Source organism: Toxorhynchites rutilus, chromosome 1, assembly GCF_029784135.1.
Source record: "Toxorhynchites rutilus septentrionalis strain SRP chromosome 1, ASM2978413v1, whole genome shotgun sequence".
NCBI lineage: Eukaryota > Metazoa > Arthropoda > Insecta > Diptera > Culicidae > Toxorhynchites > Toxorhynchites rutilus.
The window spans coordinates 26,932,329-27,056,284 of NC_073744.1; the positions used below are offsets into that span (position 1 = coordinate 26,932,329).

Consider the following 123,956-nt stretch of genomic DNA (forward strand, 5'->3'; position numbering starts at 1 on the left):
AACTATGTTAGTAATATGTAACCGATTACTCGCGGTTGGCTCGAGGTTAGTATTACAAGTGTTCTCATAATTGGTATGTTGCAGTCTTCGATGCTCTGTACGTGTGCCCGACACGGGATACTTCCTATTAGGATGCAGCTGACCATTAATCAGCAACGCCCTCCTAGTCTGTACCCCATATCTAGCGTGGTGCGTCTTTCTCGACTCGAGGAATCCAGGATAGAATGGTCACTAGCCGGCGCAATCATCAGCTCGTGTAGAGTTGTCATGAGCGGTAAAACCTTTGGCTCTTGTTGAATCATCAGTGGACTGCACAACCGTTGGCCCGTGTATCTGTAAATAGTGTGTGTATGTATTGCCGCGACTAAGTAAAAGTTTATAGATCGGATAGGAGGGATATGAAACAGGGACACAACGAAGGAAACATCATTAAACGTTGACATCGGCGTTTCTGAGGAACAGGTATAGATGAAGCAGAAGATCAGGATCACGGCTACCTAAGATATCCCGGACGGGGATATCCGATTGTCTGCCTTGTGCTCTCAGTGCTCTAGAGAGCTGAGAGCGAGCAGCATGGAACCGGATACATGACCAGACAACATGCTCGATGTCGTGGTAGCCATCGCCACAATCACAAAGATTGTTTGCTGCGAGCCCAATGCGATAGAGATGCGCGTTTAGGTTGTAGTGATTGGACATAAGCCGAGATATCACGCGAATGAAATCACGACCTACATTCAATCCCTTGAACCATGCACTCGTCGAGACCTTAGGGATAATCGTGTGTAACCAACGACCGAACTCATCTTCACTCCACATGCGCTGCCAACTAACGAGTGTGTCCTGACGAGGAATGTGAAAAAAATCGTTATAAGTAATTTGCCTTTCAAAAAGTGTGCCTTCTGAAGCGCCCACCTTAGCTAGCGAGTCCGCTTTCTCATTCCCCGGAATCGAGCAATGAGAGGGAACCCATGCTAAGGTAATCTTGAATAATTTTTCGACCAAAACACTCAATAGTTGTCTTATTCTTGTTAGGAAATAAGATGAGCGTTTATCAACTTTCATTGAGCGGATTACCTCTATTGAGCTGAGACTGTCTGAAAAAATAAAATAATGGTCGATGGGCAATGTTTCAATTATCCCCAGTGCGTAGTATATCGCACCCAGTTCAGCGACATACACGGAACAAGGATCTTTGAGTTTGAAAGAGGCACTGGAATTTTCATTGAAGATGCCGAAGCCAGTGGACCCGTTTATGTATGAACCGTCAGTAAAGAACATTTTATCAGATCCAACTTTCCCATATTTTTCCGAAAATATCGACGGAATAACATTGGAGCGTAGGTGATCTGGTATTCCATGGATTTTTTGTCGCATGGACAGATAAAAAATGACAGAGGAATTGCAAAAGTATGGGAAGCAAACTTGGTTGGAGATGCCTGGTGAATGGTGCACGTCGTGGGTAAGGTACTCATGGTATAAAGACATAAAACTTGACTGAGGAGTCAGTTGTAGTAGATTTTCGAAGTTATCAATCACCAATGGATTCATGATCTTGCAACGGATGAGAAATCTGTAGGATAATTCTGTGAACCGAAGAGTAAGCGGGGGTACTCCTGCCAAAACTTCGAGACACATCGTATGTGTCGAATGCAAACACCCCATGGCTATACGCAAGCAACGATATTGTATCCTCTCCAGCTTGAGAATATGAATCCTGGCAGCAGATCGGAAGCAAAAACTGCCATATTCTAACACTGACAATATCGTTGTTTTGTACAACTGAATGAGGTCTCCTGGATGGGCACCCCACCATGTTCCGGTTATTGTTTGGAGAAAATTGATTCTTTGCTGGCATTTCTGTTTCAAATACGTAATGTGTCTCCCCCAGGTACATTTAGAATCAAAATATACACCCAGGTATTTGAAAAACATAGAGTGTTGGATCGTTTTGCCGGATAGGTGAAGCTGGAATTGGGCGGGTTCGTGCTTCCTAGAAAAAACGACCATTTCAGTTTTCTCCGTAGAGAATTCGATACCCAGCTTGAGGGCCCACGTGAACAGATTGTTCATGGTATCTTACAACGACTTTTGCAGAGCGACGGGATTAGTACCCGTGATGGAAATAACTCCATCGTTTGCAAGTTGTCTCAGCGTGCAGTCTCTAGTTAGACAATCATCCATATCATTGACGTAAAAACTGTACAAGAGGGGGCTTAGGCAGGAGCCTTGCGGTAGGCCCATAAAACTGTAACGAGAAGATTTTGAGTTGCCATGAGAGAAATTCATGTGCTTTTCTGACAGTAAATTGTACAGGAAATTATTCAGAATTGGTGAAAGTCCACGATTATGAAGCTTCTCTGAGAGAATTTCCATGGAAACTGAATCAAATGCCCCTTTGATATCGAGAAAAACGGAAGCCATTTGTTCTTTGCGAGTAAATGCGATTTGGATTTCAGAAGATAGCAGCGCGAGACAATCATTCGTCCCTTTACCTCGGCGGAAGCCAAACTGCGTATTTGACAGCAAATTGTTCGTTTCAACCCACTTGTCCAAACGAAGTAGAATCATTTTCTCTAACAATTTACGAATACAGGATAACATTGCAATCGGCCTATACGAATTGTGATCGCAAGCCGGCTTGTTGGGTTTTCGTATGGCTATCACTCTCACTTGTCTCCAGTCATGCGGGACTATATTCAGCTCCAGAAACTTGTTGAACAAGTTCAGCAAACGCTGTTTTGCCAAGTCGGGAAGATTCTTCAACAAGTTGAATTTAATCTTGTCCGACCCCGGAGCTGAATTGTTACATGAGAGGAGGGCAATTGAGAATTCTACCATCGAAAAATTCTCATAATCGCATTGGAGCGGAATATCGCGTACGACGCTTTGTGCAGGAACAGAATCGGGACAAACCTTCCTTGCAAATTTGAAAATCCAACGGTCAGAGTATTCCTCACTTTCATTGATATGGTTCCAGCCACGCATTCTCCTAGCCGTATTCCAAAGAGTACTCATAGCGGTCTCCCTTGACAAACCATTGAAGAATTTCCGCCAATATCCACGCTTTTTTGCTTTAATCAGACCTTTTAGTTTGGCTTCTAGAGCTTGGTACTTTCGAAACCATTCCACTAATCCAGTTTTCCTGAATTTTTTGAAAGCGGATGATTTTTCAAGGTAGACCTTTGAACACTCCCTGTCCCACCAAAGTGATGGAGGACGACGTCGGAAAGTGGTAGCCGGTACACGTTTCTTTTGAGCTTGAAGTGCGCTTTCGTAAATCAAACTTGATATAAAGTTATACTCTTCAAGGGGAGGAAGTTCATGCATCGAAATGATTGCTTCAGATATTAATTCTGCAAATTTTCTCCAGTCAACATTTTCGTGAGGTCATACGCAATATCGACTAACTCACTAGATTTTGATTCATTGGCGATCGATAAAATTATTGGTAGGTGATCACTACCGTGGGGATCTTGGATTACCTTCCATGTGCAATCCAGGGATAATGAAGAAGAGCAGAGAGATATGTCTAGCATGCTTGCCCGTGCAGGAGGGTTGGCTATCCTAGTTGCTTCCCCAGTATTTAAAACTGTCATGTTGAAATTGTCGCACAGATCATAAATCAACGTGGCACGGTTGTCATCGTAGAGTGACCCCCATGCTGTTCCATGGGAGTTGAAGTCACCTAAGATTAACCGCGGCTCCGGCAATGCCTCGATAATATCAAAGAACTGATGGCGGCCTACCGTAGTCCTGGGAGGAATATATATCGAAGCAATGCAGAGTTCTTTGCCATTGATTTGTATCTGGCAAGCGACAACTTCAATGCCTGTAATCGATGGGATAGTGACTCTATAGAAGGAGTGACGTTTTTTGATCCCCAATAGTACGCCACCAAACGAGTCGTTACGATCTAGGCGAATAATGTTGAAATCGTGAAAATTCAGCTCGTCGGCTGAACAAAGCCATGTTTCACAGAGAGAAAATACATCACAGTTAGAACTGTGAACTAAAACTTTAAATTGGCTTAGTTTAGGGATGATGCTTCTGCAATTCCACTGTATGACAGTGGTCAAATCCTTGACCTCTTGCGCTGAATTAGGCACCGAGGGAAATGAACGCTGCTAAAAAGCCACATTTTTCTTTCAAAAATGTTCTCACAACCGGAAGCAAACATAATACTATGCTTTTAAGAGGATCATTTATATTTAAAGCATTTAAAATGTTATCCACAAGGTCTGAAAGCGCAAGCAGGCCAGGTAGTGGCTGTTGCTTCGACCGCGAAAATGGAACAGACGTGTTCGTTGTTGTTCCGGAAAGTGCTGAGGACCCCTGGTTGGTAGCATGACCACGTAAACCGGGAGGTACTTGCTTCGGCCTATTCTCAGCACATTCAGTTCGAGGCTTCATTCCAACTTGGGAAGTTTCGGTATTCTTTCTGGGGAGTGATGGAAAAGAAGTAATTTTTCTTTTCCTGATGGCACCCTGCGATGTACCGGAACATCCGGCATTGGGAGCATCAGCAACAGGCTCGTCGTTCTGCAGAATGGAGTAGGGATTGTCCTGTGTCGTTGGCACGGAACTCTTAAGCATTTCTGCAAAAGTCCGCTTGGAACGTTCCTTTAAGGAACGCTTGAGTTTTTCCCCTCGTTGTTTGTACACCGGGCATTGAATAAGATCATGAGGAGTCCCGCCGCAATGAAGACACTTGTGCTCTTTCGCGCAAGGATTCTCATCATGGCTCTCTCCACAATCTGCGCAACGTTTTTTATTGCAACAATAGGCGGCCGTGTGACCGAGTTGCATACATTTGTTGCATTTCATTACCCGGGGTACAAACAATCGAACAGGTAAACGAAGTACCCCTATTGCAACGTAATTTGGAAGGGAGGAACCCTCAAAAGTCACACGAAAAGAGTTTGTCCGATTGAGAATTCTTTTGTCATTTTTATGTGACACAGATTTCTGTCGATCGCATGCAAGAATCTTCACAGTTTTTAGTGTGGAGTTCTTGAAGCGACCGACACCATCGATTATCTCTTTTCGGATCAAACCCTTTTCGGTTATTACGCCGTCTATTTCGACGTTGCAACAGGATACGTATACACGATACTCAATCGCAAAGAGGTCGCAGCGCGTTATTTTGTTCGCTTGGGTCCTGCTTGAGACGACAACTCGTAGTTTGTCTGGTTGAGTTAGTTCCTTCGAGATGCGAATGACATTGAGAGGTTTGGATTTTCGTCTAAAGTACACAATGAATGGGCCTTTGGAGCCTTCAGGGTATTCTTTATGACGAAAATCCTGTTTCTCGTCGATTTCCTCATCTTCGGAACTATCAACTTCGTAAACAGAATTTTCTACCTCAATTTCTGCTTCATCCTCCTGCTCTTCAGGAGGAGGTTCGGTATCAGAAATATTCAATTGCGTCAACGGGGGGTCCTTTCCGCCCTCAGCCATATTAGAAAAATCGGCCAACTGTTCGATATGAACAGAATATAATAATTATTTAAATGAATAAGTAAAAAAAAATATTATAAGGTTATGCTGCGGATAATATTTATATTAATTCATTTTATTTATATAAAATTCTAAAATGAAAAAAAGTTCCAATAAAATTACAACGGTAATGTAACCAAGAAAAAAAAAGACACCCCTAATGCCAACGTTTGCCGATTTGGTAAACACACAGATGAACAATGGTGTAAATCGAGCACAGATGGTAGAAGGAATGATAGGAGGACAAAAGAAAAAAAAACTTATACTTGCCGCTGCTGTGTGGCGTGTGTGATGAATCTGTCTGAATTGTATCCTCTGCGTCTCGGTCGCGCACCACTTTGAGCTTCGCTCTACTCGCAAGCGCAACCGATGAAAAAAAACACAGTCTGATTCGATGTGGAAAAAAACACCTTTGTTGGATCGTTTCGAAAACCTGTCCGATCTACTTGCGAGTTATCGAACTTTTAGCAATAATTACGCTAAAATCAGCACAGGACACTAAGTCAAAAAACGAATGCGGAATCAAAACACGGATACGAAATCAACACAGTTGAAATAACATACACTCATATTAATGCAAAGGGACTATGCAAAAACAGATTTGAAAATATATTTTTATTTGTTTTCTTATGCCAGAGATATTATTTTTCATCAATTATAATAAGAGGAAAACATTTATAAAGATGAACGAAATTATTTCCTGTACATATTTGTAACAAGGAATGAAAATTTTTAAAATAAAAGAAACATATATTCATGAAACACATTAAATACATAGAGCCTTTGCAAAAAACACAAGCTTTGACATATATTTCAATGAACACTGCACCATTTGTAATTCATTGAGTATTTTACTCCAAAATGAACCTCTCACGTCAGGGCAATCGCTTTCGGCGATACGGTGACCTGGGTCATGTGACTTTGAGGAGTTCATTGTTGTCACATTCCATTCGCGCTGGAGAATCAGGCCCAATGGCACTGCACTTGAACCCATCCGACTCCGCAACCGCCATCCGAATACGCAAATGTTATAATTGTTGTGATTATCACTCCCCATATTATAACCACAGTGAATATTGGAATACATAGCAAAATATAGGAAAAACCGCACAACATTAACATAACATAACGGATAATTACATTCAAAGCTTAGATGTTCGGACAAATTGAAAAAGATTTAGGTTAGAGGATTCGGAAGTGTTGCGAATTTAAACAATCTGTGCTTCTTTAAAACATCGGACCTTCTTCGGGAACTTGGTGTGGGGTATTTCAATAAGGACGATACAAAAGTAGACCGATAGGGACAGCAAACAACGCCATATTTTTTCCCGCTCTTTTGACATTTCTCTTCAGTAATGTTTGCCATTTCATAATGGAAATATATACGATCCAACAACGAGTCGAGATTATTAAAACTTACCACCGAAATTTGGAGTCAATGGCCTCAACTTCAAGAGCGCTACGTCCAATTTATAGTCGTCATAATCTTCCTGTCAGAACAACAATTGAGCGTCTAGTGGAAAAAAATGAATCCACAGGCATAGTACAAAATGTTCCCGTGTCAGTGAGACAAAGAAGTGCCCGTAGTGTCAAGAATATTGCTGCCGCTAGCGCATCAATTGAGGAAGACCCAAATCAGTCTCTCACACGTCGTTCTCAAGCGTTGGGCATCTCTGTGACGTCGTTGTGGCGAATTTTGCGAAAAAATTTTGTCGTACATCCTTACAAGATCAAATTGACGCAAGAACTGAACTGCCGTAATCTCGCAAAGTGATGCAAGCGCCATGATTGACATTTTACTTTTTATGTTATAAATCGATAAAGGATATCAAATCCTTTCAAAGACTGCATGACGGAAAGCTGAAAAAATGACCCCGCAAAAGCTTAACAAATTAAGGACCGCACGTTTTGAGGCAAACTTGAACGCTTAATTTGTTTGGATTCCACGAATGAAATCGTTTCCTTCGATGTGAATGAGACGAAGGCGAGCCATCGGTAGGCCTTGTTAGATTCTTTGCAAACCAAGAATTTAACCTTCAAGTGTAGAAAACACGGGTTATTTCGTGATCCACCCGTACCAGACGGAACGCGAAACCAGAAAAAACTCGTGAGCGGTCCGCAATGTGTTAAAAACGGAGTGGCGTAAACGCCATTTCCACTGTGATGTGGCGCAAGTGCCGTCTCCCTTATGATGTGACGTATTTTGATTATGATACGATGTGATTTTTTATCTGTTCTGATGGTTTTGATAGAATAAACGAGCAGGGACAGCAAATTTCACATAACAACGTCTTCCGTAATGGACGTTTAACATAATGAGGGTCACATACCTTCTTTCTTTAAAAAAACACTTTTCCGAAAAGCTCATTATGTCAAACATTATAATCGAAAACAGTTGATCCCCATGCAGTGCTACATTTATAATAGCAATTTTGTTTTGGAACTACAATTCATGTACTTAGAAGCACTGTTTAAAAGTCTCGTCAAATATTTGAATTCATAAAATCAAACTCATCTTAAAAGGAAAAAAAAATATCCTAGCAACAACTTGAAAATGAGCCGGATTTTTATCGAAAAATCATCTTTAGCGAACGAGGCTCGTTTCTGGCTGAATGGCTTCGTCAATAAGCAAAATATGCATTATTGGTCAGGCAGCAATCCACACTAGAGATGAAACGGATATCCGGTATCCAGCCAATATTTGCTTTCCGTCCGGATAGCGGATAGTGGCTCACTATCCGCCCGGATACCGGATATTTGGAAAAACAAATTATATCTTATTAACATAAGATAAATTGTAACACATTAGCATGTAAACATCATTCACACGTGATTAGAAATAAGGTGTGCTTACTGACATGTCAAAATGTTATTGTAATTGAACTATTATCAATTCATATCATCAAATTTTTATTCAGCTCCATCGCTTTGGTTTCGTTTAACGTTTCGTTGAAGACGGTAATGAGCTGTTATTCTCAGAAGATTCATCTCAAGATATTTTTGTAAGATGATTTTGATTTCAATGATTTTTTGTCTGTATGTTTACGTTTCGAGAACATCTAAGTGGTCTGACCTGAACCTCGGGTCTGAAAAGGTTGCAATCAGATAATTTTGATCTTCTTCTAAGTAGTTAAAATGACCTCAGCGTTTAAATATGTTCTCATACGAAGTAAGTTCGATGTTCTTTGGGCAGTTTCGTCCTTATCCAAATACTTGTTTGATGCAAGATCATGTGGAATTACCCCGAATATATAAAACCCCAACGCACTTCTCCACCAAGCCTAACAGCAGTTGAGTCTTCAAATCAGTGAATTTGTCGCCGATCATAATAATTTCGCTTTGTAGTGAAGTTGGTGTACCCCCTCTCAGACTACCATCCCTGAAGACAGTTCTAAGTTTGTTCTCAATCTCAATGAAAATTATTGATTGCTGATTACATGTTACTCTTACTCTTACTCGGCCAGTACTCGAATTATCTCAATACACTCACAAAAATCTCTTTATAATAATACTATTATCAGAATAAACCTGTTCTAAATTCTTTGTAGAAAACATGATACACTATTAAATATATTTTTATTTCAATTAGCAATAATCGCTCCTCGGTATAACCTCATTGGTTACGATATCGCCACTGTGCAAAGCTGAATTGGAACTTATTTTAAAACAAAAACTGTATATTCGTTCAAAATTTTGATTTAAAAATATGATTATTTTTTTCTTGCATTTAACACTTTATTTGCACCATGTCACATGCCGTTTCTCTCAATTTTGTGTTTGCTAAAAAAGAGCCGAATATCTGTTGCACTTTACGGTTGCGCAGCACCGGTGGGCGACCTGGCTTATTCTGTCCGACGCCTTCACCCCTTTTCCAGAACGAATAGGATGCAGACACGAAGTGCCACACGATGTCCAACTTCTACGCTCCTTCACCCAGAACGGAATAGAGATGAGTAGTACGGAATAGAGACGGGCAAACCGTTCATGAACTGTTCAAAATCACTCGCTCACTAAAAAGAGTTAACAAACGGTCGTTCTTTTTCACTGGGCAACAGTTCATACCGTGTACAAAGTCCAGAATCGGTTCAGAACGAATGTGTACGGTAAACAAGAAACTGTGTATACAGTTCAGAACGAACTATGTACGATGATTGATGTACAAATGGAAAGCGAACGACCGAATGGTAGGTGAATAGTGCTGCAAGATGAATAGTCCAAAAATTAACGAATGAAAACAAACGAGGATTAAGAAACTAAAATTAGATGTCGGTATTGTCGTTTTCAAAATAAAACGCTAGTACAGTAATCACTGGGCCAGATGATCAACCAAGTTTCCGGATTTTACTCGCTAACTGGGCTGCAAAACTGCGAAAGCAAAACTACAAATTTAAGATAACGTCTATTATCGATACTTAACAGCTTTGCAGCCCAGTTAACGCACGCTCTGTTAAAGATAAGTATAGTTGAAGAACGTCGAGTTACCGAACGACTGCTATAGATTGCTAGTAACATTTCAGGATACGTCAATTTATAATTTTAATCGCAGGATTATTTATCAAAATAAATTTTTATTTTATATTTTCAATTTGAGAGTAAAGTAATGAATATGTCAGTAAGTTGATATGCTACTCCACTTTGCCAAGAAAATACCGTTGAAAGCAAAACTATTTAAACAGGCAAAACTGTCAAACGATAAGTACGTCACCGCATACATCTCAGCTGTTTTGTTCTCGACATGAGGCCGAGTAGTTCGCTCAAATGAACGGTTAGTCACTGAACCGTTCATTGAAGAGAACCGTTTTGCCCATCTCTAGTACGAAACAAGACATCGAGCATAGTTGCTGAATTGTTTTCACCAAGACGGGTCTATGGTACTAGGTAAGGCCGTTTCATCACTAAGTTGGTTAGGGGAGCGGTATATGAAAACAGTACGGAAGAAAGCAGAAAGGGAATTATTTGCTTGCAGCGTGAAAGAAACAGACTGATCACGAGCGAGCTTCGGCACTAGCGTATAGGGTTTTTTTGTTTACAAACAAAACACAGTAGACTTCCAAGATGGCTGAAGAGTGGTTTTAGCAAGTTGGCCCACCTTAGGATATACTTCCAGGCGCCTTGGTTTTCACCATGGCTGTTGCAAATCAACTGATTACGCTGCCATTTTTCTCTGTAAACAAAAGTGTTGCTACGATTGGCGATTCATCGGTGGATTCATCACCAGGTGGCAGGTTAATCGCATGAAGAACCACTAAAATTAGTTATTTTTTTTAGTATACATTATGTTTTGAGTGTATTAAGTTGTTTATGTCTTTGCTAACTTCAAATGTTTCGAAATGCCTGGATTCCATACATGTGGAATGTGTACGTAGCTAACAGTCAAGAGAAGATGCACTAGTTTTTATTATTTCTAGAAATACCATCTAAAAAGATCCAAGAACATAAACGAACATGCCTGCAACAATTAGAGCAAATAAAAATATATTTTTTATATAGAATGTTCCATTATATGAAGGCATTTACCGATGAGCTTGAGCTTGAGTAGACTGTACAATTCGCAGTTGGGCTAAGGTGACATTGGCTCGGAGTACGTGCGAAAATTCTATTGTACGATAAGTGACGACGAGAAACAAACAATTTTGTTCGATAGAAGCTGGCGAACTCGAACGAAGCAAGGAGGAAACAATGTAACCACACCAATACAACTCAATGTGGTTGTTTACTTCCACTATTGCATAATATTCGTACGACCACCTTTCCGCATCCAGTGTCACCGCCGCCTTACTCACCGTGATGGGCCTGAACCACGGCTTACAGAGACAAGACTAGTTCTTTAGCGAGTAAACTTTTTTTTTATGACGTCATCCGAATTGTCAGTGTAAACAGTCGCCAGTTGTACTTTGTTTTCCGACTTACGCGTAAATGTTCCTGAAATGAAAAATCGAAAATGGTTCAATGCGCTGTGAGCGGGTGTATAAATTATGAAAATGACATTATCGGGCCAAAAAAGAGATTCTTTCGCTTTCCGAAAAACCGAGAATTATGTTCTTTGTGGATAAATGTTTTATCAAATTATTCATGGTGTTAAATATAATCAACTATATTATCAACGCACAAACTTACAAAGCACGAAAAATAAAAAATAAGAACACATTGTTTACTTCAACGACTCAGATGACGTCACTAAAACATTACTGATCCGGAGTAGCTAGCCTTGTCTCTGTAAGCCGTGGGCCTGAACCAGCGAAATTGCACAAAGAACACACTGAATGGGATTAGCAAATCATTCTTATTGTGCGAGTTTCGGTGATTCGAGCTGGTGAGTGCTGTGATTCTGAAAACGCGAACTCCTTACTATTCGGCGAAACGAGATTTCGAAAATAATATCCAATATGACCTGAGAAGCTCACTGAGTACTCCCATAAAAAGTCCCGAACTATATATTTTTATTCATCACTCGTATTACATTTCGAATCTTTCTCAATTGACTTGATTAAGGTTATTTTTGGCAACCTGAGGTCTTTTCTGACATGCCACTAGGGGAAAAGCGGTAAAGACGGACACCTCACCGCTGATTTGATACACTGGAAGAGAAGTGATAGTAAAACGATCACGTAACGAAAAATACCCCAAAAAGTTACTCGATAACAATGAGAACCTTATTTTCTGCAGACGAAAATTTATATCGAGCTGCTTTTAGTAGATTACTTTTTTTTTGTTTTTACTTATAATTTTTACAGAAAGCAAAAGCAATTTTACACAAAGAAAGTCCCAAGTTTGTACATTATTAAAATTCAAAATAAAAATGTAATTTATAATTCATACATAGGTGTCCGTCTTTACCGACTTTCCCCCATATAGATCCGTCATTTGCAGGCAGAGTTATTTGAAGGCCCTTGCCGATGAAGGAATAAACTCAATGTTTATAAAACGTATTTTTGATGAAAAAAGATGTGTGAGTATGGATAATCTCTGTTGGGGCACAAAATTTTTCCGGTGACATTTCTGTTTCGATAAAGACCGATTTTACTCGTGTGCTGTCTTTGCTATTTTCAATTTTTACTGCGTGTGCCAGAAAGGTTGTATGTGCCGAGGGTCAGCAAGGTGTCTTTTAAAAACATTAAGATAGGAAAAATAACGCTTATAATATTAATTTCATGTGCATATGCATGAAACAATTGGATATATTACTATGCACCTATTAGAAACAAGAATATTTTTGGAGCAAGGTATAGGACATTTGGATAATTAACTGATCAACAAACCTACGTTCTGACTGGGCCTTTAGCATGAGCAATCTGTTTTCCCCAAACAAAGTCTTCAAAAACGTGCACCTGACATAGCGGCGGATGCACGTTTTTTTATCTCATTTGTTTATATTAGGCTCATTAGCATTTAGCTGTAACAGAGCCGTATTTTAATCGTTTACATGTCACATGTTTATCATATCTATAAAAGAACATTACACAGTTGCCACTTTTCGGCGTAAGAGTATTCCTTCTATACCATTGCATATGGTACATTTACACAGTAGCCATTTGGGCGTAAGAGTATTCCTTCTGTTCTTCCATTATCCAGTTAGACCACCGGACAGCGGAGACAGTTGATATGATCATTGTTGAGTTGTTAATATAACAGCAGCCCGATGTTTCTTGCAGAGCAGAGCAGTTGTATGGATGAATCGATCTTATTTCGACCATCGCTGATGATTGTTGTGTGGACGTAGTTATTCTGTAACAGCACAAAGATGGTCAATGAGGGCCCTGAGTTTTGAACTCACGATCGATCGTTTACTAAGCGAACGCGCAACCAATGTGGCTACGAAGACCCCCAAATACAAGATACAAGTTTGTTTTTAATCTTTCTAAATCTGTGCAATTCAATTAGGTATCGTTCGCAACTATCCCCCTCCCCCTCTTGAAGTGTCTAAATAGTATATGGATATCATCTCAGTGTTTTGAAATTATTGCCACAAGTTTTCATTAGTTTTTCTCAAGGTTAAGAGTTTAAGGAAAAGTTCTGTAACGATTTCAAATCAAAAAAACGCGGGAGGTCATTAAAATATGTGAAAAACCTTAGATTGTCGGTTTTACCCTGATTTCCCCTAATCAGTGGATGAGTCATAAATAGTGTAACTAAATTAATGTCACGTCACGCCACACGCGCTATAAAGAGACAAACAGCTGTGTGTGAAGATTAGTTCTCCTCTTCGTGGGCGTTGTTCGTGCTAAGTGTGTTTTTGTTTGTTTACGATGAAGGTCGATGAACAAAAGTTTCTCCGTGTTTTCATTAACACGTTGAGACCCGAATGTTTTTTCTGTCCTTTCCATCCAGTCCGAATCAAGAGAATTTTCTCCATATTAGTTAGGGATTGCATTACCGAGCCAAAATTTCAATAACCGGTTATTCGGTTATTCGGTTAACCGGTAAAAAAACATAATTTGAAACAAACCATTTTCTTGTACAAACGGTTTTTCTTTATAATGATTGGTTTACAAAAAAACATTTTGCAAGTTTTTGCTGGTTAAAGTAATATATCTAAGGACACAGAGAATGTTAATTTTGTTGTAGATCGGATCTCATTAACGAAATTTCCAGAAGAGGAAAACGCCCGTTCAGAGTCCAATTATGTTGGGTAGAAAAGTATCGAATACCATTGTCATGTATTTGCCTCTGATGCCCTCTGTACGAAAACTCTTATCCGATGGTTTTTATAAATCCGTTTATAGACGTTGAGCTTGGGCTGGACGTTGATAACTTCGACTGTTGCAATTGTCGTTCGAGTTTGATGCTCCTGCAGGTTTCCCATCGTCCAGTGAATTTTTTTCCTCCTGTTGTCCTCCTACTGAATCAATATCATCATCGTCAAGGTTGATCAAGTCAGGAACAATTTCAAATGCCTGCATGATCAATGCAGTCCGCGGCGTTTGATAGAACAAACCAAAATCTCCATAATTGTGTCACGACCACGAGCCGAATGATTATTCATATACGGGAACAAATCTGCATGTACGAAACGTCCTTCTGCAATCCTTCCAATCAGGGCTTCAAGCGGCAGATTCGAAATTTTTGATGGTTACTCCGATAGCTGTTCTAGCATAAATTTCAATCTGACGTCAGCTTCAAAAAGGGTGCATTTCTTCCGCAATGCCAGTTCAACAGCGACCAGAGCTGGTTCGAGGACATCAACCAATTCCTTTATCGCTGTCAGATCTTCATCGCTGAAACTTATCTTGTGTTTCGTTTTCGGATCTAGCAGCGATTTTTGAACTGAAGTTCTGAGGTCGTAGAATCGGCGCTAAACTACCAGTTATGTTTTTTCGATCTGATTTGGTTTTCGAGCAATATTTCAAAGCGGCATAAAAGCAGATATTATTTATGGTGTAAAAATAAAAATTACCAAAATTACCGGTTATTGATTGTAAAATTACTGGTAATTCGGTATTACCGGTAAAACCGGTTAACAATCCCTAATATCAGTGTCAGTCCCAGCTTTCAAATATATTCATTGGATGAAAAGAAAATGGTCAGAAATGATACTAGAAAGTAGTAACATTTTGTAACACATCCAAAAACAAACCGTATATTTATTTTATTTTCTCACTTTGTAACTATCAGTCCCAGTGACCAACGTCTTCTATCAAAAAGCTCAATGTCGGCCCCTAGGAACCGACGTGGGCCTCAACGTGTTAAGTCCCGCTACTCACTCCCGCAAGACTCACCCGTTAGTAAATATGTCCGCCTCCCTGAAGTTCCAATGAATTCCCAGAGAATGCTGCCAGGGCCATAGGCAGCTTGGCTTGGACTATCCCGGTCCGGCCCTCACAGAAGAAGGTCGCAGTAACGCAAAGCGGTGGATGGCGCTCTCCATATGCCAAACCATTTGTTCTGTTCACTGCTCACTTGTTCATAGCTCATCAACATCTTAGATCAACACAGAGCTGTGTCATGTCTGTGTTAAAATTTGTTCTACGTAGCACAGTGGTACGAAACTGAGAAAAGTAGGAAAAAACTCTTTTTTAAATGTAGTTTAAATGTAGCTATTACTAGAAACTGATTTTATAGTAACTTATCAGCATAAAAATACATCGTGAAGCTATAATTACGCATATTTTTATATCAAATTCGTTATTCAAAAACTTCAAACATTGAAAAAAAAAAAATGTCACAGGAGGGTTGTGTCCGAGACATGAACGCAAAGTTATTGTGTTATACCCCTTTTTTTATACTACACTTCAAGCTTATCTACTACTTATTGATGAAGGAGTAAACTGAAAGCTATAGCGTGATAGGTGCCAATCAGGAATAATCTGTTTGATAAAATTTATAATCCTGAACGGCGACGCAGACCAAATTTGAAGTCTGCGTCTAGTTAGACCTCCGCAGTTACAGAGCAAATGTTCCGAGGTTTCGCTTTCGGCATTACAAAAGCGACATATATTATCTTGTGCTAAACCTGTGTTCTTAAGTTGGTATTCACTCGGGCAGTGTCCTGTTACAAGACCAGTGAATGTGCTTAAGTCTTTCTTATTAATGCTTAGCAGCTGTAATAAATTTTTTCGCCTGCTTAAGTTTTGCAGTCATCCAATTGGCTGTCACTTCCCGGTCTTCCCATTTTTTCAGCTCGCTAGGATTTCGTTAGGCTATATGTTGATTTTGGGTATTTATGAAGAATTCGGGAGGCGATCTGGCGTAGTGGTAACATCCATACCTCTCACGCAGAGATCACGAGTTCAATTCTCACTCCCAACATTCTTCCAAAAATGGAAGTAAAAGTGACGACCCAGCCGAAATGTGTTGAAAGTCACTATAATAAAGAAAAAAAAATATTTATGAAAAATTACATCGTATAATAATGATTTGGTGGCCCTGAAAAGGGCCGTTTTGTTTGGTTGTTGGGTATTGTTTGTTCACTTCACCAGTGTTTACCGAGTGATGATGACAGAAGGATGCTAAACAGGCGTTGGATGGTGCGTATCAGATGAAAGATATCGGAGTGGAATGACAGCGCATGTGTCGTCAATTTCGACCAATCAGAAATGGGTATTTCTGTTAGGATAGCAGTTGAGATTTTTTAATTGTTCGATAGTTATTTTTATGACATATATAATTTTCTTCAATATAAAAAAAAATGTTATCGAGTTCCAAAATCGATTGGCACAAAAATTTCATCAATCCATTATGAAATGACTGAGCAATAAGCGTTTGAAATTGAACAATTTTCACGATGTGCTCGATTATTGATTTTAAATTTGTACCCCAATGTGTTCCCGAAAGACGTAGTCCTACGTCAAAAGTTGCATTACTAACAACGTTTTTCCAAGTGTAATGATACGCATTCAAATGCGATAAAATTATTCGAATGGATGTACTTTACCACTCTCATACCTTGATACAACATCTTAGATTAAATACAATGAGATATGAAGAGGTTAAGGTGAAGGTGGAAGGAAGCCACAAATGGCTGCCACAATGGCGCTCACTTCTTTCATTTTCCTCCCTCACCCCTCGCCCGATATTCAATAATTTTGCGAAACAATGTGTAGAAATTAATCATTTTCGCACACTTCCCATAAAGTAATATCAACCAAACTCTAATCGATTACTCACAAAATATTTAATTTTCATCTGCCGTCGCAATGTATAATGAAAAACGTCGGAAAACTCGAGCTAGTGCTTGTCTTTGCTGAAGACAACATGTTTCTAAAAAGCATTCCTGAGGAGTTATTATTTTTTCTCGTTAAGTCATTTCTAACCACTGCGCGCCCTAGCGGTGATATTAGAGATGGGCGAGCGCTCACGAGCCGCTCATTTGAGCCGGTTCGTCAGGAAGAGCGTACGATCCACGGTTCTTTCAAAATGAGCCGCGGCTCTCAAGTGAACGGCTCTTGAATGAACCACGGTTCAGAAAAGACCCACGGTTCTTTTATGAGCCGTGGCTCTTTTTTGAACCGCGGTTCATTCAAGAGCCGTTCATTTGAGAACCACGGTTCAAAGAAGAACTGTGTTTCTTTTAAGAGCCGGCTTATTGGAACCGTGAATCGTACGCTCGTTCTGACGCACCGTGGCCTGCGGCAGTGCGGAAGAAATATGTTTCCCATGCTTATTTTTAAGCGGTTTTTTTACCTGTTTGTATGGTTGTAAATTTTGGCGGATTACGTATTTTTGTCGAAACCCCATAAACACGGGTATCAATTGAAAGGGCTTGACTAGTAGCATACAGTTTTCATGTAAAAAGGAAATCCAAGATAGCGGCGGTTACAAAATGGCAGACAAACAAATTTCGTCCAATCCCATCGATATGGGTATCAAATGAAAGGACTTGACTAGTAGGACACTGTTATTTATGTAAAATGGAAATCCAAAATGAGGGCGGTTACAAAATGGCACACAAATAAATTTCGTCCAAACCCCATCAATATGGATATCAAATGAAAGGGCTTGACTAGTAGGACACTGTTATTTATGTAAAATGGAAATCCAAAATGAGGGCGGTTACAAAATGGCACACAAACAAATTTCGTCCAAACCCCATCAATATGGGTATCAAATGAAAGGGGTTGACTAGTAGAACACAGTTATTTATGTAAAGTGCAAGTTACATTTTAAACGTTTTAAAAATTTTTGGGATGTAAAGCGGGGAGAAAACTGTGTCGTTATCGAAAACTGATATACTCTCCCGACTGATAATTCGACATGACCAACATTATATGGATCAATAGCAATCAGTTCTAGTGATTTTAAAAAAGCTCTGTAATGAATTGATTTCGGAGCTGGTAATGTTTTTTATAAATCTTAAGTCAGGCGAATTAGTAGCCTAACCAATACTGCTAGATCCTCGCTTCAAGCAGCAAGGTTTTGGGGATAACAGAAAGTACAACTGTGCACATTAGGCGTTGATAAGGACGCTAAAAATGACATCCATAGAATACACGCCTACGAAACTACTACAAATCGTTGGTGGTGAAGCGCGGTCATCTGTATGGGAGGAGTTTGATACATTGGTTGGCAATCTTCGATCCCCACATGATCCAAAAGCTGTTGCAATATCTATTGTAGATAAATATTTAGTGAAACCACATTTGCTGAGAATAAGCGACCCTTAGCTTTGGTGGAATGAAAGAAAATTTATCTCTCCGCGGCTCTACTTTTTTTTGAAAATATTATGTATTCCGGTGACTTTAGTACCATGTGAGCGAGTTTTTCCGAAAGCAGGACAGGTTTGCAGTGAAAGATGTAATAGACTTTCATCAGATAACATTCAAAAGATAATGTTTATAAATAAAAAAAATAAAAAAGATTATTGTGATGGAAATATATCAGAGAAAACCTTCAGTAAAGTAATATTTTTACTACACTATACTATTACTGATTACTGTTTTAAACTTTATTTTTTATGTCTTCCATTCTTTACATATCCGAATAAACAATTTCTTGAAAAGAACCGTTGAGCCGCTCAAATGAGCCGGCTCTTTTCATTGAACGCACGGCTCTGAGCCGCTCACTGAGATGAACCGTTTTGCCCATCTCTAGGTGATATTGTGTACTAAACCATTGTCTCCTCATGATAAACAGGAATCCTAAGATCAACTTTGCTGAAGACACCATGCTTCTAGAAAGCATCTCATAGAAGCTATTAATTTCCCCCGATTTAAGGGCTTTTGGACCAGGTTCACCAGCGGAGAATTCTAGGGATAGAATGATGAAGTTGCTGTAGGGACACGTTAGTCATTCATCCCCAACCATTACCAACCAGGATGGTAAAAAATGAAAACTATTTACAATCCGTTCAATTATTACAAAATCGTACCTGTCCATATTGCAAGATTGGAGATCGTTTCGTTGCGAAACTGTAACTGTATTCTAGTCGAATGAAAATATTATTTCAAACTACTACAGCTAATTCTGATGCAAACCAACGCTAGGGTTTCGTGAGGCAGACGTAAACGGTTACAACAATTTCGAAAAAGTTCCCAATGAGTTTATTGGATCTCCAGAGCGCACTCCAGTCACACAGAACATGGTCTACCATGCTCGACGACATTTCTGAAAGGGAACCCTTAGCGATAGAAATTGTGGAAAATAGAAAGTTCACTTATTAGAAACGGCGTGGATCTAGTTTTTTTTTTCAAGCAATCCAATGGCTGGTAACAAGGTGCAAAACGAGCTGCAGAACATTTACACTGCACCGAGCAATGAACGAATCCTCGGCTGCTGCCACAAAGTGCAATTTAAAATTAATTGAAAGATACTCCTGCTTTCCATGCAGCGACTCCTCCACGCTCCACGCTCCACTCACCCAACGACTGCGGTTTGTTACAATCGTTTCAGTGCCAGTTAGCGATTTGTATTTCTGTTCCCGGTTCATGTAAGGAAAATAATACCCTCGTTTTTACCATAATAGTAGGTCGGAACAGAGCTCGTTGGATTCGTTCCGATTTGTGCCATGATAGAAATAATTATGTTCCAAAATGTTTTCCTGTTTACGCTTCTTACAGTTTACTATTATTTCTATAGCTTTTCTCAATCTAGATTTCAATATCACGGTCCAAACAAACAAATTTCTTTTCAGATGACTGTCAACTTGAATTCAAAACCAATTAGTCGCAACGAAAACCGGGTCAAACGTGTGCATTGCTGCCATCTCGTTGGTGCCCACTTGAACATGTGGTCCATGAGGGTAGCTGTCTTCTCGGTTATGATGCTGTGCAAATAATTTCAATGCGATGCCTGTGCTGTCCTCTGTTTGTGTGTATAAATGGCAGTTCCAGACTGCTATTTGAGTCATTTATTTGACCTGGTGGGCATGTAAGCCTGAATCTGACGGGGTCTATGATCAGCAACGAGCAACGTTCCCGTGCCCATTCGAATAGGGGAGCTTCCTTAAAAGCTTTGTCCACAAAGGGGATAAACGACACGATTAGCATACTTATTGACACCTGCCGCGACACTGTTGTGGTTCCTGAACGAGCGAGAACGGTATCACCGGATGATCCTCGGGGGTCTTTGTAGCTTTTTCACGAAAATTACATTCATAATATTTCCCGAATCAAACACACCAAGAGTCTATCATCGATGTGAATGTGTGTTGGCCATGGCCGAGGATAGATGGGGAAGGTCACCGCTTGAATATGGATATAGTGCAACTGCTGCGCCAATGCACTGGAGCAGTGGCAGCAGCAACAGCAGTGACGGACAATGTTATCATCATGCGAAACTAGTGTCCCTTTACATGAAAACGGCATAAATCTGTTCCCGTGTTCATGGTATCGTTTTTGCGTTTTCTCACCCCTATGCTACACCCCTCTATGACTCCTTCCTGGGCGTGACATACGCCTTTGATGCTTGTTTGCAGTTGTCTAAACGCAAAACTTTCAACATTTGCTGCAGGCATGTTGCGGCAAATACGTTGGAATTATTCAACCATTTGTGCACCTCCCCAGGCTCTCGCTTCCTTCGCATCTAAATTAAAATATTTTCAGGGGGTGGGTAGAAAGTGGATACTGAAAATTCAGCCTCGCTGCACAGTAACGCCCCCTAGCTGACCTCCGGTGTTGCTGGGTAAAGCTGAATTGATGGAATACCTCACGTGAAATCGTTGCTGCTGGAAATGACGGCAAATAGTACCGTGTCGGACGGCATTTATGGGCCCCGTACTCGTACTTGTGACTCCATGTGTCGATGACAATAATGTATTGTTATTTAGTTTCGAATCCGTTCGTATTGAGTCAATATGTCAACTGACGTGAGTTATGTTGTGAAGCGATGCGATTTTGTCAATGACGGAAGGACTTTGTAACTGTCCTGAGAAGCACTTGGTACGTTTTGAATTACATGGTGAGAGATTTGATATGTTAGCAATGTTGTGTCCATTGGAATTTTTGGAATGTGAAGTCAAAGTAAACTCCGTCACGGACATGAGTCCGAGAAATTTCTTCCGACTTGCACTGGTACACACGTATTCTCCAACTTACCACTCAAAAAACCATTCAAGGCATGTTATTTGCCATAGAAATGCATTGCCAAGTACAGAGTGTCCCAAAAAAAAAGGATCAAAAAGATTGTTCTTATTGTTCATGATTCAAAAACCTTTCCATTTATTCAAACATGTATTTTAGACAGTTCAGAAACAATCACTCGATATGTTCACCATCATTCTCAATTGCCCTCTTCAGACTATTCACAGGATAGTCTTGAAGTACACACCTCGGCAGTTTTCAAAGAATCGACACTTGGGTGTGAGGATCCACAGGCCTTTGCTCCAACATACGTAGGGATACCATCTGGTTGGAGTTGAAAATCAGTACACCTGTCACAGTTAAGATTATGACCGAACCATTCGACCTGATTCTGCGTGGCGTGTGAGGTGAGATGACAATTGTCACTGATGTCACGCGATTCCACCAGGCGTATGTCCTGAGAAATCTTCCTTGAATGAACTCTCACTTTATTCCCGCTCTCAAATATACGTGACGATTGTCACATGAACTGGGATTTCTAGGTGACAATCGTCGACATGTCTTGAGGTGTCGACAGCGCATAAAAACAAATGAATAATGGAAGAGGAATAATAAGTGTCTTTTTGGGTCGTATAGAATCGATAGTAATGGTATTGTATGTATCAATAAATTCAATTTATCGTCAATTTTCACAGTGCGAAAGACAAATTGCAAGTAGTTTGATTTTTTTTTGTGAAAGCGGTAGTGAATCTGTTATCCCTCAATTGGACAAATAAGCACATCGGAATTATTTCCATTTCATGAAATCTATTTATTTTCTCTAAAATATATCTATCACATGGATCGTGTATTTCATCTATCTAGCCGCGAGTCTTCGTCACCGAATTGCATATCTATTTCAGAAGCCGTGGTATATGCCCGAGCCGGAGTCAGAGCAACAATTTAACACTGAGAGCGCAGAGAGCAGCAGCAACTACGACCAAAACAAACAAAAATGCTAAACTTTACAGGATGCAATCAACCGTTTCACTAAATCTAAATCAAATACCTGCAAATTCGGCAGAATGTCCTGATACACAACGAAGTTTTTAGGCTAACAGGCCAAGTTAAATCAGATCTATAGATACGGTACTGACTGCAGCAAAACAAATATCTGACCTCTCTGAGCGAAACAAATGAAATTCTGTGATGCCAGATGTTTTGATGTAGGATTACGTCTTTCGGGAACATATTGGGGTACACATTGAGAACCGAAAATCGAGCACATCGTGAAAATTGTCCAATTTCAAACTTTTATTGCTCAGTCATTTCATGATGGATTGATGAAATTTTTGCGTCAATCGATTTCGGCACTCCATAACAATTTTTCATATTGAAGAGAATAATGTATGTCATGAAACTAACTATCGAACAATTGTAAAATTTCAACCCCTATCCTAACGGAAATACCCTCTTTTGATTGGTCGAAATTGACAACACATGCGGCGGTTCCCCAACAGAGACATCAAAACCAAGCTGCCTGGGGGAAATCGACATTGCAAATACATGAAAGTAGGGGGAACTTTTGTTCCCACCGAAAAGTGTTCCCCAAACGATACATCAAATACATGGTGCCCGGGTGAACTCGGCATTGCAAATATAGATTGGAAGATGAACTTTCTCCATCAATTTTCACGCTCCGGGCCGGTCACTGCTTCTCATCAAAAATTTATCACAAGTGTAGGTGTAAAATTGTATATGGTAGCAGTTGTGTTAAAATGACTTGATATATGAACCGATTTATTTCAATTTTCATAAATGGAACCAAGGTGTGTTTCCGCTCGAGAACGGATTGTTCGGTTTAAGCTGTCTATTTTGTTGTGTTCTTTTTCACCCAAGGAAATTTATACGCCGAGAAAAATTGGGAAAGTGAAGAAATATTAGAGGAAGTGATTTCCCGTATGCTCTACATATAGTATAGGTGTTGTTAGTCCAAATAAATTTCGCATTGGGTTGAATAAACACTCAGAAAGTAAAAATTATAAAAGAAAATTACCTTTTCCATTTCAAATATGTTTTTTATACATTAAAGTAACAAGTTTTTACTGATGAGAAAAAATGATAAGTGTTTTTTGGTAATTATCTTATATTACATTGGTGTGTTTTTTTTATTTCATCCATACATAACACAGGAGGCATCTCGTCTAGGATCACAGAGTGCGGTTTTCATCATATCTCGTTCCACTCCAGCATCTTTTATCTGATACGCACCAAACAACGACTGTTGACCATCCTTCTATCATCATCATTCGGAAACACTGGTGGAGTGAACAAACAATACCGAACAACCAAACAAAACTGAAAAAGACGCGCTATGACAGTAGCTTTCCAACGTATGTCTTTTTTTTGCCGGACGAATTATTTGTACATATTACGCAAGAAAAATAGTTAACAAATGTCAAACCGGCAGTATAAGCCGTGAGTTGAACCTTGATTAATTTTTGAAAATAATTTACCTTTATGTGTTGTTGCTATCCGCAAAGTTTACAATATCGCGTGGTAAAATGCATCAATAGTAGATATGTTTGTGTATTGCATCTGACATTCATTTTACATAAGGTTGGTAATGTGTACAGAAAATATGTACATTCTACTAATGTTTGCATTACCAAAGATTTGGTAGCTTCTTCTACCAAGGATTTTTCTTTCACATAAACATTTATTTTATACTAACAAGGGAAAATTGGAGAACGAGTCCATTTCAGGCAATACATTTGGTACCATACAATTGTATCTTACTTGGAACGGACGTCGAAATTCTCGGTTTTGACCGGGGCGTTTTTTTAGCCGTAAATATTTAATCCCGCGTGTTGTTACTAACAGTGCTAATCGACATGTAAAACGGACATGTGTTTATTTAGCGACGCCTTGTGACAGAATGTTGCGGGGCACTCTTGGCAGGTATATATCATTGAAGTAGCTGAAGTAGAACAAAGAAAAGGATTTTTAAAAATGTGGTAACTGCGGCTTAAGAATTCAACATACGATGGTGTGTCGTTTCGTGCTCCGATAGCAAACGTTTTGTGATGAATGTCTTCTCACACTGTGCACACTTGTACGGTTTAACGCCTGCAATATTAAAAATTATTCATTATATTGAAAACCATTCAGTTTTTGTTTCATTAATTCATATGCGAAAACCTACCGGTGTGTCCCATTTCGTGCCGCTGTCGGTTACTGTGATCAGCAAAGGTCTTGTCGCAGTACCTGCACTTATACGGTCTAACGCCGGTGTGACTCCTCATGTGTAGTTCTAGCCTTGGTTTGACCCGAAACGCCTTCGGGCAGAGGTCACACTGAAATGGTAGCTGTCCGGAGTGCAGTAATTCATGATTCTTTAGCGTTGCCTTACGCTGGAATCCAGCGCCACACACAGAGCAAACGAATGGCTTGTCCGTCGAGTGGACAACCGAATGAGCCTTCAAAAGTGCGCCACTGGCAAAAGCTTTATCACATATTTGACACGGATACGGCTTTTCATCCCTATGCATCCGCTCGTGTGTGGCTAAAGCAGTAGGTCCTGGTAATCTCAATCCGCATATCGAACACTGCTGGATAGATTTTTTATACTTCCGCTTCTGATGCTGCCGGAGAGCATTTTTGTTGAAGAATCGCTTGAAACAGACCGGACACTCAAACGGTTTGTTGATATTTTCCGGCAAGGCCGCTTCGAATTTGTTCATTCGGTGAGCCTCATGGGCATGAGCGATTAGCAGCTCGTCCGTTGGGAAAGAGATTCCACAAGCCTGAGCACAGCATATTTTCCCTTTTCGGTAATTGGGTTGTAATCGAATGGGTGCAATAACGGAAGATTGGATGACCTCCGTTTGGGGGTGATTGTGAGCATGTTCTCGACGACGCTTACGATTTATAAACCGTGCTCGACAGCGTTTGCATTCGTATATTTTTCCAGTCAGTGATTGCTCCCTGTGTGAATTAAGTGCCCGAGCCGTTGTATACCTACGATAGCAAATATCACAAACATGAGGCTTCATAAGGTTGGATCGAGTTTTTTGATTGTGCATTTCACAGTGTTCCATCAATGCTTCTTCAGAAGGGAAGAAGTGGTAGCAGGCACAACAAAGAAAGTCTTCCTGTTTTCTCAGCAGTATCTTAAAGGTTTGTTGCTCTTGCTTGTCTAACGTATCGTCGCCATCCAGTTCTTGGATATCATCATCCACATTTAACATATCAGAACCTTCTTGTTCTTCGTAAAAAATTTCCCTCCTATCTTCAGACTGTTCATCTCCGTGATCGAAGCCAATGAACTCGACTTCAGAGCTGTTATTCACCTCTACTTCTAATTTAGTTTCATGTTGCTCATTCGACTCTGCTTCGCGCTGTTCGGTTGTATTCTCAGGAGGTTCCCCTTTACAACTCACATCTTCCTCATATTCAAGATACTCTTCCTCCACTCCTAAGTTTGAATCCAATTCCAGCCTTTCTTCCTGCTCAAGCACCTCATCCAGTTCCGACCGGGTCCAATTTGCTTCCGATTTGATACCTTCGTAAATCTCCCGCAAAGTTCGATCCGTCTCTCTCACTTTCTTGATGTACGCAGAAAGCCGTCTCAACTCATGCACACAGCGGCCACAGATTTGCCCCGGGAGGCCATCATCTTCCCTCATCTCAACTCCAATTAGCTCTTCGATTACGCTTGAAATAGATGCATCTCCATCCAAACTCGCTCCAAGTGACACCAGCACTTCCGAACTACCACTGGTCATGCAGGCCCGACAAATGGCCGAAGAATATGAGTTATGCTGGTCTGTCGGGTCCATTCTCATTCTTACGCGATAATTTTCAATTATTGCACAGTATTAGCTACGGAAGTCTCATGCGTGAAAATATACCTTCAACAGATATTTGTTTACTAACAACGGGTGCAGTGAAGGAGATGCGTATGAATGGTAGTTGATTTGAATATAATGTTGTCCTTTTCCAAGGCGCATAGTGACGAAAAAAGGTGTGAATGGATTCCGTGCGAATATTCCAGCCGTATGGCACCCGCCATGTTTTTGGTACCAACATCACAAACGTCAAAAGTATTTGTTTTCTTCAAAACAGCGATCCGCGTTGGCGCCATTGAGCTTCGTTTACTAGTTTAGGGGAGCGTCAAAGAATAGCTGATTTTTAGTCGGAATGAACGTTTTCAAAATTAAAATTATGAATGAAAATTAGCTTCTCCATATAAAATTAGTACTCTATTTAAATTAAAAACATTTTTGTTTGCAGTTGCGGAAAAAGTCTCATACGAAAATTGTTTATGAAGACAACTTTATATTATAATGAAAAAATTCAGTAACAATGTTTGAATTGTATAGCCATATAGTTGAATCAAAATCAGAAATATGTGTTTCAAGTAATTAAATAACATGATGAGAAATTTTCATTCAAATTTTGAAATTCAAAAACCGGCTTCGTGTCTTCTAATCTGATAGAGATTACACTAACTCCAAACGCTCCATGATCGAGTTTGGGACCCAAATTATGGCCCAAATTTTAAGTCGCCACGAGACGTCGACACTATTTTCCTGTCATCGCGAATTACCAATTTACCACCATCTGACATATCGTGAAGTCGATGAAGGACTTTTACAGCAGAGGGATAGTGAGATAGGCGGTGACGGTAGGTAGAGTGAGATAACGATAATCGTGCCATACACCTGTAATATTCATATACAGTAAAGGCTGATTTATACGATGCCAGTCAGCGCTCTACCCTTAGAAAAATCCTCGGTCGAAAACTACTAAATACATTTGTTAATGCAAAATTAGTAGAATTTACAAATTTTTTGTACATATTGTCAACAAACCCGCATCCCTACCAGAGATTAGTATATTTTACTCGATAACATTAGTAAGCTTGGATATTGTCATATCTGAAAACTGGTGAGAAAAGCGCGTATTAACGATTTTCATTGTTCCCATAAGGCAATACGGAGGTATAATAAGGATATAATTCTGATACGTGCATTTTCTACGTGCATTTTCGGCGAGAAAATGTAGCCGATATTGGGCTTCCGAATCATGGTTCTGCTTGACATATGTGTTTATTAGTACGGTCGAAAATGACTATAGATTGGTAGTATTTACCAAAAAATTCGTTATATTTACTAATTATTTCTCTCAGTGTAGTTGAAGTATCCAGTGAACAGAGAACAAACACTCTATTCAAGTTACTTGTACCAGTATCGAACAAGTAATTGGCCTCTAACTTGAACAGAGTGTCTGTTCTCTATTCACTGGATACTTCAACTAGAGCGCTGACTGGCATCGTCTAAATCAGCCTTAATTTACATTGATTGCGACATTTTGCTAATTGGACAGATATGTAATGCGACACGTTTAATTGGGCATTTTTACCTCGAATTGGACATTGGACAGTGTCGATTTTTGATCAAAAAAATTTTCGAGATGATCGAGATCTCGACGTTTCATGCAATTTTAAGACATTTGGCATCAATTTTTTTTTCGAAAACCCTGATTTCCCTCACTCCCCCTTGGGTGATTTTTCGATTTTCAAAAAACTCAAACCTTGACCGCTTTACGCCACTCTCCCTTAAGTCCGATTGAGCTGATATTTTTCATAGGATGTTTTCTCGAGGTGATGAACATTTTGTATAGGGTAACTTTTTGAAATTTTAAGGTCGATTTTTCCCGTACATTCATTGGAAAAATATAAATACTCTAGGGCTCAAAAACATCGGGTTCTGCAATTATAGTTACGAAAGAAACACCCCTCCGTTGTTATCATTAGTAACATTTTTCATGTTCATGTAACATTCATCTTGTACATTTCTTCAAACAAACTAGTATTCAGAAATAACTTTTTAGCGTTTTTTAGTTTATTTAGGCAAGGTCCACGACGTTCAAAGCAGCAGGAATGTTCAAAACTAGAATCCCGTTTGATAGTTTTGTTCGTTGCACCCATCATCCCATTTGCGTGAATAACCTGGCAGGGTATATTAACTTTATAACGTTTAGTAATAAAATAATTACAAAATGTAATGTTTATATTCATCAATTAAACTATACTAGTCTACACCTCACGAAAGTATCATACTCTTTTCTTTCAAAACAATTTCACAACGCTGGCAAACAGGACTGCCCACTGACGATAACGCAAATCGTCTACATCGAGGACACAACTGTCTTTCCTTGTTACTGGTAATATCCACCGTCAACTGCTCGTCGGTGGAATTTCGTAGAGCGATGGTTCCAACTTGCAAAATTTCGCATAGCTCCGAATCACAACAGGAGTCGTGCACTTTCCGATGCACATTACGCAGAAGTTGTAGGTTTTTCGATGGCACGGTTGCGATTACATCCAAATACCATGTATTAATCTCATGTTGCTGCTGCTGAAATACTTGTCTTTTGAGGTTTAGAGCCTGCTCTATGATTTCTGTAGTGACGAGGCTGCCTTCTATTGGCCCTAATCCACTAACCTGTTGACTTGTTTTATAAAATGGTTCCGAATCTGTTTGAGAATCATGATATGAAAGTAACGTAAAAAATATGAGATACAAAAAAAATTATCATTCACCTATGTAAGACCAACATTCCTCGACTAGAAACGGAGCTATTGGCCACAACACCTTACAGAGAACATCAAATGTTCTTCGGAGAATGATCTGAAGGTGCTGATACTCCCCATCTGTACCACAATAAAGACGATCTTTGATCAAGTGCAGGTAAAATCCTGACAGCGTGGACACACAAAAAGTTAAAATACTCGCCGATGCTCTATTATACTGGTAGGAGTTGAATAAGCTGAAAGTCTTATAAAAAAAAACAATGCTCATAAATTCCATGCATCATATTTCACTATCCTTACCGAATCATGAAACTGAGACAATTGTTGCAAAAAGTACCGATCCACGTGATACAATTCCGACTCATTAAGCTGACTACTATTTGTGTTAGGAATTACACCGAGCAAATATTTCATAATCCCCCTGATTTTCTGAACACTTTCTGCGGACGAAGCTAACAACTTTTGACTGACCGGTATGGAAGTGTTTTGAGTAGCGTGAGCGGCCACCCACCATCGGAGCGTATCGCATCCATACTGACTCACGATATCTTTTGGGGAGATAACGTTTCCCAATGATTTGGACATTTTCAGCCCATTTTCATCCACCGCGAAGCCGTGTACAAAAACGGACCGGTATGGACTTTTACCTCTGGCAGCAATGCTGGTGAGCAGGGATGACTGAAACCACCCAGTAAACTGATCCAATCCTTCCAGATAAAGATCTGCTACTCGATCCTTTCCAAGTACCCCCACCCATGAAACGCCCGAATCGAACCAAATGTCAAGAATATCGTCTCCCCTCACCAATTCTTGTGGACAGAGATTCAACTCAGTCAGCACATGTTGCGGCACTATATCTTCTATTCTGGAAGTCCACCAGAAATCAATGCTTCCCGTCTTTTCCATCATTGTTGAAAGGTTCTCAATTATTCCTGAATGGACGATTGGTTTCATATTGTCTTTGCGGTAAACAACCGGTATCGGAACTCCCCATGCTCGTTGTCTTGAAATGCACCAGTAAGGGCGCTTCTCTAGCTGTGATCGCAGAACCTTTTTGCTAGTGTCCGCCGAGGTGCGCGGGTATATTTGCACATCCTCAGCTGCCCGCAAAGCGGAATCTTTTAGTCGATCCGTATTAATGAACCACTGATCGCTAGCGCGTAATATCACTGGTTTCTTCGTGCGCCAATCAATGGGGTAGGAATGCTCAATTGTTCCACAAGCCAGTGTCTGCTGCCGCAAATACTCCATGATCAAACCGTTGCCCTCTGTCAGAACGAACTTTCCGCGTAAAAACATCGGACTTTTGTCATTGTAGCATCCAGCTTCGTCGACTAGTGATTTTATGGGCATTTTCTTCTCAAGAAAAACCAGAAAATCGTCCGGACCATGAGCGGGAGCCGTGTGAACTAAGCCCGTACCCTTTTCAGCCTTCACATGGTTTGCAGCTAGGAATGGCAAGGGTTCTTTGCTCAAAGGATGTTCATATTTCACGGACTCTAATTCAGGCCCAAAAATATCCGTTACTTTTTCGAGTTTCAGCTGAAGCTGCTCGGAGACATGTGGAACCAAATCTGAACCAATCAACAAAAGCCCAGGACGGTCTCCGGCCCGTACTAAACTATAGTTCAAACCGGGATTGAAACAAATCGCTTGATTCGCTGGTAAAGTCCAGGGCGTTGTCGTCCAAATGGCTGCCGAAACGTTCTCACCTGAACTCAATCTTTGGTATATCTGGGAACAACCAGGAGCTTCAGTAATGCTCATCTTCAAGTACAGCGAAGGACTTTTGTAAGCTTCATCGTACTCGAGTTCTGCCTCTGCCAGCGCAGATCGTGACGATGGAGACCAGAAGACCGGCTTCAGATCTCGATAGATTAAGCCTTTATCGAAAAGTTCTTGAAATAGCCTCAGTTGAGATTTTATATAGCTCGTGTCCAATGTGCTGTACCAAAAACTTTTATCAATCCAATCGGCCGTTACGCCCCATTGTTCGAATTCCGCTCTTTGTTTGTCGATAGTTTCTAACGCAAAACTTCGTGCCAGTTCCCTTATCTTTACCGCATCCAGCTCTGTCGTTTTTCCTTTCTGTTTTTTGTTATAGGCATCTAGAGCTTTAAGTTCGATTGGCAAACCGTGACAATCCCATCCAGGAATGTAATGAACTCTCGTGTCAGCCGCAATTTTATGCCTGAGGATAAAATCTTTCAAAATCTTATTAACCGCATGACCCATATGTAACTCCCCGTTAGCATATGGTGGCCCATCATGTAGAATGAATTCATTCTCAGGAGGCAAGTTGTCCCGCTGCCAACTGTACAAACCGCTGAAGCAAGTCTGAAATAAGCTTACGTTATGTAAATTATGCGAGATGAAACTCAACTTCGCTATACCTGCCGTATACTCTCCTGTACCGCAGAACGCCTTTCTGCTTTCAATCGTGGCGGAAATTTCGTTCTTGGTAAATTGATTGTGTTGGTGAATTTAATTACATTGTCCGGGGCATTTTTGATGGAATAATGTCGCTTAGTAAAGATAAATAGTCTCACGGACAGCTTGGGAAAGTTAACTAGCATTTCGTACACTTCGAATCAAATCTGGAGAACGACCGGTTTTGTTTTTGTTTACATTCATTATCATGCGGCCAAGTAATGACAGGAGTCATAGGGTTCCCATCGGTTGGTTTTATTATTAAGCTGAATGTGCATGCAATTGAATGTGATTAATTAGGGTCCATCCACATACCACTTGGACAGAAAAAGCACTATTTTAGACCTTTTTAAACACCCCCTCTTTCTTCGTGGAGAAGCGTGGACATTTCTCATACCCCTCCCACTGTTGACCACGTGGACATCCCTTTATTTTTTTAGAAAAAAATATTCAATTTTCTTTGTTCTTTTTCATATTTTTATTGGTAAAAATGTTAGCTAAGCTATTACTATTAAATGGTTTGTTCTCATTAGAGCTTGGGAAGCTTTTTATTTTTTTGTTTGTTCGCTGAAGTCCATATGTAAATATTACTCATGGATCTAATCTCGAATATTTTTATAAAAAGCCGATGCAAGTTACTGAGTTCTTTGAGTTTTCAATTCGCTTTGCGGGCGAACTGAAGCTTAAACTCATAGACGTTATTCAGCGCCCGATTTCTGACGCCGTCCACTCAGCAGATCCGCAGATTCATCATACCTATCAAGATTAGTTTAATAATGTAGAATGTTTTCTCTCCTAAGCGTAATTTACATTACACAAAACTAGGTTGAGTAGTGCATGGCGGCTACAATGAACCTAGTCAAAACAAAACAACAGCAGTATCATGAACAAATGGAATAAATATGATTGATTCCTTTTATGGATTTTTATATTTTTGAAATTACGTGAACAATCATCGCATGAATAAGGGATACAGCCAGGTTTTTTAGGCGGTTTTTTTACGCAGATTTTCCAATTAACGAGTTTTTTTTCACGCGGATTTTCCAATTAAATACCAGTGCAATATCACATCTCTCCCTAGGCTCACATTTCTCTCTTATACTCCCTCAGAGCATATTACGATAATTAGTGCTTGTAACGGAGCTTAGCGCTTATGAAGGAAATTAGTGCCGCACCTTATCACGATTCTTACGTGGATTTTAGGTGTTGGATAACGGGGAACTCACCGGGCGGTACAACGGGACGTGGTTTTCACGGGCAGCGATTCGTCTTTCCCTGTCTTCTTAGCTCTGGACGGTCCAACAGTGGTACTGCACGTGCAACGGTAGTAGAGTGTACAAATCGCAAGGGAATCTTCTAGCAACAGCAGATAACCTCATTCGTGAGGAAAACATAGCTATAGCTACCAGTAACCAACGAAATTGCAGGAAAAAAATACGGATTTTCGGAAGCGAGCAACACTCAACTTTTTACTCCGTTTTACGTAAGGATAGTCCCATTTGAGATCTATCATTAGGTGACATGGTTTTTTACGCGGATTTTCAATTAACGCGGTTTTTTTACACGGATTTTCGAACTAACGCGAACCAACGCGGTGTTTTACGCGGATTTATTTTTTTTCGGAATACGAAACGAAAAGTATGGTTTTGGGTGCCAATAAAAATAGTTATCTCGATTTTTCATGCGGAAAAAATGCTACGAAATGTTGATTTGCGCGATAATATACCCTATGCAAAATTTTAGCTCATTCGGACTTCATCATTCATCAAAAAAAATTTGTTTTGTCAGAAGTCCCAGAGTGCCGATTTTTGACAAAAAAAAATTAGAGATGACACTAATTCTCGACGTTTTATGCAATTTTAAGACATTTAGCATCAATTTTTTTTCAAAAACCCCGAATTCCTTTCCGATCCCCCCTTGAGTGATTTTTCGATTTTCAAAAACGATCACAGGGGTTTTGAGGATATACTAGGCTCAAAATACTTTGCTTACAATGGAACTTGCTGCAATATTTGCAAAACTACAGATGCTTTTCTAAAAACACTATAGCAAAACTGTTTTTGCCACTTTTTTAAAGTGCAAAATGCAAAAAATTAAATAATTAGTTAAGGAATTAACTTTGCACACATTTTATTTGAGTTTTCAAAACTGCCTTTCGATTAGCAGTGCATTTGATGAATTGTTAATTATCGAAGACGATGGAGCACTTCTTCATTAGAACGAAAAAAAAACTTTGTATTGAAAGAATCAGCAGGGAAGTTCTTGGAATCCAATGAAAGCTGATTGATAGGGTTACACGGATTTGTTATTGACTTATTCAGCTAAATGCCCCGAAAAACCTTGAAATAACAGAAAGAAATCGATATTCTTGTTTTGTTCCTATATTTTTCTTCGCTACATTTATACACACTAAGATAACAATGTATCCGTAGTATATTCCGACACTCGAACTTTGAAATGTTGAAGTTGAAACTTTCAAATGATGTATGTCGATTTTCCACGAAGTTACAGCATTTTAAAAATAACTCAAAATTTTCAACTTCATAGTCTGTTCCTCTAATTTATTTATCGAGTGTATTATAAAACTAGAACATTCTTCGATTGTGTCTTCATCCTAGTGGAATGCACGATTATCTCCTACCAATGGAAACAAATCGATCGCTCTCAGTTCATATGATGACTTTCCGAATACACATTTTAGAGAAGAAGTTCAGCCATATGAAAAAATATGGATGTTTGACTCACTCAGGCTTACTCAGCTCAACCTTTTTTTTCATAAACTCAGAATACTAAGAGTGGGCGGAAAGTTCAATAATTCTTGAAAATACAGCGCATCGTGTCCACGTGGAGTAGGGTGGGAGCGAAAATGGTCATGTCAAATTTCAAGAACCGTCCGTGTACATTTTGTTTATTGGCCCAAAAAAATAACCTGTGCAAAGTTTCAGCTCAATCGGACATGATTTAGGGGTGCCTCAAAGTTTTGATTTTTTTGGCCACTCAGGCTAAGTCCCAAAAAGTCGATTTTCGGCCAAAAATTTGTTTTCTAGGTGAAGGTGGAAGCTAGCCGCAAATGGGTGCCACAGTATGAGAAAATTATCGTTTTCGCACACTTCCCATCAAGTAATATCAACCAAACTCTAATCGATTACTCACAAGATATTAAATTTTCATCTGCCGTGGCACTGTATAGTGAAAAACGTCGGAAAACTTGAGCTGGTGATCTGAAAGTTTAGTTTTCATTTTTCAATTTTCCGCAATGGTTTTGTTTGTATTGGTAAAAAAATCGTTATTTTTTCAACACTAATGCCAGACAACATCATTGAAATAGATGTAAAAACCACTCAACAAAACGTTATTCATGAGTCAGCGTTTCTTGTCATGAAAATCAATAAATTGTGTTGATATCAATACAATTATTATTTTTACGTTTGATGGGTCTATAATGTAAGTTTGAGCAACTTTAACATTTGTTAAGAAAATTGTATTACAGTGCTTGAAACACTGCCACGGCTGCCTATGCTTTCAAAAATAGTAAACGGAAAAGTATTACATTCAATCAAAATGCCTCGGTCAACGAAGAGAATGGTTAAGGCTCTCCAACGTGAACATGTGAAAACAATACGATCAACGAAGGAAAATATTAAGGAATTATCAACATCGAGAACGGAAGAACTTTTTAATACCAAAGGAGCCCCAAATTCACGTGTGTTACAAATTTGCTAATGTTACGCTCGCGTATAATCAGAATTTTACTTCATATGCAAATACACCTTCTATATATATTTATATTTGCAATTGTTCATACATTTAACTTCAGTATTGAATTGTTATTTTTTTTCAAATGTATTGTAAGACTCGTGTCAGTGAAGCGCCACACAGTCTGATAATTGAATTGATTTACGTACGAAAATCAAAATAAACGAAACAAATTGCTCTTCTCCCACAAACACTATTACCCCATTTTTACACGTGGTTTTACCTATACTACTACAATGGCTTCCTTCACCTTAAGTGAAAAAAAGTTTTCTTAGGTTTTTTTCCACAAAGTTAATGACAATGACTCCCCCTTGTGTGTTCCATTATGGTTGAATAAGTATGTGACACTATTTGGTGCCCAACCAGCGGCATATCGCGAAAACCACGAAATGCCACTGATAGAACTTTATTTCATTCATACAACCGACACTTTATCTCGTGCTTGGCTATCTGCTCTCTAGTAATGTATAAAAATGATGTCACAAATATTATAGGTTTGAGTAACTACTGACAATATATAATATGCTGCTGGGGTTCCACTAAGCTGGGAAGTATTACTATATTGTGCTTTACTTTTGTTGTGCCGCTGCAGCACTGGTGGTAGTTGAAACAGTAGTGGCCACGACATCAGCAGCAGTAATAGTTGTAGTAGTAGCAGGAGCAACACTTGCAGGTGCGACGGTCGCAGTAACGGTAGGAGCAGCTGCAGCTGCAGTTGCAGCAGCCGCGGATGCAGTAGCCGCGACCGTAGTAGTAGTAGCAGCTTTAGACGACGTTCCGTACGAATAAGGTTGGAAGGTGTCTCCATCGTCTCCCTCCTCCTCTTCGCCATCGGTTTCGAACGTGTTGTCCGGAATATCGTACAGCCGGATCATCGGCTTGTTGGGATCCTTCATAATCAAATACTTACCATCCTTCTGCTTCATACAGATATCGATGATACAACGTAAAATTCCCCAGGCATTGTCCATGCTCAAGTTGATCTGGTTGGCAAACTCTTGCGGCTTGAATTGTTGCGTTCCTAGGATAACGTGACGAGAAGAGTCACGCACGTGAGCACGAGACACATATCCGAACTTAATCTGATCCGAACCAGCCAGCAAAGCTTGAATAGTCCATTTTGCCAATTTGCATGAGTTGTTGCGCAACTCATTGGCCAAAACGGCACCGCGCTGAGTGTCAAGCTTCTGTCGCCATTCAACACCGTTGGCAACCTTGGAATCCCATTCATTCAGAGCCTTTATAGTAAGGAATTGAGTATCACCCTGTGGTGTCTGCAAAACAGCGTCATGCTCACAACGGGCAACCAACACAATGCCATTGTTCAAATCCCACTTTCTATAACGATAAGCAACACTGGCCACTTCTCCGTCTTCATCATCGCCAATAAATGGATTCGGATCTCCAAATTTGAATTTGGATTCCTTCTCGCCACTCTTCAGAACCTGTTGGCTGAAATTATGATTGATAAATGTAGCTTCGATTGCCAAATTTCTCGGGGAATTCAGCGAGTTTCCATCCTCCTGCGGAGGCTCAATTGCTGTTTCATTGACAGTTAGCAAATCGAATTCAGTGTTATCCCGTTTATCCATGAACAATTTTTCTCCAATCTTTTCAATGACAATATCCCACGAGTAATTTGATCTAGAGCAGCACATAATCGTAGCTAGAATTGCATCAGTCGCGTAAACATTTCCGTGATTCTTGGACAGCTGGCGAATAATCGGATCGTCCGTTGTCGTGACGGTGTGGAAGATTCTATCCACACGTTGCAATGGACGCTCGTTCTTGACATTAACACGATCATAAACCTTGTCGTAGTATTCCAGTGTTCCACAGGTTGCGATATCCTCTCCCTCTTTAACACTCGGCAGCGAGAGTTTGGACAGCCGCGGGAAGTCCATCTCCTCGATAGTGACCCAATCCGGACGTACCGCAACCGAAGCATCGCGAATCTTCGGCGGTGGTCCACGAGCCCCCCATTTGCGGGTAGTGCCACGTCGCTGATCCCGTCCCTTGTTGGCATTCTTAGACAGTGTTGTCATGGCACCGCTTTGAACACCACCGCGACCTCCGCGACCACGACCGCTGTAATATAAAAAAAAACATATTAATTGAAATTTTATATTCAATTCTATTTTTGCCACTTACCGATTATTTCTCATGTTACCATACTGTCGAACACGCCCACGCAAATGAGGAGGCTTTTGGATTCTGGCACTATCGACCAGATGGAATGTTGTCTCATCCTCTTCATGGTAATAGGCATACTGACTACCACCACCAAACTGGGACGCATACTTATCTGCAAGTGCAAATATTATTTAATGCATCTTGCATCTCTCGAAATGCCACATTTTCAGGTTATGTTTAGAAAAAAAAAACAATACTCACTGGGATATTTTTTATCGGTTTGGGCCGTTCCCGTCCAATCGGATATCTTTCCCAGGCGATCGCTTTTGCTGAAGGGCTGGTACGGAATATCCTTGAATGCATCCGGAAGCTCACATGGACCTAAAATGAATAATTCGCTCAATGAGACACATCGACTGGAAAGTACAAGCTAAACAGCAGCAGTCCAGAAGAATAAGAAGCCAAAAACGGGGCACGGCGAGACTACTCACCCCAACCTTCCTCGTTGAATTGAAGCTGCGGAGCATCGAAGACCGTGAACTCCGGTGTGCAAGTAATGGTCTCACTCATCGTTTCTACAGTGGACCGTAAAATATTTCTCTAGAAACGAACTAAATCCGATTTTTCTGCTTTTTTACACAAACCGTGATGCAGGAAAATTTTAGCCGAACGTGGCTGGATTGGCGAAAGGATCGATTTGACAGAATGTTGTCAAATGTGCGTGGTAAAATTGTTTTCTTGTCGCTCGGTTGGTAGCAGCGTACTGTGAAGCATAATACACTGTAAATTCAATTAAACAAACCGGACGAGGTACGAATTGATGATGATGATAATGCTCCCGCCTACTTTCCGTACAGAGATTGAAGCGAGAGGAGTTATTTAAATGATTTATTTTCTAAACAAATTTCTAAACTGATTTCAAAGTTAAGCAAAAAAACGAACCGTTTTTATTTACAGATAAAAGTTGAAAACATTTCAATGTCAAAGGACAAGCAAACACTCATTCTTGTCCGCCACAGAACCGATACGGTCCCGACGAGGCCCTTACAGTCAAATGACCCAGCAAGACACAAGTTCTACCGCCAGTTTTGTTTTGGATTATCTTTTGACTCATCCAGAGAAATTGAGAAATTTTCCTTTTTAAAAAAATTTCTAGACCGGCCCTTACAAAACTTTTAAATTAATATGGTGAAGCCAGAGTGAACGCGACACACGATGCGATGCGATTCAATGCGAAATAAATGCTATTTTCAAAGCGACATAGTGGCCAGAGTGAACGTGATTGAATAATCTTTATGGTCGTTTTTTGAATCTATTTCTCCTTCACGTAGTTTGTCGACTTTATTTCACAATCCCTCGTTCTGTGCTTTCTAGGTTTTTGGCAATTAGATTATCGTGCAATGCATATGCGTTTCGAGTCGGGGGATCAACGGTCACTGAAATTGTTAAGAAGACTTGTTTTGCACTATGGAACAAACTACACCCCCTTCAACAACAACCAACCGAACACCTATTCAAGTTGATAGAAACAGAACAATTAAGTATTCCAACAGAATGCAATCTCCCTGGAACAACAGTATCCATGCCATATATGTTTTGGATAACGAAGTCTACCCGCTACCCAGCAAACATTAAATCGCATAACAAGCGTATATATAACATCATATGCCCTAAAATTTGGTTGGCATATAATGCGCCTAACTGGCATATGCATGCAAAAGTGGAGGCCATATACATACATGGCAAATGCTTACCGAATTTGTTTGGATGCATATGCAACTTTGACCGGCTATAATAGCGATTATGTTGGAATTGAATTGCGATCTAATATGAATATATTCATGAATTGTCAAAGCACCAAATACGACTTTTGCCATACTCATATACGATTTATTACAGACACAGAAAAAAAATAAATGGCGCAAAATATTTTCGTTAAATGTTTATTATAACCTCACGAATCGCCATTTTTATATATGAGTATTTATGTTCGTAGAAATAATAATTGATTGATTGACTTATGTTGGGAGTGGCTAATGAATGTTTAAAATGACACAGATTGATGTTTGATGAAAACTGCTCCGATGTGGGTTCGAACTCCGGTCGTCTGGATTATCATCCACCAGCTATCTCGCGCGGCTATCTGAAATTTAATTCAACAGCGGTTAAAACTTTTGCGTGCATCAGCATTTCATTCACATTTCAATATGATGTAATATGCTCTTTATTAGGATCTATTATGATTTACTGTTTCATGATTTTCTTCAGCATGCAACACGATTTACTACAGTACTGAATCGATTTAAATTATACGCTTATAAGACACACAAACTGCATCAGCGTAATATACGCATATGATGCGGACTAAATATACTTTATGACAATGTACATCATAAAACTGATGTTTATTATACCGAATTGCGACTTAATTTGATAATGATATATAAAATCGTGTTTCTACATTTTATGCGATTTCAAATATACACGATACATACTTTGATTGATATTATATGCGATTATGATTTATTCGGATTTCTTGTAAGACTTAGTACGTGCAAAATTATACGATTTAATATTTGCTGGGTATTGGCACATATTTTGTGACCATATGCTCGAGCTTCAGAAGAATATTTCAAAGTATATTCAAATGTGATTATGGAGAGTGAAGGTTTCAAAGATCATCGCATAATTCGTTTCACCACGATGTAACGAAAACCGGGGAGCAGATTGGTGATGCGTTTCGTGATTTTGTTTGCACCACAAGAGAATCATAAAATAAAATCAATCAATTCGACTTTTTGCCCTTTTATCCAGGGAAACTTTCGTTTATTGTAGAAATAAGAATGCATTACAGTGCACCCGTGGCCGAGTGATTAGCGTCTCACATTATCATACCGGGTGTTCGGGTTCGATTCCCGTTCTGGCCGGGGGATTTTTCGTCAGAGAAATTTCCTTCGACTTGCACTGTGGTCACGTGTATTCAAGAGCTTGCCCCTCGGAATACATTCAAGGCGTGTTATTTGGCTTAAGAAATCTCAACTAAGTATTAATAAATGACGCTAGTTAATGCATATGTTGAGACGGCAAAAGTTCCACAGGGAACGTTAACGTCATTCAAGAAGAAGAAGAATGCATTGTATGAACTAATAGTAAGTTGAGTAGTATCAATGTATGTTGTATGTTGTTGAACTAATGATAAGTATGAATTGTTTCTCATCTGATTAACATGACCAATTAGATTACAAATCACCTTATGAAATAACACGAAATAAATCCATCTTGAAAAAAAAATCTTGGCATCATTCATCACTACCCATCAACACAAAATCATGAGTTTATAAATATTTTTTAGCATAGTTAAACCCTTCGTACTGATTACCGTTGCTATTGACAAACGCAGGATTTGTTGCTGATGAGAAGAATCTCACTACGAAACTCATAAGCCGTCGACACTTTCAGTATTATCTCTAACTTATTCATAAGAACTTCAAATAATTTAATTGCTACTCTAATTCCTGAAGTCGTTCTGCTTGACCGCTCCCCCGTAGTTCAATTTTAATTTCAATTTGTAGAGGTCGGAACTTGGGCTCTTGATGACAGGCGGATGTTTTGATGTAACATTTCAAGTTGGCTCGGTTGAATTTCGTAACAACGTTCCGTATAATTCTGTGTTCTCGTTGTCGGTTACCAATTGTCACTGCACTTTTTGAGCTTCATTTGTTGCTTCGAAAACATCAGAATATGGCCTGTGGAAATACTGTCATTAACAACATCCCCAGATCTCTTAATTTGTTTCACTTACCCGTGATTCATAACTTATCCGAAACTTTATTCCAACACTTATTGTTCAGAACTTGAAACTTCCTGTACTTTCGAGTTCGCTGACTCCGAAGTGCACTTTTCTGGAATATAACTCCAATCACCGCTTACACAGCCACAGAAACATCTTCTTCCACAATTATGTAAACAAAATATTAAATTGACATTCTTGTCCTGACTCAGAATTTTTCTACCGGCGGTATCAAATAGCTGCCCTTCGACCGTTCCTCCAGTTCCAAAGTTGATGTTTATTTCCCAACAAATTAAAACGGTGAGTCCGACTACTGGTATGATTCAGATGATAACATCGAACCTTTTTTTTCACAGGAGAATCAACGGAACTGCATGTTTATGCCATTCATAGCCAACCATAATCAGCAGAATAAGCCAACCATAGCGGAATGAGCGAACAGCAAAGCAACATCAGCAACCGGACGGCGTTATTTAATTTTAACTTAGATAGGGAGCAAAACTTTTTATCGAGACCTCTGTAATTGGGACAGAAATAAATATATTTAAATATCATTTGGCTCTTCAAGCTTACCAGAAGTGTTCTAAAAAGCCACCCCGAAGTCCCCGAACTGTAGCTTATGTTAAACCAACGTTGAACCGACGGCTTATGCTGGGTTATACTGGCTGCTTTCACATTTGTTTACCATTGTTATCGCGTAATATGTACGAATAATTCGTATTGCAAAAATTTACTCATGATTGGTAATATTTACCGAAAAATTCATCATATGTACCAATGTTTCCTAAGAGTGCAAGATCAATTGACCCAATTGACGAATTTCATTTACTCACTGAGAGAATCTTCACACCCAACTTCACTTAAAATTTCCCGTGTTCTTTCCTACAGGGATATCGTTTCTGGTTTCTATACCGTCCTCTCGGAGCTGTCAATTCGAAAAACGTGTGTTTGTTGATTACAATTCGTTACGCGGTTTGTAGTGCACATTGCTGTATCGAGTACAATAATATAAGTTACAAATAAACATATAATCATTAACTGTGAAATGATCCAAACAAAGAAGCGCTCAATAACCAGCGAAGGTGAAAAATCAGCCACCAAAAAGCTAAAATCGAATAACAACGATGGCGAGAAATTGTTGAAGAAGTCAGTTCCTAAGGACAGTGATTCGAAGGGTAAATTTCAAAAGAAGTTAGCTCCCGGTGGTAAAAAGTTCGATGGTGCTAAGAGTGGAGGTAACTTTAAAGGTAGGAATGATCAAAAATCATTCGGGGAGAAAAAAGCGTTCGTTCAGAATACACCGGAATCGAAACGAGAATACTGGAATAGTTTAAAAACCAAGCAGAAGGAGCTGCGGGAACAGCGGCGGAAATTGAAGACCAAGGATTTGTATGAGCTGAGTGTGGGTGCGAAGAAGATTTACGAGACATTGAAGAAGTAAGATATTTAACATTTCCAGAAAACAACATCAATTGATGATTTTATCGTTTCAGGAAATCAACGGAAAATAAAGAACAGCTCGTTGGCGATCTACACGAGAAGCTTAACAAGGACGATACTTACAACAGGATAGCGACAAGCCATGATACCGCCCGCGTGATCCAATGTATGATCAAGAATGCCTCCGATGATATTCGGTTAAAAATAGCTGAGAAGCTAATTCCGCATATACACGAGCTGGCCGTTTCCAAATATGGCCATCATTGCGTTTCCAGTTTGCTGAAGAATGGCACGAAACCGCTGTGGGCCAAACTTGTGGATGCAATTACCAAACATGTCGTCAAAATTGCCAATCAGTCATTTGGCGGCTCGATTGTGGATTCGGTTTACAACGAATACGCCACAAACGAACAAAAGTGTTACATGCGGCAGGCATTCTACTCGGAAATATATCAACAGACTAAAGACAAAAAGGTCACTTGTATGAAGGATACATGGGAAACTAACGAGTACATGAAGAAGACAGTTATATCCACTGTGAAGGGACATTTGTTGCAGGCTGCAAACAAGCAGCTCACCGATAACGCCTTATTCCATGCTCTTTTATTGGATTTTCTTCAGGAAGCCGGAGAACTCGAACGCACGGAAGTTATCGAACTCTATCTGCCTCATTTGGCTTCGATTTCCAGCACCAAGGATGGAACATCGGCTGCGATTTTTTGTTTTCTAAACTCTGTTGTTAAAGATCGTCGCGCAGCGCTCAAATCTCTCAAACCCTTTGTGGAAAAGTTGAGTGTTCACGAACATGGTCACCGTTTGATTTTGTGCATTTTGAACTGCTACGATGATACGGTTATTCTGGGGAAGCAGTTGGTTTCCGTAATTATGGAAAAAGTAGAAGCGATTGTGTCCAGCGGGGAATGGGGACGGAAAGTGGTGGGTTGGATTTTTTCTCCGGCAGATAAGGATCTGTTGCATCCGACTCAGATTGAGATATTGGATGGATATTTGAAGTACAGCAAAAAAGATAAAGAAATTCGTCGGAAGGAAATTTTCTCTGCCGCTGTGGAACCGTTTTGCAAGGCAGTTGAAAAAAATGCCACTTTTTGGTTACGAGGAGGACATACGGCGCTGCTCACGGCCGCGATTGTTAAAACCCGTAAGATGGTGCTTGCTATTATTATTGTGGTATATATCTTTACTTCTCATTTTGTAGTGAGCGGAGATCATTTGAAAAGGGTCCACGAGGAACTGGCAAAGGTAGTTTGTGATGCCGAGTGGCAGGTACATGAGAACGAAATTAATTCAGAGGGAACCCCTATGCAGATCGATAATAAGAAAAAAGAGGAAAAGAACAAAGGTGGCAAGATAAAGAAAATCAGAAAGAGTCCATTTGCCGAAGATAAAGTAATTTTCCTAGTGATTCCTATATTTATTCGCAAATAATTCAAGCAAATGTTTGCAGGAAAAAACACGCGAAAGGCTTCTCGCAGCCAATCCACTGGTGAATGGGATAGAACACGCCGGAGTACATATTGCCATCAAGAAAATCATCAAATTAGACCAAGAAAAACGTCAGGAGGATGACGAGTCCTCTCAGTTTGGCGAGGCTGTGATAGAAAATCTGGAGGATGTAAGCTTACACAAAGAATAATACTTAATGTGTATTTTAATTGATTTCAGCGATTGTTTCAGGTCAAATTGTGGATTTCGCAAAATCGACCATGCTTCTTGCTGCTGCTGATATTTGAAAACTCTTCTGAACACGTTCAGAAACAAATCCAACAAAAACTCAAATCCCTCAAAAAAGATTTGAAAAAGCAAAATTTTATGGGGGCAAAACTTTTGATAGAGAAGCTTAAGTTGTAGTTTTGTATTTCTTTAGCTGTATATTTAACACATGTTAATCTGAACTGCTAATATTAATAGACATTAAACGATACCTTTCCATTTTATTTCGTAACCATTGAAATCCCAAACCGCCACAACTTGCTTACTTAAGTCTCAAAATCAAATGCACCCCTGAGTCGGTATCGACTATGTCGGACATGTCGCCCACCTTGAGCGCAAACGACGCATCCTCGAAAGGCTTCTGCATCATGCCCCGCTTGAACATTCCCAAATCTCCCCCTCGTTTGGCGGAACTGCAGTCCGAGTATTTCTGAGCCAACTCTGGCAGCGTCGCTTCGCCCGATTGTATCTGTTTTTTGTACCCTTCGAGGATTTGGATGGCTTCACTTTTGGAACGAGTGATGTTATCGTCCCGCCAAGAGCTTGGCCGCCGGGAGTCCTTGTGTTTCACCAGCAGGTGAGCGCACTGAACTTCGGTTGTTTCCTAAAATTGATGTGGTATTTACATCATCGCTTTTTTTTCGTTTCAATGAGGCGATACTCACCTCAGGACTCGCCGGCTTAGTCGGGAGATCCCACTGCGATTCTTTGGTGTAGATGTTCAAATAATAGGTCATGCCTGAAAAATACCATAAAACATAGCATTAAACTAAACCGGGTAGCGGCATTTTATGCGCAATTTGTGGTCAACTTCCTATGGTACATACCTGTAGACCGGCTGGTGCGCTTTTCCCAACCCTCGGGGACAGTTTCCTGGCCGTCGGACATCGTGCTGCTTATTTCGCGCGACAAAAACTTTGATTCTGTGCGTCCAGCAATCCTAAACAGTGGCAAACACTATCACTACACCAGCTGTTCTCGCAAAATGCTTCTGCAGAGATTAGCAAGCGCGCAGCTTCCGAAATGAGCGAACAACGGGTGTTTTTGCGTAACGCACAAATGTCAACTGGACAGCAACGGTTCGGTAACGCATCGTGAGTCAACACTGAATTAAAAAATCATCTAAAAATTTTGTTTCGCTGAGGCAACTTCAGATCGGACTTCACCCCGTTTATGAGATTTTCATCATTTTTGAGATGTAAGGGGCTGTCCACATAAAACAAAACAACACGAGTATATAATATCGATATGGTTATTATCAAGGCGTTTATATTAATATATAACAGGTGAAGCAACATCATCACTTCTATAAGAAGGGGATTACGGTTTGTGGAGCGGGGGTTGTTTGTTTTGTTATTGCTAGGATACACCATTTTTGCATTTTCACATGCGAGAGTAGTGGAAATAAGAATGAAATTCTACAAAATCATCCCTTCTTTTTCACACAAATTCGCGAAAGCCGAACTTAGTAGGCGTCGTTTGAATAAGCGTCGTAGCAGTTTGTAGAGAGCCGCCGGCAGCGTTATGATGCTGTTTGTAAACAATACCGACAGCAATTCCAATATGGCTGAAAGTGCATTTCATATGATTGTTTCACCTGGTATATATAGAGGCGCCTTGGTTATTAGCATACCTTTGAGGATATAAACATGTTGTGTTGTGTTATGTAGCTTGGACGAATTCAACTCCAAAATTGCCAATCAAACTTATATACGTAAGTTAGTGCCTAATATCTGATACCGTTCACTTAGCTGATCGACAAATACATCGTCTCATTAGAACCAGTTCACTATTGCAAAATCTTTCTTCGTTCAACTTCATAAATCTTGGGAAATATTGAGTTGCTTGGAATCTTTTTCTTCTTCTTCTTCTATGGCACTAACGTTCCTAGAGGAACTTCGCCGTCTCAACGTACTATTACTTGGGTATTTTTTTTAAATTTCTATGTCAAATAACGTGCTCCCGTGGCCGAGTGGTTAGCGTCCCACATTATCATGCCGGGGGTTCGGGTTCGATTTCCGTTCTGGCCGGGAGATTTTTCGTCAAAGAAATTTCTTCCGACTTGCACTGTGGTCACGCGTATTCTAGAACTTGCCACTCCAGAATACATTCAAGGCGTGTTATTCGGCATAGAAATCTCAACTAAGTAGTACTAATAATGACGCAAGTAATACTTACGATGAGAAGGCAAAAGTTCCACTGGGAACATTAATGCCATCCAAGAAGAAGAAGGTGTCAAATAACGCGCCTTGAATGTATTCTGAGTATCAAATTCTAGAATACGCGTGCAAGTGCAATAAAAATATAAAAAAAGCCTGTCACGATTATTGAAGCAAGTTTTCATTGGGCCTGATCACGAACATCACATCACGGTGAAAACGGAATGAAATGCATACAAATTGCATACAATTCTTTTCGTTTTCACCGTGAAGTGACGTTCGTGATCAGGCCCATTGTATTTTTAAAGCGAGTCGTTGATGGAGATGCAATTCATTTAAGGGGGGACCCCGGTCTGGAAGGTCGAAAAAATCGAATTTTAGTTTTTTGCATTTTTGAGAAGCTTATGAAATGTTGTCCTAAAGGGATTTTTCGATAATTGATTCCGTTGGAAGGTTACGGCCAAAAGTATGAAGTCATCTCAGGGATATAGTATTGCTGTACGAATTTTGAAACGCATTTTTCTCGAAACCATTTTTTTTTTACTGATGATATCGATATCTCAGGATCTACTCGACCGATTTGGCTGAATTTTTTTTTTCAGCATGTAGAAATGAATTATCCAAAGCGTTACATAGCAGTTTTTTTTATATCTCATTTTCTCGATTTTTAATGAGTTTCTAAACAGCTCATTTATAACAAAAATGCCATTTTGGCAATTGTTCAAATTTTCCAAAACCCCTATGTAACTCTTCAGGTATTGTCCTAAAGTTTCAAAATATTTATCGAAGTTCGTTCTGTGAGTGCGTCGTTCTGCGTTGTTTTGAGTGCGTTTTTTTAGATGGAAAATACATCTTCAAATATACCTTAAACAATAACCAAAATACCCGAACGCTTCACTTTACTTCTAAGGTCGAGGACATAGTGAACGCGATGCGATGCGGGTGCGGGCGCGGACCCGTTTGCGGGAAAGATCTTCCGTTCACGCAAAATGCAACCCAAATGCGAACCGCCCGGGCCTGACATAGTGAACGCGATGCGTTGCGGATTTTCAATGCGGCGAAACAGTTTGTGAAATGGTTTGCCGCGAGTGAATGCAAGACGATTTTCATCAATATCTTCACAATTGAACTCATCGAACGAAAATAAAAATTGGGTTGTTAAATTATTATTTTCGCTTTGTTCAATAAATCATATAACTTTATTGTAATTTACATAATGCATATTGTGGAATATATCGCATACATACAATTTATTACTAAGTTAAATATCTCACAATTCAATTGTTTATAAAATGAAGACATGTAATCATATTTGGCACCCTTGTGTTGGGTTGATTACATGTAGAATGGAGTGGCATGAAATATCAAAAAAAAAAGCACGATCTAAAGCGATCAGTATGTCACAGCACGTGGTGAGCTCCAATTAATCGCTAATCGGCCTAACACCCGAAAAAAATCACGAACATACATTATTTTTCGACCTTCAGGGGTCTCCCTTAATGTTTTTCGATCAAAAAGTGTAGAGCTCGTACATTGTAGCGTTTTACGTAATCAAGCTTCACCAGGTACTCATTAACATAGATACCTGAAAATGTAAACGAAGTTCAATGCCGTCAACGCGAACACTTCAAGCGAACCTCAAACGACTTTTTTTTTCCGAGAATCAATTTGGAAACACGACGGAATTGTCTTAATGGGCTTCGCGGTAGCATCTTGTCGTGATTAGAGATGGGCAAAACAGTTCACTTTGATGAACGGTTCAGTCAATAACCGTTCATCTAAGTGAATCAGTTCTTTTGAACCGTTCTTTCTCTCTTTCGTTCGGTGGTATTAAGAACAACATAGAATGTTAGCTGAAACTCAACATGAATAGACAGCTATTCATTGATATCGTTGGATTGGATAGTGTACACATGGGTTTTTTTTTGAAATTTAGTGGAGAAACATAAGGTGCTTCTTTTTTAAAAATCGCAAACTGTATGTGAAAATATATTTATCGGCCGACAAAAGTATATGTAATAATTTGATGCGAACAAAATATGTTCAATTTTTCATATTTTCTGTTTGGACAACACACAGGTTCCATGTAAGATCATATTTCATTCAGAGAAAAAAATCAGCAGCGATTTTCACTAACAATCAGTCATACAAACAATCACGATAACACGTACACGCAATAGACCAAACAATGGATTGAAAACAACGAAAAAACTTTTTCTCAACTTGCCCTCACCATGAAATTTTATGTTTACCTAATTCATGAATCACCCCAGCTTCCCTCAGATTGTTTTCTGAAAATTAGGAAGTATATTAATATAACGCATGTGCTCCCGTGACCAAGTGGTTAGCGTCTCACATTATCATGCCGAGTGTTCGGATTCGATTCCCGTTCTGGCCGGGGGATTTTTCGTCAAAGAAATTTCCTTCGACTTGCACTGTGGTCACGCGTATTCAAGAGCTTGCCCCTCGGAATACATTCAAGGCGTGGAACGTTAACGCCATTCAAGAAAATGAATATAACGCGGAATTGAAAGAATACATGAAATTGAAAATATAAAGCTTTGCCTTTAAAGCTACGAAAATCTAATTTAATGTTTAACCCAAAATTGAGTATACATTAACAAAATAAACCCTGCGTTACATGCATTTTGCTTATAAATCACAATATGGTTTTATTTTTCTTACAAGCGTTCTCGTTATTTCAATCCATTCCGTCCAGCACAAATCAGTTCAGCTGCACTCGTCCGTTCGCAAACAGTTCGTTCTCAAACAGTTCTTTCCCATACAGTTCACTCGCAAACAATTCGTTCTGAACTAGTTCGTTCACAAACAGTTCACTCTCAATCAGTTCGCTCTCAAACAGTTCACTCGCAAACCGTTCTTTCGGAATCAGTTCGTGGGGGAGAACTACCGTTCTTTGAAAAAGAACGACCGTTCATTCACTCATTTTTTCGGCGAACTAGTTCTTCCGTACCGTTCGTGAACGGTTTGCCCATCTGTAGTCGTGATCACAAACGTGATCATTCGACTTAAGATTCTCCAGGCTCCGAAAGCATTGAAAAAAAGTGGAATGAAATTAATGAATAATGGAGTTTAATCAGTTCTTTCTGAGATTGATAACATTCTGTAATGGGTAAAGTAAATGAACAGATCTAGACTACTAGGCATCAGTGCTGATTGTCTGATTTATTTCTTGTACACATGATTTGTTTATATGAGTTTCTTTTTTTTACAATAATAACACGTATAAATGAAATAAAACTCATATGAAATTGTAGCACAACTGGATTACTTTACTTGTTATTTTCCAAAAATAAAATATAGAAGGATGCCTACGTGTATAACAGAGAGACGGATATATTCAATGTCCACGCTTGATTACGGTTGAGGGGGGATGTCTGAAATCGCGCTTTTCCTGTCTATGTGGTGTTTGGACAGTCCCTTATGCTGTATTAAAATTATTTTTCTAAATCATTTTTTTGTCATTCCTCCGAAGTTTTTTTTTCAGATTATTCGTGTATCTAAATTGAAATAGAAATACCAGTGATTGCGGTGTGTAAGTGCATTTGTAAATCAAATAACGTTACCTCGAAGATGATATTTTGGGTTATCCGACGTTGTACATTCAGTATTTGGGAGGCGTTATGCCGCCAATCAGAAGATTGCACATCCGTTCGCCCAAGTTTCACGAAGATTGACGATTCTCCGTGTTAATGGAACCCCTGAGAAACGCATCTAAACGTGTGGAGAGCTTCGAAAACATGTGCCACGAATTCGTACAGGACGCACATGCTACTGCTGACGATTGCAAACGGTTGTTGATTTTTGCAACGCGCTTGATCTCTTGCTCTTCACTCTTGGCAGGGCTCCTACATAACGGGGGTAACGTTCATTTGACAGTGACTTTTTGCATTCACTGTTGCTCTGTGTGTATTGAGCTTACAAGCGGGCTTGTGTTGGTGCGTAGGTTTCTGGGTTGCGCGAAGACGACGTCGTGTCTTGTTTTTTTTGTGTCTAGTCTTTTCTCTCCCCGCACGAACCAAGCAGCACTGGCAGCAAAAGAGTGGAGTTGGACATTATGTGTAGTAGGCAGCAAGCAGACAGAGTTCACAGTCATCATCAAATGTCTGGCCGTGGTCGCGATCAAGAGTGAAAATTTCCAATTTTATCTTGCACCGCTTGCTGCGTGGTGCCTATTTCAGGGCGAGTCAAGTGAAAACTACGTGATTAATAAGTCGTTCGTGCCAGCAATTGCGTTCCTTTTCGGGCTGATATTTTCCTGTTTGATCGTTAGCTGGGAGGAAGGTGTACCCAAAAGTGGGAGGATTGCGTGTTGAGGAGGAAAAGTTTTGCTATTTAGGCCAGAAAGAGAAGAACGAAGGGTCGCTGAAAACGGTGCAGAAGAAAAAACTGTAAGTGCATGTTGAGTGTCGCCGAGAGAGAAGTAATAATAGGGAAACGAAATTGCAATTCGTTCCAGTGATAAGTTTGCGAAAAGCCAAGGGGCAACAGTGATTGAAAAGTTTTGGAAAACCGTAGGGTGTCTGGATAGTGCGGCAGAGAGGGAGAGCTATATATAATAAGTCCATAGAAGATTGTGTTTTGCGTCCTGCCAAGTATTCAAAAAGCGAAAAAGAAGTTGAGGGTGCTTTGCATTTTGTTTCTCCATTTTCATCTGTGTGTCTGTTTTTTTGCATATCCGCGTAAGCTTTTCCATGGGCGGTCATCCTCCACATCAGCTGCTGCATTGGAAAAATCATTGAGTGAAGAAACGATCGAGAAAAAAAAACAAACGCAACCCCGTAACAGAAATCATAGCCAGAAATAACAACAACAACAAACAAGCGAAGAGGAGAATCAGAAAAAAAGAGTTAAGTTTCTCTTCATTACAAAACCCACCTCTGCTGACTTTGGTGTGTGAATGTCGAAATATGACGTATGCAGCTTTTTGACACAGGTGAGTTTGAAAAAAGCTGAACGTAACGAACACGCGAAAATCAAGAGGAAACATTGGCAGGAAGTGATGCCAGCTGTGCCGCGAGGGCGTTTTTCAAGTTGAAAATATTTTATCTCCAAAAATGCAAAACTTAAGTTCAATCGTCTGGAAGGCTCCAAATAGTTTTTAATCTGTGTAATTCGTATAATTGTATAATTATCTGAAAAAATCCTTCAAATATTCCCGCATTCGGCAGTTATCCATGTTTAAAATTCACTGCAAATCATCTTCCGGATGTACTTGGACCCTGGACATTTGATGAGGAATCCATTCACAGTTGTATTGCATGGGATTTTCATAGATAGACTTCATATACTAAAAGTGGTAAATATAACCCAAATTTATATTGGGCTGCAGTTTAGGGAAATATGAAGAATAAAACACTCATATCAGTAGAACTATTCACCTATAGGTCAGCTTTTATATGGCATAGCTCAGGAATCATTTTCGTTCGAAAGGAACAATGAACCTCCATAACCATTTCGAACAAACTGAAGGAGCTGTTTCTCATGATTTAGTGATGGGATAATGACCCCTGGAAGAGTCTATGCAGAAAATGGAACTGGAAGAAAGTTACTTCCAGTAGGTTAACGATCCATAATATACGGCGAAAACAATACGAATTCTTCCGATCGACCGCCATTAAACCCCACTCCAGAGTCTCGATTTGAAAATCTTTGTACTATCCTCGACAACCAGATTGTACATTCACTGAATGAAGTTGTGTGTGCGTAGTAGAATGAAGTGCACGTAAAAATATTCCGTCTCGGTACAAACAGTGAAACAAGCTACTTTTCCCAACTGTAAAATCGCCGAATGCTGACCAATTCACCGATTTAGTGTACCAATTCGTGTCGTGTCGTTTCATGCAAATATATACGGTAGTTACCGTGTAAAAGATCATTTTCTTTATTTGTGCAACCGCAGAACGACAATTGTGTGGGGTACAAAGAGAGATTCGAACAGTTATCTAAGTTGTGTGCGCCATCGATACCAACATGACTGAAAAAGATAGTCAAATGCGTCTACGGAGTGACCTAGCACGATCTGGTGGTAGGAGTACTGAAGCCGATATGACTGTAGCAGACCTTGCCAATCTTATGCAATCACAACTAGCCAGTTATCAACGTACAGTGAAGGAAGACTTCAAAAAGCTCGGAGATTCCCTGTCGTCGCTTACAACACAGATGAGCAAATTGCGAAAAGAAATTACTTCGGATATTGAGAAGCTGCGAGATGAGAACAACCGCACATTTGACAAGTTAACTTCGTCAATCGATGCCGCAAAGAAGGAAACATCGCTGGCATTGGATAGATCTGCTCGAATAAACGATCTTGTGGTGAGCGGAGTCCTGTATGTGGACGGAGAAAACCTGTTATCATATTTTCACACATGGTGCAAAACGTTCGGCTATACTGAGACAAATTATCCGCTCGTCGATATCCGTAGACTCTCCAAGGGAATGCTAACGGCTGGAAGCGTGTATACGATCCTGATACAATTTGCCATCACTGTCCAGCGTAACGACTTCTACTCTCGGTATCTTCGCTCACGTTCACTGTCGCTCTCTGATATCGGTTTTTCGGTTGCCAAACGAATATATATCAACGAAAATTTGGGACCCAACGTCAGAAAACTACGATCCAAGGCACTACAACTGAAGAAGGATGGGAGGCTGCGAGGAGTATTTACACGGAATGGTATCCTATTTGTGAAGAGAACTGGCGATGAGAAAGAGATCGTCATATCTACGGACGATGATTTTCATCTATCGTGAAACCCTTCCTAATGAATTATTGTTTATCCTTCTTTCCTTCCCTCTCTTCCATGATTCCCCTCCTGAAAGTCGGTTCGCGTTGCTGCTGTTGCTGCCAAATGATATTCTGCTGCTGTGTGAGATCTGTTGACTGTTCCTGTATACGGCGATCCATATATTTCTTGTTTCTGTTTGTGCCAAAAAAATATGATGTTGATGCTTTTTCTAGGATGTTTGTTATAATGAAGAATGTAGATTTTTACGAAATGCTCTTTTATTATCCTCCTTTGATAGCTAAGTCCTTCTATTTATCCAATGGCTAATAATTCCAATTCTAACACCTCGACAAACTGGTGCATTCCAGGTACTGTGATGAAATCTGCGTTAATTAAAAATAAGCTCTCTGTATGCTGTGTGAATTGTCAAAGTATTTGTGCTCGTGCGCTTTGCAAGATTGAGGAGTTGCGTCTGATTGTTAAAATAAGTAATGTTGATATACTGTGTGTTAGTGAAATGTGGTTGAATGAGAATATTGACAATTCTATTATATCCATTGATGGATATAATATTGTTCGACATGACAGAGTAGGTCGTTTGGGAGGTGGTGTATTAATTTACATAAAAAATGGTATAACCTGCAATTTGATCATGAAGTCCAATAATCAATTCAGAGTGACTAATACTGAATTTATCACAATTGAAGTACTTCTGGAAAACGAAAAAATACTATTGACTGCGCTTTACAACCCACCAGAAATAGAATGCAATGAATCACTTGAACATTTGTTATTGACATATGGAAGTTTATACAACTTTATTTATTTCCTTGGTGATTTTAACACTAATCTCTTAGTAAACTCACCGAAGTCGGATAGGTTACGTAACGTGCTATCTACTCATTCGGTACAATGCTTGGGAAGCGAGCCAACGTTTTTTCATAGGAACGGTGCATCACTGTTGGACTTGATTTTGACCAACGATGCTTCTAAAGTTTTGAGATTCAACCAGATAGAAGTTCCTGTGCTGTCCAACCACGATCTTGTATTTGCATCTCTTGATTTTAATCATAATTTATGTCCAAGGAACATTCAGTTCCGTGAATATAATGCCATACAGTTTGACTCATTGATAGATGTTTTTCACTCAGCAGAATGGAGTTATTTTTACAACACATATAACTCCAACCAAAAATTGGAGTTTTTCAATAATTTGTTAACGGATTTACACGATATGTTCGTCCCTATTCGTACAATCTACTCTAAGAAGAAGGTCAATCCTTGGTTCAATTCTACCATAAGTAGAGAAATTGTCAATCGTGATTTGTTATATAAGAGATGGAAACATCTTAAAAACCCCAATGCTCTTCTTGATTTTAAAAGAGCACGAAACAACGTAAATGAGCTCATACGATCTGCCAAACGAAACTATTTTTCAGCCAGGCTAAACACGAGTTTGCAAACAAAAGAATTATGGAAAAATGTCAAGAAGCTAGGAATTAAAACACCGGAGACAAAAACTGTCATTAAGTTCACTGCTGATGAAATCAATCACTCTTTTTGCAGAAATTTTACTGATAATCACACAATAATTCATAATTCTAATGAATCAACGTATGTGGAGCGTGAATCTTTTTACTTTGATAGTATCAACCAAGAAGACGTTATTTATGCCATGAATGCAATCAAATCAAATGCTCTTGGGCTAGATATGTTGCCATTAAAATTTTTGAAGGTTATTTGTCCGATATTAATTGAACCAATAACGCACCTATTCAACCACATAGTTACTACGAGCGTTTTTCCAGATGCTTGGAAAAAAACCAAAGTTATACCCATAAAGAAAAAAACCCATTTGAGCTCATTGGACAACTTGAGACCTATCAGTATCCTTTGTGCATTATCAAAGGTGTTCGAAAAAATAATCAAAATTAATATAAGTAATTATATAAAAAGATATGACCTGTTAAGTCCATTTCAGTCCGGCTATCGAGCGAAACACAGTACAAAAACAGCAATGCTCAAAGTATTTGATGATATTGGAGTCGTGATTGACAACGGAAGGCCAGTAGTCCTAGTTCTTTTAGATTTTTCCAAAGCGTTTGACACCGTTTCTCATGAAATACTGTGCCAAAAATTAAAAACGAAATTTACATTTTCAGATCATGCAGTTAACCTAATTAAATCGTATCTGTGTTCAAGATCGCAGGTGGTTTTCAATAATGGAGTTTTTTCGTCATTTCTTTCCATAACATCAGGAGTTCCTCAGGGCTCAATATTAGGACCCATTTTATTCTCCTTATACATAAATGACCTCCCTTGTGTAATTCAAAATTGCGAAATCCACCTCTTCGCCGATGATGCGCAAATATATTACAATTGTTTAGGAAAATGTGCAATTAAAATATCTCAGGAAATTAATGAAGACATAGTGAGAATTTATGAATGGGCGTGCAAAAATAAACTTGCACTGAATGCTAATAAAACAAATGCAATTTTTATTGGTGGTTCTTTAAACGATTCACTGAAACCGGTTTTGTTGTTGAACAATGAGATTGTTCAATTCGTCGACAGCGCAATCAGTTTAGGTATACGTATCGAATCAAACTTCGAATGGGACAATCATGTAATGTCACAATGTGGAAAAATATATGCCTGTTTGCGAACTCTTTCCAGAACTTCTTCATTCTTATCCACTGCTACAAAACTGATGCTATTTAAAAGTTTAATTCTCCCGTATTTCATAGCATGCGATTTTTTACTTGACTCTATTTATGTGGCTACCTTCAATAAATTAAAGGTCGCCTTAAACTCATGTATACGCTACGTTTTTAATTTAAGTCGGTATTCTAGCGTTTCACATCTGCAGCATATACTTATTGGATGTCGATTAATACATTTCAGCAAACTTCGTTGTTGCTTTCTTTTGCATAACATCGCGAGTACAAAACAACCGAATTATTTGCACAGTAAACTTCAAATTATGAGGAGCAATCGTTACAAAAAATACATATTACCGCGGTATCGTACAACCAAGTACGGGAACTCATTTTTTGTTCGAGGTGTCGTACATTGGAATTCATTACCTGTATATCTTTCCAATCAAAAATCATTCTTAGCTTTCAAACGAGGATGTAAAGAGTATTTCAGTTAAGTTAGTATATTTGTGTATTGTAAAGAGCATTTTTTGATAAGAAATTTTTAATATTTTGTATAACTTAAAACTCGTAAATCCAAATTGATAAATGGCACTTTCTACTAGGAACAACTCAATGTAACATAAAAAAGACTTGGTCTTACGTTGCAAAATAAGAATAAATATGAAAATGAAAATGAAAAATGAAACCAGGTGTACAAATGACGTGTGACAAACAAACAAGTGGTTTTGCAAAGGTTTGGGGCGATTCTGACCCAAAGCCCCTCCGAAATCTATTCGAAAGCATACCAAAACATCTGTTAGTGAGGTCAAATGATGTCATATTGACTACTAAATATTTGTTTTTCTATACTGGGGTGTAAATTTAAAGTTTCGAAAACGAAAGCGTTACGTCAGAGAACGAGATTTTGAGCGTTGATAGCTCTTAAACAACAGAACGAAATGGCATGATAAACACTTCATTCCAAAGATAAAATGTCTACGCGTTATATACTTATTACTTTTTGATCCAAAAACTTGTTTAAATAGCCTTAAAATTGCTTTCAAAACAGGCGATTGAAATCACCAATCGGTATATAAGCGAGCGCCGCTCGAAATTCCACTCAGTTATAACAGAACAGCGATGAACGGTGTCACCAAGAGCCTGTTTATGCATCTTAGGCCAGAAGGGAATCCATCGGGAGGAGAGTGATGCCACTGAAAAGGCGACCAAGAAAGTAACAACATCAAAAATTGGTTCCGCTTGAAAATTACATTCAAGCGGAAGAGTTTATTTCAATGTTTTGTATTCATATAATAATGCGACCAAATACATTTTGTTTTGTGAAGTTATAATCAAGTTGAACTAACAGGAATGCTTCCGAAGATTATTCTTCCCCATCAGTAAAATATTTTCGTATCCAATATTGGATGCATAAAAACTTGTGTCTCCAACGTAACGCTCTCGTTTTCGAATTCCCCCAAATAATCATTTATTCATTCATTCAGAACGGATTTAGATTCAACTTCAAACAAATGATATCTAAATCAACGATAGTCCTACGTTAACCTTGCGGTTAGACCACAGATATAACCCACATTCTGTTTTTGTTCATTTTGACATAGAACTATGTCTTTGATTTCTATATAGGGGGGTAACTCTACGAAAACTGTAACGTTTCATTGAGAGTTTTCAAACGGCATATCACTCAAAATTGTTATTGCGACATATGTTGTGTTGTATACCATTGCACAATGGTCCAGGAGATGCATTTAAGTGGAAATTAGCATTCAGAGCTCGATAGTTCTTCTCTAGACAAAAACTGTCTGAGACAAAGTTGTTACTCATGATAGAGAGCTCGTTTTTATGTTGTCAAAAATAGGGTGACCAAAATTGTCGATGAAATAAAAAACAGGAAGTGGGTTATATCTATAGTATAACTGCAATGGTGACGTAGGACTATCGTTGATTCAGTGATCATTTGTTTGAAGTTGAATCTGAATCCATTCTGAATGAATGACCAAATGAATATTTGAGGCACTTCGAAAACGAGAGCTCTTTCGCTTGCATGTTATTTTCAATGCCGAGAGGAACTGTCAGATTATTTTGCAGCAGCGATATCTTTCCGGATTCTTCTCGAAGTCCACCACCAGTGGTTAATGCTAACTCGATAACCACCTGTTAATTGCACAGGATTGAAAAACCACAAAATCAATTGTATTTGGTCGCAGTATTATATGGATAGAAAACGTTAAAATAAACTCTTTCGCTTGAATGTAATTTTCAATTCCCAAGGGATCTGGCAGATTATTTTTCCGCAACGATAATATCTTTCCGGAATCTTCTCGATGCTGGATGGCAACCAAACAAAAATAGTTCCGCGCGTGTATGTGTGTGTGGTGGCTGCTCCGATGTCTCAATCGGAACCGTTTTTCGGTGCTGATACTCTCTTGGTCACCTTCTTTTCTTCTCCTGCTTTTCTGCCCTCCCTCACAGTTCCAAACAAACTGCATGTCTTTCAGGTCAGGTCAGGCTAGGTAATGAATCCCTCGATCCCTTGATTCCTCGCCGAAAAAGAATAATTTTCAGAAGCTTTCCTGTTAATTGCGATCAATTGAAAAATCACAAAACCAAATGTATTTGGTTGCATTGTTATATGGATAGAAAACATTAGAATAAACTCTTTCTCATCAATGTAATTTTAAATTCCCAGGGGAACTGACAGAGTATTTTTCAGCAACGATTATTCTTTCCTGATTTTCCTCGATACCCCACCAGTGGTTAATGCTAACTCAATAACCACCTGTTAATAGCACTTAATTGAAAAATATTTGGTCGCAGTGTTACATGGATAGAAAACATTAAAATGAACTCTTTCGCATGAATGTATTTTTCAGTTCTCAGGGGAACTGGCAGATTATTTTTCAACAACGATTGCATCTTTCCTGAAATTTCTCGATGCTGAATGGCATACAAACGAAAATAGTTCCGCGCGTGTATGTGTGTGTGTTGGCTGCTCCGATGTTTCAAGCGGAACCGTTTGTGGCATCACTCTCCTCCTGATGGATTCCCTTTCGGCCTAAGGTGCACAAACAGGCTCTTGGTGACACCGTTCATCCGCGCTTTCATGATAAACGAAGAGCTTCACCACAACAGCGACAACATGCTCCAACCACTGTTCAATTATAACTGAGAGAATTTCCGAGTGGCGCTCGCTTATATACCGATTGGTGATTTCAATAGCCTGTTTTGAAACCAATTTTAAGACTATTGGAACAAGTTTTTGGATCAAAAAGTAACAAGTATAGAACGCGTAGACATTTTATCTTTCGAATGAAGTGTTTATCATACCATTTCGTTCAGTTGTTTAGGAGCTATTAACGCTCAAAATCTCGGTCTCCGGCGTAACGCTTTCGTTTTCGAAACTTTGATTTTACACCCCGGTATAGAAATGAAAGACGTAGTCCTACGTCAAAATCTAACTCTTTATAGATAGAGGTAAACATAGTTCGACAATGTTGTAGTTCCAATTATTTGAGACATCTTTGTAGAACAAATCTATCTCTATCTCTCTATCTCTTGAAATAACCGATATAGCGCCTTTTTTCTAAGTGACGTTAGGGTCACCATGAAAAAAACTGTTTTTTTTCCTCTAACTTTTATCTTTAAAATTTTTCATGCAAACTGTCTTCGAAAGACTTTTAGAGCTTACTAATACAAACATTTTTCGATGCAGAACTTGTCAATATCCCAACTTTACTCAAAGTTATTAATCTTTCTCCCCAAAAAACACGCTCTTTTCATTCGTTTGTCATTCTTTCCGGGGCAAACATAAAAAATGTTTGCTATCATAATCTGATATGCGTAAGTATACCAATAAATCAGCAGCCAGTTAAATTCTTTATTTGCATTTTTTACATTATCAAACAACATGCTCGATATCATGATATACTGGACCAACATTACATAAATTGTTAGTAGCAAGACTTACACGATAAAAATGTGAATTGAACACGAATTGATTGGACAACATACAATACAGCAACTGATGGATGCCTAGTACAATCGAAAAATCATACCCATTTTAATCGTCAAATTGTTTAGCTTTTTTACTATATTATCTGTTCGAATTTCAAGCAAAGAAAAAATGCTGAATAAATTTCCTGTCCAATGCACAATGGTCCAGGAGATGCATTTAAGTAGAAATTAGCATTTAGAGCTCGACAGTTATTTTTATCTATAATATATTTCTGCAGTCATAGATTTATTTGACTTAGGCTTATATTTATGTAGATCTTAACTATTTAGACTCGTGTTTAAAAAGGATAAACGATGACTCCTTGTCTTCTTCTGCATAACTGAATAAACAGAAGGGAAGGGTAGTAATGGCTTCAACGGTATTTTTGTAAACATTTTTGAACAGAATGTGATTCTGAATTCTACCATGTTATCTCATCGGTTAGATGGATAAAGGATACAAATTCATACAGAAAACTCTACTAAAAATGTAACGTTTATTAAGAGTTTTACGATATATGTTATAATATATACCACTACACGCCAATTTTATCCAGCATTTTTTTCGCCTAATACATCAATAGTGGAAATAATAAAACAAGTGAGAAATTTAACAAATAAAAGAGGTATGTTTTGCGAGCGGATACGAAGGTAAATCATGTATTATGCATTCTTTCTTCCAACTTCGTTCCCATTAAAGTTGTATGTAACACAAAATTGCGTGCAATAATTCGTTCTTTTAACAAATCAGCAAGATGTTAAAGTAATCAGATGCAAGATTTCATGCATCATTCAAACTTCATGCAATATTTCATCAAAGCAACGAGAAAAGTGTCACCCATACAGTGATCGTTCATTAATTAGGTGGAGGCAGCGATTATCATGCGAGGACTTATTGAGATCGGCATTACATCGCATCACAAAAATGAAACGAAATGAAATATTAATAATCTTCATGACTCATATTCATAATTCTCAATGACTCAATTCCATCCACACCCAAAGTTAATTTTTAGCACATTTTCTGGCATCCCGATTTATTACATTAAATGAGCTGAAAGATAACATAAAATGTTCTACTCCCCAATACATGTATATCATTTGTATAATATATATGCTAGAGCCACTATGAGGGAGCGAAACAGGAGACACATTTAAATGAAAGCTTTTCGTATAGTTTTCCAAATACACGGTCCAGACAGAGAAAGATATATTCTCGTTCATGTTCTTTTTTATCGGCTTAGAAAACACCTTCCACCTTCATTTTATGATGAGGTGTAATATTATCACGCTCCTTTATAATAGCGCTGGCAGCTATATGGATAGCGTGGTCGTGTAGAGTAACTTCGCATTCCAGCCGGCCTTGGTTCGATCCCCATTGCCGTCGCATGGACTTTTTTTTTGAACAATCCAAAATGAAAAGAGAAAAGAAAACAGAAAGAGATGTCTGCTTGCATACATACAAACCATTTTTAAGCTTCATAATAGCTCATTATTTGCGCATTTGCTTCCCAAGACCAGGACATGGCATCTTTTCTGCCAAAGATGGCATGTTTTCTGCCAACACTAGTTTGGGTGTATGCTAGATTGAGCAGTAGAACCAATACGAATTGATTATGATAGTCTGCAAACGAACATTATTTCACCGAAAAAGCTACTGTTCTCGATGCCTAATAATAAGAATAAGACAATGGAAAGAAATCACAATACCGTAGCTATTTATTAAAAATAAAGCAACTTCATGATTTCATGTGTATTTTACCTCAAAATATCACGAAATCGTTTTTTTAGTTTCTTCCCCATAAATTTCATATTCAATGTAATCAATGACAATTTTTTTTGTTTACCCATTCACATATACTTCATCTACCATTCCACCCTGTTATGTGTCCCACTGATATTCATTAATAATTTTCAGTTAGACAGTTGAACTTCCTGCCAGAAGCTTATTGTCTTTCTTTGTTCGTTACAAACCGTTTGAAGGTTATGAGTACGGCCCTTTTCAGGGCTACTATTTAGAGTTTCAAAAGAGTTAAACTAACAGATTTCTGAACAATGAAAAGAATTACATTTAAAATAACCAAGTGTTCTGAACGATCACAGTCCTACGTCGAACTTCCGTCCATGCCCCTAGGCGCAGACCCTTCTATTTTTTTGTTCTAGCTTATTGAATTTTCAAAGCATTTACATATGAGGAGCTCAAGAGGAAAGGCATGTAAGTGACTTGATCTATTATCTCTTCATCAACTTTTTTTTTCGTTAATAACTCTGGTGTGAAAACATTTCAATTTGAGTTTACTATAGAAACAGATAGATAAGGTTCTGACCTATCGTCCAAATCGTCAAATACAGCTAGGAATGTATTTGCAGCTAAGTTATGCTCAAAAGAGAGAGTCAGTGAAGAGAAAATCGGACATGTGACTTATACTCCTTTCATTCTGAACCCCTCATATATTTTCCAGTTGTCTACGTCTGGAATTTTTCCGGAAAATTACTGGAAAATCGGAGAATATTAGGGAATTTTATTTGGGATTTTGAGTCGACACTCTGATATAGCTTTCCATTTCGTTTTTGCTTCCTTATTGCTCGGACGGAACTTTTTCTTTTTCCACGATAAAACGTGAAATATGCATAAAATGATGATATCAAATGTCTTTGAAAAAGAATTGTATTTTTTTGTTCAACCTACGTTAACCGTCACAACCCGGCAGCACTGACGAACCGGTGGTTGTGGTTGGTTTGGAAGTTGGCAAACAAAGAGCTGCGAATCAAACACCGATTAGCAGTGCCCAGTCAGCGCAAATGAAAAGCATTATCGCAGCTGTAGCAATCTAGCTAGTAGTGGTGTAGTTTTGCTCCGCTATCGATAGTAGTTGAAATTGACGCTATATTACACACTATTGTAAGAAGAAAACAGCAATGGCAGTGATTAGTATTAATTCTATTTTGAATTATACCGATGGAAAAAGTTCCACTATGCGCCTCCGACTCGATCCCATTCCATGTGTGCTGTATTTACATTTGTATATATTATGCATAAATAATCCATCGGAGCCAATGGCATTCGTGTGGGGGAGGAATTACTGAATGAATGATTCAGAAAGGTCGTTCTCTTCAAGCCGGCACCGTAGAATTTTGTGCTGTTTGTCGGATGGACAGACACTATTTAAAATGATGTCATTTTACGTACCGAGGGATTTCTCGCCCGTACCCTAGGAGAGTCCTCGTGTGGCGAGATAACGGATTGATATAGTTAGCAAAGGTTTTGGGATTTTGATACTTTCCCCCTCAACAATCGAAACATTGATCAGTTATGAGATTCATTTCGGTTTCACCGCAAATCCTCAACCAGTTAGTGATTCATCACGCATGGCTTTGTTGCTGTTTGAAAGCAATGGGTTTCGTACCTCAATCCGCAGCGCGGCGGAGGACCGTTCACTGCAAATTCTGATGCCATGACGAGTGACAAAGCTGTTTGCCATTTACCACAAAATGTAGAGAAGTGGACAAATGAGTTATTCACTTTTTCAATTAAAAAATAGCATCGACCGACACAATACGAATCTTATCGTAAGAATAATAAGTGGAACAAAAATTTCTCAAATAAAACAGAAAAGGAAAGTAAGCAACCTAATGAAATCGCCATAAAAATATAACCCACCCAAGGTGTTATAAAAACAGTTTATGATTAATAGTAATGATTCGGTTGCCGTAATTGTCTAGCGGTTGAACACTTTTTTTTATGTGGTGGCAGTTCGAGATTGTACGGACGATATTCGAGACTGTTTATAGCCATATCACATAGAATTTGTGTTTCCTAATATGTAGCATGAGCAGGGTGGATGTGAAAATTGAGTCTTCGTAACATCCCGCTACCGGCGCAATTTGTTCAACTGTACCGACAATCCTCTCCGTTCGTGATTTGTCTAATTCTCGCCGACTAGTGCGCGACGGAACGGGGGGGAAACAGTAAAATATAATGAACCTAAAATCGATTATCTCTTGACACATCGCAAGCGACTAACCCGAACCATCGTTCTACCGCTGCATCCGATTCAATTTATCTAGAGCATAAAACCACGCCATAGGCTCCAAGCGGAACAAAAATTGGCATAAACAAATATTGACCTAGATAGATTGCCATCATCCATCTGTGGTGTCGACCCTCGTTGGATGCGGAACACGAACCCAGCATCCATTTTCATCCCCAACGGCCCTCAGTCGGTCAACGATTGCCTGATGAATTCACATCACAATCAATTTTCATCTTCCTCATGCCCCTAGAAGAAATACGTCGTTATATATTATTTCGGTCTGAAAGTCATATCCTAATGGGGAGACTCACATATATGCCCATTTCTGCTTTCTTGGGAGTACTGGATGTTCACATCCATATCTTTGCTTCCTTCGTAGCCATGAAGTAGTAGATTCCTTCGCCTTAATGTTCTTTTTTGTTGTAGTCTTTGAGTACTTTTCGGGATCTCAGCTTCTCTGCTCGAGGGTGTTGTTTCAGGCGGAGAAAATATGCTCTAATGAATGTGATAGGGGCATTTTTTTCTCTCTAATTACAACCTCTTTTGTGAGTGGTGTCACGATATAATTATGTTTGTTTCATGAATCGAGAAAGGTTGAGACATTGATTCGTTTTGATGTATTTTGCACAATTGTATCCATAATGGGTGGCAGATAACTTTACCTTTCTTAACGTTATTTCGCCGAAGAACTCTGCTGTTCATCTCAGAAACTATGACAGACCAGACCGGCAATTTGGTAGGTTTAACGTCCATCCGCGAACCAACAAAAACAGCCTAACATTCATCGACTTCGCTGCCTTCCAGTACACCATGGTCCAGGAGATGCATATAAGTGAGAATTAGCATTTAGAGTTTGACAGTTATTCTCTAGACAAAAACTGTCTTAGACAAAGTTATTACTCATGACGGAGCGCTCGTTTTTATGTTGTCAAAAATAGGGTGACCAAAATTGTCGATGAAATAAAAAATATAACTTTCTTATCTTTATAGATAGAGGTAAACATAGCTCTAATTATTTGAGACATCTTTGAAGAACAAAGTTTTTCTCTATCTTTTGAAATAACCGATATAGCGCCTTTTTTCTAAAACGTTAGGGTCGCCATGAAAAAAAAACTGTTTTTGCTCTAACTTTTATATTTCAAATTTTACATGCAAACTGTCTTAGAAAGACTTTTAGAGCTTACTAATACAAACATTTTTCGATGCAGAACTTGTCAATATCCCAACTTTACTCAAAGTTATTGATATTTCTTCCCAAAAAACACTCTTTTCATTTGTTTGTCATTCTTTCTGGGGCAAACATAAAAAATGTTTGTTGACGGAATTTTAAAGAACAGAGTTTACTCTATATAATATGTGACTTTCAAAACTATGTTATTATTTGTGTTTGAGTAAATTAAAATTGAAATCATGAGTTTTTGGATGAAAACCCATCAATAACTTTGAGCAGGATTAAGATATTGACATGTTCTGCATCGCAAAATGTTGGTATTGATAAGTTCTAAAAGTCGTACGAAGACCATTTTGGTGTAGAATTTTAAATGCAAAAGTTAGAGTAAAAAAACCCATCTTTTCATAGTTACCCTTATGCAACTCAGATAGAAGGCGCTGAAACATCTTTGTGGAGATATTTATTGTTTAGACAAAAACTGTCTTAGACAAAGTTGTTACATATGATAGAGCGCTCATTTTTATGTTATTAGAAATAGGGTGACCAAAATTGTCGATGAAATGAAAAATCTAACTTTCTTATTTTAATAGACAGAGATAAACATTGTTCAACAATGTTGTAGCCCCAGTTATTTTAAATAACTTTGTTAAACAAAGCTTTTTTCTATCTTTTAAAATAATCGATTTAACGCTTTTTTCTATGTTACATTAGGGTGACCAGGAAAAAACGTGTTTTTTCTGCTTTAACTTTTATATTTCAAATTCTACATCAAAACTGTCTTTGTACGAATTTTTAGAGATTATCGATACCAACATTTTGCGATGCAGAACTTGACTTGTCTTAATTATACTCAAAGTTATTGATGGTTTTTTACCCAAAAACTCATGATTTCAATTTCAATTTATTCAAACACAAAAAATAACATAGTTTTGAAACGCATCACGCAGAGTGAAATATGCTCTATCAAATGCCACCAATAAACTTTGTTTATGTTTGTCTTAGAAAGAATGACAAACAAATGAAAAGAGCATGTTTTTTGGGAAGAAATATCGTTAACTTTGAGTAAAGTTGAGATATTGACATGTTCTACATCGAAAAATGTTTGTATTAGTAAGCTCTAAAAGTCTGTCGAAGATGCCAGCAGATCTCGACGTTTCATGCAATTTGAAAACCCCAATTAAAATCGAGCAAAACCACTGTCTGGATGACATCAGCATTGAACAAGACTGCTGTCTGATAGCTGGAGCGAGACTATTTGAATGATGATGCTGTTTTGAATTATAGAGGCTTTAAAACTTATCAGTTCATTCGCCTCTAGCCTTGAAAAAGACCATTTCGTAGAACCAAACTAAACACAATCTTAGGCGGAGCTAAGATTGCAATATTTTCCACATTGTCCGAAGAGCGACTGCTGCATTTGCATTTCGAGCAACCGAATAACGCTCGTCAGATTAGCAGTGACGTTTAAATATTGTACTTCGCTGATACAAATTGGACCACGGAAACGCGATAGGAAAATATGTATTCTTCCAATTTTCCTTAATTTAAATCATTTATGTGTAAGGGAACCCACAAATATGCGTAAAGCGTACCGAGAAATTTAAAAGATTTTGCGATTCGATTGGAAACATCGAAATCCGTTCAGAGGGTAGATTAGAACTAACCTTTCAAATTATTTTTTACTATAAAATTTCAGTACTTCTATCGAAACTCGACATTATAATACCAGATTATTTTCACAATGAATGAAGACAGCCCTAAATCGGACAATTCCTTTCTCGAGTTTTGCTCTTATCAACACATTCGGCGATCCATTTTTATTTATATAGATAGATGACGATATTGGAGTGCGTTTTATCACATTTAAATCTATTTCCACCTTCGAACGAAGAACAATTTCGTTACCGCAAACATCAAATGGACTAACAACGCTTGTCAATATGTAATTGTGGAACAAATGCGAATTCAATTTTTCGAATTTTCCCATTTTCCTTCAAAGTTTTCCCAAAATTTTCAATTGTCAAGTTGGAATATTTTTGGTTGAAATATGTGCATTATTTTTATGGGACCCCAATTTTGACTCAATTTGCTTGATTAGTTCTCGAGTTATGTTGTTTATGTCGAGTTTGTGTTTTATCCCCATGCCCTTAGAGAGGGGGTAGGTGTGTCGAACCACCATAGAAACGTTTTGTTCCCCCTAAAACCTCCACATGTCAAATATGGCTCAATTTGCTTGATTAGTTCTTGAGTTATGCAACAAATTGTGTTTCTTTTGTATGGGAGCCCCCCTTTAGAGAGGGGGGAGGAGTGTCGAACCACCATAGAAACGTTTATCGATCCCTAAAACCTTCATATGCTAAGTTAGATTACATTTGTTTGATTAGTTCTCGAGTTGTTCTGCACCCTCCCCCCTCTTTAGTGAGGGGAAAGGAGTGTCAAACCACCATAAAAACATTTATTGCTCGCTAAAACCTCCATAGGCCAAATTTGGTTCCATTTGTTTGATTAGTTCTCGAGTAATGCAGAAATTTGTGTTTCATTACTATGGCAGCATCCCCCCTTAGAAAGATGGGAGGAGTGTTGAACCACTTTAAAAATGTTTTCTGTCCCCTGAAACCCCCACATGCCAAATTTGGTTCCGTTTGCTTGATTAGTTCTTGAATTATGCAGAAATGTGTGCTTCATATGTATGGCAGTCCCCTCCCCCTTTCAGAGAGGGACATAAAATCGTTTCGTGTCCCCGAAAACCTCCACATGCCAAATTTGATTTTGTTTGCCTAATTAATTCTCGACTTATGCAGACATTTGTGTTTCATTTGTATGGCAGACACCCTCCCCCCCTAGAAAGGGAGGGGGTGGTTCTACCATAGAGACATTTATCGTACCCTACCCTGTATGCCTACTTTTAATTCATTTACTTGATTAATTTACGAGTAATGCAGAAACTCATAAGAACCTTCTCCGACCCGAAAAAAAAAATATATATATATATATATATATTAGCCACTATGAGCGAGCGGAACAGGAGACACATTTAAATGAAAGCATATGAAAGCTTTTCGTATAGTTTGTCAAACACACGGCCTAGACAGAGAAAGATATATTCTCGTTCTTGTTCATCTTTATCCTCTTAGAAAACACTTTTTTTATCGGCGATAAAAAGGTGAAAAGGATAGATACTTGAACGATTGTTTTCTCAATGCATTAAATGGTTGATAACTAATAGTGTGCATCCATTAATTCGATTTGTTTACATTTGTTACTTAGGACGTTTTCAAAAGTTACGCGAGAAATGTTTTCAGTCAACGCTAGTTTGGGTGTAGATGATTTCTTACGTTTTCGTGATTGTTACACACACAAAATGTTAACGGGCCAGACGGGTCAATTAAAAAAGCCCGGTGGGCCGCTGTTTGAGTGTAGGTGGTTTAGATAGATATTACGATAGGTATATAATAAATCCGATCCCAAAACACGACTTAATCTGTAGTGACAAATGAAATGGGGATTCCGCATTTTATACGGTTTTGATATACACAATGTATACTTGAACGACTTTATATATGATTGTGATTTAATAACACTTTATATGCGACTTATTTTCTATTTTTAGTGACTTTCAGCCTTTTTATCACTAAATATATACGACTTACAATTTACAAGCTATACGGTTTAATGTTTGCTGGGTAGTCGTGAGACTGCCTAATTGTCATGAGCAAATTTTATGTTTTGTTATGACATCGAATTATATAAGTAACTGTTCGGAATATTGGCGAGAGTTGGCAAAAATGAAGTATTGTATATTTCAATGGAACATAATCAAATGCCCTTTTTGATATCAAGGAAGACCGAAGCCATTTGTTTTTTTCGGGGCAAATGCCATTTGAATCTCAGACAAAAGCAACGCTAGACGCCAGATCCAGAACAGAACATTATTTTTAATGGATGGATAGAATGTTCTTCAAACTGCCACGGCAAAAGACTCGTTCCGAGTGTGACGGTTCGCCGCCAAGCTAGGGGTTCTTATTATTGCATTGTATTAACCATTCTTACAAAATCACGACGCATCCCCTTCGCAGCCTGCGATAATCGCGCCCACCGTAGCGAAGTAACTGCTCGATATTCGCGTTACTGAGTTTTCCACCACCCACTAAAATCATAGGCTCTCCTCTAGGATGAAGGAAGCTGCCTCGGATGTATGTGCTCTACGACGAGCTCAGAGAACGTCGGATATCAGATCGGTATTCAAATGTGAGTCACGCTGCTACACCTCCACTTAGATGGGAGCGAAAGCGCACTTGAATATTAAAGTAGCAGACATAGAAGAGGTACATAGATGCATAGTTTATGCTAAAAAATATCCACCGCACTGCTTTGGTTAATGGTTTATGGTATTTGAACGGATCCATTCGAAGAGGTAAATTTCAACCTGAACCAACATAGGCTATTTTACGCAGAGCACGTAAACTGGACAGATTCTAGCCCGAGAGGAAGTGCGGCGTTTAGATATGAGTATTTCCAAATGAAATCGACAAATGACAAAACATGAGTATTTTTGATTCGAATGAAGGTGTGTATTCCGTTTGGGTTAGAGGAAATATGAGTTTTCCACAGCAATTGGGAATTTTTTGACTCAAGCGTAACTTTTGAAAAGGGCGTATCGATTTGAGTAAGAGAAATCTTTGATAATTTATATCTCAAAAACTATGAGTCGTACCGAAATAGTAGGCCGTATGAATAAAAACAAAATTCACCTTTACTTTACTTCATTCGAGCAGTCGAGCAGTGAGATTAAGTTTTTACTACGTTTGGTATGAATAAAAGAAACAACTTACTTTTCGAAAATGGATGTTTAGCTGATTTTGTATGAATAAAACAGCATTCATCAAGTATTTACTTCGTTATTATCAAGTATGCTCATGAGCATACTTTGGATCTGAAAACACTATCATTCGTTTTGATGTTATATCCGATTTATGTTTAATGCTGCTATCTTGCGCTTGAAGTTAAACAAGTTAACGATCCGCATTGAGTGCAATGAGCTTCGTTTAGTAGTTTAGGGGAGCGTAAAAAAATGGATTGATTTTCAGGCGGAATGAATACGTTTTTAAAATTTAAATTATGAATGAAAAATAACCTTTACGTACCAATTTGGCATTCTGTTTAAATGAAAAACACTTTTGTTTGCAAGTGGTGAAAAAATCTTGTACGAATATTGTTTTTGAAGACAACTTTATATTATAATGAAAAGTTTCAGTAATGATGTTGGAAATATATAGACAAAAGGTTAAATAAAAGTCGGAAAAAAGTGTTTAAGTGATTAAATAACATGATGTAAACATTTTCATTCAAATTTTAACATTTGAAAACTGGCTTCGTGTCTTCTAATATGATCGGTATTACACTAACGAGATAGGGACCCAAACTATGGTCCCTAATTGAAAGTCACCACCAGACGTCGACACTATTCCTTTTTCATCGCGAATTCACGCTTTGTCCAAAAAAAAACGTTTTGAAACTGAACCTAAACAATCAGTTGACAGATGTTTGACAAAGTAAAAACTATGTTCGAATTCGAAAGTCAAATTAGTAAAGTAAACTTTTATTCATACGGATTCAAGTTAATACTAGGAAAGTTTACTTTACTTGGAAACGGACAGAATAAGTAAGTACTTTTTTTTATTCATACGACCTAGTGTCTTAGAAAGAGTTATAGAATATTGATGGTTGAATATGAAAAAAATGTACACTGAGAAAAAAAATTAGTACTCTTTTTTTTATTTACAAAATAAAAATTCAATTTGCAATATCCAAAATACATATTTTTAAATTTTTTTTTCAATTTTTTCATACAAAATAGAAGTCATGCAGAAAATCATTAAAAAATGGGCCCAAGATGGTAAAACTATTTTTGACGAACTTTGTGGAACATCGAATTTTTGGAATTTTTGAAACTTCGAATTTTTGTATGTTAACAATCATTTTTAGCCACAAATTATGAATCCTGATGTGATTTAAAACAAAAAAGGTCATTATCAATCTCCTTTTGAATGTAATTAAAAAATTATAAGCGAATTCATAAAATCTCATGAACATGATGGTATAACACGACAAACATATTTAAAGGGCCTATTTACTATTAAAAAAACAATAAAATACAAATATTTTTTTAAATATCTCGAGAATGGCTACATTTAGAAGGAGATTGATAATAACCTTTTTTGTTTTAAATAACATCAGGATTCACAATTTGTGATTAAAAATGACTGCTAACATACAAAAACTCGAAGTTTTGAAAATTCCAAAAATTCGATGTTCCACAAAGTATGACTTCTATTTTGTATGAAAAAAAAAAAATGTATTTTGGATATTGCAAAATGAATATTTATTTTGTAAATAAAAAAAAAGAGTACTAATTTTTTTTCTCAGTGTACATTTTTTTCATATTCAACCATCAATACTCTATAACTCTTTCTAAGACACTATTTCGGTACGACTCATAGTTTTTGAGATATAAATTATCAAAGATTTCTCTTACTCAAATCGATACGCCCTTTTCAAAAGTTACGCTTGAGACAAAAAATTCCCAATTGCTGTGAAAAACTCATATTTCCTCCAGTTTTTGACTTTTTCCCCACCGCATATTTTGTACATATGTACATGCGTGTATTTGTGAATTTGAGGAAGGGGTGGGCGGTTACATCAGGCTACAGGCACAAACCGTGAGCACAGATATTCGGATGAACGCCGCGTGGTTTGATACAGCGCTCTATAAGTGGAAGATATATTGGGAAGCGTGCCGCAACTCAAACGTGATTTGATAAAAAAAAATTAACAAAGAAAAAACCAGACGCATAGACACGTAACTTTATTGCCGCCGGGGTTACTGACATTTCTATCGAAGCCGCGATCCGCACCGTTGTTTGGTTCGGAAAAATTGGAATGGCTGGATTTGGGACATTTTTTGGCAGGTGATGAACCTAACTTGGGTGAGGCTCACCACTTCACACCTGATTAGTTCCATTTGTCAATATCCCGACAGGTGAGAGGTGCAAACTGAACACGCAGGATATTGAGACCTGGCACGCGATTGCCAAACATGCTACCGGCTGTGATGAAAGTGACGACAGTGCAGGCGATTCACATCGCCGGTTAGGCCAGCGGAATGTCCTCGCTAGGTAGGTGGTATGTTGCTTCGGGGCGGAAACATGATTACCTCAGCCACCCAACACTGATGAAATGTAAGACTAGGCGTGGTTTGCTACAATAGGATAGGTTTCGCTCGAGGCTGCCCACGGTTGTTATGGTTCATTGGGTTGTTGCTTTATTTCGTTTTGTCAGACCGTATACTGTGAGCGGGTGTCGGAGGTTGTTTGTTTCCTGTAGTGGTTCGAAACATCAGTTGTCCACCGTTTGCTCGCGTTTTGATTTCGGTGGTTTCTCAGTTTGAAATCGTGACCGCGGCAGGAGAAAATTATTCGAGCTATCGACGTATTTTCGTGCATTGTTGTAATACATTGTTTCTAATTAGGTCTTCTTAAGCTCTCAATCAGTCCAAATAACCTATTCTACGTAGAGGATACTGTTTGCTTAAGCTCTTCAAATCTCTCATGCTGCTTGTAAGTCCATAACTTGAAGCCCCTATTCATTAAACCTTCTCATGGCCGTACGGATTTTACGCGGCACAGAAACCGCATTAAACGATTCTTCGTTGTACTTCCGACTGTTCAATCGTGTTGATGGTTAGCTATCTGAACCAGGCCTTTTTGAAAATATTTTCCTCAAACCATCAAACTTCCGCCTCCAAAGTAACGAGTTGATACATTAAATGACTCGTTCCGTAAGTCCTTCCAGCATGAAGAAATTCTATTCAAGTTGGATTTATTTTGATCAGATAAGTTCACCTCAAACAGTGAAACCGATGGGATTAGCTTCCACATTAGTTATTGGAGTTGCAGCTTTGAAGATGGGATTTTCAGAGTTTGAGGTGAACTTCCTCAGAAAAACTCAGAAAAATAGAGTGGTTCTATAGTTATGGCACACAGTGTATGATCAGTACTCTGAGTACTCTTAAGGTGAAGGTGGAAGGAAGACACTGTAGTAGTATAGGTAAAACCACGTGTAAAAATGGGGTAATAGTGTTTGTGGGAGAAGAGCAAAGCACACGTAAATAGATCAATTCAATTATCAGACCGCGCCACACGGCACTCACTGACACGAGCCTTAGAATACATTTGAAAAAAAAATAACAATTCAATACTGAAGTAAAATGTATGAACGATGTGTTCCGATGAACAATCTATCTATTTATCTATCTATCTATATATATAAAAATGGAGTGATGTCTGTCTGTCTTTTTGTCTTTCTGATTCTTATGGACTCGGAAACTACTGAACCGATCGACATGAAAATTGGTATGTAGAGGTTTTTGGGGCCGGGGAAGGTTTTCGTGACAGTTTGAAACCCCTCCCCCCTACCTAAGGAAGGGCTGCCATACAAATGAAACACAAATTTCTGAATTCCTCGAGAATTAATCAAGCAAATGAAACGAAATGTGCCGTGTGGAGGTTTTAGGGTGCAAAAAATGATTGTATGGTGGTTAGATACCCCTACCCCCTCTCTTAGGGGGGGGGGGGCGGCTGTCATACAAATGAAACACAAATTTCTACATTGCTCGAGAATTAATCAAGCAAATGAAACCACATTAGGCATATGGAGGTTTAAGGGTTCAATAAATAATTTTATGGTGGTTAGAAACTCCACCTCCTCTCTCTAAGAGGGGCCTGCCATACAAATGAAACACAAATTTCTGCATTACTCGAGTATTAATCAAGCAAATAAAACCTTTAGGAAACTTTAGGGTGCAATAAATGTTTCTTTGGTGGTTAGATGCCTCTCCCCCCTCTCTCTTAGGGGGGGCTGCCATACAAATGAAACACAAATTTCTGCATTACTCGAGAATTAATCAAGCAAATTACACCAAATTAGGCATATGGAAACTTTAGGGTGCAATAAATGTTTCTATGGTGGTTAGATACCCCTCCCGCCTCTTTTAGGGGGGGGGGAGGTGCTGCCATACAAATGAAGTACAAATATCTGCATTACTCAAGAATTAATAAAGCAAATGAAACCAAATTAGACATATGGTGGTTTGCACTTGAAGGGTGCAATAAATAATTTTATGGTGGTTAGACACTCCACCTACCCTCTCTTGGGGGGGGGGGGGCGGTGTGCTGCCATACAAATGAAACACAAATTTCTGCATTACTCGAGAATTAATCAAGCAAATGAAACCAAATTTGGCATGGAACGTAACGGAGAAATATGTTATTTGCAAGTGGTTGAAAAATCGAACGAGAATTGTGTATTTTCAGACACAATTCTCGTTCAAGATTTTGATATTATAATGTCGAGTTTTCGTAGAGGTAATAGGAATTTTATAGTAAAAGGTAATTTTAAAGGGTAGATTAGAAGATCAATCAATGAATAATTCTGCGATTGGACCCATGAACAGCGCTTAGTAAGAAAACGTGGATGTGATAGCGAAAAATAAATTTTGGGCGGGACGAAGTTTGCCGGGTCAGCTAGTTGGAAATATAAATATATATAGGAGGTGTATTTGCATATGAAGTAAAATTCTGATAACATGCGTAACATGAACAAATTCATCACACATGCGAATTGGGGCTCTTTTGGTATTAGCAAGTTCTTCCGCACAGTAACTCGATGTTGATAATTCTTTAATATTTTCCTTCGTTGATCGTATTTTTTCACATATTCACGTTGGAGAGCTTCAACCCCTCTCTTCGTTGGCCGAGGCATTTTGATTGAATGCAATACTTTTCCGTTTACTATTTTTGGCAGCAGAGGCAGCCGTGGTAGTGCTCCGAGTTCTGCAATACAATTTTCTTAAATAATGTTAAAGTTGCTAAAACTTACATTATAGACCCATTAAACGTAAAAACAATAATTGTATTGATATGAACACAATTTTATTATAGTGATTTTCATGACATGAAACACTATGACTCAGGAATAACATTTTATTGAATGTTTTTTCTAGCTGTTTCGATTATGTTGTCTGGCATCAGTGTCGAAAAAATAACGATACTTTCACCAATACAAACAAAACCATTGCGGAAAATTGAATAATGAAAATTTAGCTTCCAGAGAACTAGCTCGAGTTTTCCGAAGTTTTCCAAAATTCAATAAAGGGTGTGTCACATCAAATTGCATCACGGAAAAAACGCTGTAGAAATTTAATTTTTAGGAATTATATCTTCAGCTTTCGCTTATAATCAGATAAGAGTGTATAGATCACGTTGGCCATGCTTCACTGTCAATTTTTCGTAAATTTGGAAAAATGTCGTCGAACGAAAAAGAGCGTCGTGAATTAATCATGTGCACTCATTTCGAGAATCCGGAGTTGTCACATCGGGACATCGGTAAGATGCTGGGAATCGTCCAATCCACAGTCAGCAGAGTACTAAAACGATACTTCGAGAACCTAACCATCGACCGGAAGGTGAAGAACGGCAAAAATGGATGCTTCATCAGTGAAAAAGATCACAAGCGCGTAGTTAAGCAGTTTAGACGTGATCCGAGAAGTTCGGTCCGGGATGTCGCCAATAAGCTGAATTTGTCAAGATCCAAGCAGCGGGAGGGCCTGCGTACATACAAGGTTCAGAAGGCTCCTAACCGCGACGAAAGGCAAAACATGGTGGGGAAGACGCGAGCCCGGAAGCTGTACACCGAAATGCTGACGAAGCCGCATTGCCTGGTAATAGACGATGAAACCTACGTCAAAACGGACTTTCGTCAGCTGCCGGGCCTGTTGTTCTTCTCCGCAGAGGACAAATTCAGCGTTCCGGAGGAGATTCGCAAGCAGAAACTATCCAAGTTTGCCAAAAAGTACATGGTGTGGCAAGCGATCTGCTCTTGCGGAAAGCCCTTCGTGATGACCGGCACGGTAAACGGGCAGGTTTACCTTAAGGAGTGCCTATAGAAGCGCTTAGTACCACTATTGAAGCAGCACGAGGGCCCGACCATCTTCTGGCCGGATCTCGCTTCATGCCACTATTCAAAGGACGTGTTGGAGTGGTACGAAGCCAACGGGGTCACCTTCGTGCCAAAGGAAATGAATCCGCCCAACGCGCCGGAGCTTCGCCCAATAGAGAAATATTGGGCGATTATGGAGCAGGCCCTCCGGAAGAACCCAAAAGTTGTCAAATCGGAGGCGGACTTCAAGAGAAAATGGATTTCTGTTCAAAAAAACTACAACCTGACGTTGTACAGAACCTTATGGACGGGGTAAAGAGGAAGGTGCGAGCATACGGGCTTGGGCTCGAAGTATGAATAAGAAGAAAATGCCAAAAGTTGTTTAATAGTTTTTATTTTACTGTCTAAAATTTTCAAAAGGATCGGTCTACTGGGCGAATTTCTACAGCGTTTTTTCCGTGATGCAATTTGATGTGACACACCCTTTATCTTGGGAGTAATCGATTAGATTGATATTACTTGATGGGAAGTGTGTGAAAACGATCATTTTCTTCACGCTGTTTTGCAATATTATTTATTTTCGGGCGAGGGGTAAGAAAGGGAGATGAAAGAAATGAGCGCCATTGTGGCTTTCTTCCACCTTCACCTTAACAATATTCTAAAATAAGAAAAAAAATACTTGTCCAAAAAAGTTACTCCTATACTCGCGTCGGTGTCTCAGACCGAAAGTGCTAAAAAAGTGATACACGTTCCCTTCGTACTAACACATACGATACGCAAAACGATGACGAATGACGAAGCTACAGAGAAACGCAAAGACTTAGTGTTGATGCTTTCTGAGAAATGAACGAATTAATGATTTCTCGGTCTCACAGACCGCGACCTATGCGCGAGTATAAGAGGGTAAAAAACACAAATTCATGGTATATATTTAAATCTATCCATAATTCAATAACGGTACGAAGTCATTCTTTAGTTGGCTGTAAAAACACTGGCGAGATGCCCACGCGTTATAAAAATCTGATGCGTATGTACGTGTATAGGTCTAGAGCTAACCAAGGATTATTCAAATTGCAGTTTGGAATTCCGATGAGCTGCTGTCTGTCAGCCTTGGAAAAATAGATGTGTCACGAAAAAGAAAAACGATGAATAAAATTAGCACTTTCATCAAGAATCGCTTCGCTGATGGTCCCTAGTACTAGCATAAATATCGTAAGTAAAAAGTTATTTTCCTGCCACTGAAGGCATCAAGCAAACTAGTACTCCAAGAAGTCATTACATAACAAGGGCATGTATACTTTCTCTGTTCGGTTTTCAAGACGCAATTGAATTCCGAATCGTTCAAACGCTACTTTCTTCCACCCATGACGACGGTGGTTGAGCTAAGGCGTACCGAAAGGTACGACAGACTTGGTGTCATCACACCCAACCGTGATCCAATCCGTGGTTAACCAACTGGTGGTGCTCGCGTTAGGGGATAATTGAAAAATGTCTGCTCCCTCCTGCTACCCTAGCTCTCTGGCATGGCCATCGCTAATGAAGGCCGGTCGCATACCGCACAGAGAAGTCCAATATTATATTTGTCGAAAATAGAGAGTAGAAATGGTTGGAGGGCGATGAAACGGGGGAAAAATTGCCACGATAATTGGTGTTAATTGATTCAGCACGCCGGTGGTGGAGTTGGTTTGCGCTTTGGCAACCACTGTGGCTATTGCCATCCCCATGTTTGTGTCGATTGGTTCCTAGCGCTTAGTTCGCGCGTCTTCAAGCTTGCGTGTTCAGTCGACTAGAAAAAATGCTAGTTAACGACGCTTTAGTGGTCGACAGCAAGGGCATACGTTCTCAACCGGAAGATTACTTTCACTCGAGAATACGTGGTGCGCGAACGGAAGGTGTTCGCAGTTTGTGGCGGTGTTTATTGGATTGAAATATCATGCACTCGGGGGCTAATTGATCCACCTGCCGTGTGGAGGTGTGGCTTGATTGAGTTCCTTCTCGGGTGGGTGGTCTAACCTGTTGCTAGGATGGGTCCCTTAGCGCTATGTCATCACCGTCATCCATAATATTTCGTTCCGGCTCATAAAAATTCCGATAGTGATAGTGAGCTAAACTTGCTGTCATGTGACGCTGTTGACACTGCCTTTGTACTGTCTTCATATTTAATAGCCGTACCTTGGCCTTTTTGCGAATTCAATCAAGGCTGAACCACGTTTTTTAATATCCATATGCACACACCAAATATTCTCCACGAAAACACCGAACAAATGGATGGCCTGAATTGCGCCTGGCGAGCAATCGAAACCCAGTTGTCCTAGAAAACGGTGGAAAAAAACAACGATCCAAATCGGCAGCATAATGTGGGTCATACAAAACACACATATCATAAATTCGTATCTCCAATCAGTGCGCGTCCATAAACTATTGCGTATGACCAGAAGACGCCTCACTCAAATGAAAAAAAAACACGATCGAACAACAACGGTACTCTCAACCGATAAGCCCGGGGCCAGTACCCTACCATACACGTGTTTATTGTCAACAAACAAGTAATCGAACAAGTGCATAGCCTAAATTTACGTTGCGCCACCGTGTGATACGAATCGAATCGACCGGGAAGCATATATACAAATAAACTGTAGAATGCCGCGGTGAAGAACGGTGGTTCTCGAGAGTTCCACTTCCATTCCGAGGTTGGTTACGTTGTTTGAATAAATAATGACAGCGAACGATAGCGCTTTGTCAGCCGATAGATGGAGAATTGGGAACTCTATACTACCTTGAACTTTCAGTGAATATATGTAACCGGGGACCATTAGATAAATTTCACCCAATTCGAAGGTAGCCCCATCGGTTTACATTTATCGTGAACTGGATTCAGCGTAGCAACCAACCAACCACACACACGCATTACACGTGTATAGTTGTACGCTTGGGGTTGTCTATGGTCTTATTTATTTTTCAATGGAGGCAATTTGTTGAACGCCACGCGATAATATGTGGAATACCTTTCGGGTGCGTTTTATTTTCTTCCCTCTCCGTGGGCCACCGATGCACGGGGAAGACACACGACTGACAGACACATTACTACGGGTGGAAATGGTCCGTTTGCCCTTCCGAGCTGCCTCCGTAATGTGTCTGGTTTGTTTATAGTAGGGGCGTAAAACAGCAGGAGCAATTGATGTAATCGTGACATAAATGTTTAATGAGGTCCTTGACCTATTCTTTTTCAAATCCAGGTTGGCTCCCATCGACCCAGTAGAATAATTGAGGCTATATTAGAAGTAGTTGTCTAATTACAATGGTTTTTATTTTTCAGTTGGGACCGAATTCATTTGAGATGATAAATACTAAATCATACTAAAAGTACAGGAAATAAAGTGCGATTTCTTATAAATCGTAGACATTAACATTTTTTTCAAAAAGTTTTATTTATTATCTACCTGTACCAGGTGTGATATTTGAACTAAAATAAAATTCAAACATGGCTCGTAGAATTTATTTTGAACTATCCTATTATTTCTTTTTATTCCTTTCCACCACAAAACGATTAAAACGATAAAAAACTATAACAATTTAGTAATTTATTATATTAATGGCTGGTTTGTCGAAGAGCTGTTGAGTACACAATATTTGTCACTCTTCTGTCCAGGGCTCGACATAGTCATATTCAACTGAGGATAGTTCTGCGGACTATGAAGAAATTCCCCTTCGTATTCAATTGGAAATGACTCTCGGCTTCTTCACGCAGTTTCTTCGTCAATATGACCTAATAGTCAATTTGGCGTTTAGTTGCTATCTCACTCTACGACTCGACTATCTCATTTCATTCTTCCCCGTCAAATGGACTTCATTGCATTTTGAAGTAACTCCCCTCAAAATGAATTTCTCTCTCTCTCTCACGTATGCATGTATCGATGTTTGACTTCATCGTGGTATGTCAAACTACAGGTGAGCTAGATTTTTTTTTGTATCGTACACGAAAATTACTCACACGTATAAAATAGCGTGCAGTGTTGCGTTCAGAACCATTGACAAATTTGTGGATTTTGTTGATATAAACCCGTTTTTCTGTATGTTTTTTTTCTAACAAAATTGAACTCGGAGACAAAGTGAACTAATTAAAGTGAACTAAGTATATTAATTTAATATACTAACGTGAGGACCTGTATAGCATACCTGATAACTGGCTGAGTTCGTTGGTTTGAGTTCACGGTGGGTAGACAATATACCATCCATTAATGGTGTAACTACTTTTTTTTGCATTAGAAAACAAGTTTTCGTTTCACTTTCTATGGACGTCAAAAAAAGATTGTGTACGCGGGTAAAAAGATTTGTGTCAGGTAGAGTAGAAGTGTGGGTTGAAGTCAGTTGAATGAAGAGGCAGATTTGTATTTATTGGTCACGTCAATTAGAATAATCATTGACTGGAATAGTTCATCAGTCATCCTCGCTCTTACACGCTCGTCAATTCATTTCTAGTCAATTCAATGCATGTGACCGATGAATGCCGAAGTAGTGCTAGTCGAAGCGAAGCGTCGATATTTATTTTTCATCCTCGAAGATTTCGGGCCCTGCTTCTGTCTAGTGCGTACAGAGCAGCTATACTCAACCTGCGCCCGCGGTCCACATGTGACCCGGCGAGCTCTTCTGGTTGGTGTTTCTTTATTTTAAACAATTTTGTATGTGTAACAATAACGAAAACCTGAAGCCTATTTTTCTACGTAAGACTACGTATTTCAGAAATGGTGCCAAATTAAAAAACAGGACACGTTTTCATGAAATATAAATAGCAAATGCAGCGTTCGTTTTACGGACAATGTGATTTCTCTATTATTGCAATTTGAGCTCCGCTGGGTTTCCATTTATTGAGTATAAAAGCAAGCTATTCGCAATTTCATAGCATTCACGATTCATCAGTCATCCAGCTAGCGACAAAACGGCAGCGATGTTTTCCAAATGGTTTTTCTCAAAGCCGAGAGTTTAGTTTAGTTTCCAAATTGGCCTTTTTCAAGGCTAGAGGCGAATGAACTGAGAAATTTTAAAGTCTCTACAATTCAAACCATAATCATCATTATTCAAGTCACAGTCTTGCTCAGGCTCCAGTCTTTCTCAATGCTGATTCACACACCGCAGTGTTGCTCGATACAAAGGAAGAACGGAAGGAACATATTGCAAACAGTGACTCAATTCTGTTCGGTGGAGGCACCGTGTCGGTTGAACGAAGTGGTATTACAATCACTTTCGAAAGATAAAAGATGTATAAGCAGGGTTGCAAGGTGTTTTTCAGTAAAGTCTGGATTTGCTTGATAATTAATGAAATAGAATTTTTAATTTTTTTTTTGAATTGCGATTTTTCAATGATTTTTAATATTTGATACATATGGAACGGTATATTAATTACACCATTTAAAATAAAAACCTTCATTTAGAAACATCTGGTTCCGTTCGAAAATCTCGTGAAATGCTAAATGTGGAGCTTGCAACTCCGAAGGCTTACATTGCAAGAGCGCGTTCGTTCTATTCATCAGTTTGAGAATATATGAGAGATAAGTAAAATAGTTAAATGCATTATAGATTGATACTACTTTGGCTTATTCTACATTATCGACTTTTATCACGAAACTAGAGGAGATTCATAGAGCATTCACTCTCTGAGCCACTGCTTCTAATAACAGCCATCTTTTTGCGCCTTGATATGACATTCCAGAGGTATCATTTCCAAAAGCTCATGATTTTCGTCAAATTTGCTGCTTCGCAAGAGACACAGCTTAGGTTGCTATAAATGAATGTCATTGAGTAATTGTTAAAAACTCCTCAACTTTCTCGAAAGTTGAAGTCAGCCAGAAAAGTTAATATCATATTAATGCGATACATCTGAAGAAATCTGGACGAGTCATAAAAAGTCTGGGCTAGACAAAGGACAATCTGGATGTCTGGATACTCCGTAAAAGTCTGGAAGATTCCAGATAAATCTGGAAGACTGGCAACGTTGTGTATAAGTAATGTTTGTTACTTAAGCCGGGTTCAGACGGTGCGAGTAAGCATACGAGTCGGTCTAGTCAGTAACTGCAGTGCAGCTACTCGCACTCGCATCCCTCAAAACGTCAAAAACAAAATTTAGTGTTCGAATCAGGGATGCCAAATGTAAAGAAATGTTTCTATTTTTAAGATATTTGAAATATGCGAAGATATTTATAGACATGAAAATTATTGGAAAAATAAATAAAACCCTCATAGTTTCTAAACTAAATCGTTGTTATTTTGTTTTGCACGCTGACGGGAACGCTTTCTTTTTGAGATAGTTTTCATGAGAATCTCTGATATAGAATCATTATCAGGCAGAATTTTCATTCAAAATACACTCACAACTCGCAAAAAAAAGTATTGAAACAGAACACATATTATATTTAAAAACAGATTTGCTGAAACAGATTACATATTCGATTTAAAAAGTACAACATATCCATTCATTATTTTAATTTTTGACGCGTATTTATTCCACCTGCAAATCTACTATATTTTTCATTTCACAAATTGGTACATGAAGCTGCTGGCAAGGCGAAATAAATAAAATTTAAAAAAAATGTTTTAGACTGTCATTAATAGCATCACATACTTCCGGAATTATCTTAGCTATGGATGCTTTCGAGATTCTAAAAAATATCGAGTACAATCTGAACGATATTCCAGAAGAAAGGTGCATCAATGTCGTTTTTGTGAAATTACTCTTGCAGGCAGAGATGCTAACCTTCCTGATTTTTCAGGATTTCCCAGATTTTTTGGCACATTCCCTGATATCCTGACAAACACTCAATTTTCCCTGATTTTTCTGAAATGATCCTGAATTTTCCTGATTTTGCACTTTTTACTTTTTTTTATTAAATCCGTTTATTTTTACAGGCTCTTTAACGCAAGTTTGAAGGAGCCCAATTTCTAAATATATTTTGAAAACTATATATAGACGATTTTATTAGCTCAATGCTTAGTAAAGTGGAAAACTGATTGCTCGCGGTGAACTCCAATTTAGAAGGTACTTTTTACTTCATTATTGAAAATTATCCGTAATAAATATACGATGTTTTCCTGGTTGGCAATGAGAATTGTCATAATAGCCTACATAAAAAAGCTCTCCAGTCCACATTTGTATAATGTTTAATCATTTTATGTTTATTATCTAGATATTCCAAAGCGATTCGCTATATTCAAGATACCATATCGACATATATCAAAGCTTGAAGCTAGCGTGAAAGAGAGATACTCTATCAGATTAGCACGCCCAAAGGCAGTTTTGAATCGTTATATTTTGAATAAAAATAATTACTTGTTGTTTTTTGAATACTTAAAACTCGTAGTACTAATTCTTACTTTACAACTTTGTCTATACATTTCCTGATATTCCACGAAAACTCATCATCGGCATACTCTTTCGAAATCGATCTCGAAGCTGAACTTATTCATTATTCTCGAAGCTCCATTATGAGCTTCTACTAATCAAACAGTCGATGAAATCCCACAACTACTGCTTGCAACAAACTAGAGGAACTTCCAGAATAAGTCAATGTGATAGCCGTCGTATTCCATCAGAGCAACGCCAAACTTCATCTGTTTTACAACACGACAATTTAAATTGGAGTCTGGCTGGAATATGCTATCTCACCAGCTATACTAACCCGATATTGCATAGTGTGTCGAAGAAGCATAGAAAATATCTTTCATTTATATATGCAACAGTTTTTGACGAGAATGTAAACATATTTTGGGAGGATAACATTTTTAGGCTGCCGGTGGCTTCACTCGATTATCCCTAAGGTTAGCCTCAAACCATGGTTCAAAAGTCTGGACTTGAGTCGGGACTTTATTCGCACCTTCTCCCGACTCATGTCCAATCACTGTTCGTTAGACGCGTTACTCTTTCGTTTCAATCTGGCCGGCAGCAATATCTGCGTTTGTGGCCGAGGCTACCACGACATCGAACACGTTGTTTGGTCGTGTGAGGTGTATCTTGTTGCCAGATCGAATTTAGAGAACTCCCTTCGGGCTAGAGGAAGGCAGCCCAATGTGCCGGTGAGAGATGTGTTGGCTCGGTTAGACCTTGATTACATGTCCCAAATATATGTTTTCCTTAAATCTATCGATGTTCATGTGTGATTATCCTTACATCCTTATACCCTCCATTTCTTCCTTTGTGAGTAATTGGTCCGCTTGCTATAAACAGGAGAATGAAATGTAAATTCACAACAGATGTACGAATAGATTTAAGCATTAAGTGTGTGTGATTATCAACATTGTAATAATTTCCTTATACCCCATCCTTTTCCTGAGAAAAATATGTCACCCTTCTAATCTCGAGTCCACCGCGAGTAATCGGTTTCCCACATTACTAACCATAGATTTAAGAAAATTGTTCATATATATAGTTTTAAAAATATATTTAAGATTTCGGCTTCTTTAAACTTATGTAACTGAGCCTGTAAAAATAAACGAATTTATAAAAAAAAAACATTTTTAGGCTGTGTAAAAGAGGGCGAAAAATCGTGGAACAAAACTATGCTCATAAACTTGAATAAATGTAGTCTGCCTATAAAAATGGTGCGATTGTGTTTCCGAAAATCGGTTCGAGCTTTCCGGACAACACAATATGCTATTGTGTTTTCGAAGATTAAGTTTAGTATGAGCTATCCTGATTTCTCCTGATTTTTTTTTCATTCTCCCTGATTTTTCAAAATAATAGTTGGCAACCCTGCTTGCAGGTATACACTGAGAGAAATAATTAGTAAATATAACGAATTTTTTGGTAAATACTACCAATCTATAGTCATTTTCGACCGTACTAATAAACACATATGTCAAGCAGAACCATGATTCGGAAGCCCAATATCGGCTACATTTTCTCGACGAAAATGCACGTATCAGAATTATATCCTTATTATACCTCCGTATTGCCTTATGGGAACAATGAAAATGGTTAATACGCGCTTTTCTCACCAGTTTTCAGATATGACAATATCCAATCTTACTAATGTTATCGAGTAAAATATACTAATCTCTGGTAGGGATGCGGGTTTGTTTGACAATATGTACAAAAAATTTGTACATTCTACTAATTTTGCATTACCAAATGTATTTGGTAGTTTTCGACCGAGGATTTTTCTAAGTGTTGCATCCCTCATGAGTGTATCTTGGCGTTGTATTTTTGGACCAATGAAATCCAACAGTGTTTCCACTTATTCAGGTGTTTTTCTCAACACTGCTCTGAACTCTAGAGGATCATCATCGTGGAGTTCCTTTTCCTTGCATCAAATTCCTGGCCCAAATCCTTTTGCCTTTCTACTTTTTCGGATAGTACCTTCAGTTCGAAGAACTTCAGCACAAAGTATTTTTATACACGGTCAACGTGTACTTCGCGATAAAATTGTTTAATGATAAATGCAACTGAAAATCTGAGACGAATACTGCCAATAGAGAAGTCGATTTCGGATCAATCATCTGTCAAATTGGGGCCTGATTGCTGTTTCTAACTATTTGATGGACATTTGAAAAATCATCTGGCATCCCTGGTAAGCCAATGCTGTAGTATCTAGTTTCTCGTCAACAGCTCACACTGTGTGAACGGACAAGGCGAGTCATCCAATTGTCAAGCGAGTTCACCGGCCCAGTAGCTGCTCACTGTCAAGTCAGCTACTAGCAACGTAGAAATGGGCCTGTAGTGTCCCGAAAACTATTTGCAATAGCTCAAAAACTTTTCTCGTATTGATTATATATGATTTTCATGAAGAAAAATCGATTTGAATTTACTAGTTGCGTGAAAACACCCTAAATCGGACAACCCCAGATCATTTACCCTAATTCTATAATTGCAATGAATTTCATTGAGGCATCCAAAACATAAACATAGTTTATTTTGTATGTATTTCAGAATGTGACGATGTCAAAATTTCTGTCTATTTCGCGTCCTTTGAAAGATTGTGGTAATTATTTGAATTCTCATTCTTTCGCATCATATTGAGCGTAAAGCACAGCAATATTCGCGCATGGTTAAGGTATGAACGGTATATCCCAAAGCCCACTCTTTTATGTCGTCTACGGAATTGAAGTAACTGATAATATTACACGGAAGATTTCCTGTTAGGGCCAACGTGAAAGAAAATGAAAATAATGTATTCTATATAATAATGATATGCTGTTGGTGTGCTCAAATTTCATGTCGGAAATATTGACATGGCTGAAATCATCACAAATTTCGAGCATCTAACACTCGACCTACATTCACGAAGAACTGTAAATATACTGTCAGTTATACACGATTAAAAATAAGTTTTACCACCGTATCTTATTATTATCCCGCGCAAAACAAACTCAGATTTACGATCATCTGAAATGGCAGATGCTCTTGTTTGCACAACGTTTTATGCAAAACAAACAACGTGTATTTTACTCCTGTCATACTTCCAACGCGTGTCCTCGACTCAAATTTTTAGGACACTCATTTAGGAACGCTTCATTCATACTGAAAACTCCATTATAGGAATGTACAATTTAAAGTCCTTTGTTATCTAATGACACCTTTTTCCTTTCTTTCCAGATAACATAAACATCACGACTCACGACTGAGGATATCAGACGGCTGCTCACTGGTGCACAAAACACGACAACGACAAGAACAAACGCAGCAATAGAAAGCACCGCATAAGAACCTCATCACACACCATAATCATTGTTATAATCACTATCACCGCATCGTGCTTTTTGCCTGCCACGCCTCGCGAGAAGAAGGGAGATACCACCAGCATCTTCATCATCCCCAAACCACCCACTCGCAGTTCGTCATTTATACTTTCGCAGGCACACATACACGTTCGCTCAAACATCCCATCGCGCAACGTTTAAATCCCGATTAGGATAAAAGCCGCTACTGGGGGAAAAACAACAACAAACGAACAAACCACAGATTCCAAGTGGCAAAAGAGAAGATCTTTGTTTGTTTTCCCTCCCGACCGCTAGAAACTAAAAGTATTTGTAAACTATACACTCCATGCCGCCCGTCCACTCGTTTCTGCCATTCATCTCACGCCCCGCGCAAGATCTCGTTTGAACGGCGCGCAGCATCCGTACACAAACGCGACCGGGAAACAAAAGAGAAGGAAGAGGTTGAGCATCGCAACAGCAGCACCAGCAGCAACAGCAGCAATCCGTGCATTCTCAAACGGTTGCCTAGTATTGCTTATCGTTCTCTCGACAGTATTGCCGGATAGCGAGCCAGCCGCGTCTGTTTTCTGTATTATCTCTGGTATTATTTTTTTTTTCTGTATACGTTCATCTACTGGTCCTCTATTTATCATCCCCGCAAACACGTACCGTACTGTGTACTGCTTGTTAGTAGTTCTTAATTGTCAGGCTAGCCAAAAAAGTATTATTTTTCGCGTGACGCGCTGTAAATGCCACAGAGGGAGAAATGTTCTATTTATTATTGATGTAAGTTAATGTATTGCCCATGCTAAGCAAGCAGTATTCATTGATGTGGCCCTGCTGCAGTCTGGCCGCACCAGCTAGTGTTTAGGTCTATTTTGTGGCTAAACGTTGCTACAGAAGCAGTCTGTGTTCGTACATTCCTCCGCGCCTATCCGCTTGTCATCCCACAAACATTGTATGTCATCCCTAAAAACATTTGGGACATTGAGTTAAGGTGGGATAAATCAAAAAACATACGAGACAGGGAACCCATTCATTCCTCATTTAATGCTACTCTGAACGTCTCTCGCGTGACATCCTCGCCTGCTCGCGTGGCCTCCCCCTCCTCGCTTAAAACACTGTAGGTGTCTAGTAGTATGACATTGACGGTGTCGGAATCGGACAGCAATAGCAATCTGCGCACTAACCATCCCCACCCGGATATGACCGAATCTCTACCAAGTTCTGAACTCTCTCTGCTAGCAAAACTGGAGGCCGCAAACAAACTGATCGAGAGTGACTCGAAGAGTCTCAACTCTCTACAGAGTTCAGCGCACAGCCGCAAGAGTTCCGATACGAGTCAAATTTCACTCAACTCCGGGGGTTCCTCCGTGGGTGAGGAGGATATCTGGTCGACATGGGCTAGCATTGTGGCCGACTGGGAGGCCGGTCAGAAGCGGAAAGCTCCCACGGTGAAGGAGTTGGTACGCAAGGGAATTCCCCATCACTTCCGGGCCATCGTTTGGCAGTTGCTTTGTGGTGCTACAGAGGCCGATAAGAAGCAGTACGCAGAATACATCAAAGCGACCAGTGCCTGTGAGAAGGTGATCCGGAGGGACATCGCCCGAACTTATCCGGAGCATGATTTCTTCAAAGAGAAGGATGGGCTCGGACAGGAGGCGTTGTTTAATGTGATGAAGGCATACTCGCTCCACGATCGGGAGGTGGGCTACTGTCAGGGCTCGGGCTTCATCGTTGGGCTCCTGCTGATGCAGGTGGTATTTCATTGTAATAACAGCATTATGAATGTCATATATAATATTTTGCTCTTCCAGATGCCAGAGGAGGATGCTTTCTCCGTTTTGGTGCAGATCATGCAACAGTATCGTATGCGAGACATGTTTAAACCATCAATGGCAGAACTGGGCCTCTGTATGTACCAGCTGGAGAGTATTGTTCAGGAACAGATCCCCGAATTGCATCTGCACTTTCAGTCTCAGGTGGATCATCGGATCATCGAACGAATGTTTAGATTTATAATTTCAAAATTCTATTGATTTCGCAGGGTTTTCAAACCTCGATGTACGCTTCCAGCTGGTTTTTAACACTGTATACCACCGCTCTGAATCTCACGCTGAGTTGCCGGATAATGGATGTGTTCCTCTCGGAAGGGATGGAGTTTATCTTTAAAGTGGCCATTGCTTTGTTGCTGATTGGGAAAGATACCCTCCTTTCGCTCGATATGGAAGCAATGTTGAAGGTAAGAAGCAAAGATTCGGATTGTGAACTAAGCGCCAACATCATTTTGATATCCATCTTCCAGTATTTCCAAAAAGAACTGCCCCAGAAGGTGGAGAACGACAGCGACGGTCTGTTCAATCTAGCATTCCAGGTGAAGATCAACACCAAAAAGATGAAGAAAATGGAGAAAGAGTACGCTGACCTGCGGAAAAAGGAACAGGAAGAAATGGTTGAATTGAGGGTAACGATTGTCACCGGGTGAATTGTTGGGTGCAACAATTATCTAATCACGCGTCGTTTCGCAATCATTTGTTCTCTCTTCACAACAGCGGTTACGCAGCGAAAATCGGCTTCTCAAGAAGCGCAATGAGTTGCTCGAGGCGGAGAGTGCAGAGCTGGCCGACCGGCTGGTTCGTGGACAGGTCTCGCGGGCCGAAGAGGAGGAAACTAGCTACGCTATCCAGTCCGAACTGTTGGCACTGAGACGGGCCCACCTCGAGGTGTCCCACCAGCTGGAAAACGCCAACGAGGAAGTGAGAGCCCTCAGTCTGCGATTGCAGGAAAATGTGAGTACTAATTTGGTTGATTGAAATATTGAAGATTGTTTCGAAAACACACGGATCCGTATATGCAACTAACCCTTGAAATGCCTCTCTTCCGTCGCCGAACAGATCGCGGATAATTCGCTTGAATCTGTAAGTTGAAATTTACGTAACTGATCTTGCTTGTGCCAACACAACTAAATGGAATGAAACCTTTGATTTATTTTCATCCGAGGGCTTCAGTAGCGTTAGATTCATGATTTTGTATTTTGTAACATACGGCAATTGCATGAGTGTACATAGTGAACTTTTTTTTTTGTAGAATTTAGAGCTCTTTATTTGATTTGAAATCGACCATATTGTTTGCGTCCAAGAGAACTGTTAATTATGAGCGCAGATATTTTCAGTCTTCATTGTCAATACTCACTTGGAGCTGATGCTCTCTATCCTATGATTCATTGTCTCCCCTCAGCGGATATGCATGAATGAGAATAGGCTTGGGCTGTCGCGATAGCCTCTAGATCAGTGGTGTTCAACTTTTTTTTCAGAGGGGCCACAAACACACGTCAGGCATGGTGTCGCGGGTCGCATAACAAAAATAAATATACTACGAAATTATATGTAACCAGCGAGGAACAAACATAAAAATTCAAGAATGAACACATGCTTCGAACGCATTGAGTATTTTTTGACAAAAGCAACTTGTTTTTAAAGACATTCAGAACTGTTTGTAGAGTTTTTGGAGCATGATTAGATTTGAGACCTGTATTGACCTTTATTGTTATTTGTACGATTGTGTTTTCATTCTAATTGCTAGAGAAGGATTTTTTAAAATATACTATAGCATGATCATCGCGTGCTTCAGCAGACACGACAAGATTTGACATTGTAACAGGAAAAAGACAATTGATTTTCGAAAGTGATAACATAATTATGAAGGGGTTTAACGTAAGAATAGGAATATAGCTGCTGTTATACATAGAAATATGTCTAATCTGATTGCAATTTACAAAGAGACACGTTTTCACTTTCAATTGAATGTAGGACCTGAAGCGTCTGTAAGAATCAGGCTCGTGTTTGCTTAGTTGTCAGCATAAACAGATCATAAACGTAAATTTTTGAAGCGCCAATTTGAGGTTGTGAGGTAGATAGGAATTTGACGAATGCGATTTTTAACAACATTTCATTCGCATCCAATTAAGAGCCTGGACATACTTGCCATACTCAAGATGAAAACTGAGCTGATAAACACCTTTTTTGTCGGACAGTTGTGCGGCATTATCCTTTTTACCCTTCTCAGAAACCTGTTCGAGCATTCTCCATGTCTCGTCTTATGAGCGTTTTGTACAGGTAACATTTCGCACGTTTGCTAAGTCTTTTGGACCTAAAGTACTAGTGGAGACCATAGACTATCACGCGGCTATTATCATTGTCCGTTGTTACCATTGAGCCAAAATAAACATTGAGCTAACTGTCGTGCTCGGATCCAGAAGTCAACATGTATTTGGTTTCAAAAGCATTAATTCTCAGTCCAACTTTCTCTCTTAAGTACGAAGTCCAGCATAATGTTCTACTAACGTCTCGAATGTTCTAGCGGCGTTTCCACATCATCAGCAGAACAAATGATTTGACTGGATCTGTTGAAAATTGTGCCATACAAGTTAACCATTTGAGTGCAAAGGAGCGCGATAGCGCTTCCCTTGTTATATGCCAAAACTGCGCGGAGCATCCTTTAGCATAGGATTTCTCGAGTAACTTTTGAAAAGGTCCTAAGTAACATTTACGTCAATTCGAGAAAAACGAAGCTGGAAATCAGAACATTGTTCCACGAATTGTTTCAAAAGGAATCGATTTTTATCATTATTTTCACCACTAGCAGTTAATAATAACTCTGAAAAACCAATCGTAACCGTTTTCCGTGATTTTAGTTTGAAGTTAAAGTGAAGTTTGAAGAAGCGAAAAATGTTACATTGCACGTTCTGACTGACCGCGTTTGTTCTGTGGACAAATTTCATTGCACGATAAGCATTTGAAGATAGCTATTGAAGAACAATCCAAATCCCTGCACTTCGTGCTAAAGGCAGATCGTTATTATTATCACTCGTAGCATTGCACTAATAACGATAATAATACCCGAAAGAAACAAAAACTCAAAACGTTGTTTTGACTGCTTTGTTGAAGAGGAAGATATTTGAACGATTGTTTTTGCAATACATTAAATAATTGAAAGCTAATAGTGTGCATTCATCAACTCGATTTGTGTACATTTGTTACATAGGGCCTTTTCAAAAGTTACGCGAGATTTCCGTCTTTCGGGAACATATTGGGGGTACAAACTGATTTTTTTTTCTATCCTATCCATGTTGCTCATTCATTTGCCGATGGATTTAAGGAATATCACTCACAAAATCATAACACTCTCAAGCGCAATATTGCAGGTAAGAGAGATCATCGTCTTGCCAATACCCTTGAAGGACTCAAATGAAACAGGTAATCTAACCGATATTCCCACGAATAACAATGTATTCTATCCATCGTATCCTTAATCAGTCTGATCAGTTTCGTCGGGAAGCCGCGTTCGTCCATAATTCTTAGGCGTCGTGCACAAATTACGTAACGTGATAAGGGGGGGGGAGGGATAGGTAGGTGGATGTTGCGTTACTTTCTGTGTATTAGAGATAATAAATTGCATTAGGTAGGGAGGGGGGGGGGGGAGGCGGTTCAAAATCCGGATTTTTAGCGTTACGTAATTTGTACACGACGCCTTAGCTCTTTTCGTGTTATTGAATCATATGTGGCTTCAAACTCGATGAATAGATGATACGTAAGAGCCCTTTTTTTGGATTTTTTAGGATTGATTTGGTCAGTAGTAGGCCGACCTTCGATGATGCTGGTCTGATAACTTTCCACGACACTGTCCGTTAGTGGCGATAGGCGACGGAATATTATTTGGGAAAGCACTTTGAAGTCGGCATTCAAGACGGAGATTGCACAAAAGTTTTCACAGACTAGTTTGCCGCATTTTTTGAAAATACGACCAATAACTCCAAATAATTCCACTCCTCCGGTAGCTGTTTGGCAAACAAACTCTTTCTGACAGCCAGTTAAGCAACTTTGCCTGACTTATCTTGATAAGTTCCGCTTCGATACCATCTGTCCAGTTGATTTGTTGTTCTTCAGCTGTAAGGCATGTAAAGTGGATTACATCGAAGATTAAACATGCACATTTATTTCCATGAGTGTTCAACCTAATGTGACTATTCATCTAACATTTACTGAAAAATTATAAACTATTTATTAGTTTACTAAAAAAAATTTCAGATTACTTGTGCCATTCTCTGAGAGTCTTCCGCGAGTGTTGGAGCGTGCACAGACGGCGGAACAATAGACTAATGCTAATGGATAATAGACTAATACTAATGGAGACTGAAGATTGTAACCATTGCCAAAACGGGAGAATTTCTCTTTATTAAACCAAGAAATACTGTTCATGGTGGTTTATTTCTGATCAGGAAAAAAAAAAATTATAGATCAGAATGTAAAATAATTCATATATAATACATCCTACTTTTTATGTGCTTTTCTCAATCCTAAGCTAGTGGTCGGTCGTATCACCCGCTTTCTCTCCTCTCGATGCTTCTTCAACTCCATCTGCCGTTTCCTATCGTAGTTATTCTTCTTGCGCTCGGTACTGAATGTCATCTGGCAATTGCCGAGCCCTCCAATCGTTTTCACCTGTACCGGTTTGCTAGCGGCCAACCGCTTACCCAACCCCGCTTTGCTAATTTTCCTGTTATTCTGACTAATATTGAAATCTTCCTTCTCCTGCACCTGTACCGATGATCCATCGTACTCCACATCCCCTTCATCCTCGTCGTCCTCCTCCAGAAGCGCACGTTTTGTCTCCCGTTGTATCTGATTATACTCCCTCTTGACCTCCTTTGTCCAAACTTGTTCATCATCGGAACTGTCTTCCTTCTCGCTGAACAAATCATCATCTGTGCTACCTTCCTCTTCTCCTTCCTTCTGTTTGACCGCCGCTGCCTCAGCTGCCTCCTGCTGAGCTTTCAACTTCTTTGCCTTCGTTTTATCCAGCCTTGTGAGTACGGGATTGAGCAGTCGGTACTCTTGGGCCGTTTTGTCCACCGCAAAGTCGGGATTTTCAAACATTCCCTTGAATCGATCATCCTTCAGCAGGCTTCTGGCAGCTGCCTTGAGCTTACTGCTTCCCGCATCCTGCTCGGTCAACAGTTTTTCCACTAGCTCGGCGTTAACCTTCGGTAGTTTCGATTTCAGCTGCAACCGTGCCGGCCGTGTTTCCTGAATTTGCTTCGCAATCTTCTCCTTTCGATATCGCTCGAAAGCGAACGGATCCGCGATTGTCTTCGCCTTGTTATACAATCGGATGTCAATGAAGAATCCATGCATATATGCCCGCAGCATATTGGTTCCCTCCAGATGGCTCAAACCCAACTCGGCCAGCTCGTGCTTTGTAATGAACTTATAATCGTCGTAAATATTCTGCACATACTCTGATTCGATTTCCTCCGTGAGATTGTCAAGAAAAGAGCACCAGCGGGGAGCTGGTCCAAGGTTGGGAATGTAATATGTCAGCATCTTTGCATCTTCTTGTGCTAGGAAAAATAAACCACTTCTCGGAGACGTCGTGAAATCGTTGAAATTACTGTTCGATTCAATGTATGCAAGCTGTTTTCCTGTACTTTCATCCCAAATTTTCAACATCGCGGCATCTAGCGAATAAACGGCATTATGCTCCTTGTTGAAATCAAGTTTTTTCACCGGCAGTTCGTTCAAGTGGTCTTTGATTAGCAGTGGCTCTTTCGCTCTAATATCGTACAGCAACACATGACCGGATGTGGTCCCAACGCCCATCTGTAAACCATTTTTAAATTTCAATGACGAAACGGAAGGGAATTTATCATTGTTTTTTATGCTAGCCGCAACATCCAGGACACCACAGCGACTCTTAGTTCGTGGATCCCACGCTTCCACCGTTCCTTCTTGGCTGCCCACACAAAGCAAGTAGTGCTCCGGATTCACCTCACACGTATTGATGCTACTCGCAGAGGTTTCATATGATTGAAGAAATTGCCCCCTCTCAGTATTCAAACGATATATCTCTGATGACGTTCCCACCAGGAACAAATCGCACGATGGCTTGTGGTAATCCAAATCTCTGCCGAACCGTGGAATCCGAAGTCGGTAGTGTCGCCCGTGTGCTGCGTGAAATTCAACGTAACGATCCGCCTGGAGGAACGCTATTTTGCCGTAGTCGTCGCTCAATATTTTAAACTTCACCACCTCCGAATCGAAACATCGCTCGAACTTCAGCGACAGATTGTTCACCTCGTAGCACTTCACCCGGGGCTTGTAGGTTCCGGTGGCTAGTATGTATTGCCCGTCGGGTGAGATGTCCACACTGGTCGCCACCGTTGGCATCTCGAAATCCTGTATCAACTCGATGCGTCGATTGATGTCCACATTTTTGCGCTGCGCCTCGCGCCGTTTCTTGTCCGATACCCAGTCGGGTAGCGCTTTTCCGGCGCTGAGATTGTAAATTTTCACTTCACCAACGTCCGTCACAAGCATCTTCGGTACTGTTTCCGTGTGTTTTACATAAAGAAAATAAACTATTCAGCTGCAGACTGACTTGATTGGTCCGCATTGACGAGCAAAAATGAGAAACGTCACCCAAAAGCAGCATGCATTCGCGTTGAAAATAATTGTGAGTGAGGTTAGCCTCGCGCGTTCGTGTTGTGCTCGTGCAGTAGAGAGGCTATGGTTGCCAGATTACTTTGGGTGATTTTGCGAAGCAGATTTGTTTAGTCTTTGTGTTTAATGTCTTTGACTCGTTTTTTTGATTTTATGAGATGCTTCATTTTACTGAAATCATTATTATCTTCAATTAATTAGAAGTGGGCTGGAAAATTGGCTGGTGGAACTTTAACCTTTAGTTTTTAGAAAAAAAATATTTGTTTTGTCCTGCATCACATTTTTTTACATTAGTCTTATGCAGAGATCGAAATGCTCGCCGATTTAAGACGAAAAATATCCATTTTCACCTAGAGGGAAAATAGCTGAGAATATAGGAGGCGAGAGAATGTTATACGCTCACTTCGATTCTCGCGAGAAACGCGAAGCCGATTTTTATTTTTCGGTGAGTTATGATTGCCGAAAAATGGTTTCGTTTTCAGTGACTCCTTGATGCCGATAATAGTTTTTCACTTCTTCAGTACAGCTGAAAACATGCGGCAATATTGGGTTTCATCGTGAAGTGAACATGAGATGGAGTAATATTTGTACAATTCAGACGCTGTCCAAATGCAGATCGTTTGGACGCTGCTCTAACAGACTAATGTTGGTAAAGTTAGCTTTGATTTTCCGTTCCATATTTTCAGTACCAAATGAGAGACGAAAAAGCATTCTCGTTGAACTTCCGAGATAGAGATTTTCCACATCTCTTTCTCTCTGAAGAAGAATTTTCGGTGAAAAGGAAGAGACGAAAATATCAACAATACACGGTTCATCGAAAACTAGATTGATTGACTGAATATTTATCGCGCAGCCGAGCGAGAATTTCGATCTCTGGCTCATATGTATCGATATTCAAGTTTTGAAATATATTTTATTGTTGGTGAATCAATCAGAGAAAGAAATATTTTGAAATCAGTTTTAAGTGATTCACAATTTTTGAACGTTCTTACGAGCTCTAAACAAAAAAAAAACAATTAAAATTTTTAATATTCTTTATTTTATCTTTTGTTTATATATTTTTTTTAAAATACGAAAATAATTAAACAAAAGAAGAATATTCAAAAATAAAAAAGTTACAAACGTTTGAAGTGGGGAGGGGTTAAAACAAGTGCCCAGGTCTACATAATTTTACCACTTCTGGTTGTACACACCGCCACGCACAGTCGACTAAGGCCTACCTGCATTAATTATGCATCTTGTGACGAAATGTCAAAATGGCAATAGAGCGAATAAAAACAGTATAGAGAAGGAAAAATATAAACAAAAAGCAAACAGGTGGATTGAGTTGGAATGTTTTTTTTTGAAGTGTATTGAATTTACGAAAAAAGGAGGAATTTACAGAGAAATTGTTAGAATTTCTAAAATGAATTTATTGGTAATATTTAACACTCCATTCTCGCGCATTGGTCTGTCAGACCGAGAAATCAATAATCCGTTCATTTCTCAGAAAATATCAACACTACGACTTTGCGATTCTCTCTAGCTTCGTTATTCGTCGTTCGTCATCGTTTAGCGTATCGCATGTGTTGGTACAAAGGGGACGTGTGTCACTTTTTTAACACTTTCGGTCTGACACACCGACGCGAGTATAGGTGTAACTTTTTTGGACAAGTGTCTTTTTTCATATTCTAGAATATTGTTGAATGAAATGTATAAATTAATGTTAGTGGCGTGGAATATTTCTTAAATATAATGTATAAGACCATTACCGGACTATTCTTATTTGATTTCAGTCCCTTTTGTAACTGGATTGAACGGATCCATATATTAACTATTCGTCGTTAGATTCATACGTTTGAAAGCAAAATATAAATGTTTGATTTTCGTATAGTTATTCGCTAAATATAATGGTCATGCATATACACACTTGTGAAATAATTTCACTTGTGGAAGAATTGTAAACAGTGAACTATGAACTAATCGGTGGCTTATGTTAATTTACAGTTACAGTTTCGGGGATATTTTTTTATAATGGACAATATCGACAAGAAAACAAGAAAAAGAAAAGAAAGTTCTAGAAATCCTTTTTTCATCCTATATCATCTTTTTATGCCCCATCTAAAAAAAAGCCTTGATTCTTAGTTTACCAAGAAAACAGAGACAAAGAATATTAGAAATATGCAAATTTCATATTCCAGTACCATTATCATCTAGAAATCATCTACAAGGTCGTTATACATTCTTCTCTTCGATAAAAGTCCCGAAAAACATGCAACAACTGCATGAAATGTAAAAAATATGTTTGTTTCGAGTATGCAGTATGCTATGTTCTGATTATTACTCCAATGAAACCACAATCGATTAATACGTTTTTATGTTATTTTATAACTCTTTATACTCCCATTAATTATATTCAGTTGCTTACTTTTGATTAATAACAGTGAAAAATTTGAATTTCGTTATTTGTGTTGGAGTATCGAAAATTACTCTGTTTTGATGAGGCTGAATATAAAATTTTTTTTTCTCAAATATATATTTTATTAAGGCACATGTGGCGTTAGCCTGACGGGGCCGGGAGTTCAATATTTTGACAATTTTTGTCTTACATCTATGTTAGTAATATGTAACCGATTACTCGCGGTTGGCTCGAGGTTAGTATTACAAAGATTCTCATAATTGGGATGTTGCAGTCTTCAGTACTCTCTGTTTGTGTGGCAGACACGGGATACTTCCTATTGGGGTGCAACTGACCATTAATCAGCGACGCCCCCCTAGTCTGTACCTCATATCAATCGTGGTGCATCTCTCTTGACTCGAGGAATCCAGGGTAGAATGGTCACAGGGCGGTACAATCTTCAGCTATAGATTCAACAAAAAATATGTTTCCTTCGTCTTTATTATGTTTTAATAGTCTTCTAATTAAAACATAATAAAGACGAAGGAAACATATTTTTTTGAGTTTTTTTCATTCAATCATACCTTCTTCTTCAAATAAATGTCAATAAAGCCTGAAAAATACACATTGTCAACATTACAGAGAAGTTCAATTTTCGGTCTGTGACACCGTGCGCGAGTATACGTGTTATGATTTTGCACGCGAGTACAGGAGAAAGTAAAGTCAGTAAAGAGTCAAAAGTCTATAAAAATGTGTTGGCGGCAGTTTGAAATTTAAAACAAGTTTTCTGCACGAATTTTATGACAGTTTATTTTTTTTATGAAAAGAAAAATTAAAAAAAGTTGCCTTTTTATTGATTCACTAGCTTACCCGGCAAACTTCGTCCCGCCTAAAATTTATTTTTCATTATCACATCCACGTATTCTTACTAAGCGTTGTTCAATTTCCAATCCAATCGCAGAATTATTCATTGATCGATCTTCTAATCTACCCTTTAAAATTATCTTTCACTATAAAATTCCTAGTACTTCTACCAAAACTCGACATTATAATATCAGATTATTTTCAGACACAATTCTCATTCAAGATTTTTCAACCACTTGCAAATAACTTGTTTCTCCGTTACGTCATATGCCAAATTTGGTTTTATTTGCTTGATTAAGTCTCAAGCAAATGAAGAAATTTGTGTTTCATTTGTTTACTCATTTCAATTTGTGTTTCATTTGACAGTCATTTGTTCATTTATTGAAGTTCCCCTCGATTTCATTTGACGTTCTACATGCCGATCCAGTTAGCAAGCGAATGTTGATAACTGGGCTTCCTTTCTCGTCCAGTTACCGAACGAATACTATATAGTTGATTAAATGTTTGTCTACCTGTAAAAATTATGCTTATGATATTTTTCCTAATAATTTTACCTAAAACTCATCGAGCCCGATAGAAGCGTATTACAAACAATTATCACATTTAAATGAAAGTAGGAACGAAACAACTTCGTCTGAATGCTGAAGCGGAATGGAAATCCACACTTGAAGAAACAATGTTGATCATTTTTAACCCTTTCACGTACAACATCGAGTCTCACTTGATGTACTTGATGTGTATTCGTTTTGAAATTTACTTATTTACAATGATGCTATATCCCATGAAGTGATTAGATCCTACTCACAACCAGTGTTGCAACACGTACAGAATTATCTGGAAAAGTACAGATTTTTTCGGTTTTTTTCTGTACGGTACAGAGTACAGATTTTCGTCAAAAAGTACAGAATGGTACAGATTTTTTCCGCGTGTGAGATTTCTTATATATTTAAGGAAGCAGCATCAACGCCGCAGCATCGCTTGGTGCGGCGGATAATAAAAAAATGTATAATCCGCCTTGACGGCATTGAACTTCGTATTACGGAATGGGGGGAGTAGGCATGACAATATGGGTTTGCAGAAGAAATGAACACACATTTAAAATAAAAATTATGAATGAAAATTATTTTTCCCTAATCAAATTAGTACTTTATGTAAATGAAAATCACTTTTTCTTGAAAGCAGTGAAAAAATATCATACAAAAATCGTGTCTAAAGATAATTCTATATTATAATAGTAAGTTTTGGTGAGAGTATTGGAGTTTTGGAGAGAGTATTTTGGTATTTATAGAAAATAGTTCAAATTAGGGTCAGAACAACGTACTTCTAGTAGGTAAATAACGCCAAGAAAAAAATTTCAAAGCAATTTAAAACTGCCTTAGGGACGATTAATCTGATAGATAATAGTTGGCCTCATACAAACTAATTTCGTATCCAGATGTCGACACGCGAATGCAATAATTGATCACTTTCATAATTACGAAATTCGTTTCCAGGGTTTTACGATGGGAATATATAATATCTGGAGAATGAATTCCGTACCCTAAAGTTGAAATTACTCTGTAGGGAAATCACAGCTTCAGGAAACGAGCATGTGCAGGATTGGTGGACCGAAATTTTATGTCTAAAAAGAATTGACGGTTCGCACACATTTTGGGCGCTTCGATGCGTTGTCACTCCTCGGCATTTTTTTCTGAATATAATCAGACCGGAAATAAGCATCGAAATCGGCTCAGAAACGATACGATGGACACTATTTTGAGACCAAAAGATTTGATTAAACATAGTGGCTTTGTATAAGCATCATCAAACACTGGAATAACTTGCAAATGTAAATGTAGTTTTAGTAGTAAATAAATGAGTTTTTTTTATCATTCTAATAAAGATTTTTTCTACAACGAATATTTTCAATGGTAGAGATTTTTGAAGAAAAAGTACAGATGAGAAAGATTTTTAACCCCTCTGGTACAGATTAAAATGTGGCAACACTGCTCACAACATTGTTTCTCCAATGAACCCGGTCCATAGATGCAGTTTTCCAACTCCCGGCCGCTTCGACTCTTGCCAAGTCCTGCTCCATCTGGTCCAACCACCTCGCTCACTGGGCTCCTCTTCTTCTTGTTCCCACCGGATTCGATGCGAACACCACCTTTGCAGGGCTGCTGTCCAGCAATCTTGCAACATTTATCGTACTTGTTCAGCCTTGGCGACATTCTGGATGCTGGGTTCGCCGGAGAGTTGCGCCAGTTCGTGGTTCATTCTTCTTTTCCATACTCCGTTTTCCTGTACATCATCGTATATTGTTCTGAGCACTCGGCGTTCGAAAACACTAAGTGCTTATGAGTCCTCTTCGAGCATCGTCCATGCTTCGTGCCCGTAGAGAACAACCGGTCGAATCAGGGATTTGTACATGGTACACTTCGTACAGGGTCAGAGTTTGTTGGATTCATAAGGTTCTGCAGATCCCATGATTGACTATGCGTCTTCGAATTCCACGGCTGTGGTTGTCAGTTGTTATTAACGAGCCAGGATAGACAAATTCCTCTACCGCCTCATGCTCGTGGTCGTTGGTCACTACTACCAAGAAGAATTCTGTTGCGATCAGTCCTTCCAGTTAGCATGTATTTAGTCTTAGACGGATTGATCCCAAGCCCAATCAGCCCTGCTTCGTGTTTCAGTTGGGTATACAAGTCCGCGTCCACGTGGACAAGTGTGGACATTTTCATAATTTAAATAATCTCCGAATGTTTTGCTGAATACTGTAGACAAAAGTTGTTTCAATGTTCTTTTCGTATTTTTAAACCATTGCATATTGCTGTGTATGTCGATTTTTTCCACCCATGATCAATTAACACATTTCGTCTAAAATGCACATCTTTCATCGCCTTCCGCAGAACAACTCCCGCCAGAATTCCTTCGATGAACTCATCATGAAGGAGGAAGCGCTAAAGCAGCGTGACGAGATGGTTTCCTGTCTGCTGGAGGAGCTCGTCAAGGTGCGCCAGAGTCTAGCCGAAAGCGAAGATGTGATACGAAATTTGAAGACTAAAATCCAAGAACTGGAAGAGGTTAGTAGACGTTCGCACTGGAACGCAATTCTGGAATCATATTAACAATAACATTAACAAAACTCAGGACAAGAAACGCCTCCGTGAGACGACCATCGACAACTCGGTAGCACATCTGCAGGATGAACTGATAGCGAGTAAGTTACGGGAAGCGGAGGCGAGTCTCTCACTGAAGGATCTCAAGCAGCGCGTACAGGAGCTAAGCACCCAGTGGCAACGACAGCTATCCGAGCAGCGGAACGAAGCCGCCCAAAGTAGCGAATCAGGAGCGAAGAAACTTTTGTTTTGGGAGTCCTCTCGAACGGCAGAAATGCAAAAACTGGAAGAGGATTTGATGACCACTCGGATTCGGGAGATGGAAACACTAACCGAGTTGAAAGAGCTACGGCTGAAGGTCATGGAGCTGGAGACGCAGGTGCAGGTATCTACCAATCAGCTCCGTCGTCAGGACGAGGAATCTAAGAAGGTTAAGGAAGAGCTAGAGGAAGCATTGGCTCGGGAGAGAGAGTTGGCTAACAAGGCTCGCGAACAACAGCACCGATATTCCGATCTCGAATCGCGCATGAAGGACGAACTAATGAACGTGAAAATTAAGTTCACCGAGCAGAGCCAGACGGTAGCTGAACTAAAGCAAGAGATTTCCCGACTGGAGACAAAGGTATCATATAAATTTGCATATTTTTATTCTCCAGCATAAACCTATTTTTTTAGAACTCCGAAATGCTAGCCGAGGGTGAGCTGCGGTCGAATTTAGACGAATCGGACCGTGTCCGAGACCTACAGGACAAAGTTGCAGAGCTGAAAGCGGAGGTAGGTGCGCCGGATGCCCTTCTGGTCAAGATTCGACAAAATATGGTTGTAAATACACATGCAGCAAAAGCGTTGTGATCATTTCCAGTAACACTGCACATAACTCACACATTTCAAGCTGAATATTAACATAGAAACACATCAAAGTTACAACTTTTTTTTTGTGCCTCACTCATGCTCACTAATCAACAGTGTTAACAGCTCAAATTTCTGTTGCAACGCTTTCCATATTCATTCACAGTAATTTTTAGTTTCATTCAATAGTCAGTTCATTCATAAGATCTTATTTTGGGTGAAGTCCATACAAGCAACATGAAACATCGAGGGGACGTGGAACGATTGATATATTCTCATCTACAATCTTTTATAGTTCCCTACACCGATAACCAGTCCGGAAACTGAACCGTGGAAGTGGATCTCCTAAGCACGCGTTCATTGTGCTAAGAACTGAGAACCTTGTGTGTCACATGGCGACAGGCATAGAAGGCCTGCCTGACAAATTATTATAAGCGCTCATTATTCACATTAGGAAAAGTCATTACATCGCATTTGGTGTGAGGTTTATTTTTCACTTGAACCAAAGTTATTATAATCTCAGCAATTCGTCATAAACGAAGCAGTATCAAAAATCCTAGTCATATTAGCAAACCCAAGCATCACGAAACTACAACAGTATTATCATAGTCATCGGTAGCACATCATCAATTCTCTTCGTCTGAAAGGAAGTAGCGCCATCGTCAGCCGCGTGACCACCGTCGATGGTTTGCGATCGGAGCGGTAAATGAAGGTTATTATTTTGTCGTGAAAGTCTGTTGCCCGTTCTAGCGAAACAAGCGAGAGCGATCAGTTTTATTATTATTGCATGGTTCGATCTGAAAAGCATGATACTTTATAGGTACTTTTGTCGGTTACGAATTTTTGTTTATCTTGAAACAGATTTTTTGATTGCTTCATGGTTTTATTCATGTCAGTTATATCTTCAACGAACGAATATGGCTAAATCCATATCCTTCAACGAGGGAGTAATGAATTCAGGACTTTTCCTATTTTTCCATCATCATTCAAATTTTTACTTAAAAAATACGTTCATTCGCGATAATCATCGATCATCATCATCACTTGCTTTATTCAATAGAGCGTTCTATCTCAAGTTTGAAGTCCCGAATCGGTTGTATTGATTTGAACACTACTCCTGGATTTCTTGTCTTATGAAGATTCCAGTGCATGCCAAATCTATTTTTTGCGTATTAGAGAATCAATAGTTTATTGATCTTATATTTGCAGTAGTGACTTGAGATGGTATTTGAGGTAAAGAATATAGGAAAGCAAAAGCAGTCAACAACCATCCCATTACATATTACCGATCCGCATGATCTTATATGTTTTCCGTACCTGTGGTAACTAACAGGGAGTTTTGTGTGTGCCACTAGGCAACCAAGCTGACAAATTGAGTTGTGCCCCCAAGCTTCGGCTGGATATGTACTAACATTGGAACGATAGAGAGAAGATTAACATGGCGCCTAACTGTAATTTGTCAGTTTGAGTGTCTAGTGGTATACACAAAACTGCTTGTTTGTTACCTCAGGAGTTCGTAAGCGTATAAAAAATCGGTTCAGGCAACACTTTTCCCCGATTTCATGCTTCACCGTTAAATGGAGTTCACGGCATACTGTAGAAACCCCCCCAGACTGAATTCGTTTCTCCCTCTCATGTATCGATGCTTGAGTTCACGGTGGGTAAACAATGGAGCCGTCCAATAATGGTGTAACTACTTTTTGCAACAGAAATCTAGTTTTCGTTTCACTTAATATGGACGTTAAAATAAGATTGTGTACGCGGGCAATGGGGTACATGCCAGGGTGGAGTAATAGGGGTGGATCGAAGTCAGGTTGATGAAGAGGCAGATTTGTATTCATTCGTCACGTCAATTTAAATAATGATTTACTAGAATAGTTCATCAGTCATCCTTGCTCTTACACTTGTCAATTAATTTCTAGTTAATTCATGTCATGTTGACGGCGAATGCCGGAGTAATCCTAGTCGAAGCGAAGGGACTGAGAGGAGAGTAGATTTTCATAGTTCGTCTTCGAAAATGTTGGATCCTACCGAAGACGTCCATCGCTCTGGTAAAGCTGTCACAGCGATAGGATTGACGAAAAAGCAAACACGAAAGATGGAAAATGAGTAGTCCTTTCGGCTCACTACAATTTAAACACATCCGGCGAAGCACCGATTATTTCAATACAGTGTGATTTCATGCATTCGTACTCTATCGGAAAGTGTGTCATGTGTATGGTTGTGAGTACTAGTTGCGTGTTCACAGAAACGGTCGATTCAATTTACTATCAACTGTAGCGAGAAGGGTGTACTAGTGGGATGCCTGAGAGAGGAAGCAAGTCTAGCAAAAGTCTAGATCAGAAAAAACTGTATCCGTAACGTACGTTCGGAATAGTTGTATAAGAAATACAAGAAATCTTATTCACGAATCTAGCCCTGAATGAGGTATTTATTGGCCCAAGACCTAAACCGAGGACGTATCCATTGAAATCTGGGGAAGCGTTTGTACATAAAATTTTCTTTCTGCTAAACATTTCAATCGGATGAATGCTATTGCTTAAGTATGTGGTAGGTCCTCTCGCAAACGAGTTGGAGTATTTAAACTCAAAGTTCGTCCTAGCTATTCATTCATTGTAGAAAGTAGATTCTCGTGTTTTCACGGATATGTTTCAACAGCAGTTTTTTTTAGAATTGAACCGTACATAATCTCGTCCTAGTTTCCAGCTTACATTGCATGCCAGCATTATAGCACTTTACTAATCTTCTGTGTGTGTATATCTTCTCTTTCTTTGGTTAGTGTAGTAGTTTTTGTTCGTCACCCATTTTCGATGAAATACTAACGGCCACTCGTTTCCCATCACCAGCTGGCAGCGCTCAAGTGCCGCGGTACCCCGCTGAACCTACGCATGATCAAGAGCACCTCGATTCAGTCGATCGACTCTACCAACGAGATCGACTTCAGTGATATGCAGCTGTCGCGGAAGGATATTACAGGTATGGGCGCTACTTCCACATCGTCGTCGTCGTGAAATTTAGCGTTAGAAGTAGTGATAGTAGCCGCTGTAGCAGCAGAACTAGCATCCTAGAATTAGTTGTTAAAAGTCACGGAAGAAGTAGACAAGAAACGAGTGAACATTCGCCGATATCTGGAGATAGGGATATTTAATCAATCATACCCAAAACACATAATATACATACCATCTTTTTGTCTCTCCAATGCATCTAGTGTGAGTTATATTGAAACATTGAATTGAGCAAACGATAGAGTACCATTTGTAAATTAACAATACAATTAGGTTGTATTGTGCAGGCGATGAGCGAGTAGAAAAAAAAACAAAACGATACGACTGATTAACCTATCATTCTACAGAGACGCCTATTCTTATGATTTTGTATGTGAACGTGTTTAGTAATTTTATTTCGTTTGTTTTTTTATTAACTGAAGTTTATTAATTGATTTATTCATTTCGCTTAATCGGGCGGGATATGTATGAAAAGAGTGAGCTGTAAGCGCCTCAGTGCAAGTCAATGGCAATTCATATACATATATTTATATTCCGTGTTTCGTTTGTTCTTTCTTCTGTTAGTATATGTTTTTGATCAGAGTTTTTTTTCCAGCGAGAATTTGCTACAAAGATGAGAGTCTAACTGTCATATATATATATGTTTGTTGCACAATAGAAGAAAAACGAACAAGTATTTTTCAAAGAGTCTATATCTATATGTATACACACCAATCGTATGCAAGGGGAGGGTGCATTCAGAATGAACTTTCTTTCTTTCTTTATAATTATTTAAAACGAGAATAAAACGTTTTTTGTTCGTTGTTCGCTGTATAGTATAAGCTTGTTTTCTGTTTCGTTTCGTTTCGTATATTTTCACGCAGCGTCAGCATTTTCAAAACATTTCCACTGTGACTGAAAAGACGGTCAGAGCAATTAGCTTAATATTCTTCTATCGAAAAACAAAAGATTGTTCAAGAAGTTTAGACCGTTCCAAAATTTGCTCTAGCGATATTGAATTAGCACTAGTGAAAGTTTACCCAAAATCTCGCATTCAACTGTGTAACCGGAGCAGTATATCAGTTAATATCCCAGAAAATCTTTTAGAAGTTGATCGTTGCTGGAGGAAAAAACAAAGCAAAACAAGAATATACATTAAAACTAATCCAATCTAACGCGTGTGTGCATGATTAACATGTGATGAGTCAGAGTCAAAAGCTAATTGTGAAATACAAATAATGTGGCAATGTAATGTGTGAAACGTTGTAATCAACTAGTGATAAAAAAATTCAATTGAACAGAGAAGAACACGGGAAGAAAGTGGAAGGATTTTATTCCGATAAACATTCATACATAAATATACATGCAATCTTACAATTGATATTTGTTAGTGGGAAATACACGAAGAGTGTGTGAAAGAAGCAAACACCGATAAATGAAGCTAGTGATGATGAAGTTGATGGGAAAAGAGGTGCCAAACACATGATTCATCAGGCCGGAAATAATTTCCTCCTTTTTGCGTTCGGCTTTTGACCGTAGAGGCAAATTTCCACCTCGTTTTGATGTTCAATATTCTAAAAGAGCAACAAATCTTAGTGATAGTTCACGTAGGGCCACGAGAAGCGAAGAATGTATTGTTGTTTTGCTGTTTTCCTATACTTAAAAGATATATTAATGTATTTACAAGCAAATTTGATTTCTATTCGTTCTGAATGGTTTTTCTTGTCTGCCAAAAGTAACATAATAAAAGAAGTAAAAATTAAACAAACTGAAATACTCATAACTTGAAGGTTAACCCTTTTCTGTTGGTTTTATCGCGATAACACAAGCATGATTTCGAAAATCTTCCCCCCATATTTTGTCGTGCTAGATTAATAAATATTTAACGAAGATTTGAAACCGATAAAAGCACACATAATCCAAAAAAATAGAGTAATCCATAGTAATGCGTAACTGTAGATGTACTTAAAACAAAACTATGACTTATGGAAGCATACCCACTAGAACTCATGTACTCATTCCAATCAGCAGAAAATGTTTCAAAATACCATTCAAAATAGATTGGATAGTAACGAAAAAAAGAATCACACAGGGTAAAATTTTGTATATCAGATATACAGAGAATGTTTACATTCGAGAAGGACTACATTTGGGGGAGGAGACCAAACAGTCAACAGCGCAATAACATGGAAAATCTGAAATGCTTGTGTTAACAAGCAAGCATCTTCTGAAAAACATGATTGGATGAAGAACAACAATACAGCAGATAGAAAAAGAAACAACTTTCCATAACATAATGGTGTGAAACGAGAAGAAATGTTCTACCACAAAACAAAACGAAAAACGAACCAGAATAGACACATTTGAAATTATGCGTAGCGCTGTGATTTATTGATGCCGAAAATAACCCCTGAATCTTAAAAATGATAAGAAATGGACAATACATAATGTTTAAATAGAGGGGAGCTCGGGCGGAATTGGAAAGATGACAATTGTGCTCGTCGATGAAATGGACATTCGCGAACTTTCATGATAACTGGAATGCTAAGAACTGCAAGGTGCATAGAGCTTCTTTCACAAGAAGCTGACCGCTGAGTGCTAAGCCGAGTGACGGAATGCTACGAGATCTATGTTTTACAACGTTCCTGAGTTTCACATTCGTGATATCACTATTCATCTCTTGAAACACATCATCACATGTAACTCATTGAAGTATAGGCAGATAATATGCTTATCTAATCTGTACAAGAAGCTTGGCGCATTAGAACTACATATAACTTTAGTGAAAAGAAATTCTTTATTTTTCAATAGTAGTTTGTTTTTGTTTTGTATAAGTGCAATTGGATAACGTTAGGTGGCATTAGAAATATAAGTTTTTTTTAGTTTATTTGATCGGCCATCAGCACAAAACAGGCTATTGGGCCATTAGAAAGATAACATTTAGTCATAAACATAACTCAGACGGATTTGTGATGGTATGACTCATTTCATTTTCATTTGTTGATCCGTTCCGGTAACCGAGTTCCCATCTGCGAACCACTATTGAATAGTTACAAAATCGAACCATTTTTAGGCTGATGATGAGAAGCAGGTCACTCACGACAACATTAAGCGGAAATGTTCGTTGTCGAAACGTGGTCAGCTGGCAAAAACGGTGGCCAAGTAAAGTTCGACGGTCAGGAAGGTTTTGCAGCGTGTTTGGTGGAGTCAGAAAATCATGTTTGAGAGAGGCATGATTGTATCTAATATTAATAATAAAACTAATAAAATAAAATAAATTACTTTCAAAATGGCAACAGTTTATCAAACAGATCGGTGCATATTAGACCTGAATTTGAATTTTGTGCATATTTGACCAGCTACATGCAAATTTAGGTTTATTTTTTACTACACGTTATATTTTGCCGTCTTTTTCATATCACTGCAACCGTAGAGTTACGAAAATTACGAAAATATTAACAACACTCGCGAATATCTGGCACATATATTTAAAAACTAGTCCCGACAAACCCGACAAACTTCGTCCCGCCCAAAATTTATTTTTCGTTCTCACATCGACGTTTTCTTATTAAGCGCACGTTGATGGGTCCAATCGCAGAACTGTTCAATGATTGATCTAATCTAAATTGATTGATTCTAATAACCACTTAAAAATTATTTTTTTACTATAAAATTTCAGTACTTCTACCAAAACTCGACATTATAATATCAGATTATTTTCAGACACAATTCTCGTGCAAGATTTTTCATCCACTTGCAAATAACATGTTTCTCCGTTACATGGAATAAATGTTTGATACAGAAAATATGATAGAATAAAGACAGCCCTAAATCAGACAATTCCTTTCTCGAGTTTTACTTTTATCAACACATTCGGCGATCCATTTTTATTTATATAGACAGGAAACGATATAGGAGTGCGTTTTATCACATTAAAATCAATTTCCACTTTCGAACGAAGAACAAATTCGTTACCGCAAAAATCAAATCGACTAACAACGCTTGTCAATATGTAATTGTAGAACACATGCGAAGTGAATTTTTCGAATTTTACCATTTTCCTTCAGAGTTTTCCGAAAATTTGCAATTGTCATGTTTGGTTGGAATATGTTTGGTTGAAATATGTGCATTATTTTTATGGGAACCCCTTTCCTTTCCAGAGGAGGAAGAGGTGTCATACCATCATAGAAACGTTTCTCGTACCCAAATTTGGTTTCATTTGTTTGATTAATTCTCGAGTAATGCAGAAATTTGTGTTTCATTTGTATGGCAGCGCTCCCCCTTAGAGAGCGGGGTTGAGTATTTAACCACCATAGAATCAATTATTGCACGCTAAAACCTCCACATGCTTAATTTTTTTTTTCATTTGCTTGATTAATTCTTGAGTAATGCAGAAATTTGTGTTTGTGTTTCATTTGTATGGCAGCCCATACATATATATATATATATATATATATATATATATATATATGTATATATATATATATATATATATATATATATATATATATATATATATATATGTATGGGCTGCCATACAAATGAAACACAAACACAAATTTCTGCATTACTCAAGAATTAATCAAGCTGTCAAAAGAGTCCTGCGGTATTTTTTTTGAATTTTCATTTGTTCATAAAATTAGTTACAATCATCTGTTTTAAGTCAAATATGCGCCGTTTTGTTCGATGACTTGTTCCCAACGAGATGCCAACTTCATAATACCCCTGTTATAGAAGCTCGCTTCCTTATTGGCAAAAAACTCGGATAGCCAATTTTCACAGGCCTCTTTTGTGGCTAACTTCTGACTACCTAGCTCGTTCGCCATGGACAAAAACAGGTGGTACTCACTTGGTGCAAGGTCCGGACTATACGGCGGATGCAAAAGAACCTCCCATCCGAGCTCCCGGAGCTTCTGGCGCGTCACCAAAGAAGTGTGTGGCCTGGCGTTGTCCTGATGGAAGACAATGCGGCCTCTGTTTATCAAAGATGGCCTCTTCTTCATGAGTGCTACCTTCAAGCGGTCCTGTTGTTGGCAGTACAGGTTCGAATTGAGCGTTTGTCCATAGGGAAGCAGCTCATAATAGATTATTCCTTGACAATCCCACCAAACACACAGCAGAACCTTCCTGGCCGTTAATGAGGGCTTGGCGATGGTTTGGGCCGGCTCACCGCGCTTCGAACACGACCGTTTGCGCTTCACGTTGTCGTAAGTGACCCACTTTTCATCGCCAGTCACCATCCGCTTCAGAAACGGGTCGATTTTGTTGCGATTCAGCAGCGATTCACATGCGTCGATACGGTCAAAGATGTTTTTTTGCATCAACGTGTGTGGCACCCATACATCGAGTTTCTTTGTGAATCCAAGCTTCTTCAAATGGTTAATAACGGTTTGATGACTTATCCCCAGCTCTTGGCCGATGCTACGGCTGCTACTATGCCTGTCTTTCTCGGCTAATTCAGCGATTTTATCGCAATTTTGGACGACAGGCCTTCCGGAGCGTGGCGCATCTTCGACGACCTCTACACTAGAACGAAAACGTTGAAACCATCGTTGTGCGGTGTAAATGGAAACTGTATCGGGTCCATAAACTGCACAAATTTTATTGGCAGCTTGAGATGCATTTTTGCCTTTGTCATAGTAGTACTGTAAAATATGTCGGATTTTCTCTTTATTTTGCTCCATATTTGCGACACTATATATATATATATATATATATATATATATATATATATATATATATATATATATATATATATATATATATATATATATATATATATATATATATATATATAGATAGATAGATAGATAGACTGACGGATGTCGGGTTTTGTGTCTTTTTTATAGCGGAAAACTTATCCGAAACGATTTCCGTTGTGGAAGCGGGAAGGAGTTAAAGGTGTTACTCAACCGAAAGGGGAAAAGTGTTGAAATATTGGCTACAAAGCTTAGTACGCAAATATTGATTCTTTTAGTTTCGGGTTAGTTTCAACCTGACTCTGCAATTCGCGTTGACGGCATTGAGATTCGCTTAAAAGTTTAGGGGAGCGTAATATCTGATTTTCAGGCGGAGCTAACATGTTTTTAAAACTAAAATTATGAATGAAAATGAACTTCTCCTCATCAAATTAGTATTCTATTTAATTGAAAAACACTTTTTTACGGGTGGTGAAAAAATCGCATGCGAAAATTGTTTTTGCAGACAACTTTATACACTTCGTTTCATAACTATAGAACCCCTCCATTTTTCTGAGTTTTCAGAGATATGTAAGGAGTTGGTTGAATTGAAGTATAGAGTGTACTATACAATAACCATTTTCATTTACAAGACTGGCCATTTGAACTTCATTATTGTGTTCAAGCGCGAAACATTCAAAACAACTAAAATTCCAGTGCATCATAACTATAGAACCAGATTGAAAAGCTCTCAATCCTTTACAAAATTAACGTCAATTTCACATGAATTTCACATGAGTCGTCTTTAGTTCTCAATCAGTTCAGTTGTAGTGTGTATCTCGTTCTACAGAGAAGATACTGCTCGTTTAAGCTCTTCAAATCGCTCATATTGTAAGCTGCAACTATTATTCGTACAATCACTCCTCATGAGTTCATGGTAGGGTTTTGATTTGGTGAACAAGCTGACCAGTCCAGAATCTTAAGCCCCTCTTCATCAAACCATGACATAACCTTCCGTATTTTATGAATTGATGCCAAATTACCCAATTACCACGGTGTTTTGGTGCAAAAACAGCAGTAAATGATTTTGAAGTACTTTATTACACTTCTGACTGTGCATTCGTGTTGATGAAAAGCTATCTGAACCAGGCCATCACGTATGAAATAACATGATTTGAAAGTTTTCATTCAAATATTAAAAAATATTGAATATTTTAAAACTGGTTTCGTGTCTTCTAATCTGATAGGCCTCTAATTGAAAGTCGACACCAGCCATCGACACCGTACCACAGTCATCGCGAATAGCGAATTCGTTTTTGAACCTCGTTTAGTTTTAATCTAGAGCCTGGTTTAGACCTCCCGTGAACGTGAACGTTAACAGGTGGTGAAATAGTACGATAATTTCACGGTGAACCGCATTGACGAATCTACGTTATACTTACAACCAGTTGGTGCAACGGGAAAAATAGGGCCCTATTCCAGAAGACGAGATGAGCTGACGAGTGCTCGTCTCGTTCGTTTTCATATTCCAAAAGTCGAGCTCGACTAAAAACAAACGAGTAGCTCGTCTGGCTCGGCGACCGTTTGGCCGCGCTCGCCGATAAATCAGTCGAGTCGTTCAGTTTGTTTGATGTGTTTGTTCACTTTGTTGATTTAAAGCATCGGTATTCTTCTGTTCCGCCTTTATCTTCAAAAATGGTTTCACGCCTAGACTAGTATTATATAAGCAATGTATTTTATTTATTTTATTTATAATTTTACAGATTTTCAAATGGGCCTCTTCCAAACAACACAATCAAATGTAAACATTGAACTCATATCCAGGGATGCCAGATGACTGTTTTGAATATATTAACACGGCACGAAAAGTCTCTTAACATCATATTGAACGAAAATGAATAATTCAAATAATTCAAATCTGAATTTTTGATAAGCTAATGTTTTTTTTTTCTACTGATTCACATTTTACAATGATGCTTTTCATTCGTCGTACCTAATGGTTTCGAAGTTTATTGCTATGAATGAGAAAAAAACTAGACTACTTTATTGTATATCTGTAAATGGAAATACAATCATATAAATTTGAAACTTTTCTTGATAAATCGTTGATTAGTTGAATAAATATTGGTTTTAATAAATCCATAATAACAAAACGTCTGAGTGATGAAACCATATGCTGGTAGGAAAAATATCAATGAAACCAAAATATATATGAATCTAATTCCTTTTTATCATGGTTTTAGTATTTTGGCACTGAGAAAAGAGTATCGATTGATCAATTTTAAAAATGTTTGTTGTTATTCTCAAAATAAAAACATGTCTTCACATCTGACATCACTGATCATACCGAGAAAAAGTGACATAAGTCTTTCCAGTCTACCAAATAAAACATTTCAATGAAACTCGTGTACTGGAATATGATATTTTGCTCGTCTCGACAGTGACTGAAGCCGAGACGAGACGAGGCGAATTGCTCGTCTCGTTTTCTGGAATAGGGCCCATAATGATTTTGGTTTGAAATTCGTTTGTATTTTTTAGAAAAATCAGAATTTTTCTTCAAATTTCCCGGTTTAAGTATTTTTTCTACGATAAAAAGGTTAGAAAATCATCATTTTACATTATTTCATTCATAACATATGAAAAATGGCTTGGTGTAAGTGTTGTAATCCATATTTTTTACTAGGCGAACGATGAGTGGCATATGTAGCGCTTCAAATACTGCAGATCCTTCTAGTATCGGTCGGTCGAACGGAATCCCCTGCATAATCATTTATATCAACCAACTTAATATGATATCGATCGCATCGCCATGAGCTTCTGAAAAATGTTCGGAAGTTTGTACTCATAACTCATATGTACTTTCAAACTTAAAAATTCTGAAGATTATCTATGACTTTGGTCAATTCGCTTGTTGAAATCATTGTAAATATACCAAAAACCTATCTTTCTTACCATTTACTGATGACATTTAATGGTTGAAATGAATTTGAATAGAAATTAATAAAAACAATCACGACTGAATCTCGCTTTCACGCGCGTAGAAATACAAACATCATTACTTATGTGGTTCTGAGCTCTAATGTGGGTGTCGCGTGAGCTGATGCAGCTTTGCGTGGATTCGTCAATTGAACATAGACCATGGAGTGGTATGCCGCCACCAACGTGCAGGATGTACCCAAGGAGAAGAATCTTCCTAACACGCCGAAGCTCGGGGAATATTTGGCTATCGTTAAGCGGAAACCGAAGGAACCACAAAAAACTATTTGAAGTAAATTCAAACCAAACCAATGATTAATATAGTTCACAAGACTGGTCTACCACTAATTTTTATATTTCATAAATGTTACGTAAGAACGGAAATGAATAGCATGATTCCATGGTATTGACTCCATTTCAAAACTTATATATTCTACGTTTTCAGTCGAAAATGTTGTATGTAAACCAACAATGATACACAAATGGAGATTATCTTGTACATCATTAACCCATACATTTGTCATTTTTGAACATATTAGTGCACATCCGACGTGACACTGCTGATTCCGTTGAGAGATGTGACTACAACAAGTTTGTTTACACGGTTCATGTTATAGTTATCCGATATCGCTGAGAAAATATTATCATCCGATTCCAAGCCAAGCCAAGATCAAAACAAACGTCCGCACGGAACCTGTTTATCATGGCTCGCTCGGCAGCGGCCACTGCGTGCGTGAATAGAATGATTACATTTCCACGATATGAATAATTACGGATGACGTTGTAAAACGAATAATTTCCATCCAGTTGCCGCTCGGTTAGCGGGTAATCAAGTTTTGATTCACATTTGTTTCTATAGGTTTTTTTTGTCTTGGATCGCTACAGTTGAGATTCGTTTCGTGTACATCTTTGTATCCATTTTATTGTCTAATAACCGTCGTCTCGTGCTAAAGTGACCTGTTCGTTCAATAGGAGACAGACCTTAACTCGTGTTTTGTTGTTTGAAGTGCAATGAGTGTCAATCTTGATTCGCTCGTAATGATACATAATGATACTACATCAACACTCAACCGATATTTCGGGTCCCAGGTTTGTTTCCCTCAATTCGTTGAAATCGTTCATTGTTTCTCCCTACTGTACTCGTTCTGTCCGGCGGCTTATCATTGTCAAACACGTTGATAGCAAACCCGAGTGCAGCCAAAATTCCTATCGCCGGACAAACTTGTTTATCCGGCAAAGTAAGTATTGAAAGTTTTTTCCATTTGCTACGAATGATAATGCAGTGAACATCTAACTAATGGCCCTCCACGTGAAAACGATCCAATAATAGAACGCAAAACAGGTCAGCTGATCATCAACCGATTTTGTAGATCTATATGATAATATACCTGCGATGCGACTAGGGGTAAACGAGTAAATGATCCCATTGACGACACCCTCCGAAAATTGTGCAAATTATCATCCCAATTGAATCATCTTTCGCAAAAACCGACAGCGTTTGTTTCTATTAGACGGAACAATTTCTACTGCAAGTGGGGAAGTGTACAATTTTTCAATTTATCGACCCTTTCCCCCGAGGGTGATGAGTTTTGCGGGGCCTTGGTGACAGTTTGTTGCTTGTGAAATTAGAAGGAACTAAGTATCGCTGGGGTTTCAAGTTCGTATGTGATGGCAGGTCGTCCGCTTACATCTAATTGAGTTACTGATTGTCTTTAATTGTTCATAATCAAAGGCCCAGGTAACGCATACAAAGAATCATTATTTGGCTTCCCGAGCCAACGACAAAATGTCACCTGATATGACGTTTTTTATTACCTCTTTTTTTCGATGATCGCGTGACTAGGACTGGGTTTTTTTCAATTATTCAACTGATTATTTCCGTTCATTCGGGTGCTTCTTGGCGACAATCTCAGGCCTAAATTGAACATAATTGTCCTAATTTAAAAAAAGGAAAAACCTTGTTTGAATCAGACCAATTTGACAATGATAGATCAAATATTCCTAGCAAAACACAGTTTCTTCTTCGGTGTGGTCTACTTTCGATTCAACGATGTATTCAATAACCAAACTGAAGGTTACTATACAAAAACCACTCCATTGGTTGCTCCATTTTTTGAATTACACCTATGTTGGAACCAGGATTGCCAAGTGTTCTTTCAGTGAAGTCTGGATTCGGATGAATGAAAAGTCTGGATTTGTCTGGATATTTATGAAAAAGGTGTTTTGTAATTTTTTATGGTGTAAATTGCGATTCTAAATTATTTTCAATACTTGATATATATGGAATTGTATATTTATCGTACGTTGAAACACTACATTTAAAAACATTTGATACCGTTCGAAAAAGTCGTGAAATGCTAGAATGTGAGCTTGCAAATCCAAAGGCTTACCTTGCAAAAGCTTGTTCGTTTTATTTATCAGTTTGAGGATACATGATAGATAAGTCAAATAGAGCTGATAAAATTGATCGTTAAAAGAATTATAAATGGATACCACTTTGGACTACTTTACATAATCAACAAAAAAAGAAAAGAGATTCGTAGAGCATCAAACTTACCAACGACTCTGTGAGCAACTGGTTCTAATAACAACCATCTTTTCGCACATGGATGTGACAACGCCTCAGAGGATTCATTTTCAGAAACTATTGAATCTCATCAAATTTGCTGTTTCCAAGGAACTACAGCTTGGGTTGCTACAAATGGATACCATTGAGTAATTGCCATGAACTCATCAACTTTCACGAAAGTAGAAGCCAGCCAGAAGAGTTAATGTTAAATTATTGCGGTAAATCTGGAGAAATCTTGTCAAATTATGAAGAGTTTGAACTAGACAAAAGACAGTCTGGATGTCTGGATAACCCGCAAAAGTCTGGAGGATTCCAGATAAATCTGAAAGGCTGACAACGCTGCTTGGAACCATATTTTTCGTTTATTTTGCGTTGACTGATAAGTATTTGAAGTACCGTTCTGAATCATATTTCGGACGATTAAGGCATTTAATGCAGAAAACAGATTTGAACTTTATGCACAGGTATTATTTGGTTGATAAATTTATCAAATTAGTTCAATATGCTTTCAAGCTTTCCATTGTGGTACTTATTTGATTGAAAACATAAAAAATTATCCAATAAAAATGTTTTTCAATTGAAGCGAATTCGAATCAAACTTCGGCCACTATTCCTCAAGTTTTTGGCGCTACGTCATTTCAATCAACTTCTTCACAGGTTCTGCGTCGTGTATTCTGGCAGCATTGGGAGGAATCAACGTTTCTTCTGTTGAAAGTTCATCTAGTTGCACATTGTCTAATTATCCAGAGTCCCTCATATCTATCTGATGGTCTGTAGTTGAAAAACATGTGTATTATTTATACAAGATTTCAAAATATGTTGGTGCATTATATGAATCTACGCTTTGCATCCATAATAAGCCTGAAAACGCTGTTAGTTTTTTACCTACTATGTTATAATTCAAATGCAATTCTCATTTAAAATGATAGTGAACCAAGGGGTTAGGATCAATTGGGATGTTAATTCCATAGTTATATCATCAGGACTTTAAGCATTTCAAGATATTATTACAAAGTGTCCGAAATATAATTCAGAAGGGTATTTGCGCAAGATGATGCTTCGAAAATGGTTCAATCATTTTTAAAAAAAGGTCCAGATTCTTCGTTACAATTCATGGAACTGTTTTCTCCATTCCATTCCAAATCATTTCATATACAGTTAACTGATTTATTATACGGATTTTAACATAGATGCTGCAGAAGTTGCTACAAAAAATGGTGCGTTAATGCTCCACTGTTGATAAAATTATCAATACTTCTCTAAGTACCGGATAGACCATTTACATTAGTACAATCGTTTTTACGCCATTTCTCATTTTGCAATCAGTTTTTGCGATTCAAGTTCCGTAATAAAATTCAAGTTCAGTAATAAAACTTCTAGTGTTTGTCACTCAGAATACATACGAAGCTTGTCATTTGCCATAGAATTCTCACCTAAATACTAATGTACAGGGTCTTTCAGATTAAACGCTCACACAACAAATTTTGATAACTTCTACAAAAGTGAACCGATTTTTATTTAAAAAAAAACGAAAATAAATATTTTAGGACATTTTCGATGTGACCACCCCTTTTTTCGATAACGCGTTTTAAACGGTGAACAAAATTCTCCATGCACAATTCTAGCATTACAACTTCGATGCTGTTGAAAATCCGAGTTATTTGTTCTTCAAGTTCCTCCAAATTCCGTGGCTTGTTAACATAGCAACGGTCCCTCAGAGGAAGTAATCGGAAGAGAGGAATCAGTGGTGAGTTTTCTCATTTTTACTCCAGAAATATTGATGAAAGAAAAAACAAATCTAGTCGGGTAAGACGGAGACTCCACCGAATGGAAAGACTAACGTTTTGTTTTGAAAACAATTTGATTATCTCCTTCTTTTTAACAGATGCCCACTAACTACGTTTTCAAGAGCAACCAGATATCATGCACGAATTAGCAGAGCGGTTTTTAAAACGTAATCCGAATTTGTCATTCCGAATGCCAGAAACTATTTTTGATATGAAAAAAATAAAAAAAATACAAGCTCTTCTAGGTGATTTTGGTCAAGCCTTTTTAATCAATCATTTTTAGAGCTTATATGATGACATTCCTAATTTATCGAGTACATAAACTTGAATTTTTAGTTAGTGTCCATTAGGGTGTCAATGAAAATGGTCATCTCGAATTTCTTAAAAATGTTCAACACCTCGAAAAAACACGCAAAATATCAGCTCAATCGCACTTAAGGCGCAGAGCAGTTAAAGTTTGAGTTCTTTGAAAATCGAAAAATCACTCAAGGGGAGGAGTGAAGGAAATCGGGGGTTTCGAAATTTTTGTTTTGATGCCAAATGTCTTAAAATTGCATTACTTATCGAGATTTACAGTTACCTCGATTTTTTTTTTGTCAAAAAAAATATTTTTTTGACACTTGGTCGTTTTTTCGCCTGAAAAATTGATGTTTGACAAAAAATTGTAAATCTCGACGTGTCATGCAATTTTAAGACATTTGACATATTTTTTTTGTAAAACCCCGACTCCCGGTGATTTTTCGGTTTTCAAAAAAATCAAATTTTAACGTCTGCGACACCAGTAAATGAAGTTCGAATGAGCTAGTATTTTGCATAGGGTATATTATCGTGCAAATCAACATTTCGTAGCAAGCTCCGAATGAAAAATCGAGATAACTACTTTTATTGGCACCCTAAACCATACTTTTCGTTTCGTATTCCGAAAAAAGCTAAGTCCCAGAGTGCCGATTTTTGACAAAATAATTTTTTTCGAGGTGACACTAGATCTCGACGTTTCATGCCATTTTAAGACATTTGGCATAAAAAAAAAATCGAAAACCCCGATTTCCTTTACTCACCGTTTGAGTGATTTTTCGATTTTCAAAAAACTCTAAACTCTAACTTAAGTCCGTTTGAGCTGAAATTTGGCATAGAGTGTTTTTTCGAGGTGGTGAACATTTTGTATAGGGAAACTTTTTGTAATTCGATTTTTCCCATACATTCATTGGCACTCTATTGTCCATCTTTCCCGTCAAGTGTCCGTCTTTACCGACTCATTCTTATTTTTTCAAAGATGCCGGCATATTCATTCTGACTATCAATTTGTGGTGAGATAGCTATATATTGTTTGTGAAATTCACGAAAAAAAAATCAACGTATACTTAAGGCAGTAGTTTCTAGTCTAGAAATCTGAAAAAAATTCCTTCATATTTCTGCAGATTAGGCATTCGTGAATATACCCTAGAAAGGACTTATCGAAAATCCTATTATTTACCGAGCTAGAGCCATTTTAGTAATGCGGTATCTAACCTGCTAGGGCCATAACAATGAACTTCAAACGCGTTTTTCTCGAAACTAGTTTTTTTTCAAACTGGTGTACACGATATCTCAAGTTCTACAGGACCGATTCATGTCGAATTTATATGAATACATTCTGTATGCATGTCTCTATCGCTTGAACCTCTGAAAAATAACATTTTTCAAATTTTAATATTTTTAAAAAATCGGAGCCTAATTCTAGCCGACACTTCAGGCCCAGTAACTCTCCCAAGGCATGTCAAGAGAATTTCCAACCCGGGAAGACCCTTGACCGATCAGGAATTGAACCTAATACCTATGTCAGTACCAGCCTTGAATTTACAAAGGAAATCCCGCTTTACTGGATACCCGACAACGATCTGTTAATCGTTTTCGAGACCAGACAGCTGAGCAAACCTAAGCCTAATTCCAGCCGATACTTCAGGCCCTTCATTCAACCTGGGGTATAATCGCGTCAATCTGAATCTGCAATGAGATCTGCCACAACACAGAAAGATCTCGTCAATCATCTGTCAAAAGGATAAATTTACAAGTATTCCGGTTGAGCTATCCCTAGCTTCTTTTCAGTTTCCACTTTCAATCCCTTGGAATGGATCGATCTTATTAAACAAAACAAAAACAAAGAAAAAAATCACTTTTGCCAATGTTCAATTTCAAATTTTACTATGCCGGTTCACGCGCGCGATGCTCAAACTCTTGTAGACTTCACAATTATTTTTAAACTAATCTAATAACTAAAATTATTAAAAATTTAAGAAGAAAATAATAATAAAAACAACATACCATCATCATCATAGTCTAAAGATAAAAAAAAACACACACACATGCACCTACACCTAAAACAGTACTCTATTCATTATGTAATAATGATGACGGTCCCACTTTATTTTCCTACAACGATTTGAGCTGGACGAATTTTCTTTGATAACTATATATATATGGATTTCTTTTATAATACAAACAAAACCAGTATATTAGTTAAGAGCATATACATAGATTGTCACTCGAAAGAGCAAGTAAAGGCATTATATGAACGCTAGATATTCCAAGGCATGTCAAGAGAATTTCCAATCCGGGAAGACCCTTGACCGATCAGGAATCAAACCTAATACCTATATCCATACCAGCTTTGAATTTACAAAGGAAATCCCGCTTTACTGGATACCCGACAACGATCTGTTAATCGTTTTCGAGACCAGACAGCTGAGCAGCAAACCTAAGCCTAATTCCAGCCGATACTTCAGGCCCTTCATTCAAATTGGGGTATAATCGTTTCAATCAGAATCTGCAATGAGATCTGCCACAACACAGAAAGATCTCGTCAATCATCTGTAAAAAAAAGAAAAATTTACAAGAATTCCGGTTGAGCTATCCCTAGCTTGTTCGCAATTTCCACTTTCAATCCCTTAGAATATGATTTTCTTAAAAACAGAATAATTTTTTTAGCCAATGCTCAATATTAAGCTTCTCTATGCCGTTTCACGTGCACGATGCTCAAACTGTTGAAGACTACTCGAAATGTATAAAAAAAAAAAAATTAATTAAAAACGAGTACAAACAAATAAAACACCACCATCATCATAGTCTAATGATAAAAAAGACAAAAGCACAAAAAAAAAATTAATCCGTTATAGCTTCGTCATCTTACATACTAACATTGATTACACACCAGGTCAAAAATTTAAATCATGTTTCAAAAACTCTTTACAAATACTACGAAACATTCGAAGGCTTGTTGCTGTCTTTGCCTCATTGGGTAAGGTATTATACAGTCGATATCCCTTATAAAAAATTGAATTTTGGGTACACGACATTCGGAAGTTCATGGTTCTGAGGTCGCTTGCTTGTCTTGTATTATATCGATGCATGTCTCTTCCATACATTATAGTGTTTCGTAGGTAATTCGGCGTCATATTATTAGTCATTTTGTATATAAACGTGAGCGTGCAATATCTAATACGCTGACTGACTGACATCCATTGTAGGCATTCTAGCATGAATCTCCGCGGAGTTCGTCGATCACATCTCAATATCAGGCGCATAGCCTTGTTTTGCAACATTTGCATTCTTTGCATCTGTCTCTTATTTGCAAGAAATAGTACAGATGCACAATAATCAAAATGTGGAGCAATCAGCGCTTTGTAGATCGTTATTTTGCTTTCAAAAGTCAAGAAACGATTTATTCTACAAAGCACTCCATATTTTTGAGCTGCCTTCTTTATAGTATAATTAATGTTCTCTTCAAAAAGCAGCGTTTCGTCTAGAATAACGCCAAGATATTTGATTGATGATACTCTTTCTACGGGTTGCCCATCTATACTTATACTTAGATTGCCACTATCAAGACTGCGTGTCGACACTACCATGTATTTCGTTTTACTTATATTTAATTTCATTTTTTTCCATTTTAACCAGTCATCTAAGTTTTGTAGTTCAAGATTCATTTTTCTGTAACAGTCTTGCAATGTATCTGCCACAACAAATATCGCTGTGTCGTCAGCGAACAAATTCACTGTCATTTAACACCTGTTTGATGTCATTGATATAAAGCAAGAAAAGTAACGGCCCCAGAACACTTCCTTGAGGCACACCCAGATTCACTGATCCCGCCGATGATTTATTGTCCCTATAAATAGTGATTTGTGTTCGCCCGCTTAAGTAGCTTTCAAACCACGTCAATACAGGTCCAGTTACATCATAACTGGAAAGTAGTTTTATCAATTTACACCGGTCTACTGTCTCGAAGGCCCTTTTCAAATCAATAAATACCGTCAAAATAACTTTCTTCTCCTCTATAGCCTGTTTCCATTTTAGAAGCAACAAATTAAGAGCCGTTTCACAAGAGTGGTTTTTCCTAAATCCAGACTGTTCATCTACCAGTATTTCATTTTCCGTTATATGTTCCAGAAGTTGATCTTTGACAACGATTTCTAGGATTTTTTCGTACATTGGTAATATATTAACTGGTCTACGGTCTTCTGGTTTGGTCGATTTCGGATTTTTTGGAATCGGTATGACAACGGATTTCTTCCAACTATGTGGGCATTCACCTCGAATCATCGACTCATTTACTATATATAGTAGATTCTCTTTGATTAAATCAAATGCATCTACTAATACCGTTTTATTGATATCGTCAACACCCGCACAGTTTCTTAAATCCATCACAACCTTCCTCAGTGTTTCCATACTGATGGTTCTAAAGCATCTCCATTGTGAAGACAAACTAGGAAAAGCAAGATTTAGTCGATTTGTAGGAGGCACAATACCATTGTGGATTTCCTCCACACTTGACGTGAAAAATTTGTTCAATTTTTCAGCTGTTATGAAATTACATTCTGTATTACCGTCAAATTCAATGTCGATATCTTTACTTCCGCATGGATTACACAAATCTTTTATTTTTTTCCACAGCTTCTTTGGATCATGTTGAACTGCCATTATTTCACACACAAGTACACTTCATATATTAGGTAACGCAAAAAGTATTTTAAAATATCCTCTATCTTCCTCTACAACGTATTTTCATATTCCTTGTGCATTAAGAGTAAAACAAATAATACTTATCCAACACCCCCATAACTTATAAACTGCCCCATTCTTACTTAGTATAAACATTATAAATATCAAAATTCAATTCAATCACTTCAAAACCGCAAATACACCACTGATTCCTCGTTTTTTTTAGGAGGGAGTTCACCTACTTTCAAGCGTTATATTTTAAGCTTAAACTTTTATATTGATGGAAAAGAGGCTTCACATAATATATTTTTGGTGTAATTAGCGAACCTGGAGGCAAAAAGTAGGAGGACCAGGTCAAAATGTTCAGAAAGTTGAGTTTTTAGTCGTTTTCTCGGCAGTGCGTCAAATGGACTTATGGGGTTTGTTTGTTTGTTTGAGGAAGTGAAATGGACTAAAATCCACAAATCCACTTGGTACTCCAACTCTTGCAACCCGTTTGAAGAATACCAATCCATGTTATAACTCTTTTCTGGGC

The 123,956-nt window shown here is 38.6% G+C and overlaps 7 protein-coding genes and 1 pseudogene across 13 annotated transcripts; 2 read left to right on the forward strand and 6 right to left on the reverse strand.

Annotated features, from left to right (window-relative positions):
• Nucleotides 1–9,017: 9,017 nt before the first annotated feature.
• LOC129763704 (U4 spliceosomal RNA) lies at nt 9,018–9,145 on the reverse strand (annotated as a pseudogene).
• Nucleotides 9,146–24,174: 15,029 nt separating this feature from the next.
• Nucleotides 24,175–26,540, reverse strand: LOC129776529 (gastrula zinc finger protein XlCGF26.1-like). Its single transcript, XM_055782233.1, has 3 exons — nt 24,637–26,540; nt 24,477–24,560; nt 24,175–24,411 (listed from the first exon to the last, which is right to left on the reverse strand). The coding sequence occupies exons 1-3, from the start codon at nt 26,276–26,278 to the stop codon at nt 24,317–24,319; spliced, it is 1,821 nt and encodes a 606-aa protein (XP_055638208.1). The 5' UTR covers nt 26,279–26,540; the 3' UTR covers nt 24,175–24,316.
• Nucleotides 26,541–27,977: 1,437 nt separating this feature from the next.
• On the reverse strand, nt 27,978–31,649 carry LOC129771587 (isoleucine--tRNA ligase, mitochondrial). The gene is made up of 4 exons (XM_055775385.1): nt 31,425–31,649; nt 29,332–31,368; nt 29,041–29,275; nt 27,978–28,974 (listed from the first exon to the last, which is right to left on the reverse strand). The coding sequence occupies exons 1-4, from the start codon at nt 31,605–31,607 to the stop codon at nt 28,541–28,543; spliced, it is 2,889 nt and encodes a 962-aa protein (XP_055631360.1). The 5' UTR covers nt 31,608–31,649; the 3' UTR covers nt 27,978–28,540.
• Nucleotides 31,650–35,567: 3,918 nt separating this feature from the next.
• On the reverse strand, nt 35,568–38,057 carry LOC129762837 (eukaryotic translation initiation factor 3 subunit D). The gene is made up of 4 exons (XM_055761394.1): nt 37,842–38,057; nt 37,612–37,731; nt 37,369–37,522; nt 35,568–37,305 (listed from the first exon to the last, which is right to left on the reverse strand). The coding sequence occupies exons 1-4, from the start codon at nt 37,918–37,920 to the stop codon at nt 35,787–35,789; spliced, it is 1,872 nt and encodes a 623-aa protein (XP_055617369.1). The 5' UTR covers nt 37,921–38,057; the 3' UTR covers nt 35,568–35,786.
• A 4,009-nt stretch (nt 38,058–42,066) lies between these two features.
• LOC129769930 (protein penguin) lies at nt 42,067–44,522 on the forward strand. The gene is made up of 5 exons (XM_055772469.1): nt 42,067–42,577; nt 42,634–43,739; nt 43,797–43,987; nt 44,046–44,213; nt 44,276–44,522. Exons 1-5 carry the CDS (start codon nt 42,186–42,188, stop codon nt 44,447–44,449), a joined length of 2,031 nt encoding a protein of 676 aa, XP_055628444.1. The 5' UTR covers nt 42,067–42,185; the 3' UTR covers nt 44,450–44,522.
• On the reverse strand, nt 44,220–45,352 carry LOC129769940 (putative peptidyl-prolyl cis-trans isomerase dodo). The gene is made up of 3 exons (XM_055772482.1): nt 45,139–45,352; nt 44,977–45,050; nt 44,220–44,915 (listed from the first exon to the last, which is right to left on the reverse strand). The coding sequence occupies exons 1-3, from the start codon at nt 45,197–45,199 to the stop codon at nt 44,574–44,576; spliced, it is 477 nt and encodes a 158-aa protein (XP_055628457.1). The 5' UTR covers nt 45,200–45,352; the 3' UTR covers nt 44,220–44,573.
• Nucleotides 45,353–87,215: 41,863 nt separating this feature from the next.
• LOC129767449 (ecotropic viral integration site 5 ortholog) lies at nt 87,216–107,803 on the forward strand. Of its 7 annotated transcripts, none has more exons than XR_008741558.1 (11): nt 87,216–88,518; nt 88,576–88,740; nt 88,806–89,000; nt 89,064–89,222; nt 89,311–89,547; nt 89,653–89,676; nt 101,389–101,562; nt 101,630–102,220; nt 102,274–102,372; nt 102,743–103,149; nt 105,294–105,433. XR_008741558.1 is itself a non-coding variant. In XM_055768401.1 (10 exons), the coding sequence occupies exons 1-10, from the start codon at nt 87,898–87,900 to the stop codon at nt 105,456–105,458; spliced, it is 2,430 nt and encodes an 809-aa protein (XP_055624376.1). In that variant the 5' UTR covers nt 87,216–87,897; the 3' UTR covers nt 105,459–107,803. The 7 variants fall into 7 exon arrangements, 4 of the variants coding, with proteins under 4 accessions (XP_055624376.1, XP_055624461.1, XP_055624538.1 ...); XR_008741553.1 differs by having other exon boundaries at nt 102,743–103,159; nt 105,294–105,432; XR_008741564.1 differs by lacking the exon at nt 89,653–89,676 and having other exon boundaries at nt 87,216–88,515; nt 102,743–103,159; nt 105,294–105,432.
• On the reverse strand, nt 92,963–95,249 carry LOC129767701 (nucleolar protein 10). The gene has a single exon (XM_055768895.1). The coding sequence runs from the start codon at nt 95,131–95,133 to the stop codon at nt 93,088–93,090; it is 2,046 nt and encodes a 681-aa protein (XP_055624870.1). The 5' UTR covers nt 95,134–95,249; the 3' UTR covers nt 92,963–93,087.
• Nucleotides 107,804–123,956: the final 16,153 nt, after the last annotated feature.

Coding starts and splice junctions, on each gene's coding strand:
- LOC129776529 (XM_055782233.1), bottom strand. CDS start 26,278: ATGAGAATGGACCCGACAGACCAGCATAACTCATATTCTTCGGCCATT. Junction 24,561..24,636: donor GCACGAAATGGGACACACCG/GTAGGTTTTCGC, acceptor TTAATATTGCAG/GCGTTAAACCGTACAAGTGT. Junction 24,412..24,476: donor GCACGAAACGACACACCATC/GTATGTTGAATT, acceptor GTTCTACTTCAG/CTACTTCAATGATATATACC.
- LOC129771587 (XM_055775385.1), bottom strand. CDS start 31,607: ATGCTAGTTAACTTTCCCAAGCTGTCCGTGAGACTATTTATCTTTACT. Junction 31,369..31,424: donor TACAGGAGAGTATACGGCAG/GTATAGCGAAGT, acceptor AGCTTATTTCAG/ACTTGCTTCAGCGGTTTGTA. Junction 29,276..29,331: donor TGTCTCAGTTTCATGATTCG/GTAAGGATAGTG, acceptor TTTTTTTATAAG/ACTTTCAGCTTATTCAACTC.
- LOC129762837 (XM_055761394.1), bottom strand. CDS start 37,920: ATGAGTGAGACCATTACTTGCACACCGGAGTTCACGGTCTTCGATGCT. Junction 37,523..37,611: donor AACCGATAAAAAATATCCCA/GTGAGTATTGTT, acceptor TTGCACTTGCAG/ATAAGTATGCGTCCCAGTTT. Junction 37,306..37,368: donor GGTAACATGAGAAATAATCG/GTAAGTGGCAAA, acceptor TTTATATTACAG/CGGTCGTGGTCGCGGAGGTC.
- LOC129769930 (XM_055772469.1), top strand. CDS start 42,186: ATGATCCAAACAAAGAAGCGCTCAATAACCAGCGAAGGTGAAAAATCA. Junction 43,988..44,045: donor GTCCATTTGCCGAAGATAAA/GTAATTTTCCTA, acceptor AAATGTTTGCAG/GAAAAAACACGCGAAAGGCT. Junction 44,214..44,275: donor TGATAGAAAATCTGGAGGAT/GTAAGCTTACAC, acceptor CGATTGTTTCAG/GTCAAATTGTGGATTTCGCA.
- LOC129769940 (XM_055772482.1), bottom strand. CDS start 45,199: ATGTCCGACGGCCAGGAAACTGTCCCCGAGGGTTGGGAAAAGCGCACC. Junction 45,051..45,138: donor GCGCACCAGCCGGTCTACAG/GTATGTACCATA, acceptor GGTATTTTTCAG/GCATGACCTATTATTTGAAC. Junction 44,916..44,976: donor CTAAGCCGGCGAGTCCTGAG/GTGAGTATCGCC, acceptor CATCAATTTTAG/GAAACAACCGAAGTTCAGTG.
- LOC129767449 (XM_055768401.1), top strand. CDS start 87,898: ATGACATTGACGGTGTCGGAATCGGACAGCAATAGCAATCTGCGCACT. Junction 89,223..89,310: donor AAGAAATGGTTGAATTGAGG/GTAACGATTGTC, acceptor TCTTCACAACAG/CGGTTACGCAGCGAAAATCG. Junction 102,221..102,273: donor TTTCCCGACTGGAGACAAAG/GTATCATATAAA, acceptor CTATTTTTTTAG/AACTCCGAAATGCTAGCCGA.
- LOC129767701 (XM_055768895.1), bottom strand. CDS start 95,133: ATGCTTGTGACGGACGTTGGTGAAGTGAAAATTTACAATCTCAGCGCC.